The sequence below is a fragment of the Mus musculus genome, chromosome 8 (assembly GCF_000001635.26).
Source record: "Mus musculus strain C57BL/6J chromosome 8, GRCm38.p6 C57BL/6J".
NCBI classification, from domain to species: Eukaryota; Metazoa; Chordata; class Mammalia; order Rodentia; family Muridae; genus Mus; species Mus musculus.
Window position 1 is genome coordinate 46536261 of NC_000074.6, and position 143228 is coordinate 46679488.

At 43.4% G+C, this 143228-nt stretch overlaps 3 protein-coding genes and 2 long non-coding RNA genes across 22 annotated transcripts; 3 read left to right on the top strand and 2 right to left on the bottom strand.

The window, feature by feature from the left end:
- The first annotated feature begins 15758 nt into the window (after positions 1 to 15758).
- Cenpu (centromere protein U) lies at positions 15759 to 44308 on the top strand. 6 transcript variants are annotated; one of them, NR_160797.1, is made up of 14 exons: positions 15809 to 15867; positions 17755 to 17803; positions 19195 to 19300; positions 19822 to 19933; positions 23609 to 23711; positions 25518 to 25578; positions 26158 to 26385; positions 32350 to 32419; positions 33711 to 33819; positions 36492 to 36570; positions 37173 to 37220; positions 37589 to 37650; positions 39966 to 40122; positions 41995 to 44308. NR_160797.1 is itself a non-coding variant. In NM_027973.4 (13 exons), the coding sequence occupies exons 1-13, from the start codon at positions 15827 to 15829 to the stop codon at positions 42106 to 42108; spliced, it is 1233 nt and encodes a 410-aa protein (NP_082249.1). In that variant the 5' UTR covers positions 15809 to 15826; the 3' UTR covers positions 42109 to 44308. The 6 variants fall into 6 exon arrangements, 4 of the variants coding, with proteins under 4 accessions (XP_017168458.1, XP_006509563.1, NP_082249.1 ...); NR_160798.1 differs by lacking the exon at positions 33711 to 33819; NM_027973.4 differs by lacking the exon at positions 19195 to 19300.
- Primpol (primase and polymerase (DNA-directed)) lies at positions 39319 to 80967 on the bottom strand. 9 transcript variants are annotated; one of them, XM_017312887.2, is made up of 15 exons: positions 80874 to 80961; positions 76110 to 76186; positions 74180 to 74365; positions 71544 to 71641; positions 68825 to 68954; positions 63459 to 63606; positions 57210 to 57443; positions 56333 to 56495; positions 53955 to 54043; positions 50347 to 50436; positions 50083 to 50191; positions 45308 to 45390; positions 45178 to 45224; positions 41759 to 42906; positions 39319 to 40252 (listed from the first exon to the last, which is right to left on the bottom strand). In XM_017312887.2, exons 3-14 carry the CDS (start codon positions 74357 to 74359, stop codon positions 42664 to 42666), a joined length of 1614 nt encoding a protein of 537 aa, XP_017168376.1. In that variant the 5' UTR covers positions 74360 to 74365; positions 76110 to 76186; positions 80874 to 80961; the 3' UTR covers positions 39319 to 40252; positions 41759 to 42663. The 9 variants fall into 9 exon arrangements, 8 of the variants coding, with proteins under 8 accessions (XP_017168376.1, XP_006509521.1, XP_006509523.1 ...); XM_006509458.4 differs by lacking the exon at positions 80874 to 80961 and adding an exon at positions 80752 to 80835 and having other exon boundaries at positions 39319 to 40461; XM_006509460.4 differs by lacking the exon at positions 80874 to 80961 and adding an exon at positions 80462 to 80758 and having other exon boundaries at positions 39319 to 40461.
- On the top strand, positions 60208 to 68830 carry Gm45607. Of its 2 annotated transcripts, none has more exons than XR_003947542.1 (3): positions 60208 to 60626; positions 63666 to 63747; positions 68721 to 68830. It is a non-coding gene; the product is annotated as a predicted gene 45607 (long non-coding RNA). The 2 variants fall into 2 exon arrangements; XR_003947543.1 differs by lacking the exon at positions 60208 to 60626 and adding an exon at positions 62423 to 63031.
- A 63-nt stretch (positions 80968 to 81030) lies between the features above and the next one.
- Positions 81031 to 103438, top strand: Casp3 (caspase 3). 4 transcript variants are annotated; one of them, NM_001284409.1, is made up of 7 exons: positions 81031 to 81241; positions 93474 to 93541; positions 96057 to 96181; positions 97938 to 98066; positions 99117 to 99292; positions 99942 to 100062; positions 101659 to 103438. In NM_001284409.1, the coding sequence occupies exons 2-7, from the start codon at positions 93489 to 93491 to the stop codon at positions 101886 to 101888; spliced, it is 834 nt and encodes a 277-aa protein (NP_001271338.1). In that variant the 5' UTR covers positions 81031 to 81241; positions 93474 to 93488; the 3' UTR covers positions 101889 to 103438. The 4 variants fall into 4 exon arrangements, with proteins under 4 accessions (NP_001271338.1, NP_033940.1, XP_017168032.1 ...); NM_009810.3 differs by having other exon boundaries at positions 81031 to 81236; XM_017312543.2 differs by lacking the exon at positions 81031 to 81241 and adding an exon at positions 81364 to 81518 and having other exon boundaries at positions 101659 to 103429.
- Positions 103439 to 132681: 29243 nt separating this feature from the next.
- On the bottom strand, positions 132682 to 142738 carry Gm31111. The gene is made up of 3 exons (XR_378937.3): positions 142447 to 142738; positions 138664 to 138768; positions 132682 to 134454 (listed from the first exon to the last, which is right to left on the bottom strand). It is a non-coding gene; the product is annotated as a predicted gene, 31111 (long non-coding RNA).
- Between the last annotated feature and the right edge of the window lie 490 nt (positions 142739 to 143228).

The following is a 143228-nucleotide window of genomic DNA, read 5'->3' on the forward strand; positions in this document are numbered from 1 at the left end:
AGAGACTGTGTCTTAGAGATGATAAAGGCTCTCTTCTCTCTCCCTTATCACAGAGCTGATTTGCTTGAAATCGCTGTTTGTAGTAATTCTCTTTCTTGTTTACAGCAGCCTTGGTCTTTCCCTCATCTGCCCTGCTCCTTGTTACCAGGTGTTTATTAGCTCTCAATTTCTTTCAAGCCTGTTGTGTTTAAATCCAACACTGTGAGTGTTGAATGCGGGTTGGGGAAGGAGAGAGAGGGAGGGAGGGAAAGGGAGGAGGTGGAGTGTCTTTATGGTTCACACCTTACTCTGTAGCCACAGGATTGCTTGAACTCTTTCTGCTTCAGTCTCCTGAATAGCTGGAAGTGTAGGCCTGTGACATGCCTGTTCTTTTAGATTTGAGGTTAGTTTGTTTGTGTTCGTCCTCTCCAGCCCAGGTTCATAGATCTGACACAGCTTGTTCCACTTTCTGTTGCTGAAACATGGTATCAGAGACAGGGTGGTTTGTAAAGAATTAGGGTTATTTAGCTCACAGTTCCAGAGCCTGGGAAGTCTGAGGACATAGCAGCCACCATCTTAACTTATTCAAGTGTGCATACATTCACGTTCATGTACCAGCATCCGATCAGACGACATCTGGCTGATGGGCACACTCTGCAGAGTCCCAAGGTGGGTACAGGTTATCACATGGCAAAGAGGCCTATGAGGGAGGGAGGGACAAGCTTGCTTTTTTTTCTAAACTTCTTGTTCATTTTTTGTAAAGTTCACATCATGCGCCCAGTCCCACTCATCTGCCCATCCCTCCATTCCATCCTTGCAACTCCTGACAAAAGAAAACAGGGAATAAATAAAAGCATAGAAAACATTTCGCCAGGGAAGCTGTGGATGTAAATGCTCATTACAATAGTGAGTCATTCGTCTGGTTCTGAGCCTCTTGGCTACTGCTACACCATCATTACTGGACCTTCACCAGGACTCCTCTCAGATTGCCTGTTGTAGCTCTGTGTCATGGGGATCCTGCAGCTTTGGATCTGCAGGTCTGGCTCTTCATGTGCTCCAGCAGTTCACAGATGGGGTAGATGGTGGAGTGAACCAAGTCAAAGCGCAAGACCTAGGTAGAAGCTGAGTTGATCAGCCTACCGGCTCGCCTACACCTGTGCCACCAGAGTTAGCTCGAAGGCTTTGTCCAGGTGAGGGGCAGGGCCAGTTCTGCTGCTGGCACACTGGCAAGTCTGGGGAACGGCTCTCCCTGCACTCATGCCATCTGAGGTGCAGCCTGGGTGAGCTGCAGGCTAGGATAGGTAGATAGATGTTTGTGCCTCCATGTGTCACCAAATGCATGCAGTGCCTAAGGAGGCTGGAAGGGGGTGCCAGATCCCCTTAAACTGAAATTACAGACACTTGTTAGCCACCATGTAGGTGCTAGGAATTGAACTCTAGTCCTCTAAACCACTGAGCCATCTCCCCAGCTCCCAAGCTTGCTTTTTTAACAGACTTATCTGTAAAAACAAATTATTCCTTTGACCATCCATAACTGCAAATAGATTAACCCATTTGTGACAACAGAGCTGATCACCTCTCTAAATACATAGGATTTGGGGAGTTACATTTCTAATGCACTCGTAGTTTCCAGTGCAGACTACCTTTGTTTTTAAAATCCCATTTTGGGGCTGGTGAGATGGCTCAGTGGGCAAAAGCACTGACTGCTCTTCCAAAGGTCCTTAGTTCAAATCTCAGCAACCACATGAAGGCTCACAACCATCTGTACAGCTATGGTACTCGTATACATAGAATAAATAAATCTTTAAAATCCGATTTTGCCTTCTTCTACTCTTCCCCCGAGTGAAGTGTAAAGTCTTGAGAACACAGATTAGTCTTAGCCCCAGACAGACATCAGTCAATAAATCTTGACGTTTAGGAGAAGTTGTAGCAATGACAGTAACAAGCAGGCGGGTTGGTGTGTCCTGGTGGCATGCTCATAGGACATCTTAGCCTGGTCTAAGCATCTGACTCCAAGGTCCCAGAGGCTCTATTGTTCACATCCGTGTGGTGCCACTGGTCTCCTACAAGCTGAACTTCATCTTGCAGAGCACAAACTTTGTGTGTGTCAGTAACTCCCAGGCCTCCTCTCACCTCAGGCCCTGACTGGCACCAGTCTGCTTCCTCTCTGAATTTGAGTGTATCTCCTGTAAGCGGCATCAGGTAATATTGTTCCTTTCTGGATATATATATATATATACATATATATATATATATACACACTTTTTTTTTTTTTTTGGTTTTTCGAAATAGTTCCTCTGTATAGCCTGGCTGTCTTGGAACTCACTCTGTAGACCAGGCTGGCCTCGAACCTGCCTGTCTCTGCCTCCCAAGTGCTGGAATTAAAGGCGTGTGCCACCACTGCCTGGTTACATTGTTCCTTTCTTGGCTGGCGTATTCTTCTTAGCGTGTTACAAGACTTAACTGTATTTTCGCATGTGTCACAAGCCCCGACACATACTCCTTTTTTTTTTTTCTTCCATCCTTCCTTTTCTTTCTTTTTTTAGATTTGGGGACTTTTTTGCTTTGTAGACTCTGCCTCCCAAGTGCTGGGATTAATGGTCTGTGCCCCGCCTCCCTTGCAGCCTTCCCCTTCCCCACACAGCTTCTTCCCTTTTAGGCCGAACAGTGTTCCATTGTTTGTAGAATATCTGGCCCGTTTGACCACCGATTGTCACTTGAGAGGCTCTTACCTGCTATGTGCTGTGTGAATAGCTCTGTGTGAGCCCTGGTGTCCAACTTGTTTCGAGTCCCTGCTGCTAAGACTTCTGTGTATACCCAGAAGTGGATTTTTGGACCATACGATAATTGTGTGCGTATACATTTTTTTGAAGTGCAGTAATGTTTCCCCCGCAGTGACTGTACCACTGTATTTTTCGAACAGCATTGTCCTTTGTTTTTATAACAGTGACTGGATGGCTGAGGTTTCCATTTGTATTCCCAAGACGACCACTGATACCCTGGCATCTCTGCTCCGAGGCTGTTAATACTTCTGCAGAGAGGTTGTCTGAAAATCCTTTGCCCCTCTTAAACACTCAGTTCCTGAAGCTGGAGAGAGTGTGTGCTGCAGTTAGAAACACTTGCTGCTCTTGCAAAGGACCCAAGCTCAGTCCCCAGCACTCCCGTGGAAAGCTCACAGCTGCCTGCAACTCCACGTGGAGGAATCTAATTCTGATTCCCATCCTTTGTGGGTGCCAGGCAAATGTGGTACTCATACATTTAATGCAGGCAAACCCTCATAGGCATAGAATAAAAATAAACCTCTAACATCTGGGTTCCTTGGGTTTTGTGTTATTGTACTGGGGGGGGGGGGGGCGTTCTTTAGTCAGGCTGTCAGCCCCTGAGTACCACTTCTGATTCTTTTAAGATCTGCTGAAGTAGCACTGGCCCAGGACGGTCTTTTTTTCCCCACAAACTATGGCTACATCTCAGAAGCCCACTGGACTCTGTCTCTTGCCTCTCCTGAAAGACAAGTGACTTCAGGCTGTTTCTGCCTAACCATAAGGCACTGCCTTCTTCCCTCCAGGCTCAGTGCATATTAAGCATCTTAGCAACTGCCAGAACAGCTGGTTTTCTAATAGACACTGAGCCAGGGGCCGGGAGCCAGGAACTGAAGAGCATTTCACTGCAGGGAAGGCGAGTCCGGCAGTGTGCCACCCTGATGCCCTGGAAACTCAAGTCAGCCACTCCCTCCCGGCCAGCCAGGACACACCCTCATTAATATCTATCCCCCAGAAGGCAGTCTGTCTGTAAGGATAGCTAGCATTTAGTAAATATTTTGGCTTGCCCTACCTTTCGATCTGCACAGACTAATGACTAGAACCTATGGAGTTCAGCCACAAACCGGATTAACTCATCATTTTAGTCGGTTTCTGCTTTTACAGATGCCGACTAAAGCAAACGTGGTTAGAACAGTGTCCCATGCTGGACAGAGCTGGCAGTCTGGCCCCATAGGCTGGAGCTAACAGAATAGATTGCTGGTGTGCTTCAGCAATGAGCTTCCGGGGGGGGGATGCTGACTGGCAGTGGTTTGGCTTTGGTACCGGTGGCCTTGGGTTCTAAAGAGTGGGTTTTTTCCGCATCATGTCCAAGCTAATGCCACTTGAGTCTTATTGTATTTTTATGGCATCGAAAGTTATGCATGACTTGGGCAACCCCAAATCCACTGGGAGCCCACAGCTTGATGAAAGCAGCCACTCTATGTGAAGTAAAAAAAAAATATGGATAAAGCTGGGTCACAGATACGCTGTGATTCATAACGTCTCAGTGAGACTCGCCAACCGTGAGGATGGCAAGAACCACATCTATTGGGAACCTGCTGTGGCCTGAGTCTGTGCAATGATGCCATCTCCTTAAAGTGCTGTTTGCTGCATGATAACCTGTAGCTGCATATTTGCCTTCGCTCCACATCAGACTTGCTTGATTCTGTAGGGATAGAGCAGTCCTCCCTGCCCACAAGCTCCTTGCCACGAGGTGCTTCAGAAAGGCAGGCAATAGGCAAGAAAGCAAAGGAGTAATTCACATTGCAATAGGCTTTAGGCAAAAACCAACCAAACAAACAAACAAACAAACAAACAACCCAGTTGTATTGCTCTGATCTTTTAAAGATAATTATCACAGCGGTTCTCAGCCTTCCTAATGCTGTGACCCTTTAATACAGTTCCTCGTGTGATAACCCCCAACCATAAAATTATTTTTGTTGCTATTTCATGACTGTAATTTTGCAACTGTTATGAACTGAAATGTTAATATCTGAACACTCCCCCATGGAGGGTCTTTGGCCTGGAGGGGGGTCTCGAACCACAGGTTGAGAACCACTGATGCTGTGGGCGGTGACTTTGAGCTTTGATTTGAAGTTGTCTGACTTGAAGAGTCTTTAATTAAAAAATTGAGGATAGAGATGAGCTGTAGCCAGATGTGGAACTGGTTGTCACAGCTGGCGCAGGGAGTTGGAGCTGTGAGTAATCCCAGAGAACCTGGGGGTGATGGGCAGATGGAAAACAGAGAGCGGTCTCTGGCTGATCTGGGGAGCCCCTGATATTTCAAAGGGAACTAAGGGAGGAAACAGGCAGGTAGAGAATTGCCTATGGAGAAGGAAGGTAGAAGACCGATGTGTGCCCTGGAAGCCAAGAAAGAAAACCAAGGACATGAAGGCTCAGGTCTTCCTACATTGTTGAAAGGCAGAAGAAGGAGGTGGGGCTACAGGAAAGATAGCAAGGAATAGGGAGGGGGCAGGGTGGCATTAAGGTGAAATTTCAGGGCAGGAAGAGTAGATGTCTGTTTTTTTGTCTTTTTGTTTTATTTTGTTTTGACATCAGATAAACAGATGGTGGCTGAATAGACCTATGCAGGTAAGTGAGAGAGAGAGAGAGAGAGAGAGAGAGAGAGAGAAGGGTCCAATTTCATATACAAGTGATAGCTGCCATCAAGTGGGAGCTACTAGGTCAATGATTCTCAACCTGTGAGTCTTCACCTCTTTGGGGGTTGAATGGCCCTTTCACAGAGGTTACAAACCAGATATCCTGTGTACCGACGATTTATAATTCACAACCAGCAAAATTACAGTTACGAAGTAGCAACAAAATAACTTTATGGTTGGGGTCACCACAACAACTGCATTAAAGGGTCGCACACAGCAAGAGGAAGGGTGAGAACTACTGTACTAGAAGATAACGGCATGTGTGGGAGTGATTCAAGAAAGAGAAGAAGAAAAGGATGCTTTTAGGAAGAAGGAACGTCGGCTGCTTGGGACCAGAACCCTGCCTAGTTAAGCAGAGGAAATGGCTAAGAGTATTTATTACTCACCGGCCGTGGGTTAGGCCACCTGCACTACATACAGCAGCTTTGTGGTGGTTGGGTAGGAAGATTTATTTCCTAAGGATAACGGTTCCAATTCTGCATGAGAACGTAAGGCTGACACAGATGGCTCATGAGTCCAGGGTGGAGATGCCCAGCGAGAGGGCCTCTCTGGACCGGTCTCACCTGCCTGCTGTCCCTCTCTAGGGTGTGAGTCCCGGAGCCTTGAACATCTGGTGTCCTGGTCACAGCTCCGTGCTCTTCTGAATTCCTGGATCTTTGGGAACAGTGTTTTCAGTTTTATCGGAGACAACTGTCACCTGAAAACGTAAACGCCATGGATTCCGGTTCCTTTCACAGTGGGATGAGTTAGAGAGCACACCGGCCTGTCCCGTGGCCAAGCAGAGGGTGGAGGAAAGACAATCCCTTAGCCTCCTGGCTGGTGACTGCTACAGGTCTAAATGGCCCAGACCTGGAGCATCCCTGCTGTTCTTCAGTCAGCAGCCCCCTCCTCATCTGCTATGGAAAGAGGAGTCTGATGGCAGGGGAGTGGTCTGTAGGTCTCCGTTCAGAGTTGGTTCTTCCCATGTGGGCTCCAGCTTGTCATGGGCTAGAAACCTGGGCTGTGCACAATGTGAGACTCTAGAGTCATCTTCCCACACCAGCTTGGCTGTCAGTTCACCTCTGCTTCCCAGACTAACATACTGGAACGCTGAAATACATACCAGTTCCCATTATATGCCTCTTTAGTAGGGGCACTTGGGAAATTGGCCTGCTGTACTAATTATGCATGTATTTGGTCTAAAAAGCAATCTAGATTTTTTTCCTTTGGATTCTTAACCCATTTACACCTTGACTTATTCAAAAGAAGTGTGTGTGTGTGTGTGTGTTTATGTGTGTGTATGTGTGTATATGTGTATATGTTCATATTTATTTGTGTATGTGTGTATATGTTCATATTTATGTGTGTATGTATATGTGTGTATATGTGTATGTATGTGTGTATGTATATATGTGTGTGTATGTGTATGTCTATGTGTGTATGTGTGTGTACATGTGTGTCACTTGTATGCCCATGCATGTGGAATCCAGCGCTCAAACTCAGGGTCTCTCACTGGAACTTGGGGTTCACTGGGTAGATTAGAATGGCTGGCTAGCAAGTCGGGGAGATCTACCAGTCTCTACCAGCCCAGATCTGTAGGACTACAAACTGAGATTGTAAGCACCACATTACACACGCCACATGCTTTTGATGTGGGTGCTGGCAATTGAACTCATGCTTGCTTGGAGATCATCGTACCAGCTGAGCCGGCTCTCTCTCGGGCTCTCTCCCGGTCCATCTGAGAAGCCCTGGCAGATGGAGTTTGTTTCTGTATCATGTTCTTAAGTTGTGAAATGTTCTGGTCTGGGCTTAAAGTAGAGCCCCTCCCCCAAGTACATTTTGCATAGGAGTTCTTAGCAGCTCGTTTGTGTTGATAGTTTTAACAGGAGAGGGGAAATACTTCTGAATGCCAATTTTTACACATTGGACTCATCCTTGCTCACGGCCACCAGGCTGCTGGGGTTCCAGATGACTCTGGCAGGCTTCCTGCTATGCAAAGGGGGGGCTGGGGGGCGGGGCGGGCTGTGTGTGATGGGAGTAGCCCTGGCAGCGGTGCCCTGCCACAGGGGTGGGTGGGCACCATGCATACAGGACAGGTGTGAAGCATAGAGAGAAACCAGTTTGCTCACATTCTGCCTCAGGCAACGTGTGCCAACCAGGAGCGCTTTTGCTTCTGGTTCTCCAGGGTTCCCAGAACCACTGATACTCCTCCCTGACAGCTCTTTGGCCCTAGGAAGTCTCCCTAATAAAGAAGCCACACCTTTTTGGCAAACAGTCAGGTCCGGCCCAGGGCAGTCCCACCTACCAGGTGGTATTGATACATTCTCCATTGTCTGTCAAATCTGGCTGCTGCTTTTCTCTGTTATGCCCACTGCCTGATAAAAGCAGAAGCCATCTTTGGCCAAGACAATGACACCAGCCCTAGCTACTACCCACCTTGTCCCCTTTGTGGGTCTTTGTTGCCCACTCTGTAGCAAGGGGGGTTAGTTTTCACTCTGAACTGACTAACGTCCTCAGATGGGGGCATCTCAGATTGTAGAGTAGACCTCACCACTTGATGACCTTGAAATGAAGACCCTGGTGCATGAAGTCTGGAGTGATAACTTATTCTTATGGAAGCCGGGCGTGGTGGCGCACGCCTTTAATCCCAGCACTCGGGAGGCAGAGGCAGACAGATTTCTGAGTTTGAGGCCAGCCTGGTCTACAGAGTGAGTTCCAGGACAGCCAAGGCTATACAGGGAGACCCTGTCTCGAAAAACCCAAAACAAACAAAACAAACTTATTCTTACGGGTGAGATAAGTCAACTCAAGCCGAGTTAGAGTACATAAAGGCAGGTTTATTGGGAAGTTGCCCTCGCGCAGGTTCACTGCTCCCAAGGAACAAGGCCAGGGAAGTCACCATGAGGAGGGAGAGAGGAGTGAGGAGAAAAGATGCTCACTTGCAAAGAGACAAGAGAGGAGAGAGACCCAAAATGTCTGCATTTTATAGGAAAGAGTTTTTCAGGGAGGGGAAGCCCAGCCCCTTGGCTGGAAAGTTCAGGGTAGAGGGCTGGGTATTCCCTGTAACTCTTAGGGACTGAGGGATGCTGGGAGAACTTGGAGGTCAGGTCCACACCGGTAGTTAAAATACACGCCTCAGCCATTTGTCCCCGGTCAGAATCCCAGCATGGAGCTGAGCTGACAGTTCTGTGGAGCTTGGGTGATAATGTCTGTCGCTAGTCTCTGCATGTACTGTGGGAGTAAAGAAATGGAGGACACTTGTCTACACTTGCCTCCAGCCTCATCTTTTGCCACTTAGTCAGCTCTGCTTGGGCCATGCTGACCATCCGGTTCCCCAAATGCATTACACTACTGTTTCCAGCACAGACCTTGTGCGTTATCCTTGCCTGGCAGACACCTACTTCATTAGTTACATTGTGTTCAGTTTCAAACCCCCAAAGGGCTGAAGTGCCTTTTTTACAATTCAAAGCAGACGGGGCCTCCAAATTCTCCCAGCATCCCTCAGGTCCCTACTTGTTATAGGGTATGGGTGGCATACCTCACTCTTACCCTGAGTTCTCCAGCCCTTTTCCTTCCCGAGGCGCTTCCCTATATAATCCCGACATTTTAGCTACCTACCCTTTTTGTACCTTTGCCTCTTGCCTGCTGCACCAGGTTTCCCCTCCCTCTCCTTTTCCCTTCCCCTTCCCCTCTCCGCACATGGCCCAGTCAGTCTGGTCACATTCACTCTGGACTTCCAGACCTGTCTTCTTGGAATGCTCTCCCTTTTATCTACAATAAATTTTCTCCCCCTCCATACCTAGGGGCAGTCATGTTCTAGGCATTTATTGCATTTATTTATTTATTTATTTATTTATTTATTTATTCAGAGCGTGGGAATCAATTCTTCCAAGAAAGCTACAGTTTTGCAAGCCCAGAGGATGGACTGCTTGTATGGGGCAGTGGAGAGTAGGGAGGGCATTGTGATCTTTTATACTCAGTAAACAAGGTTAAAGGGTTGTGAGGTGCTGGCCATGAGGGGCGTAACACAGCAGGGGAAGAAGCCACCACTGAAAAAAAGAGGGTGTCATGTGTCAACCAGGAAGCCATTTGCTGGACGCTTTGCTGGTGGCACCTCTGGCCATTGAGGCTGTTCACATCCTCGCCTGAACAGAGTTGGGTTGTACGTTTTGTTTGTTTGCTTGCTTGCTTATGTTTGAGACAGGGTCTTACAGTGCAGAGTCTCTAGATGACTTAGAACCCACTGTTAGCACAGGCTAGTCTAGAACTCACTGAGCCCTAGCTGCCTCTGCCTTTCCAGTGTTGGCTTTACAGATGAGCACCCGTGGGTCTGGCTGCAGAAAGAGTGACTGACTGAGGGAAACTGCCCGGGACCATTTGAACAGGGCCAGCTTTGCGACTGTGCAAAATCTCGGGGTTAATCAAAAGTCATGTCACAATGAGCAAGGTTATTGAAAATGTTAAATGTTTAGTTTCCTACTAAGTTGAAGTTCTAGGGATTGAGCCCAGGGCCTCGAGCATGCTAGGCAGTGCTTTCTTGGTAAACTACATCTCCTGACCCAGAAGACCCAGGAGGTCCTGACCATAGCTAGCAGTAGCACTGTGGAGACCCCTCTACTGTAGAGATTTTCTTCTCATCCTTCTTTTCTTTGCTTTTCTCTCCTTATTTCCCTAAGAAAGTCCTGTCCTTTCATTTCCCTCTCCCTCTCCTGTTTTTTGTACTTCCTTGATTCTTTTATATCAGTTTGGATTATAATACAGTGGTCGGAAACCGGAGAGTAGGCTACTCTGAGGCTAGAGAAACCCTGGATTTGGGTGGAGTTTCTCCCACCAAGGTTCCATCCGCAGTCCCCTCTCAACCCTCCAGGGTGCTGGGAATGGAATCTGAAACACGTGAGATTGCAAACTGCTGGCCTGATTAATTTAGCCATGGGGGCTGGCATGGTTCCAGTTGGGGCTGGAAAAAGTAGGCCAGTATTAGTTACATAGCAAGTAAGATTAATGTTTTATTTTGTTTTGTTTTGTTTTGGGGGGGAGGGGGCAGCGGCGCTATTGGTAAGCATGTGACATGTGAATGTGTCTAGGGTCCGGACTGTTGGGCATCTTGGAAACACCTTTCTGCCCTCCAGTTTTAAGACACAGAATGTCACCTCTTCCTTGCCTCTTAAAGGGAACAACTGTGGGCAAGTGCCCCTCCCTCCCTGGCTCTCCTAAGGACTGCAACTTGTTTTGCAATGTCACAGCTACAGATGGTCGGTCAGCGGTTGGTCTGTTTGAAACAGATAACAACCTTTATTTGTGAGGTTGGAAGTTTGGTGCCTACTCAATGTTGAGGAAGCACCGTAGGAAGGGAAATAACAAGGAAATTTGGCGGTCTTCTCTTCCTTTCCATGGTATAAAACCAGACTCTGCACCTGACATGGTAGAGGCCAGAGACTCAGGACCTCAAAGTCATCTCCAGCTATGGCAGTGAGGTCAAGGCCAGCATGGGCTATATTAGACCCTATAAATAAAGTTTCATGTGTGTGTGTGTGTGTGTGTGTGTGTGTGTGTAAGAGAGATGAAAGTATGTGTGTGTGTGCGAGAGAGAGAGAGTGAGTGTGTGCTCATGCGAGCACTCCCGAGAGTGTGTGATGAAAGAAAGATCAGACTTTTAAAGGGATAGTAACAGGAAGGCCTTTCCTAAGCTATAGAAGAATAGAATTCATGTAAAGGGAGAAAGAGTTAAGCAACATCAGTCCTTGATCTTAACTGGTCTCCAGTTACAGTTGGAAGTCTCCAGTCCCTTTTCTTTTTCTGCCCTCTAGTGGACACTGCTGAGCAAAAATCTGACAACCATTTTCTGCCCTTCAGTGTCCTGCCTAGTGTCCCCATGTTCTTATTGTCCTCATAGTCCCAAAGGGGAAATAACAATCCCATTTAAACGTCTGCTACAAATTCAGGATACAGACCAATGTATACATCAAACTACTCTACAGGGAAGACGAATCTTCATGGGGACCCCCCCCCCCCGACACACACACACAATCAGTTTATTCCAAGCATTCAAGGGGCTTTGTGGTATTTGTTGTTTTGCTTTTAGTTGTTTTTAGGCCTGCCTGCCTGCCTTCCTTCCTCCCTTTCTTTTCTTTTCTTTTCTTTTCTTTTCTTTTCTTTTCTTTTCTTTTCTTTTCTTTTTCTTTCTTTTTTTTGGGGGGGGGGTGGGTTTTAGTTTTTCAAGACAGGGTTTCTCTGTGTAGCCCTGGCTGTCCTGGAACTCACTGTGTAGATCAGGCTGGCCTCGAACTCAGAAATCCGCCTGCCTCTGCCTCCCAAATGCTGGGATTAAAGGTGTGTCTCACCTTGCCTGACTGGCTTTGTTTTGTGAGATACCCTTGCTCTGTAGCTCAGGCTGGCATAAGGCTTGAGATTCTAAGCACACATTAGGAGACTCGACTTACTTCCCTTTGCATTATAACAGCAATGGCCTTTTCTTCAATTTTCTAAACAGGAATATATGTGATTTAAACTTCCACAGCCCATTCTACAATAATCTCTTCTCAGATGTCATTAAAGCCTGCTCCCATTGTTCCAGGTCACTCTGGACTGAGGCAACACCGCTGTCTCCACCTCTGGGTCCTCAGCCCCCTTTCCACTCTTATCTCCTTCCCCCTGGCAACAAACATGGGCTTTCATTCATTACCCATGAGCTGTACATCAAGACTGGTGAGGTCAGTCAACATTTACCAAAGGTAGGCAGTGGTGGGCAAGGCACATCTCAATACAGCTGCCATGTGAACTAGAAAACACTGGACACAGCCTCCCTACAACACAGCCCACCATTCCCTTCATGGGATGTTCCTCATGGTTGAATCCTTTCTCAAGGTTGGACCCTCCTTGGCTCCTCCCCTCTCCTGACCCTTCCACTAATCGGTCACCTTGTAGCACCACATTTCTGCTCCTCTGTAAGGATAAGTGTCCTTCTCTTCCTACCCTAAGCTGGGCTGTACTCTGGCTTTACCTCTTGGGAAGCTCAGGTACTCTGGTTTCCATTATCAACACAACCAGCCAATAGAAGCTTTTAAGTCATGTTTCCAGGTTGAATTGCTATGCCGGCTCGCCCATACAATCAGCTAGAGCTAACCAGGAGTCTGTGTTACACACTGGCCTGCTTTAACCATGCCATGACCAGCCTAGACATCACCTAAGAGCTCCTGCCCTCTGTTCTTCTCTCCCTCAACCAGAGATGCACTGCACTTTGTGGGTGTTGAAGAAAAATAGCCTCATAGAGTGGAGCAAAGCTGAGGCCAGGTGTTTAAATATGGAGATGAGGATTTTAGTTTTCCTGTGACCAGCTTGAATTGTCTGTCTCAGCTTTGGAAGCAGTGGGCTTGAATTGTCTGTCTCACCCAGTTCCTGGGGGAACCTATGCGATTCCAGGAGGTTAGGGAGTAGACTGTCTATCTCCAGCCACAAGAATTGGCTTTGAGTAGCATGATTGTTAATGCTGACATGTCTATGTGCCCACAAAAGCTGTTTGTTTATAAATAGCATTTCAATTAGTACTCTGACTGGGTCTGGTGGTCCAAGCCTGTAAACCCAGCTAGTCAGGAGGCAGAGGCAGGAGGATCACAAGTTCAAAGGCAGCCTGAGCAACTTAAGTGGGAATACCTTTCAAATTAAAAGCAAAAAGGGGGCCTGGGAGGTAACACCATTGTAGAGTGCTTACCTAGCATGCATAGGGCCTATGAAAAAGCTTGAGCAACATAGACAGGCACATGTATGCTGGGCCTCTTCCTGAGGATTCTGGGCTTTCACACTGAATGAATGAATGAATGGATGGATGGATGGATGGATGGATGAATGAATGAATGGTGGAATTCAAACCTGAAACACAGCATAGCTGCCAGGTACAGACCTGATCCAGAGCCTTGGCTCAAGAAAAGGCAGGCAGATCTGTTAGCTACTGATGGGGCTGTTCCTTAGTGTTGATAGACATAAAATGGGGTTATGGTACCCACCACAGAGGGCTACTTAGAGCATTCAATGAGCTGATAGAAATTAAACACTTAGAACAGTGCCCGGGTCAGAGCAAATCCAGGTGCTGGTTCTGGTGGAGGTGGTGGAAGTGGTGGTGGTATAGAACCCAGCCTGAGGTTAAGGTTGATGAAAGGTCAAGACAATGTCCTCAGAGCTCCAGTGACCTCTAGAAACTTGGGATCAAACAGAGAAAGCAGCGTGACAGGCATCCTATCCTTGGACGTCTCCGTGACACAAACTCAGAACTTTAATGATTTAAACCTATCTGGATGAGTTTTGCTCGTTTCCACTGAGGGAGGAGTCCCCTTCCTGTTTGAGCACCCGAGTGGTTTCTTTTTTCCCCAACTCCAAAGCATAAAAGGTTTATCCACATCTCCCTTCCCAGAAAATGGAGTTACCTCTGCTCTCTATAGTATGCCAGTTTTCCATGCTTCCAGGAAGCCCGTTTCTACCCATCCATGAGGAACTTCCTGCAATACCCACAAGGTGATCTGCCCTCCTCTGGCAGTCATCCAGATGGTTTCTGGGTAATTGAGGACGCACACCTTTCGATGACGAGGAAACAGAAATAACCTTGAGGGAAACGCACGTCATAAACACAAGCGTTTCATCTCAGTAGACAGGAGATGTGAAACTCTTTAGAACTTACTGAGTAGGCAGAGTGGAGGGAGGGGTAAAGAAAACAGTCTACAGTTCACAAAACAATGTACAAAACCTGGTGTCATGCAAAGCTGACCACGACTACATCTTACATGGTATCTCTACTGACCCTAGATACTCACAGACAAGTGCCCTGGAAGATGTGCGTAAGAATTCCTGGTGATGTGCTGTCGGGAATAGTAAATAGAAAACATTGATGTACCCATAGCACAGAGGAATAAAAGCGATGCAAATAGTTACTTAATGAATTCCAAAGGCAGCATGAATGAACTACAGCTGCATGCAGATGTGGACACTTTAAAAATTATGGCTTTGGTTAGGATACTTGCAGAAAACCTACCAAACGTTATTTATAGAGATAGAAATATACAATGATTATACACAGAGGCATATCGAGGCTGAAAAGCATAAAAATGCTAAAGACAAATAAAAAAAACCGTATGGTTTGTGAAAAGGGCCATTCATGGAAGAGTCTGAGAGAACTGTTACATTTTATGTTCTGATTCAGTAATATAGGTGTCTATGTTTTATTTTTACAGTGTTAAATACCCTTTGTTGGAGACAGGGTTTCTTTGTGTAGGCCTGGCTGTCCTGGAACTCACTCTGTAGGCCATGCTACCTGCTTCTGCCTCTAGGACTAAAGGCAAGCACCACCACTGCCTAGCTTGTATTCATATTTTTATTGTGATAAAATTTATAACATAAAATTGGACATTTCAGCTTTTTATTCCAGTCATTTTAAGTGTTTAAATACATCCACCTTTTTTACACAACCATCTATCTCTCCCATCACCCCCATTTCTGGCCTTTCTCATTACCACTGTGTTTTAGGTTAATCAAGAAATCATTGTTGGAGCTGGAGAGATGACTCAGCCATTTGGAGCCTCTTGCCAAAGACCTCAGAGTTTCCCAGCCTCATAACTATCTGTAACTCCAGTTTCAGGGTATCTGATGCCCTCCTCTGACCTCCACTGGGACCACGGATGTGTATATATATATGCGTGTGTGTGTGTGTATATATACATACATATGCGTATATATAATAAATATATAACATTTTGCATCGATACACATAAATCTTAAAAAAAAATTCATTGCCAAGTCCAACGTCTTGATTCAGTTTTCTTCTGAGTTTGGCCGTTTTTTTTACTTCTTATATCTTTGATCCCTTTAAATCAATTTTTCATTCTTTTGTACCACAAGAAAAATGTAAAAACAAAAGAATCGTGAGTATGGATCCAGAAGGGACCTTCCCGCTTTACGAAGGACCTGGAAGGGAGGACAAATAACGTGTCGCGTTCAACAGTGAGCTGCTACAGGGAGCTAAAAGCGGCATCTGCATTTAGCAATGCGAAGGATTTGACAGTAGTCCATCAACTAACAGCCCGCCCGGAAGCACTGGAGTTTTGGATCCGCTGGCGGCTGGCTCGGGTCCACCCACACCCACACCAGCTCCGGGTCATTTACCCGCCCACGAGGCCGGGGAGTTCTAAATTTACGGAACGGAGCGAGAGCGGGAGAGACAGCCTGCAGCAGCTAAGCCGGTTGCTTTGGACTCCGCTCCGCTGTTGGGTGTTTTCCAGGCCTGGATTTCATCGTGCTCTCGCCCAGGACGCTCTCTGGCCCCGCCCCGGAAAAGGCGGAGCATAGCGAGGACTAGGCTCTGATTGGCTGTTCAGAGCAAGACCGGCTAGGCGCGAGTTTGGAGTCCCTGCCTTTGGGAACGGTAGGATGGCTGCAAGGAGAAGTTTGAGATACTCGGGGAACCCGGGGTAAGTGCTGCCGCCCCGAAATCCGCCCAGGATGGGCTCAACCCGTCCCAGAGACTCGCTGACCCGGCCTCAATTCCCACAGCCCCGAATCCTAGAGCCAGGAGTCAAGCTGTGTGGTAGGGGAACTCAGACACCAGCGTCGCTTTCATGTGACAAGCAAATATTTAACAGTAATCATTTCTGGTCTGTCGACATTGCTTTTTATTTCTAAGACGCAGCTGTTTTCGTAATAGAAAACACGGAAGCCAAACGAAATCTCTAGCGAGGGACCAGGCAGCTGCTTGTTTAGAGCTTGGGCTGGCCTTGCCTAAATACCTAAAGGACATTCAGAGTGCTTCATGGATCTTTTCATTATATAAGAGGTGTGCATCTGAAAAGAAGTTAGTAAGCGGCCCGAAAGGTTAGCGCCACCAACTCCTGGCGAAGGATATTCTGGGCGTGTCTGGCGCGCATCCAAAGCCTGGTAGAGATTTGGATAGAAAGGTCTCCTCTGCGTAGGAAGTCTTCCGTGGGAGGATTACCTATGGAAGATGATGCTTGTAGCTACCACAGGACACAGATGGTGGGGGAATCCACATTCGGTGAGCAGTGGGAAGGAAGATTTAAAAAGGGCAAAGGAGCTTATCAGGGCATGCTGGTTTGTGCTTTTACCTTTTTTGGTTTTTCGAGACAGAATTTTTCTGTGTGGCCCTGGCTGTCCTGGAACTCAACTCTTGTAGACCAGGCTGGCCATAAACTTAGAGATCACCTGCCTCAGCCTCCCAAGTGCTGAGATGAAAGGCGTGAGCCACCACCACCTTTGAGCAAGGGAAAGGAGCTTAGAACTTGATCTGCCAAACCAGTGGTTTTTGTTGTTTCAACATCTTGAGGCTTGGAATTTATGAAATCTGTTCATTATCACTCCTAAAACACACGGATGCATACAGCAAAGATTATATAAAATGGTTACTGTAGAGATTTCCTTTAGGAAAGAAAGAGGTTTCTGTAGAGTTTGGAAACTGCTCCAGGACTCCAGCCCACAGCTAGAAGGGAATTTCTCTGGTTTTGGAGCACACACAAGAAACAGGTAGAGGGGCTGGTGAGATGGCTCAGCAGGTAAAAGCACTGACTGCTCTTCTGAAGGTCCTGAGTTCAAATCCCAGCAACCACATGGTGGCTCACAATCACCCGTAATGAGATCTGACACCCTATTCTGGTGGGTCTGAAGACAGCTACAATGTACTTGTGTATAATAATACCTAAATCTTTGGGCTAGAGCCAGCAGGGACTGAGCAAGTGGAGTTGACCGGAGCGAGCAGAGCAGAGGTCCTAAAAGCTCAATTCCCAACAACCACATGAAGGCTCAGGCTCACAACCATCTGTACAGCTACAGTGTACTCCTATACATAAAATAAACAAATCATAAAAAAAAAGAGTCAGATGGAAAAGAGTTCAGGCTAGGCAATTTATGCCTCCAGGTTGTCCCACCTACTTCTGTTTCGAGGTGCCATTCAGAAGTCACTTAAGCTTTCTGAGCTCAGAATCACAGTCTGCGGTTATCCCAAAGCAAAGGCAGTACAGGTCTGAGAGTTGGCTACAAGTGGGGAGTCCCAGCCCCCTCCCCTCGGATTATTACTGCGGTATTCTGTGCTGGGAGTGTGGGTGGCAATAAGTCTTTTCTATTGTAGCCTAATACACACAACTGAGATGGTTAACAAAGTGATAGGTGTCCCCCCCAACCCTGCTCCCCAGTGGTTTATTGCCTGGCTTCAGCTCTGCTGGGTGAGCAGTAATGAGGATAATTTGGAAAGGTGCGCCTTGGAAGGATTATAGCTTACAGTGCTTTCCCAGTTGCTCAAAATATCTGCTGAATTCACTTTTAAAATTTTGTCATCTGTGTTTTAATAGTGCAAAACATTCAAAGAACACTTTGAGAAGCACATATTCCAGGAAACAGGTAAGCAAGATTGTTAATGTGATTTTTCCCCCCCTTAAGCCATTGAAGGCAAAGCTATCATTTTGTGGGAATCATACTTTGGAGAGTTCTCTTAACAAAATCTTTTCTTTGTTTCTTTTCTTTCTTTCTTATTTTTATTTTACTTTTTTTTTTTTTTAATTTGAGACAAGGTTTCTCTATTAGACCTGGCTGTCCTGGAACTCACTCTGTAGACCAGTCTAGGCCTTGAGCTCACAGAAATCTACTTGCATCTGCCTCCGAGTGCTGGGTCACCATCACCACCTTAGCCTCCACCTCCACACTTGACAAACTTTTTTTTTGGTTTTTGGTTTTTTTGAGACAGAGTTTCTCTGTATAGCCCTGGCTATCCTGGAACTCACTTTGTAGACCAGGCTGGCCTCGAACCCAGAAATCTGCCTGCCTCTGCCTCCCAAGTGCTGGGAATAAAGCCGTGTGCCACCACGCCTGGCTTTGACAAACTTTTTTATAGCAGCTTTAAAAAGTGTTTTATCCAGAATGTTGGAGAAAAGGAACTTTGTTAGCGTTTTAGAACCATCTTTTCTTCTGAGTCTAGTTTCTATTTTTATTCAGATATTTGACATCACGTAAAAGCTTTATAATGTTTTGAAATGTCATTTTTTTTCCACTTAGTTTTTTTAACAGCTGCATATGAGTTTATAGAATTCCTCTTGGTTCATATACGGTTTTATTTTTCTTCAGGAAATGCCTGTTAAAGGCAAGCGTATTTGTGTAACACTCTTGATTGCTAATTTCAAAATCTTATCCAATGCCATTTCAAGTTAGTGTGAGGAGGGAGTTTGCTTTTCAGGTTCGGGGTTAGGCCTTCAGAGCGCTTTTGGCCTTCTTGTCTGTCCCTGGCTTTCTCCCTTCTCAGGCAGGCTCCCTGCCCTGCTGAGCAGACGCTAGCCTTGAATAAAGCTCCTGCATTGTGGAGCATCCCTGGCATACCCGCTGGGGATCTGGCGCCTTTCTCCTGCCTACCACTGCTCAGTAGCTAGAATTCACTGTGGCCTGGAGGGGTTTCTCCAGCCAGTGTCTGGAAGCGTTCAGGCCCTCCCTCTGGGAGGTAACTGCAGGGCAGGTGACGGAATCTTCTTTGGCTTGACAGCCAAGCCTTCTGCAGTTTCTTAGCATCTCTCCATATAGCACTCCATGAGTGAGGCTTCCCCTGAGTTTTGTCTGCCAGACATATTTGCATATCTTTCATATCTTCCAGACTTTTCTTATCTGTTAGTAATAATATTCTCTTGTATCTTGTAGTTTATAAGCTACCATAGAAGGTTTTCTCCTTTTGGTCTTTCCTTGGGATTTAGGGTTTAATCTGTGTATTGAAATAGATTGAACTGTAAACCCTAGTCTCTGTCCCGTAGGAAGGAGTCTTCACCCCGGTGTGCATTCAAAACTGCGTATGAGCTTTGGGGCACATGTCCTTTTTCTGGGGAGGCGATCATAGCTTCCTCTATATCGAGGATTTAGGTAAATGATACCCTGTGGGCCAAATGTAGCCTGCTATTTGTCTTTGTACAGACTGTGAACTAAGAATGTTGGGGGTTTTGTTTGTTTGGTTGGTTTGGTTTGGTTTGGTTGCATTCTAAAATGATTTAAGTACGGTGGACATGATGGCTCCCACCTATTTATAATCCTAGCACTTGGGAGGACAAAGAAAAGCTGACATAGAGTGACCTGTGAAAGTGATAGGAAACTCTCAGACAGGTTCTGTTGAAACACAGCCATGTCCATTCCTTCCTGTCTCGTCAATATCTATGCCTCCGTATGTAATACCACAGAAGGCTAGTGGCCCACAGAGCCACGATGTCTGCTCTCTGGTCTCCATTCAGATGGTTTACCCAACCCAGCTCTCGATCATCAGAGTAGTCCGTGGATCGAGAAGCACCAGGCGTTTCCACGGGCTGCAGGACTAGCTAGACGGTCCCTAGGAGCGGGGTTTAAACTGTGAAGCAGTTGCCGGTTCAGTGATTGCTTTTATTCACTTTTAGAAAGCTGGTCCAAAGCCCCGGCCCAAGGATGTGTTTGACTTTTCTAATAATTCTGATGCCTCAAGCATACCGGGAGCACTCGAGGAAGAAGAGGAGACTTACGAAACCTTCGGTCAGTGTTTTACGTCTCCCTATCCATGACTGGAAACGACAAGGCTTAGTTCATGAGAGTCCTGTGGCCATCTCCACTATCTAATTCCAGAACATCTTTGTCCTAGAAGAAACCCCCTGACACCAGTCGACCCTCACTCCCTTCTGATCCCTGGACACCACCCGTTTGCTTCTAGTTTCTCTGGATTCTTCTCCTCCGACATTTCATGTGTGTAGAATCACGTAACAGCTATCCCATCCTGGAGGAATGCTATGACTTGTGTGTAGAATCGTATAACAGCGGTCCTGTTTTGGTGAGATTCTATGACTCAGCATCATGTTTTCCAGGTTGTAGCATGCACTTACTTCATCCTCACCTTTTTGGCTCAATAATGCTCAGTTGGCTTTGGCTTCTTGGGGTTTTTTTCCTTGATCATTGTGCTGCTGTGAACACTCATGTTCAAGTTGTTTTGAATGTGGGTGTGGATGGGGTGTGTGTACATGTGTTCAGTTCTCTGAGACATGCCACTAGGAGAATTGTTGAGTCTGTAGCAACTCTGCTATTAACAGTCTGCCTATTTTATTCTACCCAGCGTCATGAGTATAAAATAATGTCTCATTGTAGTGTTGTGTGCATATATAGAGTAGATCTAAGACATAAAATCTATCTATCTATCTAGATTTGTTTATTTAGTTGGGTTTTTGTTTGTTTGTTTTGTTTTGTTTTGGTTTGGTTTTTTGAGACAGGGTTTCTCTGTGTATCCCTGGCTGTCCTGGAACTCACTCTGTAGACCAGGCCAGTTTTAAATGAGCAGTTCTGTGGCGGCTAGGTCCATTCACGTTGCTGAATGTGATGGCAAGCGAGCTCGCACCACTCATCTCCAGAACCCTTTCAGTTTTCTTAACTCGGCCTCGGTAGCCTTTAAACAGCTCCCTGTTGTCACACCGTGTCCCCTGGCAACTGCTCTATCAATTAGACAGTTCTGGGAAGAACTTCCTTTAGAGGAAGATGCTTAATGTCTTAGGGTTACTATGACTGATGACGCACCATGGCCAATGTTCCGTGGGGAGGAAAGGGTTAAACTTCGGCTTATACTTCCTCATCAGTGCCTCCTCAAAGGAAGACAGGAGGGAAACCTGGAGGCTTGCTCCTCACAGCCTGCTCAGCCTGCTTTCTTATAGAAACCAGGACCACCAGCCCAGGGGTTCCCCCACCCACAGTGGGCCAAGCCCTCCCTCCCGCATCGATTACGAATTGAGAAGGTGCCCTACAGGCTTGCCTGCAGCCTGATCTTAAGGAGGCATCATGAAGTTCCCTCCTCTCCTGGCTTTCGCTTGTGTCCAGTGGTCCTAAAACTACCCAGCACACGCATCCTCTCGCGACTGCCTGATTTCATTGGGCTTATTGCCTTTTGGTTTCTGTCCCTCATCGTGTTTCCAAACTGCCTCTCGTCTTGCTTTGTGTCTGTGGTGGATGAGCCCAGGGTCTGGCATATGGTTCGGGACTGTCTTTGGAAACCTGATTTCAGCTTACTGTAATCGTAGCACTTGGGAGGTGGAGGTAGTACACTCAGAGGCCAAAATCATTCTTGAGTATATAGCCGGGGCTACATGATCCCTGGTCTTTGTTTGTTTGTTTGTTGTTGTTGTTTTATTTGTTTGTTTGTTTGTTTGTTGTTGTTGTTGTTGTTTGTTTTTTCGAGACAGGGTTTCTCTGTATAGCCCTAGCTGTCCTGGAACTCACTCTGTAGATCAGGCTGGCCTCGATCTCAGAAATCCTGATCCCTAGTCTTAAAACACCACAAAGCGGGGCTGGTGAGATGGCTCAGCGGTTAAGACCATCTTCTGCTCTTCCAAAGGTCCTGAGTTCAAAATCCCAGCAACCACATGGTGGCTCACAACCATCCGTCACGAAATCTGATGCCCTCTTCTGGGGTGTCTAAAGACAGCTACAGTGTACTCACATATAATAAATAAATAAGTCTTAAAAAACAAACAAACAAACAAAAAAAGCCAGAAAGCTGAATCTATTGTCCACTGTGCCGGTGGAGATCTGGTGTGCAGGTGTCCCAGAATCCCTGCTCCGGCCTGAGTGCAGGTGCCCACAGATAGGATGCTGGGCTTTATGTGGCTTATACCGTGCTAGGCTTACGTTTCTGAGGAATCTTTGGTGCTGTTTACCACAGTGGCTGCCACACGTTATATATGACCGTTGGCAAGTGTGGGTCAGTTGCCCTGAGCTTATCTAGACGTGATCGTTTTGACTTTCTTTCCTTTCTTACTGTTTCCTCATTTTTCTCTCTCCTCTCCTCTCTTTTGCTGGTTATGGCTACCTAAGGGATGTGAAATGTATCTCACAGTCATGTGTGCCCTGCTGTAATGATGTCAAGAGTCTTCTTAATGGGCTCTTACTCAGTTGTAAGTCTGTATTGAAAAGGCGTCTTTTTGGATGCCACCTATGTTTAGACTGTTTTGTCTTTCTTTGTTGTTATAAGTTGCTAAAGCTGTGGAAATTCAAGATTGGTTTGTTTGTCTTTGTGCATCTGCTGATGACCACCCCTGCTCCCAGCTGTAGAATAAATAAATAAATACCCCTGAGAGCATCATGGACTGTTTCATCAGCCTTAAAACCATACAGTTGACAGGCTTGGTATTCAAGCTGCTGTTTATTTGGGGAAGTAAGTTTGTATGTCATGCTAACATTTGAGAACAGTGCTTGCTTGAGTCTTCCCATCTCTCCTTGCAGCAATTCAAGTGGGTCAGGACTTGACACCTCTTTTGCCTCTTCAGATTTTCCATCCCTGCCTTTCCTCCCTCCCCACAGTGCGGTCCTCTTACTGTCTTTCTCCAGCAGGTAGAGGCAGCCTGAGCAGCTCCTTTCCCTGTCGTCCTACCTTCTGCTCTTGGGTAAAGGCTCTTGCAGTCCAGGTGAGCCCGGCAGGACAGGTAGTGAGAGTATGGCACCTTCTCTGTAGGGCAGCATTCGTGTTCACAGACATTGCCCGCTAAATGAAGCCAGGGAGTGCACACTGTAAGCCTGAGTGGTTAGTAACTAGTGCACAGCCGCCCAGGAACGCTAGCATGGCGGCAAGGAAAGGCCACGCTGATAATACATGGAAATACAGATCAGTGATTTGAAAACAGTTCTTTTAAAAGTTTTGTTTAGGACTGGAAAGATGGCTCAGCAGTTAAGAACACTGGCTGCTTTTCCAGAGGTCCTGAGTTCAATTCCCAGCAACCACATGGTGGCTCACAACCATCTGTAATGGGATCCGATGCCCTCTTCTGGTGTGAGAGTGACAGTGTATTCACATACATAAAATAAATAAATCTTTAAAAAAAAAGTTTTGTTTAGATTTATTTTGTGGGTATGAGTCTTTTGCTTGTATGTATGTCTGTGCCATGTGCATGCATGGCGCCCATGACGGCCAGGAGAGGGCGCTAGGTGTCCTGGATTGAAGTTGGAGTTACAGAACATTGTAAGCTGCCATGTGGGTTCTGGAAATGAAGCCAAGGTCCTTGGCAAGAGGAAGTGCTCTCAACCACAGAGCCACCTCTCCAGCCCCCCAAAGCATGCTCTTAGTGGCAATAAGGTTTTCTATTACCGAGGTATAAGATAAAAAAAATATTTGGAAGTAGCCTATGAAACCGACTCTTTCGGCCATTTAAACATAATATGCTGTTCTCGTCTTTACAGACCCCCCTCTGCACAGTACGGCTATCTACGCAGAAGACGAGCTGTCCAAACACTGTGTGTCCTCCAGTTCCCTGGCCACCCACAGAGGGAAGGCGAGCAGAAAGTACGGCTCTATCTCAAGCTGCTGGTGTTTCCTGTTCGTTCATTCGTTCGTTCGTTTGTTTGCTTGTTTGAGAGGGTTATGTGTTGTGTGTGCAAGAGCACAGGTGCCTGAGGACCATGGCGGCTCCCCTGCAGCCTGAATTCCAGCTGGCTCTAAGTCTCCTGACACGAGAGCTTGGGACTGAACTCAGGTCCTTGGGAAGAGCAAGTGCTCGCAACCACTGCGCCATCTCTAGCCCTTAAGCAGGTTTTTGTTTTTGTTTGTTTGTTTGTTCTTTTTTTTATAGAAACTAAGAAAACTAAAGTCATTTCAGGATCTTTTGAGTCAGATTGTTACGATTGTCCTCAAAAGATGTAACTGGTACACAGCAACAACATTTTCTGTCATTGTTATTACGTATCATAATTTTGATTGGCACCTAGTTGGGTTACAGTGTTTAAGTGAATCTAGAGGGCCTAGTGTCTGTGGTGACGAGCCAGTATCTGTTCATGGGTGCGAGGGCTCTGCATCCTTTAGTGATGGCCTAAGTCATGAAATTATTGTCTAGATTTTAAATCTTTCTTGGGCTTATTCCCAGGTTATTTATCGATATTTTTGCTTGTTTGGTAATTACTATAAACGGGGCCTTTCGTTTTAGGTGTTGTAGTAAATTATATATGTGAAAGTATAAGCTTCTTACATTAAGCTCTTCCTCTGTGTGTGTGTGTGTGTGTGTGAGAGAGAGAGAGAGAGAGAGAGAGAGAGAGAGAGAGAGAGAGAAGAAGAAGAAGAAGAAGAAGGAGGAGGAGGAGGAGCCAGAGAATGACCCTGGGTGTTCTCCTCTATTGCTTTCTACCTTATTTTTGTGAGACATCCTCTGTAACTGAGCCTGGACCTCATGAGTTCAGCCCGAGTGGCCGTCCAGGAGCCCCTGGGAGCCTCCTCTCTCCACCTCAGTCAGTACTGGGATTACAGCCAGCTTTTTATGTAGGTAGGAGGGGCATTTGAGAGACCAGTGGCGACATGTTTTCACGGTTGGGGGTGAGGAGGGTGGGCAGTTATCTCGAGGACGAATGGAAGTGAATGGGCATGAGGCATAGTCGAGATGCACACCAGTAGGTCTGGGTGATGCCGGAGCAGAGCTGCCAGCCAGGCTGATCTGGGATTACTGCGTGGTCAGTGAAAGTAAGGCAGGGTTTGCATATAAGTACAAGAGAAAGTCAGGGCCGGGGGAGGCATGGGGAGAGCTTAGCATGTCCCAGGACCCCAAGAGGCCTCAGTGACAGTTGGCACCTTTGCCCCAGGGTGTTCAACTGCTTGTTCTTGCATCTCTGCCTCTTTTCTTTCTTCTCTTTATCTCTCTCTCTTTCCCTTTTTTCCTCTGTCCCTCCCCAGCCTCCTGGTTAGCTGGTCTGTCATGAATAAGCTGTACATCTGAGGCCCTCTCTGTTGAATCCGAAGCATCTAGCTTTGGTTGTTGCTCTTAAGTCTTCCACTCCCCAGTCTGCCTGTGTCTGCCTACCCAAGGCTCTAAATTAGAACAGGGTCTTCTGTGTTCTACAAGCAGCAGGCATTGTCCCAGCCGTAGGCCCAGCGATGCCCCACAGCGTTGGGAGCAGTTCTCAGACTTGACCACTCTGGACCACGATTGCTCGCTCGCCTAGGGAAAACTGATGTGAGCACACATGGGAAACGGGCAGTCAATCAAGGGTGACAGGCCCGCCCACGAGAGAGAAAACTCGGCACCTTCAGCTTGGTTTCACGCAGAAGCAGCGGGTAGAAAGCGTTATGTGAGACGAGATGCTGACGGCTTGTTGTTTGACACAGCTTGGACCCTTCTGAAGATGAAGCAAGTGGAAATGAGTCTATCAAGGTCAGCACAAAAAAGGTATGGGGAGTGTTCTGCCCTCTGTCGTCATTATAAGACACTTGGTGTTTTACTGGAGTACATGCAAACAGAGAAGAATGTCCTATAGCAGGCTTTTCTAATACAGAAATGCTTTAGAGTAAAGGAAGTTTTAAAAAATCAGTTACATTCATCTATCTTGTGTCTGTGTGTGTGTGTGTGTGTGTGTGTGTGTGTGTGTACATACAGACATATGTGGGCACGTCAATGGAACTGAGTGTGCGGGTCTTTCTTCACTTGCAGCCTACAGGTCTCAGGATTGACTCAGACCATCAGTCTTTGTGGCAAGTGCCTTTCTCTGCTGCCCGTCAGACCGGCCCAGGAAAGATAGTTTTCCATCTGAAGCGTTAAGAAAGAATTCTCATAGCTCTCTTTACCCAGTCAGTTTCTGTAGTGTCTGTTAGTGCTTTGTGGTTCACAAAGGCAGAGAGAGTTAGGCGGCCCTAGTCATGTTGTCGTCTTCTACATGCCATGTTTAGCGATGTTTACAAATGAGAAACGAGACTTCAGACGACTCACAGGATTTGAGCTTTCTAAACTAGCATGCTGTTTCCTTCCTAGCCAAGGAGAAAGCTGGAGCCCATCAGCGGCGAGTCGGACAGCTCTGCAGATGATGTAAGGAGGAGGGTGGCATCTGCAGAAGGACCAAGGTCACAGCAACGCCAGGCTGCTCCTGCAGCACCGTCACCCCCTGAGAGGCCAGCCGAGCCGGTCACTCCCAGGAGGACAAGACTCCACAGCGCTCAGCTCTCTCCTGTAGACGAGACACCAGCAACCCAAAGTCAGCTGGTGAGCAGTGCTCGCCTCCGCCCTCGCTCGGGAGAGAAGAGTTCAGTAAAAAGATTAGGGAGGAATAAAGAGGTCTTCTTATGTTAAAAATAGGTTTAGAGCTTTGATCACAGAAAGCTGTGTTTCGTCTAGAAGAACCCGGAGGATCTAGAAAGGAGACGAATTGATCTACAGCGTCTGTCCTGGGGCGCACTCCACAGTTCTTCCCTGCGCCCCCTCTCCATCCCTAGTCACTCGGGCTCCCACGGCATCCTTTGAATGAACTAGTGCTTGCAATCTGGCCGTCCGTGGATGTCCTCTGTATCTATTGGTGAAAATTACAATGTCGGAGCATCGATGAGGTTCTTTTTAGAATGACTCCTTTTATTTTTGAGATTATAATATAATCACACCGTTTCTCCCTTTCCTCCCTCCAAACCTTCCCGTATACCCCTGTTGCTCTCTTACAAGTACTTGGCCTCCTTTTTCACTAATTGTTAGGTTGTGTGTATGTGTGTGTGTGTGTGTGTGTGTGTGTGTTCCTAAACCTGCTCAGTGATGGATTTCTCAGGAGCACAATCTTTGTGTATACCTTGATTCCTCTCCTAGGAAAAGATGCTCTGAGTCGTCTTTGTTCTCGAGGTAATTGAGGTGTAGTATATTGGGTCGTGTTCTTCCATATTGGTTTGTTAGTTCACTTGGCTGACTATGTTAGGTCACTAATTCGTTCTCGTCTCTGAAATCATTTTCAGTACAGTAATGTGCTTGCTCCTCTTTCCTGGCCACGAGACAGGTGGAAGACTTTCTGCATTCTTTCTTACACCCTCTCCCAGGGGTCCCTTCTGTATGCATAGACAAAATAATGTTTTCTTACTTTTACTAACGCTTGCTGCGTGTTAGGTTATAGACAGACCCTCTGGCTGCCTTCCTTCCTTTTTCCTGAGAGGTCAGGCCATCTCCCTGTGAGAGCCCTCTGGGACAGAGTTGGTGAGAAAGCATGGCTGTGTCCTTGTAGCCCCTCCCTTTGCAGCTAAGGTGAGACTGGCCCTAGGGCCACCCTGCTCCTTGAATACAGGCCAGACCAGGACATAAAAGGAAGCCTGCTTATCCCACTGAAAACCTGTAAGAGCCAGAAACCCCTTTTCTTTTCCGAACCTGAAGGGTCTAATGCTTTCTTCATGGCCCCTGTCATGTGCTATGTAGTGGCTATCTCTCTTCAGGCAGCTTCTGGGGATGAAGGGGTTGGAGGCTCTGATCCCTTCATGGTCCTTTCCTGTTGCCCGAGCTGTGGTGCTCTGTCCCCCTCAGGGCTGACCATGGCTGGCTGTAACTGAGACCTGCTCTTCTAAAAGCTCTCCTGAAGGGTAATTTCCTGTCAGCTCTTCTGTAAACCTGCTGTTCTCTTCTTACCACAGACTGTCTGTTAGTCTCCCTCAGGGTCTTTCCCAGTAAGTGCTCCCTGGGTGCTTGAAGCTGCTGTTGGCTGTAGTGTTTCTGCTTGTGGGGACGTGTGACTGACAGGACAGTTCAGTTATGTCTTCCTACTGTGTTTCAGTGAAGGAGATGGTGATCTATTTGACCTATCAGTTATGCAAAGGAGATTGGTTGACTTTCTTTTTCTTTCCTTTTTTTCTTTCTTTCTTTCTTTCTTTTTTTTTTTTTTTGCATGACAGTTTTACAGATTTTATTTAGTGCTTTGAATTTTTTTGGTTCTGATTTGGTGTATTTGAGATCAGGTTTATTACGGCACTCAGGCTGTTCCTGAACTTGTGGCCTCTAGCCACCTTGTGCTGCCTGACCTCCCGAGCAGCCAGGACTGTAGACTCTGGCGCTCCATCCACACTGCCACCTGGAGGATTTAGACTGTCTGTTTTCTAGAGACTTTACTACTGTTACCATTTTAAATCCACAAATCACCATTGGGCGTCTCCGTGGGGCGCAATGGGGTAGTTTCTGTAGAATGACAACATCAAGCTAACAGATCCATTCCTTTAGCTTCCTTTGGTTTAAATGAGGTACCCACCACGTTCTCTGGCATCTGAGTACTCGGTCCTCCTTTAGTAACACTGTTTGGATCTCAAAAATGTGTCCTTCCTAAATAAAACTTGGTGCCTTTAACATGAATCAGCACCTTTGCTCGTCCCCCGGGCCCTGTCTCCTAAGCACCATTTCCTAGTCCAGGAAGACTTGTCCTCTGGCAGTCTTGGCCTTGTGGGTGGATTCTTTGGTTAAATTACTTTTTATATAAGTGTTGATATAATGAGATGTAAGTCTACAGTCTTGCTATTTATTTTCTGCTATCCTTTCTGGATTTACTTTTTGTGTTGTCTAAGAAGCACGTCTAAAGGTGCCTCTATTGTGTGTATACTTTTAAGTATATTTAGGCCCAAGTAGACTATCTTACCACCCTGGTGGAGAGAGAGAGAGAGAGATTGATTTTGAGAGATTGATCCTCTGTTGGTGACTCTGAAGTAACTGGATATTTTGAGTATTCAGTTCTTTTTTGTGACTTAGGTTTGCTGCTGTTTATTTTGTGTGCTGGCCCTGGATTACAATGATTCATCTTTAAATGAGCAAAGTCTATTTAGACTTGTGTTAGGGACATACATGTCTGTCTATATGTCTGTCTGTCTATCCCCACCTACTTTCTAGCTGAAAGCCACGTCTCCTCAGGGGACATGTCACTAAGTAACAGTGTTTAGCTCCCTCTCTCCATCCCTGTCTTCTGTGACTTTGGTTCTGTCACTGTTCCTGTATTATGGCTCTGACCTTACTGGGTTGCCATTTTCCTTGAAGCTGGAAAACGATCCTGTAGTGTTTTATTTTCCCACATTCCCTTTCCACTTCTCTTGTCCACCCCCTGCCTGATTCCTTCCTCTCGGCCTACAGGGCACCCCACTTTCTTTCCTGCAGTTGCTAGTGAGTCTCCCAGACTTCGCAGTCAAGCATCTAATTCACCTCTGCCTTCCAAGGATGCTTGTGTAGGTGCAGAATTCTGAGCTGACAGCCCTTGCTCGGCTCTTGAAGGATGCCACTGCGGCCCCCGGCCTTCCTAGGTCTTGCTGGAGGTTTGTCACTGCCCAGGAACTTCCAGTGCCTCTTGTCCCCACTGGCATCGGGCTTTCCCTTCCTCTTAGCTTCACATGTGTGTGACATATGCTTTGGTGTATCATGCTGGATTTAGCTTGACTACGGCCTGGTGAGCTTCTCACACCTCCACGTCATGAAAACTGTAGTCATTGTACAAATACACATTTCCTTTCTAGTTCTCACTCTTCCTTGTCAACTTCTTAATTTGTCTGGGTGTTTTGCCTGCATGTGTTTCTATACACCACATGCATGCTTGGTACCCACAGGCCCGGAGAGGGTGTCAGATCCCCTGGAACTGGGGTTACAGACGGTACCATGAGTGGTGAGCTACCATGCCAGTGCTGGGAATTGAACCTGGGTCCTCTGGAAGGTCAACCTGTGCTCTTCATTGCCGAGCCATCTCTCCAGGCCTTCTTTTTGCACTTTTATCATACATATTTTAGATCATAAAACACTGCACTTTGGATCCCGAGACTGATGCTGTCTAACAGTTCCAATAGTTCTGACTTATGTACTGGGTATGGTTTTATTGCTTTCATTATTATACCTAAGTACACTGTAGCTGTCTTCAGACGAACCAGAAGAGGGCATCAGATCTCATGCCGATGGTTGTGAGCCACCATGTGGTTGCTAGGATTTGAACTCAAGACCTTCAGAAGAGCAGTCAGTGCTCTTAACCACTGAGCCACCTTCCCCAGCCTGCTATTTTAAAACTCACTAGACATTTTTTTAAATGTGTTGTTTTGTTGTTTGTGTTTTGGGGGTCGTGTGCTTATTTGAAACTGGTCGCAGATAGCCCAGGGCTTCCCTGAACTCACTTCGTAGCCAAGGGTTACCCTGAAGGGCTGATCTTTGTGCCTTCACTTCCTGAGTGTGAGAGCTGGGATTACAGGCTTTGCCATCACAGTGTGTGTGTGTGTGTGTGTGTGTGTGTGTGTGTGTGTGTGTGTGTGTGTGAGAGAGAGAGAGATAGGGAGTGGACCCAGGCTCTGCACACGCTGGCACATACTACCAGCTAAGTTGTGTCTGCAGCCTATTTGCTTTGTTTTGTTTTTGAGACGGGGTCTCTTGTAGCCAAGGCTGTCCTTAGACTTGGTGTGTTACTAGAGAGGACTTCAAACTTAAGGTCTTCTCCTGTGTGCTGATATGGTGCTTTCTATGAGAATGCCCCCCCTGCGGTTAGGAAGTGTGGCCTTGGAGGACGAGGTTTGTCACTGGAGATGGGCTTACACCAGACCCAGTGTTTCTGTCTTTTTGCCATGTACTTGTGAATCAAATGTCAGTTCTCAGCTACCGCACCAGCACGTTTGCTGCCATGTGACATGACCATCTGGCAGGGTGCATCACTATGCTAAGTTTATGTGGCACAGGGGGTGGAACTCAGAACTTCACTCTGTACAAATTGAGCCACATTCCCAGCCGTCAACATTGGTTTGCTTAAGCCCACGTGGAGTGGTTTAATTACACCCCAGAGATCTGTCCACATTCTGCTCATATGGGTAGCTAAAGATACTCTCACATGTAAATTGTATGGGTAGCCACAAATGTCACCATAGGTATTCTTGTGAGCGAGAAAGAGTGGGTGATGTGAAGATGGATGGAACAGCTATGACACCAGTCACAGCCCGCAGCCACTGGAATCAACAGAGAACAGCTTTGCTCCAGACTTTGCTGGGGGAGGGCTGTGCTGCCTGTGTCTTCTGTTCCACAGGGAGGGTCTCTATTAAGACTGTCCCTTCCCTTCCTAGACATGATGACAGCTGCTTCACCCTTTGTTTGGATCCAGCCATTGTCTGGTTCATCTTTGGGCCAATTTGTCTTTGGTCTGTTTTTGTCTTGACTCTGGGTCACATTTTCTTGTGCCCTACATTTTCTTGTGTGTTAGTTTTAGTCTAGAACTTGAAACTGTAGTCCGTGGTGTTAAGAGATTTTTGAACTCTGTGTCCCATCCTTGTGTGAGTAGCGTTAAGTACTGTCCCAGCAGACAGTCTGACTTTTGGCTGGGTATTTTGATGTCACAGGCTTGCTTTTGCCCTCTGCTAGGGTGAGTGTAGAAAGCCTAAGACATTTTCCCAGTATCTGACTTAGTAGGGCTTTCTCTCTGTTTATAATTGCTTTATGACTACCACAAAGTTAGTTACTTAAATGTACACACTTAGCATTTCACTATTCCTGGCCCAGAGTCCAGCTTCAATTTAGCTGGCTTCTCTGCTCAGAGCTGAAATCAAGGGCTATCCAGGGCTATCACATGAGACTTGGATTCATCCTTAAAGAGTTTTCAAGTTGTTGATAGAATTCAGTTCATTGAGGCTTTAAAACTAAGGCGCCTGTTTTCTCTCTTTTTGGAGGTTGGGTTGCTCTTAGCCCCGGCAGGTGCTGATCACGTGGCTCCTGAAGTGTGGTGCCTGCAAAGCCAGCCAGACGCTCCAGGCTACAGAAGTGTTCTTACTCACACTTAAGAGCCCGCTGTTCACAGGCACCACTTATTCCAGAGGGAGGGAATTCTGCCTGCCAGTCATCTTGGAATTCTTCTTAGCACAACCCTGTGATCTTCCTGATGGATCCTGTTAGGAGTTGGTTTCAGGCTTCCTTAGGAATTGGGTCGCTCGCAGCCTCCGGCCAGCCAGGGAGTGTTTCTCAGCGAGTTTGCGCTGCTGTCCTCTCTTAGGTGATCCCATAGGCATAGTTAAACTTCACCACCCCAGTGTGCTGGGTGCTGCTGCTTCCTGTACTGGGACCTGCTTGGCCTGAGATTATGTATTAATCTTCTCTAAGTCCTAAATAAGTCAAAAGCAGTTGGTGGTTTGATAATGTTGTCGTCCTAATCCTTAAATTTCAAGGAAAATAATTTTTCCTAAATTAAAGAGTTATATTGTTTGTTTTCTTATTTGGTAGAAAACTCAGAAGAAAGTGCGGCCGTCTCCTGGCAGGAGGAAGAGACCAAGGCGCGGACACACAGACACAGGTACTGATGGCACTCTGTGGCTCGTCACTTGTACAGGGTGTCTCAGGAAGAAGGCTAGTTTAAGTTGTCTTAGTTGTCGAAATAGCAGACAGGTTTGTTTTGTGGGGGAGGTGTTGAGATAGGGTCTCGCTGCATAGCTCTAGCTGTTCTGGAACTCACCGTGTAGACCATCTGGCCTTGAACTCACAGAGGTCCATTTGCCTCTGCCTCCAGAGTGCTGGGACTAAAGGCATACACCATTACTCTGACTTAAAATGCCACTTGATTAAGAAATTATGGCTTTGGAATAACATTTTTAAATCATTTTGTCATGAAATTTTTAAAAATGAATATTTATACATGCATACAATGTGCTTTAATAAAATCTAACCCCCATTCCCTCCCCTCTCCTCCTCACTTGTCCAAACTTCAGTTCCCAGAACCCACATCAGGCAGTTTACCACAATTCCAGGATCAGTGCCCTCTCCTGGCCTTCACGGGTACCTGCGTACATTCACATAGACTCATAGACATCATAAAAGTAAAGAACTTCTGATAAAAAGATGGGCTTCCATGCTGCAGTCTGTGCTCTCTACACTCTGCTGTGGGGGCTGAGTGTTGAGGTTTAGGCTTTATAAACAAAGCCTGTATGGCCCACCCTACCCTCTTGTTTCTCCTCCCTCCCTCCCTCCCTCCCTCCCTCCCTCCCTCCCGCCCTCCCTCCCTCCCTCCTTCCCTCCCGCTTGCTTGCTTGCTTGCTTGCTTGCTTGCTTACATTTTTCTATCCCTTGCAGTGCTAGGGGCTGGGCTCCCAGCATTGCCCATCCTGGGAAGGTGTCTTGACCACATCTCCAGCCTCTTTATGAGCTGCTCCCACCCCCTGAACAGTTTTATGTACAATTTTATCAAGGTGTTTTTATTTTTCATAGAGGAGTAGAGAGTCAAGTCATTGAGTCATAAAATATAAATCTCCCAATTTCCCAAGTATTGTAAACCCCTACTGTATGCTATTTTGTTTAAAAAATGGTACTGAAAACAGAAATAGCAATGTCATGGGGACCTGTGTAATAAAGTTTAATGTGGCTGTAAAGAGGCCCCATTGCAGCACATGACAGGTGCACCCCTGTCCCAGGAAGCAAGGGGGTGACACAGGCAGGGCCGGCAGACTGCCCTGGCGCAGGAAGAGGCGGTTGTGGCTCTAGCTGTGTTTACACTCTGGTGGGGCTGCTTTTGTTCAGGGTTTCAGAGCCTGGGCCTCGAGCCAGGTTACAGATATCGAGTGTATAAACTGACAATGTGCTTGATATTCTAGATGGTTCTGAAAGTATGCATATCTGGTGTCTGGAAGGAAAGAGACAGAGTGACATAACGGAGTTGGATGTTATTCTGTCTGTATTTGAGAAAACCTTCCTGGAGTATAAGTAAGTCCCTTGATGTTGGCACTGGTGGGCCTGGTCAGCTGTGCTCGGAGTGGCACTGGGTGGGTCCATCCCTGTTCCCGATGTTGTCACGCGTCAGATGATTCTGTGCGTTCATTAGAGTCCCTTTGCGTACATTAATTATGCTAGTGCGAGTTGTTGGCTCATCTATTCTCGACTTCCTCGTAGACTTTGATCTAGAAGTGTGTTTCTCCAGTGCTGTTGGTTTTTCTCAGTCAGGTGGTGTATGGCAAGTATGGCCCACTCCAGTCCCTGTTAGCTCCCATGAGAGCAGCGATGGGGAAGAGCCCACGGCTGCATAGCCTGCGTCACTCATGGCAGAGAGCAGCCGCCACATCAGGGCTTCACTCTTGTGCTAGGTACACACACCCCTTCAGTTGTCTGGTCCAGCCTCGGGTGGGGAAAGTTGAAAAAACAGCCCAGTCAGTCAGGTTTGGCCTATCTTCCACCAGCACAAATCTGGCTTTGTTCTCTCCTTTTTTTTTTTTTTTTTTTTTTTCGAGACAGGCTTTCTCTGTATAGCCCTGGCTGTCCTAGAACTCACTTTGTAGACCAGGCTGGCCTTGAACTCAGAAATTCGCCTACCTTTGCCTCCTGAGTGCTGGGATTAAAGGCGTGCGCCACCACACCCGGCTTGGCTTTGTTCTCTCCTGAAGAGAGTGATTCATAAAATTTAAGACATTAAACAAAAATATTTGTAAAATGCAGCCCAGCAGAGTGGGTCTTAGAGTCTGGACTAGTCAGTCACACACAGCTGTGAGCATCTGGCTTTCCTGAGATCCGGCTCCGCTGGGACGCTAGTCAGGGAGTCAGCCTAGGATTCTCCATGAAGAAGTGGGATCAGCAGAATGTAGGCAGGGTGGCTTAGGCAGAGGCCACAGTGCCGGAGCGGGGGGGGGGGGGGGGGGGGGGGGCGCGCAGCGCAGGACTTCGGAAACACTGTGGTAAAATATCCCGAGGAGCAGCTCAGGAGGAAAGGGGATTATTTTAGATCACAGTTCCAGCTTGGGGTCCATCAGTGAAGGAATCAAGGCTGCAGGCACTCAGAGCAGGTGGTCACATCCATGGACCATGGCAGACAAACTTGCTGATTCTGCTGGCTTTCCCACTCTGTCCAGTCCAGGGCCCTACCTGTGGAGCAGTGCAGCCTACAGTCAGGCTGGGTCTTCCCACCACAAGTAGCTCTGCTAAACATCCCTCACTAGCATGCCTCACTAGCATGCCCCAGGAGATCATGATCTAGACTCCCCTGAGAGACTCTCTTCCCTGGAGATTCTAGATCGAGTCTTGACAAAACCAAGCATCCCGACACGTCTGCTAACCTTCCCCATCCTGGCTGGCTTTGTCCTCTGCGCTGTCCCCTTGTTCTCCACTGCACCTGCTCTAACGATGTTGACCATGTGCTGTCTGTCTACCCAGGACCTGTCTTTCCGTGAGCAGACGAATGCTTAGTCACCCCTGGAATAGTACTCTATTAGCCATTCTGATAGTTGTGAAGTACACAAGGTTTTTTTTATTGTGTAACAGAACAAACCATGGGCCATTTTTAATCTGCAGAATGGCTAGCTATCTGCTCATACCTCTAGAGCTTGCTCATTTTGCAGAACTGAATGTCTGCAGTCACCAAAACAGTTGACCACTTTCTCCTCTCACATCAGATACTTTTATGAATATTGGTGTCTTTTGGTCCCTCCTTTCCATGTTTTCTGTGTATATAGCCAGTAGTTGAATAGCTGAACCACATAACATTTGTTTTAATTTTTTTTTTAACCATCTGTCAGGGTTTCTATTCCTGTGCAAACATCTTGACCACGTAGCAAGTTGGGGAGGAAAGGGTTTATTCAGCTTACACTTCCACATTGCTGTTCATCATCAAGGAAGTCGGGGCTGGAACTCAAGCAGGTCAGAAAGCAGGAACTGATGCAGAGGCCATGGAGGGATGTTCTTTACTGGCTTGCTTCCCCTGGCTTGCTCAGCCTGCTCTCTTATAGAACCCAAGACTACCAGCCCAGAGATGGTCCCACCCACAAGGGGCCTTTCCCCCTTGATCACTAATTGAGAAAATGCCTTACAGTTAGAACTCATGGAGGCATTTCCTCAACTGAAGCTCCTTTCTCTGTGATAACTCCAGCTGTGTCACGTTGACACAAAACTAGCCAGTACACCATTTCTAATGTTTTTCTGAGAACTTGACCCGGTTTTAGAGTTCTCTCCTCAGTAACTGGGGAAAGGGCTCCCTAGGTAAGAGGGTTCACTATGCAAGCATAAGGGCCCACGTGTGGCTCTTGAGTCCATATAAGAAGCTAGGCATGGCTGTGCACGGCTGTAACTCAGTGCTGTGCAGGGCAGAGACATAAGGGCTGCAAAGACTGAAGACGGTTTCATGGGAAACCCAGTCTCAGGGGTTGAGGAGTGTGACAGGGCAGGACTCTGGTTGTCTCCCTTGGCCTCTGAAAGCACAGGTGTGTGTGCAACACTGCCTCCCACCACATTGCATGTGTGCAACACTGTCCCCCCACCACATTGCAGCCCACCTTGTGTGCACGAGTGCGTGGATGTGGATATAGGCTTGCTCTGTAGTTTTCCTGTTCCCCTCATGATCAGTGTGGCTGATCTCTGTACATTTCTCTCTTTTTTAAAAAATCAATTTACAGGCAAAGAGTAGAATCTGAAAGTTGTAATCAAGCCATCAACAAGTTTTATTTTAAAATGAAAGGAGAACTCATCAGAATGGTAAGTTTCTTGTATTTGTTTGAGACAGGGTCTTTGTATGTATCCCTAGCTGTCCTGGAACTCACTATGTAGACCTGGCTGGTCTCAAACTCACAGAGATCTGCCTGCCTCTACCCTCCAAGTGCTGAAATGAAAGGCAGATACCAATACACCTGGCTACTCTAAAATGTTTTAAACTAAAGTTTGGACATGATCCTGTGGTTGTAGAACAGCTTGCACTTGCTGGCTCTGTGACGAGAAACACGTGAGAACTCCTCTTACTTCCTTCTGTGCATGTGTGGATGTGGAAGCCAGAGGCCCACTCTGAGTAACTTCACCAATCACCCTAAAACTTACTGTTTGAGACAGGTCTCACTGAACTTGAAGATCATTGGCTTCTCCAGGCTGGCCAGCCAGTGAGCTCAGCTGGACCACAAGGACCCACTCATCCCCACCAGCCCCTCATAAAATCCAAATGTGCCAGTGCCAGGATCCAAGCTTGGGTCCTCTTGCTTTTGTGACAGGCGGTTTACCAACTGGTGTCTCCCAAAGGCCTTCTCATGTGGATCTTTATACAGTTCATCTTGGAAAATGAGATATACTTTATTTTGTTGTCGTTGTAGCTTAAAGAAGCCCAGATGTTAAAAGCCCTGAAAATGAAGAACACCAAGGTAATCGCCAAATCTCTTAGTGAGTCATGGGCTATGAACCAGGGGAGTAAGGAAACACTTGCTGGTAGTTTTGTGACCTGCAGTTTTATAAGGGCTTTTGTGGGCTTGGTCAGGTTTTTAATTGCTTTTGTAATGTTAATGGACACTGAGGAATGGGGATCTCTGTTAGCCTTTTGTCAGTCCAAGTTACCCCCCCCCCCAGCCCCAGACAGCTCATAGACAGAAAAGATTACCCCTGGGTCTGTAGTGAATGAAACTGCTAAACAAGTCAAACTGGGAGGCAAGAGGAGGGTCCATGGACCCAAAGTCTTAGCTGAAGTGCTGAAACTTCTCCCATGTTAACCTAAGTACGTTATTATATTGCTCAGATAATTGCCAACATGGAAAAGAAAAGGCAGCGTTTAATTGAAGTCCAGGATGAACTGATTCGGTAAGGTAATATCTGCTCTATCTGAGAAGTCATCTAAAGGGGCAGTAGCGTTCGTCACTTAGGGGAGTGCTGTAAGGACCGTCAACTCTGCTCTGACTCTCAGCATCTGGTCTGGTCTCAGGCAGTCTGATTACAGCTTTAGCTACATAGACTATAGGATTAGACTGTCTGGAGCTTGAATCAGGCTCTACCATTGACTGCAGACTTGAGTGAGGCACTGACTGTTCAGGGCCTCAGCCCCTTCCTGTGTATATGGGCGTAACTGTACCTGTTCCTTAGAGGGTGTCCTGTGAGTCACTGAGTAAACCTAGGCACAGTTGTCTGCTGGTCTCAGGCAGAGAGGTCTGTTTATGTTGCTTGCTTGCTTATTTTACTTTTTGATAGATGGTTTTACTATGTAAGTCAGTCTGGTCACTGGCTCTTCAGTGACTGTTGAAATACACACTCTGCAGAGACACATCAGTCCTTATTCTGAGGTCTAGGGTTGGGGGCAGTCCCCATGCCCTGGGGTTAGTGCACACTGTGGTAGTCTGTCTGTACATTTTGGGCTTCTGAGGTATGGAGTGCGAGCCAGAGGCGTTCGTGTAGTAGAGTTTGCCACGCTCTCTACTCTAAAGATGCTTTAAAAGTGCTTGGACAGGCTGGGGATGTGGCTCAGTGGTAGAGCACCTGCCTGGCATGAACAGCAGTGCGTTAATTCCTAGGACCACATGGGTGTGGTCGCACAAGGCTTGAGCAGATCCTCCGATCTGTCAGTAAACACTTGAAATTACTAGGTTGTGTTTTGTTTTTTTGAGACAGGATTTCTCTGTATAGCTCTAGCTGATCTGGAACTTAATTTGTAGACCAGGCTGGTCTCGAATTCTTGTAGATTCACCAACCTGTGCTTCCCGAGTCCTGGGACTAAAGGTGGGCACTACCTTGCTGGGCTAAGTACTAGGTTTTAAGTGACTGCCACAGGATTTTGAGAGAGACAAATTAGTTGCCTATTCTGTTATTTACAGATTTGGCCAAAACAGGAAAAGTGGGGTAATATAGTAATATTGACAGTAACAGTTCACAGCTTCCTTTATGGGAGGGTACTTTTCCTAAATACGTCATTCAGTTGGCCCGTGCTTAGTCAATATGATTCCATGAGGTAGGTCACTGTATGGCTCTATAATTAAACTATAATAAGGCTGTTCTATTCAGCTCGTCATCAGTGTGAGACCACTGAGACGTGTTGAGACTGGACTTTTTAGTTCCTTTTCTAGGTGAAATTGTAGTCAGACAAATATTTTGAAAATGCATAGTAAGATAAAGTGTGTGATGGTTTAAACTTTGCATAGGAGGTGCCTGAGGCACTGGGGCGTCTCTTAGTTACAGCCCGTCCCATCCCTAGGGAAGGCAGGGAATGCAATCCTGGCCGTGGCCGTCAGTTTGCTGAGAAATCTTCAGTTGTTTGGTGTGAAGAGCTCTTTCTAAAAATTGAAAATAAAATGTTTTCATAGTTTATTCTGATCATGGTTTCCCCACTTTTGTCTCCTCCCAGATCCCCCGCACTTCACCTCTCCAACTCCATGCTTTCTTTCTCCTTAGGAGAACAGACAAATAAAAAACCAACCAACTAACCAACCAACCAAAATAAAACAAAGCAAACAGAGGGAAAAACACGAGAAACACACACTATTTTTCAATTCAAGCTTAGGTTTTTTTTATATTTTTATTTGCAAATTCCCTTTTCTTTTATAGGTGAAGAAACTAAGCCTCAGACACAGGCAGTTCGCCCAGGTCACACATCTTTCTCTCCAGGCTCTGGGACAGTTTTTCTGCTGATTTTATTTGGCCACAGAAACTAAGGATTTTTAAAAGGGGAACTTTCTGCATGACCTCCTGGTTAAGCTGTCAGGCTGGCTACTCCTGCCTATGCTCAGAAAATGTCAGCCAAATTTATATTGACTGCAGTAGTTCCCAGGACTTGAGTAATTTGGTGGATTTTGTCATCTGTGAGGCATGTCCCCATGGCTGTCACTGCTCACTGTGTGTCACAGTTGCGTTGAGCAGAAACCTAGGATCATTTACACGTTCATAGTGTGCGAGGCGAGCCAGGCCACCAAGTCCACTTCTGTTCTGTTCTTCCCTCACCCAGGATGTTCATGCTTGTACACTCTATGTTGTTTATATGGGAGAAATGTTTTGTTATTTTTGGTTTGCGTTTTTGTTTTTTATAATGTGGGCACCTTAATATTTTCAGTCCACAAACACCACATATATTTCTATTAATTTGTATTTTGTAAAATTTGTTTTTGAGATTAAAAAAAAATTTTGTTATCTAGATTAGAACCACAACTGAAACAACTACAAACAAAATATGATGACCTTAAGGAGAGAAAGTCATCACTTAAGAAGTCCAAGCATTTCTTATCTAATTTAAAACAGCTGTGTCAAGATTATTCAAACGTTCAAGAGAAAGGACCAAAGGGAACGGGAAAGGTGAGTCCTGGTTACTGCACATCAGAAGGGATCCAGGCATTTGCTTGTAGAGTGGCAGCAGTTTGCAGAAAGGTAACGGACAGCATTATTGTAAGTCAGTGAGACAACAGCATCACCTTCTAGCTTCCTGCTGAAGGGAAGGAAGACTCGGTTACTCCTCAGATCTTCTAGGCGGTGTGTACTGTGCACAAGTCTGAGTTGAACAACTGCGCTCTGCTTTATCAGTTTCCATCAGTCCTCAGCCCACTCAGACGTGCTGTAAAGGCCAACCACCTTTGTCCAGCCCATGTTCATACTTTAGAAGCTGTTTCATTGAAATGGCAGGAGGGTCCTGAGGGGCTGAGAAACAGTAAGACAGTTGGGAAAATGTAGTTAGCTATTATTTTAATACTTTGAAGTTTAATACTCTGAGACCTTGCTGTTGCCATAATATAACATAGAAATGTTAGCTAAAAAATTATAAATTTGTATACCTAATAGAATTAGAAAAGTACTAATAGAATTGTACATCGAGTTTTATGAATAGAATTGTGTGTAGAATGTGATACACAGTTATACACCATGTCTTCGTGTATCTATGAGAAGGTTTGTCTACTTCACCGCTAAATTCAATTTTATGGTCTGCCATTGATTTAAGTTTTCCTAAACTGAAGATCTGTTCATATATTAGAGCTACTAAAATATACATGTTCAAAATGTGCCTCAAGTTTATTTTAGGGATCCGATTATTAGATCTGTGAAAGTTAAGGGTAGCATTGAGCCAGTCTGAACATAATCCTTGGTTAAGCCAAGATCTTGTTTCTCCTCGCACATGCTAGGCAGATCCTGATCTACCCCAGGCCCAGAAACCAAGCTGTCGAATCTACTTTAGAATACACTGGCCTCACAGGCGAGGCAGCTTACCTTCAGTGCCTATAGCACTGCTACTGTTGTAGCACGGACCCTACTTCTCCTGTGGGTAGCATCTTGATATATCACACCTCTTCCTAACGAAACCTGCAGCTCCAAGTGAACTCTTCCCACTTCTCTTAGATCTAGAGCAAGTGCTTGGGTGTCTTGCAAGTAGGCTATCCTACAGGTGTTGGGTTGACTTCTCTGAAAACATGGTATGTGTGTGGCAGCAAACAGTCCCACCGCCAAACAGCTTTTCTGCTCAGTTCTCATCACAGGAAAATACCGTGGAAGCACATTTATCAGCAAGCTGTCAACCGTGTGGTAACTTACTTAGGAGGAATTTAATTTTCTTCAGATAGTTTGCAACAGGAAGTTTGGTTTGGTTGTTAAGTCATGAGTTGGGTTCTGTGTTGTAATTTAGGTTGGCTTTGTATTTTAATTTTATGTGTAGACCTTTAGATTGGCAAGCTTTAAGGCATAACTGGCCCCATAGGTAACTTCACTTCCTACGTGATACCTTTGAGATCTTTGAGATGATTTTGTTATAGACTTTAACAGGCCAGTTGTTCTCATTCCATTCGTTCTTGAAGTAAAAGGAAACTTGCTTTAGAAATTTGTTTTAAAATAGATGAGATTGAGTTAACACAGCACTCCACCAACACACTTGTCTAGTCCAAGTTTGAGGCGTGACTTGCTATGTTTAGTCAGGTAGGTGCCAGTTCTTTGAGCCAATTGGTCTTACCTGGGGTACAGAGATCTGTGAGAGCTTTGTCGAGCAGTTCCTCATGGTGTGGTATTAGCAGTTATGTTCTGAGAGGAGAGGAGATGGGCCAAAACCTGTTTCCTAATGATCCCAGAGCAACAAAAGAGAGCTGGTGGACAACTATCAAGATCGGCCTTGGTGGTTAGGGTTAGGAACTAAAAAGATAGCAAAGCATCGCTATTTGTGAGTCTAAATTGTTTTCCTTTTATCAACAGTATGATTCATCTAGCCTTCCAGCTCTGTTATTTAAAGCAAGAAGCATTCTGGGCGCCGAAAACCACCTGAGAACCATCAACTATCAGCTGGGGAAGCTTCTCGAGCTGGACTGAGAACTGAGCCTCCTGCTGCCTTTTCTGCTCCTGAAGCCATGCTCCTGACAGCAGCGGCCTGTGGTGACAGTAGTGAGACCTGCTTATCAGGGTGTACTACCGTTTTGTCATTCAAACTAAATTACACCAATTCAGTTGTCTAATAACTCAGAAGGCATAGCCATATTTTTGAGTATTGTGTTAATAAATTTCAGTCTCTTGACAGGTTAGTCATCACCAGGCATAAGCTTTTTAACTACAATAAACTTTAATGATGTCAGTGCAAATGCAAGCATAGAATGATCCTGGTTAATTAGGAGCGTCTGCTGAAATATGTCAAAGGTAGTCTTCAATAAATCTGGCTTAGGTAAACCAAGTGATAGAACGGTTGCTATAAACAGGTTTTACAATAAGTTAATAAGTTGATCTTTTGTATGATGTTAAATGCAGGGCCTTGCACATCTTAGGTAAGTATTCTAATGTTGGGCTACAGTCCCGGCACTAATTTAACATTTATGTTATCAAATCTCAGGCTTCAGGCAAATTGTAGCCTGGTTATGTATGTTCTGTCCACAGTCAGCTATTCTGTAAAGCTTCTATAATTAGTTCATCAGGAATATCATCCATTGAACCAAGGCTCTTATCTGCAGCGTCAGCAAATTCAGCATCTTCTGTCGCTTCTAAGAAAAGGGCGTCATCTTCGTCATCCCAGGCAGCGGCAGAAAGCCCGCCGGCTGACAAGTTGCAGGATGGCGGGGTTTGAGAATCCTTGGTCAGTGAGGTGCTGGTGTCATCTGTTTCTCCAGAAGTGAAGTCTTCCTTTATTTTGGAGGGAAGAGGAATAAAGATTAGTCAGAATATGTGACTTCAAATACGTTGAGTTAAGGTATGAAATAATAACCAGGTTTTCAGCAGTCAGTGACCATGCTGGCTGCCTGCTGTCAGGAACAGTCAGCATGGGGAAGGCTAAGTTAGCTCAGAAGTGCTTTTGTAGCGCAGACATGCTTCTCTGAGGCTGAAACTGACTGTAGCTCATGGCAGATACATTTCAACTCCTCAGAAGGGGTACAGCAAAGGGAAGTTTCTAGATTAACAAAAAATCAATGCCTAGAATCTATGTTAAAAAGCCAGCATGCAATCCCAGTGCTAGGGAGGTGGAGACATGGCTCCCTGGAGCTTGGTAGCCATCCAGCCAAGCCTCCCAACTGAACACCAGCCCAGTGAGAGGCTGCATCTCAAAAAAGAAAAAAAAAATGTCCTGAGGAATGACACCCAAAGTTGTCCCTCTGGCCTGTGTGCGTGTGTACATGAGCACACATGTGAGCATGGACACACAAATGTATAAATAAAAGGAAGATGAAGGAGAAATGGCAGTGTTAACAGTTCACTTGGAAGGTACTATTTCTATACTCGTGTTTCTAGAAGAAAAACATGTTCAGATAATAGTAATATTGTATATCAAGAATACTTTCACTTGGCATTTTTGAGGTATTATTAGAAAAGAAAAAATTTCTACCAAAGATGTCGCCACAGTAAATTAATGGCTGGGAATGTAGCTCAAGAGAGAGCCCTTGCTTCCCATGTATGTGGCTGATAAGTTCAATTCTATCCAAAACCAAACACTGCTCTTATAAGAGATAATTAAACATTTTTAATCTGTTCCTAGATACTATTTTAAATGTAGTAGTATGTCAGAGTCTGCTTATCAGTTGTTATGTCCCGCTCTAACATACCAAGCATGGGATTTTAACTTTAAGCTTGGATGTTGGGTCTGGAGAGATGGCTAAGAGCATTGCTGCTCTTCCAGAGGACCCCTCCAGGGCTGCAGTTCCCAGGACCACATGGTGGCTCACAACCACCACCAACTACAGTTCCAGGGAACTTCTGCTTCCTTGGGTACCAAACATACATGTGGTATGCACAGATGTACATGCAATCAAATCACTCATACATATATAAAATTAAAAAACCAACTTGAATATGATGTTTTCAGAAGAGATTTTTAAGTACAGATCTCAAAGGATGCCAGGCGGTTTCTAGACTGTAGTGGAAGGAGCACTTGTTCGGCCTGTAACAGGTCAGGTACCCCATCATGGCAGTTTGAAAGACTGTGCTGATGGTTTTACAGTGAAAATGAAAATAAAAAATTAACTCTAAATAACACATGACAAAAAGTATTAAAAATTATCAGAAAAATTGATCCAGAAATTCATAAAATAACCTAAAAAGAACATAACCTCATTAATAAATGCAAATTGACGGTGGATTGCCACTTGTCTGCAGGCTGGCGCCTGCGCTGGCAAACCTAGTGGCAGGCGCTCATCAACATCTGTACCATCTCAATTCTAGGATTTGGTGAAACAATCTGATAATAGCTAGTAATGAAAATGTTACTGATACGTCATGGAAAAAACTACTTCCATACATTATGACTTTGAAAGCAAAATGAGCACATTCAAGTATAATAATGGAAGACTTACGCTAAAACCTTCGCATCAGTTTGCCCAAATATGTGTGACAATTTTTACCTTTAGAAAAAAAAAATCTCTTATTATATGTGTATGTACTACAGGCACACAGGAGCTGGTGAAAGTCAGAAGAGAGCATTAGATCCCCTGGGACTGGAATGGGAGCCACCATGCGGGTGCCGGGGACTGGACTCGATTGTTGTACAAGTGCCCTAAGTGCCCTGAAGTTTCCATCCAGACAACCCAGTTCTGCTTTTTATGTATTTTCTACTTTTTATTTTTATCACTAAATGTGAATCATTTGGATTAAATGTTGGCTTAGCAATCTAGTAATATCCAAAACTAAAATTGTGTATTCCCTCTGACTCTGTTGTACAGACAGGACAGCACCTTGGTTTACTGTTTATAGCAAACTGTAAGAAAGGTCTTTTTACCTAGGACTAAATTTACTCCCTAGTGGCTCATGTTATCTGAGGCACTGAGGTGGGAAGATCACTAATTAACATATTCCCAAGTGACCACGGAGTGCCTCACAGTGTGCTAAAGGCTATCTAGAGGCAGGAGACAGTTCGTGATTCATTTATGCTGTGTCCCAAAACCCAAGACCAAGAGCTATACTCACATCTTTCAGAAGAAATAGCAGACTTACTTCAGTGGGTAATGGGGAACCTGAATCAAAAACATAAATAAAAATATTTTTAGGTGGATATCCGATTTTCACTTTGTGGTAAATATAAAAATTAATAACTCACAGGTAGATTTGAAGTTTTGTGCTTTACAGACAGGGTCATGGCATTTCTGATACCAAACTTCATTCTTCAGATCAACCAGAATCCTTAATGTATGAGGAAAGGGAAGCATTAATGCTCACACTGGGTAGACAGTAAAGGTTAACTATAGCCATGTGCCGGAGATGTGCCTAAGATGGAGAAAAATTCAAAAGCTAAAGGAAGAAAATAAACATGCAAAACCAAAAGAAAAGTGGTTGCTAAAAATAACACTCATGGCTGAGGGACCCATGGGCAAAGCACTCGTGTGTGCAAAAGCCTCCAGTCCAACCCTCAGCGCCCTCATAAAGACAAACTGAGAGAGAGGTGGCCAGGCGGCCAGCTGAGCTTGATGCCCAGGCTTGAGGGCGGGAGTTCAGATCCCGGGAAGCCACATAAACACTGGGTGCGGCTGTAACCTCAGTGTGGGAAGGGAGACACAGGGATGTCCTAGGAACTTAACAGCCAGCCAGCCTAAAGGGCTATAGAGGAAGACACTCAATGTTAGCCTGCACATACATGCATGGAAGAGGGCTCCTGCACACACAAACACAGTAAATACAATATACAGGCACACATTTTTGGAAAGGCCCAAGTGGTGGCACACATGGAATCCCAGTGCTGGATGTATGGACAGGTAGACCTTTGGGACTCAGCAACCAGCCAGCTCTCTAGTTTAGTGGCCTCTAGGCCCCTGACAAACCCTCTGAAAAATCTTTGTTCTCTGACCGCCACACGTGTGCACCTGCCTACACGCGATACATCAATACATACACTATACAGATGGACCTCTGAGCAGGAAAACAACAAAACAAGACAGGGACAGACAGTTCTCTAGGAAGATCCAGAAGTGAAAAGTAATATCCACTAAAGTGATGTAGGTTCAAAGTATGTAAGGCAGAGTGGACTGCACTGTAGGGAGGACGGATCTACCCACAGAGGTGAGCAGAGAGTAAGGGGAGTGCGCAGCTACAACCAGGATGTCTGTACCCGTTTCCTACCCAAGGGGACTGGCGTGGAAGGAGGCGGGGACGGTGGTAAGATTTTAAGAGTCTGAGGTCAGGAAAGACTGCTCAAAGTATGGTCTTCTGGGGGCCATCAGACTCGTGAACTCAGCAGTTGTGGTTGCTGGCACAAATTTGTACAAGGCCAAGCTAGTCAGTGTTCAATGATGGAGTGGGAAGAGGTGCACGAGCCCCCTTCCCTAGATGAGAGGTATGGACAGGCTGCAGCTTCTGGAGGAGAGAAGAGCCAGTTAGTTGTCTTTAAGGATATAGCTCTTGGTAGGTCAACTGCAGTCCAGCAGATGAACCAAAACTCAATGGAAACGTAGGAAGGTGGAGATTGACCTGGTAGGATTGGGGCAGGAATTGGCATGGCTTGTGGTTGATTAGAACATGCCATGTGAGGATTAACATGGGTAGGAACTCACAGAGCCTGAGGTAGAATGTACGTAGCCTGCAAGGACGGCACTAGATGCAATCCTGGAGCTGAAAGGAGCTGTGGACACAGCCCCATCCCTAGTCCAGAGCAGTCTCCAACCGACAACCACTTGCTAATGAAAACTTAGTTTTCTTAGCCTATTCCAATGTGTTAGTTTCTATTTTATCATTATATTAGTTATATTATAATCTCTTAGAAGCCTATTTATTTTCTCTTTTCTCTCTCTCTCTCTCTCTCTCTCTCTCTCTCTCTCTCTCTCTCTCTCTCTCTCTCTCTCTTTCTTTCTTTTTTTTCTTTTTTGAGACAGATTTCTCTGTGTAGCCCTGGCTGTCCTGGAACTCACTTTGTAGACCAGGCTGGCCTCAAACTCAGTCATCTGCCAGCCTCTGCCTTCCAAGTGCTGGGATTCAAGGCAGGAGCCTTTTTATTTTCTGAGAGATGGGTCAATCTGGAATGGAGAGGAGGTGAGGAAAACTGGGAGGAGTAGAGTAAGGCGAACTGTAATCAGGATATATTTTGGGAGGAAAAAAAATCTATTTCGAAAGGGGAAAATACACATTTATAAAAAGAAAAAATATTTTACAAACTTCTTAAAGAATAAAAATTTTGTAAAGAAATTCTTTTATAAGACTTTAATAAAACAATGTATTCTCTTAGCAATTTACAGATCATGCCAGGAGGTGGTAGTGATCAAGTAACCACGAAAAAAATATCAGTAAAGGTGCAGAAAATATGAATAAGACAACATAGATGCAGTTAACAAACGTGACCTAATAGGCACACATGAAGCAGCTCTCTGTAATCACGGGCAAGGCATTAATAAAGACCGACTCCATGCTAGCTATGCTCTGAGCAGCCTCGAGGCTGGAGAGATGAGTTAGTATTAAAGGACTTACTGTTCATGTAGAGGACCCAGTTCATTTTGAAGCACCCACATCAATTGGCTCACAATTTCCTCTAACTCCAGTTCCAGAGGATCCTGTCTCTGAGGATCATGTGCACATGATCTCACACAGTGCACATGAACTCACAAATTCACAATACACACAAATAAAAATAAATCTTTTTTTAAAAGTAAATGCATGAGTTTGGGCTGGAGAGGCAGCTCAGCAGTTAAGAGCACTTGCAGCTCTTATAAAAGACCCAGGTTTGTTGCCAACACCACACGGCAGCTCACAACTGTAACTCTAGCTCCTGTATGTGGTACACATACACTTATGCAGGCAAACACTCATAGACATAAAATAAAAATGAGCCAGGCAGTGGTGGCACACGCCTTTAATCCCAGCACTTGGGAAACAGGCAGGCGGATTTCTGAGTTCAAGGCCAGCCTGGTCTACAGAGTGAGTTCCAGGACAGCCAGGGCTACACAGAGAAACCCTGTCCTGAACCCTCCTCCCCGCCCCCTTCCCCCGTAGCCTCCCCCAGCCTTGAAGCAGGCTGATTCAGACCTTGCTGCCACTGAGAATGAGACCACCTGGGGTGGAGCCTTCCAACCTAGATGGCTGTATTGTTCTGTCACCTGCTGCTGCTCTTCTCCTACCGCTGAGAGGCTGAACCTGTCTTCCTGAGATATTCCTGAGATAGCTGACAACTTGTGGACTTGGAGACCTAATGCTAACAGCTCTGACAGACTAGTGCTAACAACTTAGCAACAAAGCATCAAGAAGCCTGGCATGGCAGGGGATGGCCTTTCCCTCTATATAAGCACAGACTCTTAGGAAACATTGGGCCTTGATCAGAAATCTGTCTTGGTCCCGTTACTTCTCTTGCCTGCTGTTCTCTCCTATACAGCTCCAGCCTCCCACTCAGGAACCCAGTTAGTGTGGCTGCCCCAAATAAATAAAAATGAATAAATCTTAAAAGACTTAGTTTATGGAGAACACACTTTCTAACCATAAGGCAAATTTTATAAATAAAAAGGTAGCTAATAGAAACCCATAATTTAGAAATAAAATATTTCTAAATAACCTACAGCTTAAGTTGATATAATAGAATTTAAGATGTGTGGGCCTGAGTACAATTGAAATACTACATTATTATGTGAAAAGCAACAAGAGATCTTTACAGGGAAACTTAATAGTTTTTACAAAATAAGAATGGCTAATGACACCTTAGAAATAATAAGATACAAGATTTGTGAAAAAGCAAAAACCTATAAATAAAAAATGCACAAGGCTGAAATTCAAAGATTAATTAAATTATTGCAAAACTGATAAAAACTAAAGCAGATACAAATATTATTAAGCAGTAAATGAGATACATACTAAAACCAAGATGAAGAATGTTTGCTAGGAGCTCTGACAATTTTGGAAAAAGAGACAAAGCACGAAGTAAACTAAGCAAACTGCCGAGGAGGAACCTCAGTAGTCATAACTAGTACAAAATAGAACCTCAGGCCCACAGGGCACTGAGCCCCTAACCACTGAAACATACAGTTTTAACTGCTTGTGTAAACCGAGTTAATCTAGGATATCAAGTGTAACAGGGAATCAGGGTACTCAGCATGGTTTTCACCAAAATCTTCTGACCCTCCCCTCATGTCTAGCACATACAAATTACCTAAGAGTTGTGACACTATCTATAAACCAGCAAAAGTTCTCATGGCTGACCACTTCATTTTATCCCTGTTCTAGCAACATTCTCATATAATTGAAATTGCTATTTCTGGTTTTTCTTCATAATTTACTTCTCTGTCAGGGAATAGTGCCTGACACAGGGCCAGCATTCAGTGAATTCGGGCTCCCCTGGCACCATGCCTAGAATAAGGGAACATGATCTTAACCCGGATTTCCTTCACACCAAGTAGTGCCCTTTCAAATCTACCCAATTTTACTTCTACCAGGAGTCAAGGACCAATGCAGAGAGGAACAGAGAGGCCAACCTGTCCATCAGCACCTCCTGTCCTGTCTCCTGACATGTTCTCTCCTGCCCCATCCAATACGCTGTCTTCAGACACACCAGAAAAGGATGTCAGAGCTCATTACAGGTGGTTGTGAGCCACCATGTGGTTGCTGGGATTTGAACTCAGGACCTTTAGAAGAGCAGTCAGTGCTCTTACCCGCTGAGCCATCTCACCAGCCCTCCATCATCTTTTTAAGCTGATACTGTAAGGGTTATTATCAAACAGAAAGCTGGTATGTGCTAGAAGTGATTTAACAACAAATAATTTAATATAAAACATCAACCAAATACAGGGTATAAGTTAATATATATTATAAAATGATTTTGTACTGTCAACATTATTTCTAAAATTATAAATACTTTAAATACATCAGCTAAAGGCATACAATTCGCAAATAACAGATACGACTTACATTATATTATTACTCTTGTGGGCTCTTCCAATGTTTTCACACCAGCGGTATTTGCATATATCATAAACCAGTAATTCTTCCGGGAAAAAGTAGTTCCAACGCCGAATCCCTAAGATGCAAGGATGCTGCTTAAGGAACCATTGCTCTGCCATGTAAGAGTTAATAAAGAATAACCCTACAGAGTGAGTCCAGGACAGCTGAGGCTGCACGAGAAACTGTCTTGAAAAACCAAACAGAAAAACAGGAGAGAAAGCCAAGCCTTACCTCCTTTAATGTCATGTTTGTTCACCAAAGAAAGAACAAATTGGTCAACCTCAGGGTATGGGGAGCCCTGGAAGCCTTCAATGGACTCCACTGCAACAGAGAAATATTTATTTTTTAATTTTTTTATTTTCTTTTTTTTAATTAGATATTTTCTTTACTTACATTTCAAATGTTATCCTCTTTTCTAGTTTCCCCTCTAAAAACCCCCTATCCTCTCCCCCTGCTCCCCAACCCACCCACTACCGTTTCCTGGCCCTGGCATTCTCCTACACTGGGGCATAGAACCTTCACAGGACCTAGGGCCTCTCCTCCCATTGATGACTGACTAGGCCATCCTCTGCTACATATGCAGCTAGAGCCAGGAGTCCCTCCTTGTGTTTTCTTTGATTGGTGGTTTAGTCCCAGGGAGCTCTAGGGTTACTGGTTAGTTCATATTATTGTTCCTCCTAGGGAGCTGCAAACCCCTTCAGCTCCTTGGGTACTTCATTGGGGACCCTGTGCTCTGTCTAATGGATGACTGTGAGCATCTACTTCTGTATTATTCAGGCAAAGCCTCTCATGAGATAGCTATATCAGGCTCCTGTCAGCAAGCTCTTGTTGGCATCTGCCATAGTATCTGGGTTTGGTGGTTGTTTATGGGATGGATCCCCAAGTGGGGCAGTTTCTAGATGGTCATTCCTTCAGTCTCTGCTCTGAACTTTGTAACTTTTTCCATGGGTATTTTGTTCCTCCTTCTAAGAAGGATCAAAGTATCTACACTTTGGTCTTCCTTCTTCAGAGAAGTATTTATAAATGAGAACAGTTAAATGTTGAAAAGTTAAACGTTGATAAAATTACTCTTTTGAGCCAGGCATGGTGGCGCACGCCTTTAATCCCAGCACTTGGGAGGCAGAGGCAGGCGAATTTCTGAGTTCGAGGCCAGCCTGGTCTACAGAGTGAGTTCCAGGACAGCCAGGGCTACACAGAAAAACCCTGTCTCGAAAAACCAAAAAAAAAAAAAAAAAAAGAAAAGAAAAGAAAAAAAATTACTCTTTTGTAAAATTGAAGATTCTTCACCCTCTTTGCAACTCGCCTTACTGTTGCTTCTTGGGCTCTTGCACTGCTTCAAGGAGGTAGTTAAGATTCAAACTTCGATTGGGGCAAGTGTTGGCTAGTTTTTATAAAGGGCCTGTTTTGCCTGTTTTCTTCACTCTGACAAGGAGAAAAGTAGACCCTCAGCTCAATGGCTGCACTGGGCTCCTGGTTAGGCCTGGGTGCTACCTCAAGCTGGCCATTCCTGTTTCAGTCCTGATTTCTGCTGTGAAACATAAATGAGGCCACAGCCTTCAGTAGGTAGATACTGAGGCCACTCTGAAGTCAAAGGATTCTAGACTAAACCAGACCTCTCTGCAGTCTTGTCTGAGCAAGGAGATAATATAAACAACCAAACTACAGAAATGGCCAAAAACTCTGGGCTAACACAGCAACCGTTACTGCTTTACAATGATAGTGTCAGCCTCTGTCCAGATGCCTCCTCCAAGATAAGACTGAGTAAGATAGTCAACGGAAACTATTCGCCCACCAGTGAAAATGGACCCATGCTTCCTCCTAGACACTCAAGTCACAGGAGTCAGCCAAAGTCTTACGTTCTTTCTTACTGAGGGACCGAAGGGCTCCATCACCCAGGGAATCATAAACTCAATCTGTGTTTCCTGGAGTCTCTCACTGGAGGGCAGTGGACTTTTATATCTAAGAATCTACTGCCGTAACTTAGAGTAACCAGTTCACAAACTCATTTAGTTTTAATGACAGGAAAATCTAGTTTTCTTAAAGTCAGTATTTCTATTAAAATAGTTAAATATAACTGGAGACATTTTGGAAAATATTTCATTATAGAAACGAGAAACATTCCCAGATAATGTCTAGAAATATATCTTAAATAATCAGAGGAAATAAACACAGGAAAATATTGCCCATATTTTTAATAGGCTAGCTATCATATAATTTGTGTCTGTGTTTTTTGTTTTTTGTTTGTTTGTTTGTTTTGGTTTTTCGAGACAGGGTTTCTCTGTGTAGCCCTGGCTGTGCTGGAACTCACTTTGTAGACCAGGCTGGCCTCGAACTCAGAAATCCACCTGCCTCTGCCTTCTGAGTGCTGGGATTAAAGGCACCACCATGCCCAGCTGTGTCTGTGTTTTTATAGCAGCAGGGAATCTATTAAGTCCTGGGCAAGTGCATTATCACTAAACTGCATCCCCAGCCCCACACTTGTGGTTCTAGAATCTACTTTTTCTCTTATCATCATCAATGGGTGTCTTATCCATTGTCTGAGCCTTACAAATCTAAACTTACAGTTTGGAGTATGTCATCCTGTTTATCTTGTATATTTAGATTGTCTGGAGTTTTTGCTAACAGTTTTCACTACTATATTGATATAACAACATATGTAAATAAAAGTATTTATCGGAGAATTTATATAAGAAACTTTAGGGAAAAAAACCCTTTATGTTCTTCAGTACAGGAATGGGCAATGTATGATAGAGACATATGTGGAGAACTCCTGTAGTACAAGGGTAATGGGACTCTTCTGTAGCAGTTACCTGTAATGTTTTGTTTTATTTTGTTTTGTTTTTTTCGAGACAGGGTTCCTCTATATAGCCCTGGCTGTCCTGGAACTCACAACTCACTTTGTAGACCAGGCTGGCCTCGAATTAAGAAATCTACCTGCCTCTACTGGGATTAAAGGCGTGCACCACCACACCCGGCTTACCTGTAAGTTTTAAAAGTACATTTTGTGTGTGTGTGTGTGTGTGTGTGTGTGTGTGTGTGTGTGTCTGTCTGTCTGTCTGTCTGTGTTTCTGTGTGTGTGTGTGTGTGTGTGCATGCTGCAGATTGAGTGTGGAGGTCAGAGCCATGTTGTGGGAGTTGGTTCTTGACTTTCATGTGGGCCCTGGGGACTGAGTTTGGGTTGTCAGGCACTTGGTGGCACATGCTTTTGCCTGCTTAGCCATCTCATCAAGCCACCTGTGTTTCATTATGAACGAGGGGCTGGAGAGAGAGTTTAGTGACTACTTCTGGCCTCTATAGGCCTCAGACATGCACTTGGTGCACAGACAAACATGCAGTCAAAACATCCATCACAAAAAATACTTGTTTAAAAAAATAGGGTGAGCCAGGCATGGTGGGGCATGCCTTTAATCCCAGCACTCGGGAGGCAGGCGGATTTCTGAGTTCGAGGCCAGCCTGGTCTACAGAGTGAGTTCCAGGACAGCCAGGGCTATACAGAAACCCTGTCTCGAAAACCCAAAAAAAAAAAAAAAAAAAAAAAAGGGTGAAAGGTTAGTCATATTTTGATGTGCTTGTTTTATATAAAATACATTATTTGTATATTCTTTAAATAATATAAAGCATTTATATGTTCCTTAAGGAATATATTCTTAGCACAAAATGAAAATCAGGTGTTTTAATTAATAAGCACCTATAATTTTTTATAGTATTCCAACCTGGTTAGAAACCTAGAGGAATTAGTTTTCGTATGACCAGCAGATATGAGTACTTAAGATTTAAGACCTTTAAGGCAAAGTAGATCTTAGACCCGTCAATTTTAACGTGAAATTGTTTAAAGTTACCTGAAGTGCCAGTACTGTTAAAACACTCAGCCCGCTTTCGTTTAGTCTGAGATGGGTGGCATGTGAGAACTCGCAGAGTATCTGAGAATCTAAAGAAAATGTATAAAGAAATAAAGTACACTGTTAGAGTTGAAGTAGCATGACTAAAGATGCTGCTCCACTATTATAGCCTGAGCACCAGTCCTACCACAAAACACATAACAATAAGATCATAACTTGTACTGTTTAAGACACTTCACAGAGTGATCCAAGGACTCTAGGATACTGAAATGGTTGAAGGTATAGTTCTACTTCCAAACACACAGACCTTTGGACTTTCTGCTAGGATTTAAAACTATGAATAACAAAAGAGAAGAAAAGATAATGGAAGCATGGGAGGTGTGACTGAAATAGCTGGGTCTAGAAGAGCAATTCTATGCAAAGTGTAGGGGAGCGAGCCTTATTTAAGATGAGAACCGCCCACTTCTGTGAGGCTATACTGAAACTATGTAGGACTCCAGTGGTTCGCAACCTGGGAGTCACAACCCTTTCATAGGAGTCACACATTACATATCCTGCATATCAGATATTTACATTATGATTCATGACAGTATCACATTCTAGTTATGAAGTAGCAACAAAATACTTTGATGGCTGTGGTCACCACAACATGAGGAACTTTGTTAAAAGGTTGCTGTGGTCGGAAGGTTGAGACCCTCTGAGCGCTACAACACTTTCGCAGGCGCACACCCTGTACCTCCAGTGCGTGCTGGCCACTGCTACGGATGTGGTACGTGAATGTTCTAAACTTAATTCAACAACCCTGGAAGGTCAGTATTTACACTTTAAAAGACTTTCAACTCACTTCTGAGGAACAGAGATATATGGGGGACGTTATCTATCTTCCCACTACTCACAGCTTTCCCTACAGAAACATACCCTAAACATTAATTAATCAATGTATGTTGAGCCAGGGTTTCTCTGATAGCCCTGGCTGTGATAGCCTCAAATTCAGAGATCTGCCTGCCTTTGTCTCCAGGGTGCTGGGATTAAAAGCATGTACCACCACTGCCCCACTTAATATTTATTAAAGTTATTTATTTATTTAAAATATTTATTAATTATTCTTAAAGTTAATTTCCATGGAAACGTCTTCTTAAAAACTTCTGGGAAGATGCAGAAGCAGGTGGATTTCTATAAATTTTAGGCCAGCATGGCTTACATAGTGAATTCCAGGCCCACCAGGACTACACAGTGAGTCTCTGCCAAAAACAAACAAACAAACCCAAAAAACAAAAAAATCCCAAACCAAACCAAAACTCCAAAACAAAAACTTTTGAGGGAGGTAAACAGAAAAAACAACATAGCAAGTTAATGTGGTTTAGTCCAGTTCTTAATTACTTTTGTTTGTTTCAGGGTTTTGCTTGTGTTTGTTGGTTTGGTGGGGGGGGGCGGCAGGGTGATGAAGGCTTACCACGTGGCCTCGTGGAGCCCTCCTGGCCTTGAACTTACATAATAAATGTTGATTTTTTTTTTTTTTTTTTCAAGACAGGGTTTCTCTGTATAGCCCTGGCTGTCCTGGAACTCACTTTATAGACCAGGCTGACCTCGAACTCAGAAATCCGCCTGCCTCTGCCTCCCAAGTGCTGGGATTAAAGACGTGCACCATCACGCCCAGCGTGAATGTTGATCTTGAACTCCTTATCTTTGCATGTCCACCTCTCAAGTGCTAGACTTACAGATACGGATGGGCCTACTAACCACAGTTTGATGTAATTGCCAGTCTAGTAAAGGTGGAATTAGTTACCAAAACAGAAACCTAACCTGCGACAACAGATCTGATAATAAAGCATGCTATTATAGTATAAAACTTATAATACTAAATGTTTTATTCACAACTACTGACAAACTATTAGCTTGGCAAGAATTTGTGATATGATATTAAACAGAACAAGTCAGGTGACAAAACCATATAAGTATGATCCCAATTAAAACCTTTTTTCTGGGGCTTAGTCCAGAGGATCAAATACAGGGCTCTGAGTATTCCAGGCAAGAGCTCTACAGCTGAGTCATACTCAAGGCAGACATAGTGACCAGAACAGCGGGCTATGAATGGTCTAAATATATATGTGTATATGTGGAAAGAAAATGAGACAGTAGTAATTATACTTTTAAATACAATGTAAATAGTATTTTTTCTCCTTTATAAAGTAGTGATTTTAGAATAACTGGAAAGTGCATTACACATAATCATAAAAAGATATAAGGAAGAAACTAAATGGTTAGAAACATTTCTTGCTATTATTTTTCAGATATAGACATTTACATTTAGCAGTATCCAGTGCTACCTATATTATATATGATGGTATATATGGCGGGTTGATTCTAGTTCTACAGACCTGACATTGCTCACCAGGGAAGATAGGAAATACTGGTTTTCCTCAGAAATATCTTTTGACTGTTTTGGAATAAATCTGTTATCTTCAGCAACCTCCAAAGACACACACTTTCCTATTTTGGATGACTGATACAGTCGAAAGTTTCTGTTTTTTGTATACACTCCTACAACAAAAATAAATTTTAAAAATTAATGCATGTTTCCACAATTTGTTTTATGTCAGCAGACAATACTTTCCTGCAAAATTGCTAGGAAAGATGAGTATTTCCCATGCTGAAAATTAAAGCAATGTATAAATTAAGATAATCTGACATTAGGATGAAAGAAGGCCACATGCAGATAGCTCACAATGATTCTGGAGCAGCTATGCAAGGAAAAGCAAACAGAAGAGCGGGACAAAGTGCCAGAAATAAAAGTTTTGACTGAGAGCTGACAAAGAACTGTGACACAAGACCCCAGAGAAAGGGAGGCACCAAGAGAAAACAGAGTGTCTATAACAAGCTCAATGAATTATATGTAAGAATGCTGTCCAGAAAACAAATGAGAGAACACTGCATAAGTGGGGGAGCCTACCCTGCACCAGTGCCAGCCCAGGAAATGATAGCCAGAGTGAGTAACAGAATGGCCCAGAGTCTGAAATACGCACAGACTCTGGTGATGGCAAAGTGTACTGCTGAGCTGTGGGGAATGACAGTCACTGCCAACAAACGTGCTGGGGCGACTGGATAATCAAAGTAAACGGAGGATGAATCTGACGTCGTCACTCAACAAGCAACAATCTATTCCCAGTGGATGACAGCACCTAAGCATAGCCCACGCAGGTCCAGACTTGCCTTTCACAAGGACGCAGGGCAGTGGACAGTGCCAATGTTACTCACCTAGATCCACAAAAAGGCATTTTTCTCCCATGTGATTTTTCACAACTAAAAATGAAAGATCGGGGTCACACTGCTTAGGCAACCCCACCTTCTCCCGGGCCTCTGAAATCTCTTGTTTTAATGGTGTAACAGAAAAACCGGAGGCGTCCTGGCCCACCGCCTCTGGGACCTTAGCTTCATCATCCTCGGCAATCAAGTGAAGAGCAGGTTGCAAAATTTTTCTCACAAAATTACCTAAGGATCAAAAGTATTACGATTTCAGTGTAACTCTTATTTTCTATAGACTATAACAGTGTCTATTTATGCAATAGTGCCTTTCCTCAGCTACTACTACAAACTGTAGCATGTCTCTTCTACCACATCCTCTCATGTGTAATCTTTATCTTCTCAGCTCCAATTGGCATGAGTGGGTGTCAGTTGTAAACACACCATGTTGCTAGGATGGACTTGAGCCCAACATGCTGTCAGCAGAAATGTCCACTTTCACTGCTACAAATGGAGCAGAAGGGCTTCTAGGCAGTGACTGAAGGACAAGGTGGTCACCAAATGCAGACAGGGAAGCACACCAAGCGTCTGCCACCCCTCCCCCAAAGCGTCAGCAGGTTGGCAGAGTCTGATGGGCTTATTCTCTCTCCTTCAGCAGCTACAGCATGCCCCAAGAACCCTCATTTTAATAGTCCCAAGGCTGTTGCCAACCATCTACCACCCTCAAAGGTGAATTATGGCTTTAGTCCTGAGTTCAGTTCCCAGCAACCACATGGTGGCTCACAACCATCTGTAATTAGATCTGATGCCCTCTTCTGGTGTGCCTGAAGACAGCTACAGTGTGCTTACATATAATAAATAAATCTTTTTAAAAAATAAAAAATAATATCTAGAATTAAAGCAATTCGTATAATTTGTATATGAGAGTCTGTTCTACATGCACTGTGAAAAACTGGTGAGATAACTGAACTTTCTTATATTTACATGGACTATTTATATAACAAAATCAAGCATAATTCAACCATTAAGTTGCTTTATATATAATATTGCATATACAAAACAATGTATGAAAACCTTCTCTATGGGCTGGAGAGATGGATCGGTGGTTAAGAGAATTGACTGCTCTTTCAGAGGTCCTGAGTTCAGTTCCCAGCAACCACATGGTGGCTCACAACCATCTGTAATTAGATCCGATGCCCTCTTCTGGTGTGCCTGAAGACAGCTACAGTGTGCTTACATATAATAAATAAATCTTTTTTAAAAATAAAAAATAAAGGCTTTATCATTATAAAAAAGAAAAGAAAACCTTTGCTCTAAGTGTAAATTTGGGCTTATTTATCATTTTTATAACAGAAAGGCTTTATATATGTATACCCTATATATATAAAGACTTTATATATCTTTAAGTCATAATACGCACATGCTTTATAATCAAAATCTTCTTTCTCTAAATAAGATTTTCCTATGCAAAGAAACAAATACAATTCATTTTGCTTTTCTGAGGCAGGGTTGTGCTATACAGCCCAGGATGTCCCTGAACTTGCGATCATCCTGCGTAAGCCTCCCTAATTCTAGAACTCCAGGCCTCAATCACCATGATGACACATAGTTAGCAATTTTAAAAGAAACTGCAATGGAATACGGCAGCACATGCATGTTGTCCCATCTCTCAGGAAACAGAAGCAGGTGACAGTGTCAGGTCAGCTCTGCTACATCGCAAGACTGTCTCAAAACAAATAAAATACCGGCTGGAGAGGTGGCTCAGTGCTTGAGAGTGCTTCCTGATCTTCCAGAGGACCAGGATTCGGTTCTCAGTACCCATGGTAGGCAGCTCATAACTGCTGTAACTCCAGCTTCTAGGGACTTGACACTTGCTTATGACCTCAGGGGCACCTGCCCTCATGTGGCATAGATTCACACACACACACACACACACACACACACACACACACACACACACACAGAGGAACCTTGCAATAACATTTAAATTTGATTGTTTCTGGAATGAAGGAGAGCAAGTAACCCTGGTTAACAAGATATGGCATAGCAAAGATTATGAAATAATATAAACATAAATCAATAAAGCTGACTTCCCTGGAAATGTCTAATTCCATCTACCTGGCCCAAGTAAGGAAGAGTGAGAACTGGACTGCAGAAATGGGTATGTTGGCAGCACTAAGCTAGGCCTTTGACCCTTGGCAGGGAGCTAACATGGCAGCATGATGGCACTCGTCCAGCCTGTGCCAGTCTCTCCTCTGATCTGTGGCAGGAGAGTACAGTGCAGAGAATGTTCTGTGATCTTTTCCATTTGACTCAGTTCCTCTTTCTGCAAGGCTACTAACAGGAAGTTGAAGTGTTATCAGGAGGAACACCAAGAAAGAGGAAATGAGGTGGAGATGCAGGCTGGTCTATATGCCCTGAATCTGCATTCTGACTGTAGAGACAGTCTAGGATGATCGCCTATTTGCCCAGTGTGACTGAGTTCTTACTGTGGCTATGCTTGATGACAGTAAAGGCTTTCTTACTCTCTGTATGCTGAAATTCTACCCAATTTCAGACCAAATGTGACCTGCTTTCTGAAGATACCTGTAGCCGAGACTGCTAGTTACTAGCAACTATCTGTTCTCCTCCTCTAGCTAGACTCTCAACATTCAGCCTTACAGGGAGCAACCGGAGAGCAAATTGTGAGAAGGAAACAGGAATCACAGAAAGGCCTTCCTCAGGACTCTGTTTTCATACTCTACTCGTCATTGGTGCATTCACTCAGCAAATAGTGATTAAATGTTCACTTCTCTTTATTATTGTTAATATTCTAAAGATTATTAAGAACAGTAGTAATATATGCTAAGCCCTGAAGACAGGAAATAAACAACAGTCCCTGGAATTAAACATTAAGTAGCCAGGGGATGGTGACACACCCCTTTAATCCCAGCACTCGGAGGTAGAAATGCAGATCTCTGAGTTCAAGGCCATCCTGGTCTACAGAGTGAGTTCCAGGACAGACAAGGCTATTATACAGTGAAAAACCAAAAACCAAAGCAAGCAAGCAGGCAGGCAGGCAGGCAGGCAGGCTGGCTGGCTTAAGGAGAACTAGGTAGATGGCTCCATATATAAGAGAGCATCTGCAGCATCAGCCTGAGTCCCTGAGTTCAGATTCCAAGAAACCACATAAAAAAGGCCAAGCATGGCTATGCCAACTGTAACTTTGGTACTGGAGAGAAGAATCAGGCTGCTGAGTCACAGTGTGACACAGTTCCCACCCCTAGCACAGGGCTAGCGAGGTGTGGGTCTCTAAGAGTATTAGTGGTTGCTGGGTGTGAAGCTTATTTGTATAGTAATGTAGATAATGTACTTTATGTTCCTTCTGCAGGGGATGCTCTCTCTTCCAAGGTTAATGACGCCATGAGAATTAGAAGTAGCACAAGCCAGGAGGTGAGGATGTGTCTAAAGTCCTCAAAATGGTAAAGGCTGTGGCCTTCAGGTGGGAAAGAACTCTGAAAACATAAGTTCAAGAATGTATAATTTCGGGCTGGAGAGATGGCTTGGTGGTTAAGAGCACTGACTGCTCTTTCAGAGGTCCTGAGTTCAATTCCCAGCAACCACATGGTAGCTCACAACCATCTGCAATGGGATCTGATGCCCTCTTCTGGTGTGTCTGAAGAGATCAATGGTGTACTAAAATACATAAAATAAAATAATTAAATCTTTAAAAATGCATAATTTCTCAACTATGCAAAATAGAAGGATACAATACGAATTTTATGAGGGGCCTAAAAGAATAGAGGCAGCTGCACTAGGAGCTAGCTTGTCAGAAAGATATTAAGGAAGGAGATAAACAGATCTGGGGAGTGGTTATTGGAGGGTAAGATCCCACCCAGCTAAGTTTATTCTTTATGTTTACAAAAGGAGGCAGATTTCTGAGTTCAAGGTCAGCCAGGGACAGAGCAAGTTTAGGCCCAGGCTTGGTGGAAATGGTGATCTCAGAGAGAGATCCCACCCAGCTAGTTTACTGTCTATGCTTACAAAGGCAGACGGATCTCTGAGTTTATTTGCTATGTTAAAAAAGTGTACTTGCTGTCTTTTCTAAAAATCAAGAAGTGAAGGTCAGAAAATGCTGATTCGTGGGAAAATCTGAAGGGAGCCTGGGGTGGATGATTGAACTGATTATAAATAAAAGACTGGGCTTTGATCTGCAGGAGCTGCTATCTATGCAGCTGTCTGGAGAGCCAGACTTAGCAGAGCACAGAGCTGTCAGTTTGCACCTAAGACTGACTTTGAGTCATTTCTTTCTCCACTCACAAACACCCCTTCCTTAGGACCCCAACTAAGCCAAGGCTGGTGCTTGGCATCTGGCAGATACCAGGGCCTTGCTAGCCAGCCAGCCTAGCTGAAATGGCAATGTTCAGGTTAAAAAGAGAGTCTGTCTTAAAACAATAAGGTGGGGAAGTAATTGAGGAAGGTATCCTCATGCCACCTCTGGCCTGCACACATATGTGGACATATGTTTATACCCCACCCTGCATGCGTACATACACATAGATACACATACAAACACATACACACATTGCATATGCAAGCATGCATACACAAGCACACTATATAGAATAGCAATAAAAAACAAACAAACCAGGAAACTACCCTAGGAAGTGCTAAGTGCTTTCATATCATAGCACTTGACACTGTAACCCAGAAGAATACCAGCCTTTTAAATGTCAGGGTTAGAGTGACAGAACAGCCTCTCAGCTGACCTTCAAGGTCAGTCTTGATAGACCATCTGAACTGGAGCCCAGATAGCAACAGAAAGTAAAGAGGTCTGAGCATTAGAGAAACACGCCGAGGTGGGAACTAAGTTAAGGATGGAGTGGAGGGGTGAGGTTAGAACCCAGTGAGCCTAACTGTGCAAGTTAAAGTGGGTGCACTTGTCCCTAAGGCAAAGAATGAGCCCTGAAGTTTGAGGCACACTGCTCTTGCTTAGCTGACTAAACAAGTGGAAAGATCTACAGTGGTTGAAGACCACACCAACATGTAAACTGGAGAGTGATAACTGATACTACATACATGCATATACATGCTCACATGCATGTGCGTGCACATACTTGCCTGCACATATATACACACACACAGAGGCACACACCAGGAAGCTTGGACTGTCTCATGTACTTGTGCCTATCATGGACACATCCACCCTCCTGAATTTTTTTTTTTTTTTTTTTTTTTTTTTTGCCGGGGACTGACACTAACAGACAGGAGAAGGAACAAGTTCTTAGGGAAAGATAAGGAACTTGGGAAGGACAGGTTGAGGTGAAATGTCTGAGTGGAAGTACTGGTGGGAAGTTGCAGGAATCTGGTGTCTGGAACAATCTAGGCTAATATAGCATCAGTGGTAATGATATTCGAAGCCGTGGATGACGATGGTAAAGTGAATACAGGCTCAAGCATCAAGCTGCAGCTGCTAACATATAAGCTTGAGAGGACAGAAGCCAACTAACAGTGGGGAGATAAGAGCAACACTAGCTCACTGTGACCCGGCACTTCTCTACTCCAGCACTTGGCTTCAGAGCTCAGGCTAGTCCCTCAATGACTACGCTCACACCTTTATTCTAGGTGACTATGAAGCTACAGGGCAGTTGAAGATCTGAAACTTGATTGCCTGTTGCAAGGATATGAGCCAATACTCCTCAAGCCTAAGGCCCTGATGAGCACCAGGGATTCTCGCCTTTCTTTAGACCTGAGATTTAGGCGTTCCCAGTTGGCCTATTTTCATCTTCTCTGGACTGACTTCCTTTTATACCCCGGCCTTCATCTGTCTATGGCAATTACTCTGCTTATATTTTCAGGTTTGTGCACCCAGCTGTTACTGCAGTTCTAAAGTTCTTCCTGGGATAAAAGCCCTTCATGATATGACCAGGGCCCAAGCCCACAAACTAAGGCTTATTTAAGGCTGAAGCAAAGGTCAGAAGTACAGATATTCGGCATCACAGATAAGGCCTCTTATGACGTCTCCAGAAAGCTGAAATGAATCCTGTTGGAACAGAAACCAGTATCAGGACATTCATAGTTGTCCCAATGTGTATGATAAGAGGCACTAGTACCACTGATATCCTTAGTAGGTGAAACTACCGGATATAGACAGGGCAAGAGCTTAGGGCACTCAAGAAAACTCACTTCATCTTTTTAGAATAGGCAAGCAACCTCTAGAAAATTTCAAGAGAAGTAGGAAAATACAAGTTTTGAATATAACTAGAATCTTTTAAAGGTACTCACCAGCATGCCTGTTATCTTTAAATGCCACATTGTGGAGCTGAAATATTAGGTGTCGGCTAAATTTCTCTTCAGTGCTGGAATCCAGGTTGAAAACATCTTCGGCTGAGCACTGAACATTGTAAAACTCCTCAAGTGCTTTACAAACATGCTAAAAACAAGCGTACGTACATAATGTATGGTTTATGTTTTGGATTTCTCTCTCACCAGGATAAATATACAATTACCTTGTTACAAAAGAGATGAGTCATCACCAGGACACTGACAATACAGCAGCATTACCAATGTACTCGTAAGTTTAAACACATCATTTAAAATTACTACATAAATTCATATAAAAAATTGTCGACGGGTGTGGTGGCACACGCCTTTAATCCCAGCACTTGGGGGGCAGAGGCAGGCAGATTTCTGAGTTTGAGGCCAGCCTGGTCTACAAAGTGAGTTCCAGGACAGCCAGGGCTACACAGAGAAACCCTGTCTCGAAAAACAAACAAACAAACAAAATTGTCAGTAGAGCCAGAAAGATGGTTTGGGGGTTAAGAGCACTGCCTGCTCCCCCAGAAGTCCCACATAGCAGCTCACAACAATGTGTAACTCCATTCAAAGAATTCCAGTAGCCTCGTCTGTCTTCTGAGCACCAGACATGCCTTTGATACACAAACATGCACGCAGACAAAACATCCATACACATACAATTCTGAAAATAATAATTTTTTTAGATTCACTTATTATTATATCTTAAGTACACTATAGCTTTCTCCGGATGCACCAGAAGAGGATGTCAGATCTCATTACAGATGGTTGTGAGCCACCATGTGGTTGCTGGGATTTGAACTCAGGATCTTCGGAAGAGCAGTCCAGTCGGTGCTCTTAACCACTGAGCCATCTCTCCAGCCCTGAAAAATAATAATTAAAAATAGCATTTCTCTTAGGGCTGGAAAGATAGCCCAGTAGTTAAAAGCACTGGCTACTCTTTCAGAGAACCAAGGTTTGATTCTCAGCAGCTATAAGGTAGTTCACCAACCACATGTAACTCCAGTTCCAGGGAATGCAATTCTGTCTTCTGGCCTTTGTAGGCACCAGGCTAACATATGGTGCACAGACATACATGAAGGCAAAACTTCCAAATGCATTTAAAAAAAAAAAACAGTCTCTCAGGACTGAAAAAGACTCCTAAAAGTCAAAAGTCAAGCACTTTATATACTAACCTTCTCTAAAAGCATAATAAAAAGCAGCTTTTTAAGTTCCTCCTCAAACACTAGCTTCTCTTAGGGTTTCTACGGTGGTAAAACATCATGACCAAAAACAACTCAGGGAGGAAAGGGTGTATCCAGATATGGCTTGTAGTGCATCATGCAAGGAAGTCAGGGCAGGAACTGATGCAGGAGGAACATAGAAATGCTGCCATTGGCTTACTCCTCACGGCTTGCTCTCACACCATCCGGGACCACCCCCCACAGTGAGCCAGGCCCATGCACATCAATCACTAAAGCAAGGAAATGGCCCACAGGCTCTCCCAAATCTCAAATTAAATTCTTTCCCCAAATCACTCTGGCTTGTGTCCAGCTGACAAAACACTAGTGAGCATAGTAGCTAAAAGTTACAGTTTCTAGTTCTAGTTCTTTTACAACTTTCATTCTTAGAAAAACTCTCATTCCTTTTGAATCTAAATCTATGACTAATACAGCCTGAAAGCACACGGCTCGGGAGCTCAAGATTCGGTTTGAGAGAACACTAAGTTTGAGTTTTGGCTCTGCCACTTACGGGCCCCATGGCTCTGCTCAGATCTACTTCTGGCATTCCTCAGCTGTGAGGAAGGGATAGGCAGTATCACCCAGCTTTTAATGAGAAAATAAGACTAAGGAGTTAGCACGGTGCTTCACATGGGTAACTGCTTAAAGTATTTCCTATGGAGCATCAAGACAAATCGCTTCTCCCTGTTGCTGTCAATCTTCTCATCTGCAAAATGAAGCACTCGCTACCATGTGAGGATACATGGAAAAAGCAGAAATGTTTCTAAAGGTTTGCCAATCATGTAAATATCTAATAGTTTTACAATGAATTCCACCTGCTACCAATGTTTTCATATTACTAGATTTCCACCATCTGACCTCACCTCTCTTTAGTAAATTCTAAAGGTGTCAAATTACTCCCTTGATGTCAAATTACTCCTAGATAGCTCTTTGAAGTATTTACATAGCTGCAGTTTAACACTGATTTATATCATTACTTTGATATCTGTTTCCTTTGTATTACAGACAGGGAGAATGTCCTGGCCCACTTCATTTTCTACCAATGTAGATAAAGCAGTGCAAGCAAACTTGGACAATATAAATAAGCTAATAACTTGGGAAAAATAAAGTACTCTTTTTGTTTTGTTTTTTGGAGACAGGGTTTCTCTGTATAGCCCTGGCTATCCTGGAACTCACTTTGTAGACCAGGCTGGCCTCGAACTCAGAAATCCACCTGCCTCTGCCTCCCGAGCGCTGGGATTAAAGGTGTACACCACCACGCCCAGCAAGTATTCTGTTTTTAATACAATAGAATCACATTGAATATTACATGAGCAACAGGCAAGTTTCCATCTTGTTTAAGATGGTTTTTGTTTGTTTATTTTTATGCGCTTGTTTTGCATCTGTTTTTTAAGACAGGGTCTCTCTGGGTAGCTATGGCTGTCCTAGGACTTGCTCTGTAGACCAGGCTAACCTTGAACTCGGAGATTCACTTGCCTCTGCCTCAAGTGTTGGGATTAAAGTTATGCCATGGCCTGGTCTTGTTTAAGCTACTTAAATGTTGGATTTTTTTTTCCCTTATGGCAGCTAACTCAAACCTAATTTATTATTCTTTCATTCCTATAGCTCATGTAAAGAACTTGACACTCACTAGATGCTGAAGAGCTTTTGGTATTTGAATGGAATTCTGTGCTTTGACATTACAGAGAATACACTCAGTGGCTCTTTAGTTTTAGTAATTAACCATTCCTAAATTATATTTCCCAAGTTAAACTGTAAACAGAATTATAGTTATTTATGCAACTACACTACAGAACTTGGAGGTTAAAACATATACTTACTTAAGCAATCTGCATTAATGACAAAATGCATTAGCACCAGAATTCATCCTAATTGGTAGGAGTGGCTTTACTGATATGTATCAGTACCCAAAGGTATCAACAGTATAGCCAGTTATCATTAAAGTGTTATTTATTAACTGTCTGTTAATTTAAAGACAAGAATAATCAAGTGTGTTGGGTGTGGTGGTACACACCTGTAATCTAAGCACTTAATTGGGAGACAGAGGCAGAAGGATCAGAGGTTCAGGGTTTCCACGGCTACATAGTGAGTTGGACGCCATTTGGGGCTACATGTAACCTTGCTTTGGCCAGCAACATGGCTCAGTGAATAAAGGCACCTGGTGGCACCTGTTTGACACCCCAGACCTACATGGTGGAATGAAGTCCAGCAAGTTCTCTTCTCACATCCACAGGTGAACTGTGGCACATGCATGCCAAAACCCAAAAACAAATAACACTAAAATATAAAAAGGAAACAACAAATAGCAAACCTAAGTAAAGCCTTATCAGACTCAAAGAGTATTTACTAGACTATAACATAGTTACATGCAAAGAAACTTAGATTTCAATATACTTATTAAGTTATATTAAAACAACACTAATATGAACTGCACTATCAAGTAGTACACATGTTAAATAAAATTGTTATGCAATTTTGAAGTTAGATTTCTACAATGGTTTCCATATTTTCCTGATATAAATTGGTTCTTCAGTGTTTATATCAATAAGATATAATGAATTAAAAGAGAAAAATTTAAACTTAGACAACCTTTCCATGTGTTTATTAAATCTGTTACAGAAGTGTGGTAGCCTGGTGTTGGTTACATTAGGGATATTTCTACGCTGTAATACATTGTAGAACTTTAATAGGAACAATATGTTTAAGCAGCAATGAAAAACCTCTGAATCTTAGATCTTTGTAACCCATCTGTGTAAGAAATCCTATCTTAGACTGCTGAACTATATCACATACCAGGCAAAGTCAATACTGATGACTTATGACAAGCATCAAGTCACAAACTAAGCCAGAGGCTTACGCCTGTAATTACAACATGCAGAGTCTGAGTGTGCAGGACAGCCTCACGTGTCAGGACATAAAAGCCCCAAAAGCCCACAGCAGCGCTAACAACAAAATCCATACAATTACCAACTACAGTGAAACAAGGCATCGGACTTACTTGACTGTTCAGTGGCTATTTTAAGAAGAGTACAACTTTTTAAGTTGGGAGAATTAAGGAGGATTTCATATATATTCATTTCGCTTCAAAGCCAGAAGAATTTACAAATATCTTTAAATTAAACTTAAAGTCAAATATGCAAAGATCTAACAAAATCAGCAGACATCCTTTACAAGAACATTTGAATTTACATATATTTTCTTTTTTTTTTTTTTTTTTTAAAGATTTATTTATTATTATATGTAAGTACACTGTAGCTGTCTTCAGACACACCAGAAGAGGGAGTCAGATCTTGTTACGGATGGTTGTGAGCCACCATGTGGTTGCTGGGATTTGAACTCTGGACCTTCGGAAGAGCAGTCGGGTGCTCTTACCCACTGAGCCATCTCACCAGCCCTTGAATTTACATATATTTTCAAGTTACAAAATTATTTTTCATAACATTATCTTATGGTTAACATTCAAATGAAAAATGTTAAAACCAACTCTGAGGCCAGATGAGCACTATAACTTTCATACAATTCCTGCAAAACAATCTTAAGTTTTTAAAATACAGAGGAGAATATATAAGTGCATATAATTCTTTTTTTATTGACACAGCTAAATAAAAAGGTAAACATTAGCACTACACTCTTTTCTCTTGGATGAAACAGATCTAACTATTTGGATTCTAGGTTTGTTCAGTGTCTTATCTGTAAGATTCACATAGATACAGGTTTCTTCTAGACTTAAATTTTTCATCCATGAAAACACAGATATGATTTCCAAAATTCACACCAGTTCAAACATTATGATACTTAGTTTTGTCAAAATTTCCCTGAATTTCATCTCATTGTCTACTTTGAAGAGTGAAATTTGTTTTACCTCACTTTTGCCACAGGTAAATATTTATACTGAAAGTCAGAGAATTAAAACAGTTCCAAAGTAGAAAACTCTCATTCATCTAGTTTAAACTAGATACAGTAATATTTTAATTGAATTGAATTTTCACTATGTTTCATTATTTACTCACAGAAACAATGCTGTCAAAATGAAGGTAGCAAGGAAAAGTAGAAGTCTGGAAGCCGTGTGACACAGGAGAGCCAGTGATTAACGGAAGGATGTGGAGAAGAACTTACCTGTATGAGCAATGCAACCATCATCTTCCCATCAGCTCCTGGGTTGGCCAATTTGTTAAATTCTAAATCAAAATAAAGCTTGCACACAGCATTCTCAGGAATAACTTCATAGCAGTGCAAGAGGGTTTTCCTAAATGAATAATACAAGTGTTAGATTTGTACCTTCCACGGCCCATTGTTCTTAACTTATTATTGGCAGGCGGTAGAGGAGAGGGCACTGGGGTGTGACAGTCAGGGGACAGCTTGCCTCTTCCTTCACCATGGGTTCTAAGCACTGAACCTAGGTTGTCCGACTAGCACAGCGAGCACCTGTTCTAAATGAGCCACTTCACTAGATCATATAGCTCAAAACTCAGAAATCCGCCTCTCTCTGCCTTCCGAGTGCTGGGATTAAAAGCGTGTGCCACCACTGCCCGGCTCTGTGGAAATTTTTAAATTCTGTATTTTCACTATGAAGATACATTTAAGTGTTTTAAAAAAAGAAATTCTGTCTTGAGAAACCTTCACCCAGCCCTTTTAGATGTGTGAATTGTCCTCTTCCTAACTTAAGTTTCTCTAATAATTGTCCATCTTCTGCAGGCATGAGAGAAATGACTTTGACAAGGTAAGTAAGATCTTGAGCTGACGCGTATGCAAATGCATAAAGCTCAGGTGACATTCTAGATAAATAAAAGGTCTGTAGTAAGTTTCAAAAGGAAGAGTGGGAGTTGGAAAGATGGTTCACTGATTAAAAGTGTGCACTGCGCTTCCAGAAGTCCTGCGTTCAGTTCTCGGCAGCTGTGTCAGGTGCCTGTCACTCCAGCTCCAGGAGATCTGACATTCTCTTCTGGCCTCCTCAACACCTGCACACATGCACACATGCGGTACTCACACATACTCATAAATGAAAATAAAAGAAAACAAATGGGGTGTGTTAAAGAGAAAAAGTGACGGACTACATCCTCTTGTGCAGGCAGTGCCTGTAGGTATCACCATGTGCATTCTGACAGACTGCATTTACAGTCCACGATGAGATTCAGTTTCAATAAGACACCCCCTGTCACATTATATTAAGAACCTTCATGGGCCAGTTGTGATGGTGCACACCTTTAATTCCAGCACTCGGAGGCAAAGGCAGGTGGGTATCTGGATTTCAGGGCTAGCCTAATCTACAGAACGAATCTCAGTATAGCCAGGGCTATAGAGAGAAACTCTGTATCTGGGGGTGGGGGTGAGGCCCTCTGACTAGGGTCCAGGTATAGTAGCATAACTAAATCTAGTTTTGTAACTTAAGTTACTTAAACAACATTATAATGAAAGTACTTAAGGACATACATATTGATTCATTCCCCTTTCTATGGATAACTCATGTCTTAGAAATAGGTAAATATAAGTTATATTAAATATATGTATTACCTTGAAACATATATCGACTTTCTAATATCACTATTTTAGACCTGAAGAAAATATAGCCCAATTGAGAAAATATGACACTTCAATTTCTGGTTACAGCATTAAAATTCTTGGTTTCTGTCCCACATGCATCCTTGTATTGACTTAAAGGGAGGCATTCCTTTATTATATAGTTAATACGGTAAGTGTTCATTAATAACAGTAAAGTTTAATATTTTCTTGCAAGACACAAAGTTCACAAAATGTTCTATAATACAGAAATGTGTGTGATCCTGCTCCCGGCATAACTTATTGAGGGTTGCCGGTGGCAAGATAGCTCAGTGGGTAAAGGCACTTAACCATCAAACCTGATGACCCGAGTCTGATCCCTAGGACCCACATGGTGGAAGATGAGAAATAAACTCCCCCAAACTGTCTTCTAACCTCTACCTGTGTGCTAATGGTACATATATGTCCATATGCACACATGAACACACACATACACTTACATACAAGCAAAATAAAGAAATAACTGCAAAAAAGCCTTTAAAAGAGTGTGTCTATGTGCAGAGCATGGTGTTGTACACCTTTAACGTCAGCATCAGTAGAGGGTAATGAGCACTGGGATGAACTCCCTCTGTGAGTTCAAACCTGGTCAACACACTGAGTTCCAGGCCAGCCAGAGCTGCATAGTAAGATCTTATGAGAATGATGTCAAATATGGAACCTCTGTTAATGATTACCAGAAAGATAAAGTTGTCTATCATTAGCTTCTGTGACTACTGCAACCACCTCTTTCACAAAGGAACTTTAGAATTCAATTCTAATAGTGAAAGAATAATGTGGTGACTAGTTTTATGTCTAGTTGATACAGCTTTAGCCATCTGAAAGGAGGGAACATCAACTGAGAAAATGCCTCCAGAAGACTGGGCTGTAAGCAGACAAGCCTGCAGGGCATTTTCTTAATTAGTGATCAGCTGGGGAAGGCCACCCTGCGATGGTGGGCCTGAGTGCTGTAAGACAGCAGGCTGAGTGAGCTATAAGGACTAAGCCAAGCCAGTAAGCAGCACCCTTCCATGGCATCTGCATCAGCTCCTGCCTTCAGGTTCCTGCCCTATTTGACTTCCCATCCTGACTCCCTCCAATGATGAACAGTAATGTGGAGGTGTAAGCTGAATAAATCTTTTCTTTCTCAACTTGCTTTCTGTCGTGGTGTTTCATTACAATAGTAGCCCTAAGGCAAATAACTAATCCTGTGGCCACGAACTGAGGATATTAGTTCAGCATAAATTAATTTCAACAAAAAAGGAAACACAACTTTACTTTAATGAGCTACTCTGCTACTTACCGGGTCTTATAGTAAAACCAAAGTTGGGCATAGGACGTTACAAGGTAAATACGTTGTCCATTTCCCCTTTTGCACTCCAAAGCAAATACGTGAACGCTCTATAAAATTTAGAATAATTTTTGAAAAATTTACAACATGAAAATCTAAATTGAGCTGTAACTAAAAAGTATTCATGAACTTTGTCACTCGATATAGCAAAATTTAGAATACAAACAATTATATTATTAAAAACAAGACAGTCATCAGACCCATGCTATCTCAAATCTATATATACATTGAAATTTTTCTTTTAGATTTATTCCTTTTATTTCATGTATATAAATATTTTGTCTGTCTTTCTGTCTTCTGTCTGTCTGTCTGTCTGTCTGTCTACCACATGTGTGCCTGGTACCCAGAGAGGTCAGAAGAGGAAACTGGATTCCCTGGGACTGGAGTTACATATGGATGGTTTCCAGCTATCATTTGGGAATCAAACTTAGGTCCTATGCAAGAGAAACATGTGCTATTAACCCTGAGCCATCTCTTCAGCCCCTAAAATCTATATTTTTAAAATAATTACTAATTTTTTTGCTGGATATAATGGCTAAGAGCACTGGCTGCTCTTTCCAGAGGATTCAGGTTCAATTCCTGGCACCCACAGGCAGCTATTCAGCTTATAACTGTCAGTACCTCCAGTTGTGGGAGCTCTAACAGTCCCTTCTGTTTTCCACCAGTGTGCATGTGGTACACAGACATACTTTTATGCAAAACTCATACACTAAAAGGTTTCAACTATTTATTTTATTTTATATGTATGTGTGAGTGCCTGCATGTATGTCTATGTACTGCATACATGCAAAGAGCCCTTGGGGGGTCCAAAGAGGGGACTGGATCTCATGAAACTGTAGTTGCTGATGGTTGTGAGATGCCCAGGTGGGTACCAGGTGCTGAACGTGGATTCTCTGCAAGAGCAGCCAGTGCTCTTAATCACTGAACCATCTCTCCAGTGCCCACGTTAAATCAGCAACATAATATATATGTAGGATAGAAACTTTCCAGATTAAAAATAACGTTTACAAGAGAAGAAAGCCCATTCCCTTACTCTCATTTAACCTAAGACAGTCCTTCTTCCTTTATGAAGTTAGACTCATTTTACAAAAGTAACTCCAGATTGCTGTTAACTATTTGAACTAAAATATATTAACAAACTCTCTTTTCCTATAAAAAATGTACACAGGAGTAAAACGTTTAAGAGAAGTTGCCATAGTCCTAAATGAAACAGGGCTGTTCAGGCTGCTGTATAATGCTTCTGTTAGTGCAAGCACAGACACAAACATTTTTCTGTCCATCTAGCTCGAAGTAGCTGATGAGCCATTTCCATTTTCATAAATGAGAAAGCATACAAAGACTCTTGCTCGACTCTACTGAAAGTTCTGTTGGGGGCTGAGGATGTTTGCCTTGCATATGTCAGGGCCTGGGTTCAACTCCCAGAATAGAAAGAAAAAACCTTTCTGAAATAAACTTTACACTGATGACTGGTTTTGAAAACACCAAGTTCAAATGACTCTATCAGTATTTTAATTTTTGATTCCTGACTTAGGTTGACACAAAACGAGTAAGAAGGTTTTTCTAGTGTTCCCTCTTTCGCTGAAATCTGAATACACGTCTTTTCTCTAGGAAAACAAGATCTTTCTCTCCCATATGAAGTACTTTGTACGTTTATGTGGACTCAATGACCAGATTCACACTTTATATTTAAATTATTTAAATATTTTTGTTAGATTTATGTATGTATGTATAGACGCGAGGGGTAGGGAGATGCTCTTGCCAGGGCATGCACGTGGAGGCCAGAGGACAACTTTAGGTAGCCGGTTCTCTCCTTTTACCCAGTGGGTCTCAGGGGTTGAACTCGGGTCACCAGGTTTGGCAGCAAGCACCTTACCCACTGAGCCATCTGACCCCAGGTACATTTTACATAGGTATCTTTTGATTTATTTGTCTTTATGTTCCATAAGATCCCAACAAGCAAACAATAGGCAATATATTACCTATTGCCTGATTTATTTTAATTGTGTTTGAGCTCCATGTTCTCGGTAAGGCCGAGGCCCATTTAGCATCGCCTCTCATTGGCTTAGTGTGTCAGGGATAGGCTCCTCCTACCTCCCAGCAGGTGTCCCGTCAATGTTGTTACACATTCCACTTTTTAAAAAGTAAGTGGGACCAGAAATGCCATTCTTTGGCTGCAGAGATGGCTCTGTGGTTAAGAGAGCTGCTTTTGCTGAGGCCCCAGGTTCAGGTCCTAGCACCCACATGGTGGCTCACAACCATGTGTGAGGTTCACATCCAGTGCCAGGGGATCAGACACACTCTTCTAAACTCCATGGGCACTCCACACATATGGTGCATATACATACACATAGATAAGACACTTATACACATAAGATACAATAAAACTAAAAAAGAAACGTCATTATTTTTCACTACTAAAATAAAAGTAATGGTTAATGAATTTAAAGGGATATTTTTCTAAGTCATATGCTATCAAGATTACTACTGCATTTTCTTTGTCAAGTATCTCATCTGAAATGTGAGCAAATGCATTTCTTTAAACCTCGAGTGTTACTTAAAATTAAAAAAAATAAAGGCAAAGCAATTACCTCTTTACAGCTTTTAACAAAATTAAAAGCTTGATTCTGACGGTGAAATAGCTTCCAAATGGAGGATGGTTCTTCTGGCTTGGCCAGTCTTGGTCTGTACACGGAAGACAATGGCTTCCTCTCATAGTGGGATGCCCGCTCTTCAATCTGCTTCACCCTTGCCTCCCATTTCCTCAACATTGCTTCCTAAGTATGGAGAGGAGAAATGTAACCTCAGAAACCGTTCTATCAATCACTACTAAACCTATGAAAATGCTAAGATACCTGCTCAGAGTACATGCTGCCTGGTATAATTTCAAAATGCCTGGTTTCCTGACATTTTTTTTTTTTTTTTTTTTGCGTTACAATTTCTTGATACAAAGTTTCACCAGAGAACAGGAGTATGGCTGGTCATCAGAAATCCTTAGATCCTAGCTCTTCCCTCTAATAGCCTTATGACCACGGAGAGATTAATGAAACTCTGTGAAATCCTGGTTCAATCAATGTCAAAATGAGAATCAACAGAGTCTTCGATGTTCTAAGTAGAGGGCAAAAAGGCTTTGTGCGCACAGGGAAGCACAGGAGGGTCCAGGAAAGTTAAACACACAGCTCACCTCTTCAGTGGAATGAGGTGTGCAGCTGCTCCTCCTGAAATGCCAGGAATGAGGGAGTTTTACAACCTGGTGAAGCTTTGCTGTCTGAAGAGACAGGCTCTGTCCATATCTTCCAGACTGTATTTATTTATCCCAGACCCATTCTTTCCCCTTAAAACTTTGAGTATTGACTTTAGGCCATAAGACCCATCCTTATAAGTGATGTCACTGGTGCTTCACAACAGCCTAAGAGACTTCTATGTTAAGGCCAGGACAATCCTGACACCACAGGCATTAATGCTTACTAAACCCTCTATCTTCACAACTATTTATAACAGAGACCATTTTGTGAAAGAAGCCAGGCATTTTGCAAAGAATCTCAATGTAAACTTGTCTTCAATTGTTGTATACTTGGGACTGAGTTAATTCTTATCTACTTTTTCCAAAAACTGTGCTGTGCTTAAATGTGGCCAAAGAAAACTGATCTGGGCCAGACTGTAAGTCCTGCTCCATGATTGGTTTTCCCCTGCTCCCTGTAAAGCTTGCAGGGTAATCACCACAGTTTACTCAGGGCCTGAGATTAGATACATGAAAATGTCTTATGAATTATAAAGGCCCATGTAGATGCTTTCAGTATCGTTATGATTTTCAACCCAGCCAACCTATCGCTCAGCTGACGCTCACTATCTTGGACCCTGCTCCTGGGTTATCATTTCTTAGTGTACACTTCAGGTCTAGGCATCACGGAAGCTTGGTTGGCTCCCTTTCTGTTTCTGTTCTCCTGCTCTAAGCATAGCTTCCTTCACGTCACTATAAACTTTATAGTTTGCTCCCTTTCCTAGCAGGAGATGCCATTTAAGCTTAACTACACACCGATTCTGGGCCTGACCACGAGCCTTGCCTGGGGCAAGGTCACACTGACAAACCTAAGATCGGGTGCTTCTGCATCAGACTTAGCTGTGTTGGAGTCCTGTCCTGAGACTGCTGTGCCATAAATCTAGGAAGGGGAAAGAGAACCATCGTACTTACATATCTAAGGCTGAAAGGTCACATGAAGAAGGCATCCCAGCCAAAGCCAGTCAGATACGTGAGTTAGGACATTTCAGATCACACATCATTAAAACTGGATGAATTCAGGACAGACTACAGAACTGTCTAGCTTAACTAAAGGACCACTTAAAAATAATTTTTTTTAAATTAGTAATTTTTTGTACTTGTTTGTACACAAAATTGGATCAATTGTGGTTCTTTGTCAATATCATCTATGCTATGATCTACTCATTCAAAAACAGACACATTTGATTTTAAGTGAAATAACAAAAAAATACTAAAGCATTTAGGAGCAAATTATTATTTACCTATATTAATGCCTTTGTCTTCAATTTTAGCAGAATTCTTTGAACCGACGTAATCTCATTAGCAAATAACATATTCCCTGAAAAGGAAAACAAAATTGCCTTAAAAAATTGATCTAGAGGCATGGTGGCACATGCCTTTGATCCCAACACTTGGGAGGCAGAGGCAGGTGGATTTCTGAGTTCGAGGCCAGCATGGTCTACAAAGTGAGTTCCAGGACGGCCAGGGCTACACAGAGAAACCCTGTCTCGAAAAACAAAACAAAACAAACAAACAACAAAAGCAAAACAAAACAAACAAAAAAGTTGATCGAGAGCCCTCCAATATTAGGTTTCCTTTAATTTGCTTCACATTAAGATAAAAATCTGCTATATTTCAAGAAAACTAATTGAATTTATTCTATGCAATTTATTATGTTGCCCTAAAACAACAAACAGAAAGCAATTATATCTGAATCATAGACTCAAAACAATAACTAAGAATGGTTTGTACATGCTCACAGTTAGTGAAACTAAAATCTCTCTCTCTCTCTCTCTCTCTCTCACACACACACACACACACACACACATACACACACACAGTTATAAAACAACCTGGTATGACTGCAGGAACATGCAACCCATGCAAGCCTTGGCGACATAATGCAAAGCTGGCTGAGGCTGCACTGCTGAGGAAACCAGAGGGGAAAGCAATGCTTAGCATCCCTGGATTATTTTCAGTTAGAAATGGATGACAGCTGGCGCGTCAGACAACAACTGGGGCTTGGACTATGTGAGCAGGAGAGCTGAATAAGAAAAGCAAAGAAAATGGAGGAGAAAGCATCTGGCCTCCTGGCTTGGGACTATCATATTCCCCATCCCGAGTCTCTGGGAGAATATGACACCATATTAGAAATATTTTTAATTCCTGGTGTGGAAAGAGTACAGTTGTTCTCTTAAATAATTTTATGCCAAAGCTGCTTTTCTACCCTGTCTATTTTTGGTAATGATTTACAAGTTCCAAAGGAAAACACTTGTACTAGTTTAAAGCAAAGGCTGAAGGAACTCTACCACCCATTTCTGCACCAAAGCAGTATTTAACCACGCTGGCTCGCTACAATCCTACAGCTGGAAGTGCTGGAGTTACAACAGAGGATTAGTCATCTGACAGTAATTAGTGGGAGACGGGAAATCGGAATGGAAGTGGAAAGCTGACCAAGTTCCCTGAGCTTAGGTCTAGACTTGTCTATTAAGGGCTGTGGATGGCCTGGTTCCCAGAGCAACTTGACTGGGGGAGGGGGTGGGTGGAGGATGCCCTTACACAGCTGCTCTGTAGTCACCAGTCACTCACACTGTGATAGCAACACTGTCCACTTGCCTGGATGCCACACTTGTAAAGCACACCCTTGGGAAGAGGAGGTGTTGGTCAGTGGTAACTTCAAAGGCAATTAGATGACGTGGACTCTGAGCTCCTCTTCATGGATCCCTTGATGGATTCATCCTATGGTGGTACTACCAAGAGACGGTGGAAGGTAGGAAGTGGGGCTCAGTCTGAGGCAGTACTGTTTTCTGGCTGCCACGATGTAAACTGCTGCTCCATCCTGTCCTCCCAAGCGAGATGGACTGACAACTTTAAAGCCCAAATAAATACTTCATGCATTAAGCTATTCTGCCAGGCACTCACTCTGTCACAATGAGAAGTCTGACTAATACAGGTGTAAAGGAATCCTGAGGCTTCCTTTAGCAGGGTTCCTGGTTTCTCACTTCCATTTGTTTATTTATTTACTTATTTATTTATTCATTCATTCATTCATTCATTCATTCATTTATGAGATAAGAGGTTTTTATGGTTGCCCAGGCTAGGTTTCTCACTTCCATTTATTTATTTATTCATTCATTCATTCATTCATTTATGAGATAAGAGGTTTTTATGGTTGCCCAGGCTAGCCTCAAGCTGCTTCAGCCTCTCAAGTGCTGGGATTTTAGGCATGTGCCACTACACATACCATAGTTTCTTATATAATTAGCAATTAACCGCTACTCCAACCTCTCCCTCAACCCTGAGATTAAATTCATCAGTATTGTGTTTACTGGAAATATCATAGTTCCATTTTTTGTGATGTTCTTTTATTTTAAAATCCTCAACAATATTTTGTGTGTATATACACATGTTTATGTGCCTGCGTTCACATGCATATGTTACACGTGCACTTTTGTGCATGAGTGTGCATGTGGGCCAAAAAAATGGTGGGTATCTTCCTCAATCCCTCTGTTTTTGTTTGTTGTTGTTGTTGTTTGTTTGAGACAGGGTTTCTCTGTGTAGCCCTGGCTGTCCTGGAACTCACTCTGTAGACCAGGCTGGCCTCGAATTCAGAAATCTGCCTGCCTCTGCCTCCCGAGTGCTGGGACTAAAGCCATGTGTCACCACACCCGGCTCCACCTTATTTCTTAACACGGGATCTTTCACTAACCCTGGAGCTCATCCATCGGGCTAGGCCAGCTGCCAGCAAGCTCCAGGGATCCCATGGTCTCTACCTTCCCATAACACCAGGTGTTTTACATGGGTGCTGGGGATGCAAGCTCAGGTTTTCATGGTTATCCAGACAGTACTTTACCAACTGAGCCATCTCCCAAGCTCTTAATATTATTATTATTATATTATCCCAACATCTTCTTAATATGCTATCATTTATGAACGCTTGTTATACTTTATTTATCTGCGTGTATTTGTGTAAATGTGGATTGTGTTCTTGAAAGTCAGAAGAGGGTGCTGGGTCCTCTAGAGCTAGAGTTACAAGTGGCATGAGCCACCTGAGTTGGAAGAGCAAGAGCTCTTTCTTAACTACCCAACCAATCCTTCACCACCTTTTAAATGCACTCTATAATCCCTCTATACAATATCTACGACTTAAGTATTCATCTTTAAGTAGTCATCTTAAAGTACGCTATTAAGGTTTACTTACAAACATATTACTATATAAGCTTACTTTCTAGAATGTGTAACAACTTAAGAAATTAAATATAAAAGACTGAATTTCTTCTGTCCCACTTATTTACTGCCTAGAATCAGAAGGTGTATTTTTTTTTAAGATTTATTTATTTATTTTATGTATGCAAGCATACTGTCCCTCTCTTCAGAGACACCAGAAGAGGACACTGGGTCCCTTTACAGATGGTTGTGAGCCACCATGTGGTTGCTGGGAATTGAACTCAGGACCTCTGGAAGAACAGTCAGTGTTCTTAACTGCTGAGCCATCTCTCCAGCCCCAGAAGTCATTTTTTAAATATCCCTAAAACTAGTAGGAGGGATAAGAAACCCTATAACAGTATACTGTTTCAGGTGTTGGTTCTTTTCCTCCTCCCTGGTCTCCCACCCCAAAGAGCAAAACTCTACCAGATAAATGACCTTCACACCATTTTTACAAATGATTAACTTATCATGTAATTGCTATAGTAATTTAGCTTATGAAGGCTAAGTCTTCTTGCAGATGTAGGCCCTAAAACGTTTACCTATTATACTTCTAGTTCAGTTTTCTCGCCAAATGGAAGAGAGTGACCACGCCCCGCTTTTAGATCACTTCAGAAAGCCATCTTACTCCAGCTCCTGGAAAGCAGTCACATTGCTTTTCATGAATTCTTTCTCTCTTGAGGCCCAGAACGGCTTCAGGTCCCTCTGGGTCCCCATTTACAGGGCGGCTTCAGGTCCCTCTGAGTCCCCACAGTGAGGAGAAATTACAGGGCTTAGATGAAAACTATCACCTCCAGATGTTTTGCTCTAACGAACTTCTCTAGATGAAGTCAACATTAACGGCAGGAAACTGCTGAGGATACCTTATCTAAGGTATCACTTTGTTAAGAACGTTTAGCACAGGGAGGGGTCCGGGCACAAGGGGTTTCTCAATTAGACCCTTCCTTGTGAACTACAGCCTCCACGATGCACTGCGAGGGTTGAATGCATCCTACTGCTAAAGTCCAACAGAAAATGGCTGATTCTAACTTACTTTGGGAGGGATAATGATAGATCAATTTGTTTCTGGAATCTACATTTAACCACTATGGCTCTTCATGAGAGCAAACCACTTATCTTTTTCTTTCTTTTTTTTTCCCCCCCAAGACAGGGTTTCTCTGTGTAGCCCTGGCTGTCCTGGAACTCACTCTGTAGACCAGGCTGGCCTCGAACTCAGAAATCTACCTGCCTCTGCCTCCCAAGTGCTGGGATTAAAGGCGTGCACCACCACTGCCCGTCCACTTATCCTTTTAAAGCCTTTGATGGAACTGGAAAAAATAAAAAATGTATTATGGAAATGCAAGAGCTTGAATTCCACACGCAACGAACGGTAGACATCTGTGTGGCTACGTGTACGTCAGTCCCTTACATCCAACGAAGCAAAGGCGGTGAAGGCAAGAGGCTGCTCTCTGGAGTACATTTGTCCTTAAGAATATTCTGGGCCCCTGAAATTCGATGCTGATCGCTGTGCTCGTGTTTTCGTATATTATGCAAAAACAAAACAAAACAAAACCCACTTCCCAGAGTCAGAGTCTGAATGAAATAGGACGTAAACCAGTCAGAGATTTCAGTAAGGTAGTCAGGACCTCTCACTGAGGGAGCAAGAGGTGGACGGAAGTGAAGAAAGGCCTCGGTGCAATTGAGAGGAAGTAGAATTACCGAGTGCGGGGCACAGCTCTATTTTCTCCTGCCAGAGTTCTGACTGGCAGAGGCGCCTCCCTAGACGCCCATCTTGGCGCCCCCGGAATCAGGCGTGGCCGAAAGACCTCTCTAAAATTTACCTCAAGTGGCGCAAGTCGGCCGGAGGCGGCAGCTGGCGGAGCCAGAGATGGCGGGAACCAGAGCTTGAAACCCGCGCGAGGGGGCGGAGCCGGAGGGGGCGGGGCCCTAGGCTTGCCCTGGGTGGGCGGGGCCTGCGCTACGAGACGGGGCTCAGTCGGGGCTGAAACCACCAATCGCGACTGGCGTGTGCGAGATGAGGTGTTGGGGGGTGTGTGAGGGGGGATGGGGCGGGGAGGTAGAGAAGGGGCGTGGCGTGGGGCGTGACCGGCGGTAGTCTGCTGTTGCTGCTGCTGCTGCTGCAGTTGCAGTGTTGGTGCTGGTGGGATCAAAGCGCAGTGTCCTGCGGCGGGGAGCTTGGAACGGTACGGTGAGTGTCTGCTGCTCTCGCGCCTTCGAAGGCCTGTGTTGTCCCCCGGAGCTGGCGCTCTTTTGGCGGGTCTGCAGCTCCTTGGAGGAGGCGGGGGAAACGGGCAATCTGGGCGGAGGATCCTTTGTGTTGCCTCCAGGCTTGCTCAGGCAAACACTGAAGGCAGAGAAGCTGGAAACAGCGCCGGGAGCGCGATCCCGAGCTGAGAACCCAGACCCGGGAGGCCAAACCGGTGTCCCTAAACCTGGGTGAGCCGGTGCGGTGTCCCTAAACCTGGGTGAGCCGGAGCGGGTTCAGACCCCTCGAGCATGGCACACGGGCCGCGCTGAGGCTTAAAGGCGGAGTCAGGGGGGTATCTGGAGATCGCCCGGGGTACAGAGCTTCAGGGGCGGGAGGGGGTGAGGCCATAGTGTGGGGGTGAACCTGGAAGCCGAGTGGCGGGAGGTGGCGGGATCCTGGATCTGCAGGCCGAGGTGTGGACTCGGTAGCAGAGGATGGATAGGGGAAGTTCTGCCCTGGGGCCTGGAAGCTAGGCTGATGCTGACCTTGTGGCGGCTCTAAGTGACCCAGCCTCCCTCTGTTACAAGAGCATTTGATCTCCACCTTTAGTTTTCTCCAGTGCACTGTGATTTTTGGTTCTTGCGGAGAGCTGATTTTAAGCATTACTCCTTGAATACTCCAGCTCATTCCTTTGTTGGTCAAAGTCACTGTAGGAGCTTGCATTGACATCTCTTGAGCCATGCTCGGTTACTGTCCCTTCTTCGCGCTTATTAATTAGTCTGTGAAGTTCGACTTGAACAGCAGGGTCTTTACCTCATTCTCCGTTGAGTCACCCAGGAAACGTCCTTCTCAGGCACCTCTTGTGGACCCAACTTCTTCCGCCGTTAGTCCCCGAGCCTTGTAGACCTACGAGTCTGACAGATTTGTACCTGGCCCCTCTTCGGAGTCTTGTGGACTTTCTACGTGTCTGCCAGACTTGTGCCCACCTCAGGGAACTGAAGCAGCCTCCTTGCAGGTCTCTGTCTCCCGCCCAAGACCCCTCTCCAGTGCTCTCTTTAAGACACGAACAAAAACAGTTTTCTAGATGTTCATGTTTACCCTGAAGGCTTAAGTGTAAAACCGTATCCTCTAAACCGGGTTAGCGAAGCCAAACCCTGGGTCTTGGCTGTCTCCCCCCGCCCCCCCCCCTTTTTAGCAGAATGAAGAAGCTCTCCAGGCAATATTGGATACTGTGTCCTTTTCGGGTTTTCTTTCCAGCCCTCTGAGTCCACTGGCTCACCTTTTCTCCCCCTGAGACATTAGCTTATGAACAGGAGCTGCTACGGAGGTTTCCCTTAGTTAGCAATTCCTAGCTGAATCTTCCCATTCCTCCCTTTGCGGCAGGCATTTCCTGAAAGCAGCCGTGTCATATCCTCTACTTTTGCTTGTTTATTGTTTGCCTACCGAACTGTGAGCAAACAACAGTAGGCTCGAACTTTAGCTTGGCTCCCTTCCTTACTGGCTTTTTTTTTTCCACAAGTGACTACTCAACCCATTGGGGTGGGTGGGAAATGTGGGGCCATCGTTACAGTAAGAGTATACACAATAGCAGAGGAGATGCTAAGCTGGGGGTTTGGCCAGCCTTTGGGAAGTTACTTTGGATATGTTAATGGTGGCCACAGGCAGGAGCCCTAAGTATGGAGTGTAGAACCCTGTGACAACCTGGTGTTGAAGCTTTAAAGAATGGCTTTGTTTTGCTGTCCAGTAGACTAAGGCTTTTGGAAAGTGAGAAGGTGTTTTTTTAGTGAGTGGAAGTTTATTGAAATGTAGCCATCGAACTGCTACAAAGTAACAAGTGAAATCCTGCACCTAATTAAATCAGGTTGCTTTTGTGGTCCTGCAGAAAGGTTCTGCCTCCTGCTGTTTTAAGTAGGAATTCTGTATCTTTATCTGATAGAAGCGGGTCCAGGGCCACTCTATGGTTTCAAACCTAGCAACACATTCACTTCATGCGCTTTCTAAAGTTACAACACAGTCTTTTCTTCAAACACATTGCATTAGTTCTGATCTTCGTGTTAGATAATATTAAAGTTCTACCCCAGTGATAGAGGTAGAATACGATGTGGAAATTCTTACATTCTTGAGTACTGTTTTATATATAGTCATTTAACAGATTAAAAAAAGTTTGGAGAGGAAAGGGTATTCCATCATCATCATCTGACTGTCTGAGGCCAGGAGCCCGGGGCCTACCAGCTTCTTCATAAATAAAGCATAATCTATATTGCTCAGAGGGTTGTGTAAAGATCAGATGAAATAGTATGTGTGACATTCTACATAATAGTCCTTGTTCTGGTCTCTTTGTTTTGGCCTTCAATATTACCTGGGGAGGGTCTTCATTCTGCTAAAGTACAATGAAATTATCTAGTAAGAACAGAACATGGACTGCTTAATGTCTACCTTGCTGCTGTTTTTAAATGCCAGTGAACATACATAACAGCTCTGGATAGGGGTAGAGTCTGCCTCTTCCACTACTTCATACGCTCAGGGTTTAATGAAACATCTTCATACAGTTGATAATCAGTAGATTACATAGTTATCTGTAATTTTTATAAAAGACATCAAGGATCTTCCACTCTATACTTTTATTTCAACAACAACAAATTGTTTTCAAACAGGTCAGTAATTCTTACACATCCCTAAGAGCGTATAGTTTTATCCTCTTCAGGGTTTCGCTTGGGAGAGGACAAGACAGACCCTTTGCAGATAGTAAGCATCACATTTTTTTCTAGCTTGTGGCACAATGTCAGGGCTTCATCAGGTGTCTGCCTCCCTGGTTGTGTGTCCCATTCCAGAAACAAGAAAACGAGATGACTTATTTGTTCCTATGAGACAATATGTTCTCCATATTTTCTTTTCCTTTCCACCTTTCTTTTCACTCTCACTATATTTTCAACATTAGAAGGTTGGCTTTATCAGGCTGAATGACAATAGCCAGGTCAATGAACCCCCAAAGGAACTGAGACCAGATGGGACAGATTTTAGAACAAAGAAAGCCAACCACTGATTATACTAAGAAATCTTTTCTTAACCAGATGATTGTGAAACAAGTGCTCTTTCTGTTTCATTTACTTAATATGAAAGTGCTCGCAGCCAGGCGGTGGTGGCACACGCCTTTAATCCCAGCACTTGGGAGGCAGAGGCAGGCGGATTTCTGAGTTTGAGGCCAGCCTGGTCTACAAAGTGAGTTCCAGGACAGCCAGGGCTACACAGAGAAACCCTGTCTCGGAACACCCCCCCCCCCAAAAAAAAAAAAGAAAGTGCTCCTGATTCTTTGTCCTCGCTGAGAGGTAGTAAATAGAATCCTGGTGTTTCTCAAATCATTCTGCCAGGCTACAGTGGCTTCATGTTCCTATCAATAAGAAGGTAGGTAGACACGTAGGAAATATTTTAACAAATGCTTAACCAGGTATTATACATTTATAAATAAACTACCTGGTGGGATGAGAAACATCATAATCATTATTACTGTTTTCTTCATTGCAATAACTGCAGTAAGTATTAACCTGTATTTGTGGTCTTTACCAACTGTAAATAGAATTGTGAGAGACTAGAAATTGAATCTGTATTGAAATGTATAGACTTTTCATCATCCCCCGAACAACACTACGTAAAAACAGGTATCATTAGTAATAAGTAGTAGGGATGCTTAGCTTATATGTAAATAATACACCATTTTATACAAAGGATTTGAACTTGAATTTGCTATCTGAGGAAGGTTCTAGAGACAGTCACCCACAAAATACTGAAGAACATCTGTGTATTTTATTTCAGTTTTGAATAATCAGCTTCTACCATACTGTATGTTTTAAATCTCATCTTAATCAGAGAACCTGGGCTTACAGATTTTTGTTCCATTGAAATTAACTTTAGTGTTGTCGCAACTATATGATATATGATGCTGAGCAGTCTATAGACTGTAGAATGGAGCGTGAGTCATGGCTCTGTTACTTAAAAAGTGATAAACTCTCTTCTGAGCTCCATTTAATTAAGATTTAAAGAGGAACCATTATATCCCGGTGTTATTGCGAAGCCCAACTGAAAGTACCTGTGTGCCGCTCAGTCTAGCACATGTGGGCTGGAAAGAAAAGCAATAGTTACTTTGGCTACTACTTTGTTAAGTCTTAACTCCTAATTTTTGAGTATTTATATCTAGGGAGATGATTCTGAAATGGAGAATTTTTTTTTTTTTTAATTTTTTTTTTTTTTTTTTTTTGGTTTGGTTTTTTCGAGACAGGGTTTCTCTGTATAGCCCTGGCTGTCCTGAAACTCACTTTGTAGACCAGGCTGGCCTCGAACTCAGAAATCCGCCTGCCTCTGCCTCCCAAGTGCTGGGATTAAAGGCGTGCGCCACCACCGCCCGGCTGAAATGGAGAATTTGAAGTCTCGTGTATCATGAGATCTAGAAAACTCATAGACCAGGCCGATGCCTGGCCTCATGAGGTCTCTGTAGGTCAGCCACGAGGTCAGCCTGATGATAGGGGACAAATTCTCCAATTATGAATCTCCAAAACTTAGTCTGGGGAGATGGCTCAGAAGGTAAGCATGGAGACCCAAGTTCAGATCCGTAGCACCCACATAAAAACTGGATGTGAATTGTGGCTGTAACCCACCAGAGATACGAAGATCAGGACTCGCTGTCTTAGTGTAGCAAAAAGAGAGAGCTCTAGGCAGGTTCAGTGAGAGACTTTTGTCTCAAAAAATAAGGCAGTAGGCACTAGAGGAAGATGCCAGAAGGCTACCTCTGGCCTCTCCATGCTCGGGCAAGCGCACACACCTCTAAAACTGGTTTGTACTAATGTATCATCTTGTTTTTAAATCCCTACGATAGGCAAATTTTCATCTATTTTATAATGGGTAGTTGTCTTGTTTCAAGCTATTGTTGATGTGTTATGCCTCATTGACTAATTCTGTATTTTAGAAATAACTTCCCCGTTCCTCTACTTTTATTCTGTTCTGCCTTACTCTACAGTTTTGAGGAAAACCTGGCAAACAACTGTATAAATAGAGTCCAAGTCCATCCTCTCGCTTCTTTAAGGGAAACACAGCTTGGAGCATTTAAATCTCTACTTCCGAAGGACAGTAAACTTATGCTGGCAGCGTTTCTAAACTTCTGAACATCTGCTTGCTGTAGCTCCAGCCCAGTGATCAGAGAACTGGAGAACTGACTCTAAAGCCTAAATTCCGAACTGTCATGGAAGGCAAAATGCATCACTTACAGCTTCCTAGTGGCCATTAAATGTAATTCATAACGTTTTCGCTCATCTGAATCCTAAACTGATGCAGGCATCTTCAGAAACAATTAATGTTGAGTCGTCCCCTTGCTGAGTTGGTTGCTAAGCCACAATATATTGTTGTAAAATCCTCTTGTTTATTTTCTCTATTTTAATACTCTCAGCTCCTGCTGTCATCTGGGATGGTCTATACATCCCTGAAGAGATGGTTTTTTTTTTTTTTTTTAATCCTTCAAAGATGAGGTCACCATCCCTAGAATAATTTGTATCCAGCTGGGTATTAGCTAATGGAGATGAGGTAATGCTAAGAGTCTTTCCCAAGAGTATGGATATGGTACCTCATGTGGGAAAAGCAGATGATGACAAGTAGAGTCAGTGCGCATATGTCTCATGCTAGAAAGATTTTGATTTAGTGTAAAAAAAAAAAAACAGTGTTATTAAAAGGAGCTGATGCTAGAGACAATTTGCAATGTTTGACTAGTAAGGATGAAAAACTATATAATATGGTATTTGTTCCTGAGACATCCTTATTAAACAGGGAAATACCATTTTAGATCTTTTTTTTAATTATCTATTTATTTTTATTTATATATAAGTACACTGGAGCTGTCTTCAGACACACCAGAAGAAGGTGATCCCATTACAGATGGTTGTGAGCCACCATGTAGTTGCAGGGAATTGAACTCAGGACCTCTGGAAGAGTAGTCAGTGCTCTTAACCACTGAGTCATCTCCAGCCCCCATTTTAACTCTTGTTCTAAAAAGAATTATGTATATATATATTTTTTCTTTCATCCACCAGTTACTTTAGTTAAAGAAATTCAGCTGTCTTATGGCTAATGTCAAAGTGATTGTAGTTATTTACATTAAGACTAATTTGTCTGAGTTCCTTTTTTAACTTTCCATAATTGACTATAGAAAACTGGTTGGATATATGAAAAGGAAATGACCACTTAAAAGTCACCTAATAGTTAGTTAAACTCTATCACTGGGGGCCAGCAAGATGGCTCATCAAGTAAAGGTGCTTTCTACCAAGCCTGAGAGTCTCAGTTTGTCCCCAGGATTCACATGGTGGACAGAGAGAACCAGAAACAGCTCCCAAGGTTTGTCCACTGACCTCCACACCCACATGCCTGCCCCCCCCACACACACACACACTAAATGATTTTTTTAAATGCAGGTCTTTCATTGGCCTGAGCCAGAAAACAAGTGTCAAGTTCTGAAAGCTGGTTGCTATGACGTTTGTATCTGGGTGTGCCAGTCAGAAGGAGGGAATAGCTTTATCCCACAGCTTTATTGCTGGCATGACACAAAAGGTTATTAAAACTCAATTTTCCAGGGCCGGGCATGGTGGCACAGACCTCTGCACACAGGAGGCAGAGGCAAGCAGATCTTTATGAGTTTGAGGCTATCCTAGTCTACAAAGTGAGTTCTAAGACAGCCAGGACTGTTACGTGAGAAACCCTGTCTCAAAAGACCAAAACAAGAAAGTCAATTTTCCAGTTCGAGTGGCTATACTGTTTGTAGTTTTCAGAAAGAGACTTTTAGGACTTTGATGGCTAGTGAGAACTAGTGAATTCTTAGGGTTCCCAAGAGTACACTTTGAATGCTGGATGGGATAAACTCACAGAGAAAGAGGGACGATTTGAGGCAGACCATGGGGTCACTGGCAGAAACTCTAGATTCAAATTAAAAAGTTATCTAATCTTGTTTTCTAATAACAAAAAGGCATTATTTTTTAGAGTAATTTAGAGGTGCCCTATATCTGTCTGGTCCCGCACAGACTCCCTCATTATTAGCATTCCCCGACCAGACTGGTATATTGGTTAGAACTATTGAGCCTATGTTGACATCATTATCACTGTGATGGCTATTCTCTGTTGTCAACCTGACTATATCTAGAATGAACTACAATCCAGAAACACAGCCACAGACATCTTGAGACAGGAGTACATGCTGTTGCTCTGGATCTTGAGGTGGGGTCGTTTGATCTGGATCAACCAGAGCCTTTAATCCAGAAGTTGAGGCTTAGTGGCCATGCTTATAAAGACTTATAATGAAAACGAATTCAAGAAAAGCTTAGGTCCATGCGTGGTGGTACATGCCTTTAGGTGGTACATGCCTTTAGTCCCTCCTTGCTGCCTTCTTGATTAAGATGTAGAACTCTCAGCTCCTTCTCCAGCACCATGTCTGCCTTCCTGTTGCCATGCTTCCCGCCGTGATGATAACAAACTAAACTTCTGAAACTGTAAACCAGCCCCAATTAAATTGTGTCCCTTTATAGGAGTTTTCTTGGTCATGGTGTTTCTTCTCCCAAAGTCTTTTTGGTTGGTGGGGTTTGGATTGGTTTGGTTTGGTTTTTCCAAAACAGAGTTTCCTATGTAGCTCTGCCTGTCAAGAGCTGGAACCAAGCTGACCCCAAACTCAGAGTGCTGGGATTAAAGACATGCACACCACTGCCTGGCCATCCAAAGTCATACATTTTACAATCAAGTTGGTCCTGTCCTGTCTGTTTTAAATTGGAGCAAATGTATGACTCTTATCCACTCCTGTAGCAACACAGGAAGTGGTCTCACTGTTGGTCAAACAACCTCTGTGCTAGCCCATCCCCCCCCCCCCCAACCCTTGGCAGCCGCTGATGTGTTTAGGCTGCTGTGTTTTCATCTTTCCTGGAAAGTTATAAAAGAACTGTGCTGCTGGCCCTTTCAAAGCTGCTTCTTTGACTTATTGAAAATGTCTTACAGTCTGCCTTGACTTTATGATAGATTACATGAGTGTCTTTTCTAATGCTTCTTATCTCTATTGTGTTCTTTCTCTCTTTCTTTCCTTCTTTTTCTTCTTTTTTAAGTACACATTTGACCAATGGAAATATTATGCTTTCACAAACCCAAATGTTTACTAAGTCCTTTGTGTTATATCTACTTTTCATCTGGACTTCTTAGTGATGAGGTACTATTACTCCAGATAACTAAACCTTGTTCCTCAGCCACAGACTGCTAAGCATTTTAGCTTGTGGTCTGGACACTTGGAAGAGGCATAGCTTAGGACAAGCTGACTTTTCTTTGTGATATTTCTAGTTCATAGAAATTTGTGACTTCTTCGTACCTAACATTTATTAGCCATAAGAAAGAAAAAGGTAGAGAAAGCCAAACCTGGCTAAGGCAAAGAGGAGTGGCTGCTGTCTCAATAGAAGAGTTACCTTTATTTTTTCACTCTTTGGTTTTATGAGATTGCGGAGCTGGCCTGGAACTTGCTAGGTAAATCAGACTAATCTCAAACTGACAGCAGTCCTCCAGTCTTGTCCCCAGAGTGCCCCATGCCATTCTCTCTCTCTCTCTCTCTCTCTCTCTCTCTCTTTTTCTCTCTCTCTCTTGAAATACGCCTGGGGATTTGTCTAGCACAATCCTGGTGGCATGGCCTGCTATGGCTGCCAGTATTTTATAAAATAACATTTGATACTATTGTCTAACATTGAAACATTGTAGAAAAACTAGGAGATAGAGAAGAATGTTACAAAGTAAATAACTTTGTTACAAAGTAAATAACTTGTCAGCAATCCTACCACTCAGACAGCCACGGTTAATAAATATAGTAATATGTTAAAAGAGGACATGCTAGATTTCGATTATCTATTTTTACTTAACCATGTATTGGCATTTATGTCACTGATAAGGAATTCAAAAAATCTTAAATGAAAATAGCTGCAATAGCTTGTATGGATTTACTAAAATAGTAATTTCTCTGCTCTCACACTCTTGGTTTGTATGAATAATGCATATTCTTCCATCTCCTTACTTCCTCCACCCCAGGGTGTTTATAGACACTCTAACTAGTCAGTTTACCTCATCAAACTTCACGGTTTTTATGAGCAGATGAGGGGATTCTCCCAAAATAGTCTCAGGAGGTCTTAACAGTGTATGTCCATCTTAGTAGTAGTACGAAAGTGCCTCTCAGCTAGGCTTGCCAGCTTTGTATCTGATTCTGTTTTGATGTTACCTGGTAGAATTTAGAGTTTCTTCTCTCACAGTGTAGCTTCTAAACATAAAGGAAGTGGGTGCCATCCTGCGAGAAGCACCAAGTCCCCATCATATCGCCTTCCCCGGCCTCTCTGCTACCTCCGCCTACTTTGTACTGGAGCTGTGACTTAGGTGGTAGGACATTTACTTATGCCTGAGGCCCTGGATTAAATCCCCAGGACCACCTAACAAATCCATAAAATATTTTGCTTTTCTTTCCTTTACTGAGGCTGTTGGCCCTCTTCTTACCTGAGGTAAATTCCCTATGTATGCTGGACATCTCTTTGCATCACTTCAGAGACCCCAGGCTTCTTCGGCTCCTGCATTATTAATTTCCCATTTCCCCTTGTGCCTTTCTTACCAACCTATGTAACATGGCTTAACAAGAAGGACCCAAAGGCATCCTCAGCCCCTCACTCCCAATCAACTCCTGTTCCATCTCGCTCCTCCCACTCACAGCCAAGCAGGAAAGAGTTTTCCTATTGATGGAAGAGTTTAGAGTGTGATTTTCCTCGGCCCAGGACAATCGTTGGTTCCTTTAAAAGTACAATTTTCAAAAAAAAAAAAAAAACTTGACTGCTCAAATAGAAAATAAAGCGGTGTCAAGACTTACTCAACTGCGAGTTGATGAATGGCACTGTAAGATCTTAAGTCCAATTCAGAGGAGAACTGGAAGACCAAGCAAGTGCCAAGAGCTGCGCCTCATATGTGCAGAGCAGTTCCCTGGTAGTTGTGAGATACCAGTGAACTTTGTTCTTGGGTCTTCTGCTGGCTTCACTTCCTCTTGTAAACTTGTAAACAGCAGGGTGCCCAGACTGTCAACTGCCCAGCTACCGTACAGTTCAGGCCTCCATCATCTTCCTGGAAGACTATCATGTACTACAGAGGACCAATCTTCCTGTCAAGTGAAAACCAGTCGTAAGACTTGTATCATTGTAAGACAGGAATCATTTATGTAGCTACATGTTATGGCTTGATTTCCAACAAAGTTGTAAGCTAACCGAGCCAATGGCGAGTTATGCAAAAGGAGAACCCAAAAATCCCTGAGAGCCCTCTGGGTAATACCCAACATGCCACTAAAAAAAATAGTATCTAGTCATTCGGGCCTGGATAGTTTTTCCTAATAGTCCCTTCTATAGCCAACATTCCCCACTGTGGCTGTGACTTTTTTTTTTATAAAGCCAGTGGCCTTCCTCACTTAAATTGGCCTCCTGACAAGGTTAGGAAAGATGACCGTTCCTGAAAGGCCCCTGCGTGTCTTGGCACACCACGTCCACCTGGTCTGCTTTGCTCTCTGGTTTTCTGCTGGCTTACTTCCTCTAATCGACTTGCAAACAGCAGGGTGCCCAGACCTTCAACTGTTCAGCTACAGTTCAGGCCTCCATCATCTCCTCCCTAGGCTATTCCCGAAGGCTTCTCACTGGACGGGTGATCTTGCCTTTCCTGAGACTCTCCCTGGCCCAGCACTAGCCAAACTGGTCTTTCTGTACTTTGAATAGAACAAATTGTTTCCAGGCCTTTGCTCTAGCTGATACCACCACCAACTGTGGAGGAGTGTGTGTGTGTGTGGGGGGGGGGGGGGAGAGGGTCTAAGTCATTCAGTTCTCTATAAATGTCACTTCAGAAATGACTCCCTGACCACCTAGCTAAAGTAGTCCACGCTTACAGTTTCTTTCTCCCTTTTTGTCTTCCTCATGGCTCCAACAGTGTCTAAAACCCTATTTTTCCTAACAGTCACCACTGTAACTGTGGCATCTTTTATAAAGCCATCGACCTTCTTCCCTCATTTAAATTGGCCTTCTGACAAGGTTGGGAACCATGAGCACTCCTTAAGGCTTCCTCGAGTCTTGGCACACCACATCCGTCCAGTTCTTTTTTCTTTCTAGACTTCAAGTTTCCTGAAGGTAGGAATTGGGTGCAAAGTCTGTGGCCTCTAAATATCTGCTTGCTGACTGAAAAACATGGGGCATCCCAATAGTGCCCACTTCCTGTGGTTTTCTAGAAAGCAGAGAGCCTTCATAGGGGTGCAAACCACTGACTGGTCTTGAAGGCCCATGAAGCCACTGTCCTCTTCTGTGGCCAGGCTCAAGTGTCATCACTTCCTCTTTCCTGGATTCTTTCTCTGTTCCCAACAGCACAGCAAACCAGGGGAAAGATGGTAGGAACTTAGCTTTGGGGCCTCAGCTGGTGGGGCTGTAGTATTTTTGACCTCAGCATAGGGCTGAGGTTAAAAGTTGTATTGTGATGGAAATATTTGACATAGCCAGGGATTCTAGAGTCTGGAGATTCACTGGAGATTTTTAGTCCTTGTCTTATGTCTTATTTCTGCTTGTCTTCTTTATTTGGGGAGATACACTATCACCCCCAAGTGTCTTTCCTTTTGGAGAACTCTAGAAGACAAGCAAGGAGCTGGCTTCCTCAATGTAGCAGATGAGGAGAGGTGCCTGTGTCTTAGGACAGGATCACGTAGCATCAGAAGTCTCGAGTGTCTGAGTAGGAGAACCTGGAGATCTGGAAGTCCCTTGGGCTGTCACCATTGTGGTATTGACTGTTGAGGCTAGTTTGTTGACCGTTTTGTTTTAGTTGTCTTGAGCTGGGAGCCAAGATCCAGTACTTAACTTGAGTTGTTGGGTGACCATGGAAAAAAGGTATTAACTGTTGTGATTGCCAGGGACACACAAATCAATCAAACAAACAAACAAACAAACAACTGATTGAGCTGCACACTCTGTTTTCTTGATGTAATGTATAGTTAAAGGAAGAACAAGAATGGGGACAGAGTGGTGCCTTTGCAAAGGACCATTCTCCATACATCTGACTTAGGGGAGCAATAGCATTCGCTATAAAACAAGAACTTCAGGAGAAATCAGCATGGCATTGCTAATACACAGCAGTGTCTCTATAAAAGATTTGCTATGAGTAACTTCTCTTTTTCTCTCTCTTCTAGCTAAGAAAAGTGACCATGGAGAACAACAAAACCTCAGTGGATTCAAAATCCATTAATAATTTTGAAGTGTGAGTATTTATTTATTTGTATTTGTTGTTGTTGTTTAAGGCATGTTCTCACCTACCCCCGGCTAACCCGGAGCTCTGCAGTCCAGGCTGGCTTCAAACTTGTGATGGTCTTCTGATTTCTGTTTTCTAGATGCTAGGAAAATAGGAACAAGTTACTACTGTGCCTGGTGAAATTGATATAAATGTAATTTTGTATAGTCAAAGATGGGTTTGCGCAAGACAGCTCACCCTGAAGAGAAGGGGAGCAGAGGGAATAAAGGTTTTTGAACCAGAGAGACCAGGCTACCTCTTGCCCCACAGCTGTGCAGCTTAATGTCAGCTCACATCTCTGAGTCTCATCTTGAGGCCAAGGAGGTTGGTTAGGTTGCTAACTGCCCTTATATTCCTGGCTTGGGATTCTATGTTCTTTGTTAAGGGATATCTTGTCTTGGTCTAGTGCTGGCTCATAAAGACGGCAGCAGAAAATGGTGAAAAATCAATCGGCTTTAGGCAATGGGAATTACAGTTCAGTTACAAGATTTTATCCCTTTCCCAAAATGACTAGAACTTAGGATGTTTTAGACTTTGGACTCTCAGGTTGGAACATATTCACATATATACAACAAAAATGCATTAGAGCTGGGGCTCAAGTGTATGTGCGCGCTCGTGAGAGTGTTTGTGTGTGTGTGTACAGGTGTGAATGTATTGCAGTGCACATGTGGAGGTTAGAGGCCAACTTTTCCTTGTTTCTGCTGCAGAGTGCCCTAGGCTCTTTTTCAAGCTCTGGCCTATTCTCCTGTCTCCACCTCCCATCTTGTAGCAGGAGTGCTGTGAATACAGAGATGTGAGTCACCACATAGGGCAGTGGTTCTCAGCATTCCTGATGCTGCAACCCTTTAACACAGTCCCTCAGGTTATGGCAAACACACCCCAACTGTAAAATTATTTTTATTGTTACTACATAGCTGTTACTTTGCTGGTGTTATGAGTTGTAGTGTAAATATCTGATGTACAGGTTATCTGCTGTTATGTGACCCTTATGAAAGGGTCATTTGACTTCCCAGGGGGATCACAACCTACAAGTTGAGAACCTCTCTGACTTTTTATATAGTTTCCAGGGATTGAACCCAGGGCTGTTTGGACTGCTTAGAAAATGCTATTACCTTCTGAGTTGTCTCCCCGGCCTATACATTGTAAATACTATGAATTCATTGCTGTTTCATATAAATTTTACCAAAGCTCATTTTATATAATATTTTTAGTGGGCCTGCATTTTGAAAGTGACCCGTTAACATGGGGCTTGGTGTGGAATTTTCCACTTGTGGCCTTATGCTGACTTGCCAATCTTGGAGCATTTCCAGTTGTAGATTTCTGGATTAGGAATGTACAGCCTGTGTGACCTAACAGCTCTTTTTTTTTTTTGGTCTGCCTTGACCTCTTCATCTACTGCTTTTTTTTGTTTTGTTTTTTTGTTTTTCGAGACAGGGTTTCTCTGTATAGTCCTGGCTGTCCTGGAACTCACTTTGTAGATCAGGCTGGCCTCGAACTCAGAAATCCGCCTGCCTCTGCCTCCCGAGTGCTGGGATTAAAGGCGTGCGCCATCACACCCAGCTATCTACTGCTTTTACTCTCTTCCATTATCTTTAGAGTTGTGTAAAAGGGAAGACAGTCTTAAGGCTGAGTGTGTGTCCTTCACAGTGTTGATGTCCGGCTGTTCCTAGAGTCCTAGATCATGGGCTAGGTTTGTGCTCAGCCTCTGTCACAGTTGTTGGACCGCTGCCACACCTTTATAAGTCTGTTGCCTTGGGCTAGTTTCACCCAGCCAGATTGAGGCTATACTAGAGGGTAGCCTGTGGGCCGGCCTATCTGGGCTTTTAAGAAAATGGTTACTGACCTCTGATCTACCTGACTAACCTTTTTATATAAGAGACTTTGACCTAAGTATTTCCAACCCTTTATGGTAATTCAACTGTGCATTAATAAGTTATTCATTGGTTCAGCTTATAAAGTTTAAGGACTGATTTAATGTCGGGGTCTTAGATAAGTGGACTGCCCAGAGCCAGCCTAGGCTACCTATAGCAAAACTCCACCTCAAAAAACAAAATCTTTAAACAAAACAAAACAAAACAAAACAAGATTATTATATTTTTGTCTCAAAGGAGAGATTATTTCACACAAGGTTAATATTTTTAAAAAGATGTAATTGGTAAAATTTAATTGGACTTTACAGGAAACCCTTCCACCTTGATTCCATCTTAGGATCCGAACACCCTTCAGCACTTTACTTAGCCTTGGTGGGTTATCTCCACATCAGTTAAATGGGTTGTCGGGAGCGTATCTATGGGTTTTTTTTTTTCCTCCTTGGTGATTGGGATCAAACCCACATGCTGTGGAATTTGAATGAAGGAAGGATGTAACATGAGGTTGGTACATTGATAGCCTTAAACAAATGTCAACTCTTCTGATGAGTCATAAAAGTTGTATTAATAAAAATCTTCATTTCTACCTTTGTAACTGTCATTTGGTTTCCATGCAGAAAGACCATACATGGGAGCAAGTCAGTGGACTCTGGGATCTATCTGGACAGTAGTTACAAAATGGATTATCCTGAAATGGGCATATGCATAATAATTAATAATAAGAACTTCCATAAGAGCACTGGTATGTATGTAAGGTAATGTTTTAGATATTTCAAATATTGATCCCATTTACATTGCCTATAATATGAAAAGCAATATCAGTGGTGAGTGATTACGAGTCAGTAAACTGATACAGAAAAATGGCAAAGTAGAGAAGCCCTGGAACCTCACAGGTCCCATATTCAATATGAACTCTTCTTCCATGTTGGACATCTCTGCCTCTCCTGTGACTGTGGAAGGTTGGATTCTGCTGTTGCCCAACAGAGCCAGTGCCTTGAGGTCAAGTGATGGGAGAAGAAAACGTTTCATAAGCAACAAGGTGAAATGGGATGAAGATGGATGACTGGCACCTGAGGTCATCTGCCCTGGGGCAGCTTAGAAAGTCTCTCTAGTGACCTCAGGCCTTTAATTCACTGCCTCAGGCACGTGGGCCCCAAGGTCGTTTCTGAGCCTAGAATACCAATTAGGGCCTCTTATCTCAGGTTACTGAGCTGCCCCCACCACTGCAAGCCGTGTTTCCCATTTGTGGAGCTATGTGTCTGGTTCAGGCAAAGTGTGCCTCTGTGTTTGCAACTACTGTTTAATTGAAGGCCTTCACCCTGACCTGAGAATGAGTGCTCGGTGAAAGCAATGGTGTTTAAGCTAAATCTACAAGTGCTCAGGGCTTGTACTGTAGATCTACCACACTCCAATCGAAGGCTGCACATCCAGGAGTTATAGGCAGCAGAAAGTGGACTGGATAGGTTTTGTTGTCGTCTTGATGTTTTGTTTTGGTATTGTGTTTTTCCCGAGACAGGTTTTTTTCTCTTATAGAGTCCTGGATGCCCTGGAACTCACTCTGTAGACCAGGCTGGCCTTGAACTCAGAGATCTGTTTGCCTCAGCCCGCTGAGTGCTGGGATTAAAGGTCTCTGCCACCACCGCCTGGCTTTCCTTCCTTTTAAAACCAAATGTCTCTCGTGCTCAGCACACAGTGTACCAAGAGCAGGATTCTAAGCTCATTGTGCTCAGCATCCCTCTTGTGTACAAATGAAACCAGGAAGCATCTTGTGATGGTTGGAAAGACTGAATATTCCCCACATAGCCGAATACCTGATAGACAATGCTGATCTGATAATAGTTGTGGAAGGTTTTCCTTGTACAATGTACAAGCAGTACTATGTCTTACCACTGATCCAACACTGAACAAATAGAGTGTCTCAGAGGAAGCTACAAAAACCTAACAGCTCACATCCTTTTTTCTATCTTCTGAGATTATTTATTAGATATTATCATGTTACGTGAAATAAATGAGCAAGTTTTTAAAAACCAATGACTATCTCCCCAACATGAACTGGGCATGGTGGCCCCGGGCCTGTAATCTCAGCCCATGGAAGGATTATTGTGAGTTCAAGACCAGGTTGAGCTACAGTGTGAAACTATGCCTATGAGTGAGTGAATGAATGAATGAATGAATGAAGGCAGCATAGTACTCCATCATTTAAATGAATCACAGTTTATCAAGCAAACCTCTGTTGCCAGGCCTCTGAATTCCCCTCTTATTTTCACTGTCCAAACCGCTGTGGGGGATATCGCTGTCATGGCAGCTTGCAGCAGCTAATACAGTGAGATGTCTTGTGTGCTAACAGAGGATAGACTGTCACCATGATCAAAATAAGAAGGCCGGCGTTTAAAAGGAAGGAGTTTACTGGTTGTGTGCATGGCTGCCTAGTTCATTTATTCTCAAAGAATAACTATTCTTGTAAAATGCAACTAAGAGCTCTCTCTCTCTGTCCCAAGGAATGTCATCTCGCTCTGGTACGGATGTGGACGCAGCCAACCTCAGAGAGACATTCATGGGCCTGAAATACCAAGTCAGGAATAAAAATGATCTTACTCGTGAAGACATTTTGGAATTAATGGATAGTGGTAAGATAGAACCAATTCAAAGCAGGTCCTTCGGAAGCTTCGGTGGGCGGTGGACAGCAGCCCGCAGCTGGTCAAAGAACAGAGATTAAGTGTCTGCGGAGCTTAGTCAGAATGGGGCACCTGGATCCCAACCCACACCCAAACCCAAGGCTCAGGCACCATCGCAGAAGACAGGCAGAAAGGGTGTAGGAGCAAGGCAGCATCGCTGCTAGCAGGATCCAGCAGTCCGCATCCTTACACAGAAGGGAGCCCAGGAAGCTATTGACAACTGATGGCTGCTGGAGGAAGGAGGGCCCACTGTATTTATGGGTGTGGTCCCCGATTGGTTGGCTGTGTTGCAGTGGATGGGCCCACTCTTGACTGTATATGGCCAGCACAAATTGGACCTTGTGTTATTTTTATTTATAAAGGGGAGAGGGGCATAAAGTTGGGTGGAATAGGGGATATATATTTGTGAATATGCTCAAAATTGCATATATGTAGTTCTCTAGAATGATCTTCATTGGGTAATTTTACTTCATGGTCTAACTATAGTGATAGAGAGAGTCGAGTATGAAAATTATAGAACTACACTGTACATTATTCTGATTGGTTTTTTTGTTTGTTTTTTGTTTTGCTTTGATTTTAAGATACAGTCTCACTATTTAGACAGGCTAGCCTCCAGCTTACAAAGATCTGCCTGCCTCTGCTCCCTGTGTGGTGGGACTAAAGGCATGCGCTACCACCCCCAGCTGCTTATATTTTTTAGTAAAAAGTAAAAAGAAAGAAAAGAAAATTACGCCATTCCCTAAAAATGGTTCCAAATGTGCTCTGCCTGTGTTAGACTTGGATGCTCTTGAAATTCAATTTTCAGCATCTTCATCTTGTCATGGTATAACAGTAACCCCAGAACTCAGGAAGCTAAGACCATGAAGTCAAAGCTGTCTTCGTCCAGTGAGAAAGCTAGATACAGATCAGATAAGCCTGGGCTCTTTACTGTATACAGTGCCAGGCTGCCATGTGCCTTCCCATCTCTGCTCTGTTTTATATTATTTCTGACTGTCTTTCCAGTTTCTAAGGAAGATCATAGCAAAAGGAGCAGCTTTGTGTGTGTGATTCTAAGCCATGGTGATGAAGGGGTCATTTATGGGACAAATGGGCCTGTTGAACTGAAAAAGTTGACTAGCTTCTTCAGAGGCGACTACTGCCGGAGTCTGACTGGAAAGCCGAAACTCTTCATCATTCAGGTAGGGCATTGCCCAGCAGCTCGGTGCTCAGTTTGGTTAACTTAGTTAAATGGGCTACAGAACTGCTATATTTTTATTTGTTTAAACATCCATTTAGGGAATCTAGAGTACATCACAGTGTTTGTCTTAGTCAGGGCTTCTATTCCTCCACAAACATCATGACCAAGAAGCAAGTCGGGGAAGAAAGGGTTTATTTGGCTTACACTTCCACATTGCTGTTCATCACCAAATGAGTCAGAACAGGAACTCACACAGGGCAGGAAGCAGGAGCTGATGCAGAGGCCATGGAGGGATGCTGCTTACTGGCTTGCTTCTCCTGGCTTGCTCAGCTTGCTTTCTTATAGAACCAGAACCCAGCACTACCAACCCAGGGATGCCACCACCCACAATGGGTCCTCCCGACTTGATCTCTAATTGAGAAAATGCCTTACAGCTGGATCTCATGGAGGCATTTCCTCAAGGGAGATTCCTTTCTCTGTGATAACTCCAGCTTGTATCAAGTTGACACACAAAACCGGCCAGTACAGTGTTGCTCTTTTTTTTTTTTTTTTTTTAACTTCCTAGTTCTCAGACCACACTTAGAGTTTTCAGATGTAAACTGTGTGTGTGTATTTTTATAAGAAGCGTATGTATGTCTTCCGACACCCAGGCCTGCCGGGGTACGGAGCTGGACTGTGGCATTGAGACAGACAGTGGGACTGATGAGGAGATGGCTTGCCAGAAGATACCGGTGGAGGCTGACTTCCTGTATGCTTACTCTACAGCACCTGGTGAGAAAATGTCAAAAGGATGTTTTGTGTGGATATTAGATGAGTTATATTGTGACACATTATGAAGCTGAGCAGTGAAGCCTATTCTAAAGGCTAGTAAGATGTTTATATACCCTTTACAAAAGTACCCTTACATCCCTAAAATAACTAACCCGCCATCTTAGTTACTTTCCTATTGCCGTGACAGAACGCCATGACCAAGGCAACTTACAAAAGAAAATGTTTAATATGGAGCCTGTGAGTACAGAGGATGAGAGTCTGTGGACCATTGTGGCAGGAAACGGGGGTGGAGGTGAGGGCGGCCATGCAGTAGACAGGTGTAGGCTTACATCTCCATCTACAAGCACAGCACAAGGTAGAGAGAACTAACTGGAAATGATGCTGGCTTTTGAGTCCTCAAAGTCCACCTGACACACCACTTTCACCAAGGCCATGATTCCCAATCCTTCCCAAAAAGTTCCACTTACTCGGGACCAAGTATTCAAACATGTGAGCCTATGGGGGTCATTGTCATATAAACAACCACACACACACACACACACACACACACACACACACGGTGTTCAGTTGTTTGTGGGTGTAAACCTGTATGTGGTTATGTGCATATCGTAGTCTGAGAAAACCTGGCTCTCACAGTTGTCTTTTGAGTTCCATGTGTACTGTCTGGCACATGCACAGCTACATGCACACAATAAGTAGATAGAGAGATAGATAGATAGATAGATAGATAGATAGATAGATAGATAGATAGATAGATCTATTAAACAAATAAAATATACTCATCTTGTTTATTTTATCCACTAGGTATCTTCTAAGCAGTGTACTTCTAAGCTAAACACAATGAATCCTGTAGTTAATCTGAAAATAAATACAAAAACCCTATGGGGGGGGGCCTTTTTGAATACTATTTGTTTTATTCATCCAGTTGCCCCAGAGGCAAACTAATGTCATTTTTTTAAAGTGTACATCTCTAATAAACAGCTTAGTGGTTAAGGGCACTTGTTACTCATGCAGAGGACCTGGCTTCGGGTGCTCACAGCCGCACGGTAGCTCACAACCACGGGTAACCCTGATTCCAGGGTTCTGACTCCCTCTTCTGATCTGCGTGGGCACAGGGCACTTGCATACATGCAGGCTGAGACATCATAAACATAAAATGAATAAGCAAAGAAACCTTTTTAAAGTGTGTGTATATGTAAGCAGTTTATTTCCTGCCTGAGCCAGTATTCATAACAGATGAGTTCAGATTGAAACACCATGTTACCTACAGGGTCCCATTTGCATAGCTTTGCACAACCTGGTATTGTCCGGTCTGTGTCTTCCTCTTCTTCGCCCTGACCTATGGGAAAGAGACCCTAAAGTAGAACTCGGGAAACCAACAGTAGTCAGTCCTGATTGATCTGCGTTTTCTTTTCCAGCAGAGAGCAGTGAGGTCTGGAGTCCAGGGTTGCTAATTATTTTCCTTTGTGTGGCTTCTAAGACTGAGGAAGCTTATGTCTGTCTGGATCGTTCTGGTTATATGAAAATGTGTAGACTCCTCCAGAGTGATGCTGTGGTGTAATAGAAGATACAGTCCTTCGTATTTTTGCCTCCTAGGTTACTATTCCTGGAGAAATTCAAAGGACGGGTCGTGGTTCATCCAGTCCCTTTGCAGCATGCTGAAGCTGTACGCGCACAAGCTAGAATTTATGCACATTCTCACTCGCGTTAACAGGAAGGTGGCAACGGAATTCGAGTCCTTCTCCCTGGACTCCACTTTCCACGCAAAGAAACAGATCCCGTGTATTGTGTCCATGCTCACGAAAGAACTGTACTTTTATCACTAGAGGAATGATTGGGGGTGGGGGGGGGCGTGTTTCTGTTTTGTTATGCCAAATGAGAAAGCTGTCAGGGAGACTCTCATTTAAATCTAATCTGACGGTCCTCCTGGTCTTTGTACGCTACCACTGCCTAGCAATGCAGCCAGCCACAGTGCAGCTACCTCAACTTCGACATCAGGTAGTTGAAATGAAATTTAATTTAATAAGGAGCAAGTAACTGTCAATGATGGTACTATCATCCTAGATGAAATTACAAAGTTGCCCTTTTATAATTAGCAAGATTTGGCGATACTATGAATTTTGAAGTCATTTTGAAGCAGTACAGCTTTTCCACTGATGATTTTATACTCCCCACTCATGTTAAGAATGTTGTTCTAGTTTTCGTTAAACGTAGAAACAATAATGTCAAATGATAATGTCTTAGAACTTGAATCCATGAGCAGAGTCAAAGGCTGGAACCCTTGTTTTGGACCTGATTTATGGAAGTGAAGAGTTGGACCACCATAGCATGCATTATAGCTACTGGTTTTGTGACAGTTGTCCACAACACGTATTTGTTATTTTAAAAAAAAAAATCATGTTTTATTACTGGAACAAAAATAACTTGAGTATTTATGTGAGAGGAAAACCGTGTGCGAACTTGGTTGACTCATTGAAGGCAAGGTGCTAAAATCCATCAGCATTTGTTTCTTACTTATCCTTATACAAATCAGCTCGGTCTTACAGACCAGCAAAATATCTCAAGAGCTGTTATGTAACAGCCTCAAATGGTTGATTATTAGAATGAAGTACAGGAATTCTATAGGAATATACTATAATACCAGTTGTCAAACAGAGCTTAAGAAAAGGAGAGATGAAATCTACTGTAGTTGGAGAGAATGTGGTTTGAGCCAGAGCAGAGACTTGGCAGAGCCATGGGCACATCTTCAGAAAAGGCCTGCCAGCTGGACTCCCCACCCCTCACCCCACCCCCCTTGTGAGTTCTGGTTTGTGTGGATGATGTCCAAGTTACCACGTGGGAAAGTGAACCAGATCACAAACTTCTGCAAAAAGGCTTTCCCAGAGGGCTGAGAGTCTGAAGAAAGTTCACTGGACTCCATGTCCAGAGTCTGTAGCATGCTGACTTTTCTGTTGACGTTTACAAAGAAAGGAAAAATAATGGTGATATTTATACTGTGCTAGAAACGAAAGGGCCAGGGCACACAGGACTTGGAAAGCATCCAGCAATAGCCCTGCAGCCCATGTGGAGAAGCTGCGGGCTGCAGTCCATCCTCAGGGAGACTGTGCTCTGCTCCTGGCCTCCTTATGGGGGTGCTGAGTCACTGCTGGCTCTCGCAGCATTTCTCCTAAGCTTCCTTGTTGCACAAAGAAAGGAAGGAACTCACATTGTAACGGATAGATTCTTGTTTAGACTGGCTTTGTTGTTAACGCTTTCTAAGTGAATGCAGCATGTGATGGTATTTTAAAGTGTGTTCCCATGTGACAATTTTATAAAAGTTTGTTACCTTGCAATTTTATTTCAAAACATAAATTCAGATTTAAAATTATCAGTGTATTTGAGGGTTTGTTGTTGTTGTTGTTGTTGTTGTCGTCGTCAATACTTTTGCTGTTGTAATAACTAAGTGAAAGTTAAAATAATTTTAACCCACAGTCTAATTTGAGAGAGTCAGAGGATGCAACAAGGCCTTAATCTAATATGTTAAGGTGTTGGCAAGTGGAAGAACCTCTGATATGATAGGATTTAAACCCAAAGAAATAGGTAGAATATACTCAAAGAATACAGGAAGGGGTGGGGACTCAGCTCCTCCAAAGTTTACATAATAACCACAGCTTCTCTAAAGTGAAGGTCAAAAGTGGATCAAGGAACTCCTGTACACAAGGAGGAGCGTGTCACGAATGTTTTTGTCTAGCTGCTTTCTAACAGGGGATAGGGTGGTGGAGAAATGACTCAGCAGTTAAGAGCGTCGGCTGTTCTTCAGAAGAACTGGATTTGAACCCAAGCACCCACATGGCAGCTCACAATTTTTTGTAACTAGCTCCAGGGGACCCAACTGCCTCTTTTTGCCTCCTTGGGAATTTTATGCACATGGTGCAGAGGCATACACGTGGGCTAAATACCTATATACATGAAATTAAACCTTTAAAGACTAGCTCTTTAATGTGTGGAGAAAAGGCTAGCCCATTGTAATTTCCATACTATCTATATAAAGAGGTCTGAGATAGTACAAAGAAAACAACTGGAGCTATGGGTCTGGGAGTAGTTAGCTGGGTAAAGCAGTTTCCTTGCCAGCACAAGAACCTGAACTAGAACTTGATCCCCAGAATCCATGTTAAAAGGAAAAAAAACCCGAATTGTGATGCTCGCTTATAATTCCAGCAGTGATGGAGATAAGTGAGTTCCTGAGGCTCACTGGTCAACCAGCCTAGTCTCCATGGCAAACGCATGGCTGATGTGCTCAGCTATGGAGAAATGATACCAGTCCCATTATCACCTGGCCTACACATACACAAGATAAAAACCATCAACTGGGCCATGTATGTGAATAGAGCAAGTGTAAACAAAGAGAGCATATACCCCTTATGTTCAGATAACCCAATCTCCCATCATAATAAGAGGAATATAAATTATGATATCACCTACCAGACTGGACAGTATCGCCCAAGTGCTGGAGGTATAGGCATGCATCACCATGCCAAGCATGTGCTGTGGTTAATCCCAGCACTCGGGAGGCAGAGGCAGGTGGATTTCTGAGTTTGAGGCCAGCCTGGTCTACAGAGTGAGTTCCAGGACAGCCAGGGCTGTACAGAGAAACCCTGTCTCAGAAAACAAAACAAAACAAAAAACAAACAAAAACATGTTGCATGAATATTCATGAGATGGATGGCATATTCAGAGGGGTAAGGTGACCATTTGTTCCCTTCCAAACCATAGTGAACCAGATCTCTTCTTGGCTAGTCCTTCCCATGATCCTCTTTAAAAAGAGAAGCAAACTCACTAAGAAAATGATATTATAAACAAATTGAGATTTCCCAAGGTGGTCTACCCTTTGTTATAATATATTTGTGGCAATTTGGTTCGGTTCCCTTGTACTTAGTTTCTGCTTTGCGGGGACGAACCCAAATGCAGCTTAAAAGATGGAGTAAACCTCTAAAGATCATTTCAAACACCAGGAGAATCAGCTACCAAGAAACAGGTGTAGTGTTCCGTGGTTACCTCTTAACTAACTCCTCGACTTCTGATCCTCGGTGGGAGCTGTGGAACAATAGACCCAACTGTGAGAGTCTGTGGTCGGAAATGGCTTGTCTGAGTCAGAAGTGAAGCAGAGTTTACAGTGAAGAAATAAGTGTTGACTTTGGAAAAGAAGGCACATGACTAAGGTAGGTAGATAGGGTATTTTCCTTCCATTCAATCTGTGATACCCACTTCCTTCCTGGTGTCAATTATCTGTTAGACTCCCTCCCAGAACTCAGGAGAATTCTTTAGTTATAGGACTCAGTTTGTTAACTAATACGATTGAAGAATGTGGAAATGCAGGGCTAGGTGTGGTGGGGAGGGACACAGATTCTCCTTGTTTTCTTGGAGTGTCCCCCCTCAACCCCCACCCCCACCCCTACTCTGAACTGTTCAACCACTTGGAAACTGAAGCTCATCAGGACTTCTAGAACTCAGGCCCCAGCAACTCTACTTCCCCAGAAGTCAGAGCTAGGATGGGCCAGTCCCAGCAGCCTTCACTGAGATGATCTATGGCTCTGCCTACCGTTAGCATAAACTTAGGTGTGAGCTAAAGGGACTTGCTATTAACATCAGAAGTCACTCCTATCTCTCTGGAGAATCTAAGCAGTTTAAGACTTCTGTATGCAGGAAGTAGGGGGCTGGGAGATCATGTTTCTCATACTGGACTTGAGGGAACTTGTGATTATAGATTTACTTGGGAAGAAGAGTTGAAAATGGTACAAGGCGTTTCAGGATACACAGGCCGCCTGGTGACGGGAAAGAGCAGCTGTTTTCTTGGGTTCTTGGTGGGATCTAGAGTGTTAATCATGAGGTGGTTCTTGGTGGGATCTAGAGTGTTAATCATGAGGTTGGCATTCTCCTCTTCTGGCTTCAGGGAGTTTTTCCATTTAAGATAATAGAGCAATGATGGCCAGTTTGCCCCTGGAGACATTTTAGCATTACCTTGTACCTGGTGGGTCTTGTGATAAGATAAAGGGAGACCAGGACATGCCATACATTGTATAAATAGGTTCCATACATTGTACAGGTAGGTTCCATACATTGTACAGATAGGTCCCATGCATTGTCTATACACTGCATGTTTTATTCAATCTGGGCCCCCAGGTTATGGGATGATGCCACTCACATTGAAGGGTCTCTCCTCACTAAATCCTTTCTGGAAGCGCCTCCCACATACAGAGATACTTTTAGGTGATTCTAGATCCAGCCAAGTTGACAATGAAGATTAACCATGCTCTGTCGCAGATCCAAAGGACAGGACCGAGGACAGGATTTGCAGAGTAGGTTGTGTTCAGAGTTTATCATCTGTGAGGATGAGCCGCCTGGTTACTGGTGTGATGCTGAACACTGTGTGTACACTGGAATGGTGCTGTATTTCTGCGCCATCTTACCCTGCCTCCCTCCCCTCTTATTTCCCCCTCATGCCTATGGCTCTCATCTCCTGCTTGAGACCATGGAATGGAAAATTACTGAAAATTTCCTGAGGTGAGCATATCACAGTGGTCCAGCACCATCTGCTTTAAAAATGAAATAATTTAAATATTTAAGTCTTTTCATATACAGAATTACTCCATTTTCCAATTTTATTTTCTGCCATTTTATCAAAATTGATCCACTTCAGTATATAGCCAAAAAATGTTTTCTAATATTGTTTCTTTATACATAAGACATTTAATATGAAGCCAGGACTAGTGAGGCACACTTCTAATAAAGACGCTAAGGCAGGAGGCTTGTAAGACCAAGGTCATCTTGGGCTACATAGAGAGACCTTTAAAAGACAAACAAAGAAGAAAGAAAAGAGGAAAAGCGGAAATAATGTATAATGCAAAATTGTGACCTGCTTAATCCATGTCCTCTTTCCATCCCAGCTGGTCCCTTCTTACATCATCAAACAAAGAACAGAATAGAAAAACTGAAATAGTTGACCCCAAAGAGGATTTTGTTTTATCTAATGAGCACACATACATACATACACACAGACACACATAGGCGCACACACGCACACATACACATACACGCACAAAATATGGACTAAACCTGTCACCATGCCCAGGTCCACCCACCTATAAAAACCTAATACCTGGGAGATGAGAGTTGGTGGGACGCAATCAGTTTTCTTCAAAGGCTAGGACCCTGGACGATGGGACAGAGTATCATCCCCAAAGCTGTATTTTGAAAAATGCAAGGGTGCAAAAGCCTTTGCAGTATCAGTAAGGAGCAGAGAGCATGTGTGAGAAGGTAAGTGCTAAGTTTTGTGCTTTTTTTCTTCTCCAACTAGAACACAATAAGGAACCTCAGCCTGCTGGAACTACTTTCCATGCTTTGTGTACAGAACTAAACACCGAGGACATTTGCATTTCCTCATGGTGTCTGAAGGTCAACAGGTAGTCTGGGCTCTGGGAAGCTAGGGAAAGAATATTTAGAATTGCATTTTACCACCTTATTCATTTAGACATGGGTTGGTTTTTGTTGTTTGTTTCTTTTGTTTTGCTTTTTTTTTTTTTTTTTTTTTTGAATGTAGAAATCTGGGCAAAAGGGAAAGACCTAACTTTGCAAAAGACAGCTTTCAAAGAAGGTGGCCACTGTTACAAACTTGGGGCTGTGTGAATTCATTCATATCCTTAAAGTTATCTTGCTAAAATCTAAAGATTACTCATCATGGGTTTTCTTCATAACCTTCTAAAAAACTCAGCAAGGCCCTGGTAGAGGATTCGTGTCAACATTTATCTAGGGGCCATCAGCTCCCCTCTCCTTTGTGCTTGAGCCAGGGTATAAATAAATCTCCCTTCAAGTCACTTACTCCAGATCTGCTGTGGAGCTTCCTCGGAGAGAGGCAGAACTTGAGTAAATAAATTCTAAGGAATTTTATGATGCCATTTATCTATCTACCTACCTACCTATCTATCTATCTATCTATCTATCTATCTATCTATCTATCATCTATTCTTTACCTATCTTTCACTTTCAACGATCTATCTATCTATCTATCTATCTATCTATCTATTATCTATTCTTTACCTATCTTTCAACCATCTATCTTTCTATCTATCTTTCTATCGATCTATCTATCTATCTATCTATCTATCTATCTATCTATTATATACTATTATCTATCTATCCACCCATCATTTATCTACTATCTATTGTCTTTCAATCTATCTATCTTAGTTTTTTTAATCACTATGATAAGACTACTCTGAATAAAAAGTCTTTTAAGGGGATGAGGTTTATCTTAGTTCACAGTTGAAGGCTACACTTCACCATGGCAGAGAAGTCACTGTGAGGAGAACTTAGGGAGATAGCTGATCACATTTTGTCTACAGTCAGAAACAGAGAACCATGAATGTATACTCAGTTCCCTCTCTCCTTTTCATTCAACCTAGGACCCAGCTCATGAAACAGTGCTACTCACATTTAGGTTAGATTTCCCCACCTTAACAATTCCAATCAAGAAAATCCTCTATATTCCTGCCCACATGCCAGACCAATCCAGACACTGAGACTTCCCAGGTAATTCCAGATCTTGCCAAGTTGATAATTACAACTAACCATCACATTGTTTGTCTGTTCATCCATCCATCCATCCATCCATCCATCCATCCATCCATCCACCCATCCATCCATGCATGTATCTCTCAGTCTCTACTGTTTGTCCGGCAAGATATTTTCAGCATGTGAAACTAACAGAAAAACCATTACTAAGAACCCCCCATTTTTTACAGAACACAGTCAGAGTTCTTTTTGACTCACACACAAAATGTCTTCAGCTCTCCTCCCTTTTCCTTGCATTTCATGTGGTTTGGGTAATACCAGGTCTGGAATCCCCCAGCAGGGCCACCACTTTTCTGACCTAAACCCTAATTCCATCCAATGAAATAGGACCAATGATATTGTCTGAAGACAAAATTTCATTTAGAGAAAGTTTAAAGATCAGTGTGTTTTGAAGGGTGATTTATGGATTGTGAAGTGTTTCATCTGTGACTGTCACCCTGGGAAGGTTGTTGACATGGAAGGTTGGCTTTAAAAGTGGAAAAGGGACAATGAAAACAGAAATTGAGACCAAAGTGGGAAACTGATGATTTCAAACTTTGCTCTCCCTATGGGGTTACCACAGAGACAGAGAGGCATTCCTTACCATGTTGGCTCAGGTGAGCCTGGCCCCTTATGGTGGGCTGCTCTGACATTTGTAATGTTTTGAAAACTGGTCAGTGTCAAAGTTCACTTTGATGATGTGTCACTTAGCTTGAGGGACTCCATTCTGATTTTTTTTTCCTGTTGTTCCTAAGGCATGACCTCTGTTCAAAACAATAGCCTCCCATAAATGTAATTAAGTGATGTATTTTTTTCAACTATCAGTGAGACGAGGTTTGTAAAATAAAATAATGGAAAAACAGAATGAAAAAGTATTATATCAAAAGTATTATATAACCACAGTAAATTATTCTAAGTGTGCACAGAAATTTGCTGCCACTGACAATGTTAGGACTAAGGGAAACTCATATCAACATATATTTTGCTCTCAATTATGTGCCAACTTCTATGGTAAGGGGTTTCAAATAATGTTACTATTTGTCTTATGAGACAGTGCCAGTTTACAGAAGGGGGACTAAAGAAATCTACTGACACAGGCACAATGCAATATTAAATGGTCTGGCCAGTGTATGACCTGTCTTCTTACGTGACTCAGTACTTTATAGGAAGCAAGACAAGGGGAAAAAGGTTTATTTTAGCTCACAGATCAGAGAAATGAAGTTCATCTTGGAGAGCATAGGACCAGAGCATCTTCATCCCGGGTACCAACTGAGAAGCAGAGAGGGGAAAGTGCCAGCGCTCAGCTCGCTTTCTCCCCCCTCTCCCTCCCCCAGGCACACCAGTCATGAAAGCAGGCTCAGCTCAAACAGTGCTCACAGTCCCTGGGATATTTAAGCTTCCCATCTATCTTAGTCAGGGTTTCTATTCCTGCACAACCATCATGACCAAGAAGCAAGTTGGGGAGGAAAGGGTTTATTCAGCTTACACTTCCATGTTGCTGTTCATCACCAAAGGAAGTCAGGACTGGAACTCAAGCAGGTCAGAAAGCAGGAGCTGATGCAGAGGCCATGGAGGGATGTTCTTTACTGGCTTGCTTCCCCTGGCTTGCTCAGCCTGCTCTCTTATAGAACCCAAGACTACCAGCCCAGAGATGGTCCCACCCACAGGGGCCTTTTCCCCTTGATCACTAATTGAGAAAATGCCTTACAGTTGGATCTCATGGAGGCATTTCCTCAACTGAAGCTCCCTTTTCTGTGATAACTCCAGCTGTGTCAAGTTGACACAAAACTAGCCAGTACACCATCCTATGTTTATTGAAGCCTTGTGATCTTCCTTTTTGCCTATACCCTTTGCTAAAACACCAAAACCAAGATTTAGTTCCTCAAAACAAAACAAGACAAAACAAAACAAAACAAGTGTGTCATCTTCATATTATTGTGTTTTTAGAAGGGTTCGGGACCTCACCAGGCTGAAATCAAGGTAGTGGCTGGGCTGTGTTCTTATTTGGGGCTCTAGAGTTTATTGGTAGAACACATTTCTTCCTAGTTGTAGTATAATCAAACACAGAATCATGATGAATGCAAAGCCCATATAGGAATGAACAGAAATAAAACACTAAGGAAAGATTTATCATCTGTAGCAGGTACAGATAACATGAGCAGTATTTCCAAAGCAACACCTTCCTTGAACAAAGGGATCATGGGAATTTTATTCTCAGAGCCCTTGAATATGCCGGTAGAAACTCATTTCAGGTTCGGGCATGTTTCTGAACACAGTCAGTTAAAGGCCTTTGTTAAAGATCCAACCCAATTTTGACATGCTTAGTTCAAGGAACACGAAAGGTTAAAATGGTAGATAGGAACACTTAAGAGAACAAACGCTCAGCTTGAGCGAGCGACACAAGACGCAAAAGCTTCACATCTTTCATCATAAGAGTGCATCCTATAGAAGGGAAAGAAGTAGGGCTTGGGAGATGGCACAGTGGTTTAGAGGACTTACTGTTCTTGCAAAGGACCTCAGTTCAGATCCAAGCACCCATGCAGCATCCTACAAATACCTGTAACTCCAGTTCTCAGGGATCTGGTGCCCTTTTCTGGCTTCCAAAGACTCCATCATGCATGTGGTGTTCATAGACTCATGCAAGTGTGCACACACATACTCATAAAGTAATAGTTAATAAATATTTTTAATAGAAAGGACACCTTGAGATTTCTACTATAGGTATTAGCTTCTAATTGTACCTCCATTTAAGCAACTGTCCACCTAGCAGTAGGACTGACACTCAGTGTCTTTGGCTCTGCAGACACTCATAACATGGCTAGTTGCTTCCGGAAGGCCAGCAGAAGGGCTCACAATCCACAAATATCTCTTCCTCTCAGGGATCTCCTGGGTTCCTAGAGAGATTATCTAACCTTCTGGTGCTCACTTAGAATGCTTTTCCTCTTTGATCAATTCAATGGGAGTCCTAAATTACAACTGTAAAATCGCTTCGCGGTAGCTACAGTGAGGCTACACAAAATCACAAGCATGAAATGTCATCACTGTCACATGCTCTGATCACATGCTCGGATGCAACCATAGGTCTACCATAGATCGAATGTGTAGAGGGAGCAGCTTAAGGCAGTCAGTCCTTTTTGTCTGCTTAGTGTTTTATATCAAGCTACAGAGGATGCTGAGGACAGTCTGAGCAAGCAATGAGTAATGAGTGATACCCTGCGACTCAGCTCTTGATCTGCGTGGGACATTGGCCGGGTGGATTGGGGCCATTGCACACTTTCGTATTCTACGGCATTTCAGCAAAGATTCTAGATGACCCAATGTTGTGCCTGGGAGGAATCTTCTTTTATCATTGCAGACTCCTTTCAATCTTTCTAAAAACTGCATTTTTGCTTGCATGTCTATACATTGCATGCATGTCTAGTATGTGGTGTAAGGGACAGGAGAGGGTATTGGATCCCCTAGAACTATACTGAGAGATGGTTGGGAGTTTCCACAAGAGCAGTAATCACTCTCAACTGCTTGCACATCTCTCTGAGTTCCTTTTTCAGTTGTTTTTTTTTTTTTTAAATGTCTTTCAGTGTATCTTAGTGTAGTTATGGGAACATTAGTCAAGTGGCCTGAGGTCCAAGTCTGGAAATAGTTTCAATTTAAGCATCAGGAAATGGAAGCTCAGACAGGAGCCAAACCGGTCCATCTTACTGTTCACGGCTTCCTGTAGAGCTGTCTTGACAGATTTCCAAGGGGTTGGGTCTAATTGTCACACAAGAAACTTATCAACTGATCAGAATTCTTGGTAAGCAGTCTAATGTAGGAGCAGTAGGTCAAAGATGGAAAAATACCAGCCAGTGTGATTGGGTTCCACCGTTTTCCATGTAGGATTTTTAACTCCCGAGTAAATATTACTGTATACAGTAAAAAACACATTTTTAGTTCATTGAGGTTGAACTGATTAACTGAGTCAAAGAGTAACTGTTAAATATAAAGCATCCCCCCCCCATTTGTAATAAGAAAAACACCCAAACCAAACCACATAGCTTTTGTATCCCATCTTCATAGCCTCCTTAAGATGTACTGCACTTTAATCCCAGCACTTGGGAGGCAGAGGCAGGCGGATTTCGAAGTTCGAGGCCAGCCTGGTCTACAGAGTGAGTTCCAGGACCGCCAAGACTATACAGAGAAATCCTGTCTAAAAAAAAAAAAACAAAAAACAAAAAAAAACAAAACAAAAAACAAAAAACAAAAAACAAAAACAAAAACAAACCAAAACCAACCAAACAAAAAAGATGTACTGCACTTTTGAAAGTCAGTCACTGACAGTCTCTCAAGTCTGTTAGGGTTAAAATATCTGCCTGTTATCTTGGCTGTTTTCCTGTCCCCTGGGCTGGTGACACCTGGCCGTTTCACTGGTCCCCATACTCATCTCTTTCAGGCTAAGCTTCCTAAGAACACCTGGCAACTGCAGCTATAGAGTTGGCTTGCTCATTTAAAGGCTCACTGTGCTTGCGGGAGACTGTTCACTGCCCAGCATCCAACTTCAGTGGTTTCTCAACTCCTGTTAACTCCAGCCCCAGGAAACCCAATGCCATTTGCTGGCTTCTGGCTTCTATGGGTACTGTCCTCACAGGCGCATACCTACACACAGACCACCCCTCACGCACACATACACACACACACAAAGAATGTTTTAAAAGTTTTTAAATAGATTTAATTATTTTATTGTTTTATGTGTATATGCATTTTGCCTGCATGTATGGCATCTATACCATGCACATGCCTGGTACCTGTGGATGTCAGGGGAAGGTGTCAGAACCCTGATAGGACTGGAGTTACAGTCTGTTGTGAGTGGATGCTGGGGGATTGAACTTGGATCCTATGCAAGAGCAACAGTACTCATAACTGCGGAGACATCTCTCCAGCCCCAAGAATTTTTAAAAATAATTTTTTTCACTTCCCAATCCCAGTCCCACCCCCACCTCCATTCTCCCATTCCCCTCTCCCCTTCTCCCCCTACTCCACCTCCCTCTACCAACACCCTCTGGCACATCAAGTCTCCTCGGGACTAAGTGCATCCTCTCCCACTGAAGCCAGACAAGGTAGCCCAGCTAGAGGAATGGGATCCAATGGCAGTCAACAGAGTCTGAGTCAGAGATATCCCCACTCCAATTGTTAAGGGACCCACATAGAAGACCAAACTGCACATCTGCTACGTATGTGTGAGGGGCCTAGATCCAGCCCATGTACGCTCTTTGGTTGGTGATTCAGTCTCTGTGAGCCTCCATGGGCCCTGCTAGGTGGCTTTGTAGGTCTTCTCGTGGAGTCCTTGACCCCTCCAACTTCCCCAGGTTCTTCTACAAGATTCCCCTTGTAGAATATCATCCCCCTGATGTTCATCTGTGAGTCTCTGAATCTATTTCTATCAGCTGCTGGATGAAGCCTCAGGTGACAGTTGTGCTAGGCTCCTGTCTGGGCGTTTCTGGGATCCCGCAGGCCTGGATGTCCCTGGGGGTTGGCAGACCTCTTCAGGAGGGAAGGCAGTGGAGCAGAGAACAATGTGGAGCTCACCTCTGCTAGCTGTGTCCCAGATGGACCCGGCAGGCAGGGGATAGGCAGGCCTGAGTCTATCCTGGGTATTACTGAAGCCCCTCAGGCCTGGGTGATCCTGGGGGTTGGCAATAGAGGAAAGAAGGCAATGGAGTTGATGGGGGTTCATGGGGGTGGGGACAGTGTATAACTCACCTCTCTTAAAAGGATTTTTTCAAAAGAAGACCGGGCATTGCTAGTTCTCCCGTAAGGAAGAACCTCTCACAGTGACAAACTGTGAAGCTAACCCCTCCTTGAGGAATACTTCTCATGGAACTCAAAGGCACTATGCAAAATGTCAAAGGAAAAATCAATTAAAATTATTCGGCTATAAAGTATATGAACCATGACAATGATCAGGAGGGCAACATATCCTGAAGGGTGCAATGGTGGCACTTACGACATCTTGGAAGGAACTAACAGGATGGGAGGGAATCCATGTCTGGTCCTGAAAATCTAGCAAGATCCATGGCTGGTGAGGTCCCAGAGCCTAGAGGAGAGCCTGCTACTGCTACTTTCCTATCTCTGCATACTTTGTATCTGTTCTAAAGACAATCCATAGGGAAACTGTAGCTCTCACCACTCACCAATAAAGCTCTTTTGTGGCAGGGAGAGACTGTTACAGAAATCCTCAAATGATCCAAATGCAAAGAACAACTGCCCCTGGGTGCATAGCCTCAATGGTTTTTATCCAGGCCCATCCCTGGATGATAGGCTACAGCAATTAACAACTGCAAATAGCAGAATTAATCTTCTTTAGGCTCCAGTCTCCTGATAGGTTCTTCAGTCCCACATGGTAATCCCTCAATATAGATACATAGGAGCAGCATTAAATGGATTCAGCTGGATATAGATATAGATATGTGTATATATATATATACATACATACAGATATGAATCAGTAATTAAAGAAGAATAGGTCATGAATTTCAGAGGGAGTCTGGGAGACACAGGACTTGCAGGGATGAGAAGGAGGTGTATGTGACATCCCTACAATATGTACACATTTAATTCTCAAAAGATATATTAAATGAATGAATAAATAAATAAATAAATAAATAAAAGGTGATTTATCAACAAAAAGGCAAGGCTAAGCTTAAGAGCTATATGCGGGATTCAAACTCTAGAATCTCAGTGTCAGATGGTGTCTGGCCTGGCCTGGTCTTCCAGTGCCAGGAGGTTTGAAGAATTGAAAGGCTGTGAGCATCAGGCTGGTTAGAAAAGCCTCTGTGAAGCCTGATACCGGCTCAGGGCGAGCAGCTCCAACCTGTACGCCTAAGAACCTAAAATTTGGCAGCCTCTTGGGGAGTTGTCTGTGTAGTCAACTTTTTCACTGCTGTGACAAAATCCCTGACGAAGCAACTTAAGGGAAAAGAGGTTTATTCAGCTCATGGCTCAGTGGCTGCTGGCCGTCGCTGTGTGGGAAACAGAGCATGGGAAACAATTTGTTACATCGAAGCAGCCTAGGAAGCAGAGAGACCTGGGGCTGTAACCAGAAGCAGGTATTGCCTTCACCCCCATCCCCCATCCCCTAGTGACTCACATCCTTCAATATCGCCCTACTTCCTGAAGGTCCCACAGCCTCCCAAGCAGTTGTGCCAGCTCTGGGTCACGTGTTTGAGAGCCCGTGGGAGACACCTCACATTCAAACCGGGCGGGCAGTCTGTGTCTTATCAGATTAAATATGTGCGTGCCATTCAAATTAGACCTTTTACTTCTGATGTTTAGCCAAGAATATTGAAAGTCATATTAAAATAATTCTTATATTTTTTGGTTGTGAGTCTAGTCTATAATTGGCTAAGCCATCTCTCCAGCCCTAAAGTAATTCTAAGACTGGAAATATGCCAAGGAAGACAAACCTGATAGGACGTGAGCAGCACAGGAAATGACCTGGCAGTGGATCTTCTGGCTTTTCTTTCTTCCCTTCCTCCAACTTTCCTCCTTCTCTCCCTTTCTTCCTTCCTTCCTTCCTTCCTTCCTTCCTTCCTTCCTTCCTTCCTTCCTTCCTTCCTTCCTTCCTCCCTTATTTTGTGTGCATGCTAGCACGTGCACACACACACACACACACACACACACACACACACACACATGCACACCCACACATACGTGCTTATGGAGACCTGACCTTGACTGTTGTTCTCGGGTGCCACTCACCTTGTTTTTGAGGCAGAGGCAGGGTCTCTCACTGGCTTGGGGCTCACTTAGTTAGGCTTTGTGGGAGTGAACCCCAGGAACCTGCCTATCTTTGCTCCCTTGGATCTGGGATTATAAACTCTGGCCGCCATGCCTGGCTTCTCCATGAATTCTAAGGATTGAACTTGGGTCCTTATGCTTGCAAAACAAGCACATTACTAACTGACCTATTGTCTCACTGCCCCAACCCCAACTGTAGTTTTCTTTTTGCCTCTCCTGTTGGAGGAATGTTGGGGAAGCCAGCAACCTACTCCAATGGACAAAGACTACAGTGTGTCTTCGCTAACCCTCCATGAAAAGCCTTTGTCTAGTCAAGGACCCAGAAGGGGATGGTCTAGCAAGACAGGAACTTGTAGAAGATAGCTACTCAGGCAAACAGAATCAGGCAGCTACCCTACCCTGCTGTGTCAGCCAAAGCATTCCCTGGCTGAATGTTTGTTCATTCTCAACTGGACACCGTTTCTTCAAAACAAATTGAAAAGCCGCTATGTGTTCAGGAATGCTGGCTCTCCTTCCGGGACAATTGATGACTAATGACAGTTACAAAATATTCAGGTGTTTCTTCCTAGAAGAGATGACATATCAAAATAGTCTGTCTTCTGCAACTATGATATTCTTGGCTCCGTAATGCTAGCCTTTGTTCATTCTCACTCTTAGACTGTACCCTTGATTTTAATCTTAATTTAATTTAATATTTATTTATTCTTCTTCTTCTTTTGTTTGTTTGTTGACACAAGGTTTCTTTGTGTAGCTTTGGCTCTCCTGGAACTTGATCTGTAGACCAGGCTGGTTTGAACTCACCACCTCCCTCGGCCTCCAAATGCTGGGATGAAAGGGGTACACAACCACTGCCTGGCTTAATTTTATTTTTGAGAAAGGGTCTCATGTAGCCCAGGATGTCCTCAAACTCTCTCCTTATGTAGCTGAGCATGTCCTTGAACTTCTGACCTTCCTTCCTTTACCCCTTTAGTGCTGGGATTACAGACATATATATGCCACTGTATCCAGTTTATATGGTCATGAGCATCCGACCCTGGGCTTTGGCCAAGCCAGACTAGCAGGTCTAGCAACTGAGTTTCTTCACTAGCCCTAGACCCTTGTTTTTAAAAAGTAAAAGCATTCTTTTCTGACAGACCCAAATGCAGTAGGAAAAATACTTAGCAAAATATCAGAAGGGCTCGCACCCAGTTTATCTTCAGCACCGCTTAGATGGCCGCTCGGCTTTGCCAATGACTTGTTTCTATTTCCAATCATTTGATTCATGTCCCATCACAGAGGATCAGAGATGCATCCATCCCAAGAACAATGAATGGGATGTGAGTCACATGCTCCAGGATGTGCAAGGTGGGACACCAGTGCTTCACGAAGTGCCCTGGTTTTCCAGCTTAAGAAAACAAACAAACAAACAAAAAACCCCAGAAGACATAGATAGTTCATTCCTCTTGAAAGGTATTTATAGCTATTTGGACTTGATGTGTCTCAGTTATGCTGCCCTGGATATAAACCTATGCCATAGCAGTTGTATCTTTCCAGGTCAGAGAGAAGGAACTCGTATATGAATACTTGCCAGCTGATGTTGGAAAAGGCTTCATTTAAGCAGAGTCTGAAAGGCCTTGTCCTGGAGCTGAGATGGCTCAGAGGTCAAGAGCACTTGCTGTGCCTCTCATGAACCAAGTGTACTTCCCAGCACCTACAGTGAGCAGTTTGCAACTGCCTGTAACGCTGGCTCCAGGCGATCCAATGCCCTCCTTTGGCTTCCATGGACACACACACACACACATACACCACCCACATAAATCACATAACACACACTAAATAAGTAAATAAATGAAACTTTAGAAAAAAATGCCTTGTCCAGTAAGTATGAGTGGGATCTTCAGGACAGTGGGGACAGATGTGGCAGAGCCATTCACATCAACAATGTTTCTGATACTCATATTTTTCAAACTTGACAGGAATGACAAAATATAAAAATGTTGTTCAGAAAAAGAAGCTTGCAGTGTCGTTAAAAAGCAGCAAGGGTGGCTGTGGTGCCACACCTTCCCACTTCAGGAGGGAGTGGGAGGAACATACGTTCTAGGCCAGCTTGTGATGCCTTAGCAAGACTCTGTCTCAGGTAAACCCAGGAAACCAAAATGAAAGCAAACCAGCCAACTGATCAAACAAAACAGCAGCCCTGCTTCTAGCACCAAACCCACAGCTTATAACACTGGCAATCTCTCCATATAAATTATTACTCTGTAGAACGTTCAGTCTTCTGGATACTTTTGGAAGAATACACACAGCTAAAGGATATCAGGTTGGGTTGTGATGCAGAATGTGATGTTTTTATTCACAAGTATGATAGGCTCTTCTAGTTGATCTGCATAAACCTTAAATAAGGTGGGTGAATGTTGGAGCCTATTCATGGGAAGATCTGCTTAATTCACTGTAGAGGGAATTTATTCAAGGCCTGCTAACTGCTAAGATAGCTATTAAATACTAAGGCACTAGATCTTAACTCTTGTCTTCCCAAACCAGGATGTCAACCCTATTCATATTATTACATTTTGCTATTGTTTCTTGTAGTCCTAGACCAGGGACTAGCAATTGGCTCTCCACCACATTCTAAAACAGTGATGACTCGCATCTTTGTTACTGTTTCTATTGCTGTGATGAAAACATAAGACCAAATGTAGCTTGGGGAGAAAAGGGTTTGTTTCACCCTATAACCTTATAAGGCTGAGGAAAGCCAGGACAGGAAGATGGAGGCAGGAACAGGAGCAGAGACCATGGAGAATTGCTGCTTATTATCTTGCTTTCTCCTGACTTGCTCCCTTGCTTTCTAATAACATCAAATATCACCAAAGGATGGTGTTATCCACAATGGTATATCAACCTCCAAGGAAGAAAACGCACCACAGACGTTCCCCCTAGATCAATTCTATGGAGGCATTTTTCTCAATTGACTCCCACTTGTACCGAGTTGACCTAAAAGTGGCCACCACAACCCATCAATGTGTCCCAAGAGGGACTACCAGGCTGGAGAGGTAGAGCACTTACCTAGAATGCCAAACTGAGACTCAGTCCCCAGTACCACAAGGCAACTACCAGGTTCCCAGCCTCTCGGGTATGAGACAGTTATTGTTCTTTCAAACATATCGCTCAAGCTGATCTAATACACACACACACACACACACACACACACACACACACACACACCATTGCTAAATCAAGGGTCATAACAGATTTGCTTTCTCACTGAGATGCCACTCCTACTCCTGTCCAGCTTACTCATCTTCCTCAGCACCCCAAGAGAATAAATCCCTATTATACTAGGAAAGTACCAGGAAATCTCCCAGGAGGCACTTGCCTACCCACCTGTTCTGATGCAGAAGACAGATGTGTAAACCATCACAGCTGCCAACAGTGCATGCATGACCTTAGCAACAACGAGACGTGGGCTCTCAGGTTTAGTCAATGAGTCATAACACTGCAAGGAAGGGGATTTCCTCTCCAGGTCCCAACCAGACTTTTCTGTACTCATCTCTGGACCTAGGCACTATCCCTGGGACTTGTCTTCAGGAAGAAAACTTCATTAGCTCCCTTTAATTACCATATTGATTTACAAAGTACTTAAGGGCTTCTGAGTGGGACCCTGCTCTATGTGTGTGATAGTCCCCGAAGGAAACCCACCCTCACACATCTGCCTCTTTCCTGGGGTGGTATGTGTGATAGTTAAACAGTCCAAAGTTAAAAACACAACAGAACAAAACAAAACAAACCTCAAACCCCTCCAAGTATTAGGGATCTAACAACCAACTCACAAAGGTTATACTTTCCCTTTCTAAAATTAGGGATGAACATTAATGCACTTCTTAGTGTGCTAATGGACTGACACTCCTGTGTGGCTGGTAAGCAACACAGCCTTATGCTAGGTTGTATGAGAGATGGGAACAAGGATTTTCAGTGTGTAGACACACATTGGTTCTAGATGACAACTGCAACGGTAGTAATTTTGCCTTAATTTTGACCTAACTTCTATGACATTTCAACACAGATATATTTATTATTATTACTTTTTAAAAATTTATTAGGTATTTTCTTCATTTGCATTTCCAATGCTATTCCAAAAGTCTCCTAGACCCCCACCCCCACTCCCCTACCCACCCACTCTCACTTCTTGACCCTGGCATTCCTCTGTACTGAGGCATATAAAGTTTGCAAGACCAATGGGTGTCTCTTTCCAATGATGGCCAACTAGGCCATCTTCTGATACATATGCAGCTAGAGACACGAGCTCAGGGGGGGGTGTTACTGGTTAGTTCATATTGTTGTTCCACTTATAGGGTTGCAGACCCCTTTAGCTCCTTGGGTACTTTCTCTAGCTCCTCCATTGGGGGCCCTGTGATCCATCCAATAGCTGACTGTGAGCATCCACGGCTGTGTTTGCTAAGCCCCAGCATAGCCTCACAAGAGACAGCTATATCTGGGTCCTTTCAGCAAAATCTTGATAGTGTATGCAATGGTGTCAGTGTTTGGAGGCTGATTATGGGATGGATCCCCGGGTATGGCAGTCTCTAGATGGTCCATCCTTTCGCCTCGCTCCAAACTTTGTCTCTGTAACTCCTACCATGGGTGTTTTGTTCCCAATTCTAAGAAGGGGCAAAGTGTCCACACTTTGGTCTTTGTTCTTCTTGAGTTTCATGTGTTTTGCAAATTGTATCTTGTATCTTGGGTATTCCAAGTTTCTGGGCTAATATCCACTTATCAGTGAGTACATATCATGTGAGTTCTTTTGTGATTGGGTTACCTCACTCAGGATGATGCCCTCTAGGTCCATCCATTTGCCTAGGAATTTCATGAATTCATTCTTTTTAATAGCTGAGTAGTACTCCATTGTGTAAATGTACCACATTTTCTGTATCCATTCCTCTGTTGAGGGACATCTGGGTTCTTTCCAGCTTCTGGCTATTATAAATAAGGCTACTATGAACATAGTGGAGCATGTGTCCTTCTTACCAGTTGGAACATCTTCTGGATATATGCCCAGGAGAGATATTGCAGGATCCTCCGGTAGTACTATGTCCAATTTTCTGAGGAACCGCCAGACTGATTTCCAGAGTGGTTGTACAAGCTTGCAATCCCACCAACAATGGAGGTGTGTTCCTCTTTCTCCACATCCTCGCCAGCATCTGCTGTCACCTGAGTTTATGATCTTAGCCATTCTGACTGGTGTAAGGTGGAATCTCAGGGTTGTTTTGATTTGCATTTCCCTGATGATTAAGGATGTTGAACATTTTTTCAGGTGCTTCTCAGCCATTCGGCATTCCTCAGGTAAGAATTCTTTGTTTAGCTCTGAGCCCCATTTTTAATGGAGTTATTTGATTTTCTGGAGTCCACCTTCTTGAGTTCTTTATATATATTGGATATTAGTCCCCTATCTGATTTAGGATAGGCAAAGACCCTTTCACAATCTGTTGGTGGCCTTTTTGTCTTATTGATGGTGTCTTTTGCCTTACAGAAGCTTTGCAATTTTATGAGGTCCCATTTGTCGATTCTCGATCTTACAGCACAAGCCATTGCTGTTCTATTCAGGAATTTTCCCCCTGTGCCCATATCTTCGAGGCTTTTCCCCACTTTCTCCTCTATAAGTTTCACTGTCTCAGGTTTTATGTGGAGTTCCTTGATCCACTTAGAGTTGACCTTAGTACAAGAAAATAGGAATGGATCAATTCGCATTCTTCTACATGATAATCACCATTTGTGCCAGCACCATTTGTTGAAAATGCTGTCTTTTTTTCCACTGGATGGTTTTAGCTCCCTTGTCAAAGATCAAGTGACCATAGGTGTGTAGGTTCATTTCTGGGTCTTCAATTCTATTCCATTGGTCTACCTGTCTGTCTATATACCAGTACCATTCAGTTTTTATCACAATTGCTCTGTAGTACAGCTTTACGTCAGGCATGGTGATTCCACCAGAGTTTCTTTAATCCTTGAGAAAAGTTTTTGCTATCCAAGGTTTTTTGTTATTCCAGATGAATTTGCAAATTCCCCTTTCTATTTTGTTGAAGAATTGAGTTGGAATTTTGATGGGGATTGCATTGAATCTGTAGATTGCTTTTGGCAAGATAGCCATTTTTACAATGTTGATCCTGCCAATCCATGAGCATGGGAGATCTTTCCATCTTCTGAGATCTCCTTTAATTTCTTTCTTCAGAGACTTGAAGTTTTTATCATACAGGTCTTTCACGTCCTTAGTTAGAGTCACACCAAGGTATTTTATATTATTTGTGACTATTGAGATGGGTGTTGTTTCCCTAATTTCTTTCTCAGCCTGTTTATCCTTTGTGTAGAGGAAGGCCATTGACTTGTTTGAGTTAATTTTATCCAGCTACTTCACTGAAGCTGTTTATCAGGTTTAGGAGTTCTCTGCTGGAATTTTGAGGGTCACATATATACTATTATATCATCTGCAAAAAGTGATATTTTGACTTCTTCCTTTCCAATTTGTATCCCCTTGATCTCCTTTTGCTGTCGAATTGCTCTGGCTAGGACTTCAAGTACTATGTTGAATAGGTATGGAGAAAGTGGGCAGCCTTGTCTAGTCCCTGATTTTAGAGGGATTGCTTCCAGCTTCTCACCATTTACTTTGATGTTGGCTACTGGTTTGCTGTAGATTGCTTTTATCATGTTTAGGTATAGGCCTCGAATTCCTGATCTTTCCAAGTCTTTTATCATGAATGGATGTTGGATTTTGTCAAATGCTTTCTCTGCATCTAATGGGATGATCATGTGGTTTTTGTCTTTGAGTTTGTTTATATAGTGGATTTCGTTGATGGATTTCCGTATATTAAACAATCTCTGCATCCCTGGAATGAAACCTACTTGGTCAGGATGGATGATTGTTTTGATGTGTTCTTGGATTCGGTTAGCGAGAATTTTATTGAGTATTTTTGCATCAATATTGATAAGGAAAATTGGTCTGAAGTTCTCTATCTTTGTTGGGTCTTTCTGTGGTTTAGGTATCAGAGTAATTGTGACTTCATAGAATGAGTTGTGTAGAGTACCTTCTACTTCTATTTTGTGGAATAGTTTGTGAAGAACTGGAATTGTAGATCTTCTTTGAAGGTCTGATAGAACTCTGCACTAAACCCATCTGGTCCTGGGCTTTCTTTGGTTGGGAAACTATTAATGACTGCTTCTATTTCTTTAGGGGATATAGGACTGTTTAGATCGTTAACCTGATCCTGATTTAACTTTGTTACCTGGTATCTGTCTAGATATTTGTCCATTTCTTCCAGGTTTTCCAGTTTTGTTGAGTATAGCCTTTTGTAGAAGGATCTTTTGGATTTCTTCAGGATCTGTTGTTATGTCTCCCTTTTCATTCTTGATTTTGTTAATTAGGATGCTGTCCTTGTGCCCTCTAGTGAGTCTGGCTAAGGGTTTATCTATCTTGTTGATTTTCTCAAAGAACCAGCTCATCGTTTGGTTGATTCTTTGAATAGTTCTTGTTTCCACTTGGTTGATTTTGCCCCCGAGTTTGATTATTTCCTGCTGTCTACTCCTCTTGGTTGAATTTGCTTCCTTCTGTTCTAGAGCTTTTAGCTGTGTTGTCAAGCTGCTAGTGTGTGCTCTCTCTAGTTTCTTTTTGGAGGCACTCAGAGCTATGAGTTTTCCTCTTAGAAATGCTTTCATTGTGTCCCATAAGTTTGGGTATGCTGTGGCTTCATTTTTATTAAACTCTACAAAGTCTCTAATTTCTTTCTTTATTCCTTCCTTGGCCAAGGTATCATTGAGAAGTGTTGTTCAGTTTCCACGTGAATGTTGGCTTTCTATTATTTATTTTGTTATTGAAGATCAGCCTTAGTCCATGCATGGGACAATTTCAATATTTTTGTATCTGTTGAGGCCTGTTTTGTGACCTATTCTATGGTCAATTTTGGAGAAGGTACCATGAGGTGCTGAGAAGAAGGTATATCCTTTTGTTTTAGGATAAAATGTTTTGTAGATATCTGTTAAATCCATTTGTTTCATAACTTCTGTTAGTTTCACTGTGTCCCTGTTTAGTTTCTGTTTCCATAATCTGTCCATTGATGAAAGTGGTGTGTTGACGTCTCCCACTATTATTGTGTGAAGTGCAATGTGTGCTTTGAGCTTTACTAAAGTTTCTTTAATGAATGTAGCTGCCCTTGCATTTGGAGCATAGATATTCAGAATTGAGAGTTCTTCTTGGAGGATTTTACCTTTGATGAGTATGAAGTGCCCCTCCTTGTCTTTTTTGATAACTTTGGGTTGGAAGTCGATTTTATTAGATATTAGAATCGCCACTCCAGCTTGTTTCTTCAGACCGTTTGCTTGGAAAATTGTTTTCCAGACTTTCATTCTGAGGTAGTGTCTGTCTTTTTCCCTGAGATGGGTTTCCTGTAAGCAGCAAAATGTTGGGTCCTGTTTGTGTAGCCAGTCTGTTAGTTTCTGTATTTATATTGGGGAATTGAGTCCTTTGATATTGAGAGATATTAAGGAAAAGTAATTGTTGCTTCCTATTATTTTTGTTGTTAGAGTTGTCATTCTGTTCTTGTGGCTGTCTTCTTTTAGGTTTGTTGAAGGATTAATTTCTTGCTTTTTCTAGGGTGTTGTTTCCGTCCTTGTATTGTTTTTTTTTCTGTTATTATCCTTTGAAGGGCTGGATTCATGGAAAGATAATGTGTGAATTTGGTTTTGTAGTGGAATACTTTGGTTTCTCCATCTATGGTAATTGAAAGTTTGGCTGGGTATAGTAGCCTGGGCTGGCATTTGTGTTCTCTTAGTGTCTGTATAACATCTGTCCAGGATCTTCTGGCTTTCATAGTCTCTGGTGAAAAGTCTGGTGTAATTCTGATAGACCTGCCTTTATATGTTACTTGACCTTTTTCCCTTACTGCTTTTAATATTCTATCTTTATTTAGTGTATTTGTTGTTCTGATTATTATGTGTCAGAAGGAATTTCATTTCTGGTCCAGTTTATTTGGGGTTCTGTAGGCTTCTTGTATGTTCATGGGCATCTCTTTCTTTAGGTTTGGGAAGTTTTCTTCTATTATTTTGTTGAAGATATTTGCTGGCCCTTTAAGTTGAAAACCTTCATTCTCATATACTCCTATTATCCATAGGTTTAGTCTTTTCATTGTGTCCTGGATTTCCTGGATATTTTGAGTTAGGATCTTTTTGCATTTTCCATTTTCTTTGTTGTGCCGATGTTCTCTATGGAATCTTCTGCACCTGAGATTTTCTCTTCCATCTCTTGTATTCTGTTGCTGATGCTCTCATCTATGGTTCCAGATTTCTTTCCTAGGGTTTCTATCTTCAGTCTTGCCTCACTTTGGGTTTTCTTTATTGTTTCTACCTCCCTTTTTAGGTCTAGTATGGTTTTGCTCATTTCCATCATCTGTTTGGATGTGTTTTCCTGTTTTTCTTTAAGGACTTCTACCTGTTTGGTTGTGTTTTTCTGTTTTTCTTTAAGGACTTATAACTCTTTAGCAGTGTTCTCCTGTATTTCTTTAAGTGATTTATTAAAGTCCTTCTTGATGTCCTCTACCATCAACATGAGATATGCTTTTATATCAGGGTCTAGGTTTTCGGGTGTGTTGGGGTGTCCAGGCCTGCCTGAGGTGGGAGTGCTGCATTGTGATGATGGTGAGTGGTCTTGGTTTCTGTTAGTAAGATTCTTACGTTTGCCTTTTGCCATCTGGTAATCTCTGGAGTTAGTTGTTATAGTTGTCTCTTGTTAGAGCTTGTTCCTCTCGTGATTCTGTTAGCCTCTATCAGCAGACTTGAGAGACTAGCTCTCTCCTGAGTTTCAGTGGTCAGAGTACTCTCAGCAGGTAAGCTCTCCTCTTGCAGGGAAGGTGCATAGATATCTGGCGTTCGGACCTGCCTCCTGGCAGAAGATGAAGGCCTGAAACAGGGCCATCCCAGAAGCTGTTAGCTTCTGTAGTCCACACTCTCACCTGTGCAGACTAGTCTCTGAGGGATCTAGGAACCAAGATGGCTCAGGTGCTCAGGCAAAGCCCTCCCGGACAGGGCAGACACCTCTCCTCTGGCAGGGAAGGTGCCCGGATGTCTGGAGCCCGAAATGGGGTCTGCCTCAGAAGTTATCCTCTAGCGACCTTGTGGGTGTCCTCCAACTCCGCACCCAGGTGACCCGGTTTTGGCACCCACCAGAAGACCCTGGTCAGGCCGGGTTTTCTGCTTCTCTAATTCTGTTTCAGGTCCCTCGTGATTGGATTGGAACAGAAGTTGTGTTCCACTCACAAGAGATCCTAAGATCGAATGGAGAATCCTCTAGGGACCTTGGGGGTGTCCTCTGACTCCACGCCCAGGTAACCTGGTGCTGGTGCCAACCGGAAGGGGCTTGTGGCCCCTCTTTATTATTATTACTATGAACCCTTAGTCTACAAAATGCATTAGAATCCTACAATACTGCCATTCAACTTGGTTCTTTTACTCAGTAATTATTTGACTGTTTTATAATGTTGAAATTGGTACCTCTAGTTCCCAAAAGGAGTATTTCTGAAGACTTCAAGAACATGACTTCTTCATAGACATAGAAGCCCTACCCCAGTCCATGGCCCTTTTCATTCAAAGTAGAGTGTGCACAGGAAACAGTTTCTATAGCTGATTGGAAGAAACAATGATTCTTGTAGCTAGAAATGAATGACCAGGGGTTCCCATATTCCCTGGTCCTCCAAGGAGCTCCTTGGATAACTGAGAGCTTGTCTTAGTCACAGTTTCTATTGCTGCAAAAACAGGTTGAAGATGAAAGGGTTTATTCAGCTTATGATTCCACATCACAATTTGTTTTAGTTATTTTTAGTTAGAGTTTCCATTGTTGTGAAGACACCATAGCAACTCTTATAAAAGAAAACATTTGATTGGGGTTGGTTTACATTTTCAGAGGCCCAGTCTATTTGGTGTTCTCTATACTTCTTGTATGTTTCTAACCATCTCTTTCTTTAGGTTAGGGAAGTTTTCTTCTATGATTTGTTGAAGATATTTTGTGGGTCTTTGAAGAGGGGAATCTTCTTCCTTATCTATTCTTATTACTCTTAGGTTTGGTCTTTCCATAGTGTCCCAATTTTCCTGGATGCATTGCTGTTAGATACTTTTTAGACTTTCCATTTTCTTTAAACAATGTATCAGTTTATTCTATTGTATCTCCTATGCCTGAGATTCTTTCTTCTATCTCTTGTTTTATGTTGGTGATTCTTGCATCTATAGTTCCTCTTCTCTTTCCTAGGTTTTCCATCTCCCAGGTTGTCTCCTTTTGTATTTTCTTTATTGCTTCTATTTACATTTTCATGCCTAAAACAGTTTTCTTTATTTTCTTTACTTGTTTGATTGTATTTTCCAGCATTTCTTTAAGGGATTTATTCATGTCCTCTTTAAAGGCCTCAATCACCTTCATAAGATGAGCTTTAAGGTCATAGTCATGCTCTTTAGGTGTGTTAGGATATACAGGCCCTTTTATATGCCTCAGTCCAGGGGAACGACAGGGCTAAGAAGTGGGAGTGTGTGGGTGGGGGAGTGGGTGGGGGAGTGGGTGGGGGAGTGGGTGGGGGACTTTTGGGATAGCATTGGAAATGTAAATGAAATAAATACCCAATTTTTTTAAAAAAAGGATATACAGGCCTTGCTATAGTAGGAGAGCTGGGTTCTGATGTTGTCAAACGTCACTAGCTTTTGTTGACTGTGTTCTTGTGATTGCCTTTAGGCATCTGGTTGTCTTTGGTGTTGACTGGCATGGTAGTCCCTGAGAGTAGGCTTCTGACAGCAGACCTCCAGGGAGGGAGGCAGAACTGTGGGCTGGAGAGTGGAGTGTAGATCTGAGATTGCAGATAGAGGTGTGGACCTAAAACTGGAGCTCAGAAAGGACTGGGCAGAACTCATGGCTGCTGGGCTTTCAGGATGTTCTGCAGGTGGGGGGTTGGGGGTGTGTCTCACCTGGTTCCTGGTTGTCCTGGGGTGTGTGTGGCCGGGGAGCAGAATTCCTGGGAGGGAGGGAGGCGAGCTGTGGGCTGGGGATAGGAATGCAGATCCAGAACTGCAGGTAGAGATGTGGACTGGAAGCTCAGAAAGGCAGTACAAGCTTTTGTAAATTAGATTTTTAAAACATTAGAGTTGTCTTCCTATAGCCTGGCAAGAACTCCAATGGAGTGATAGGGACACCAATCCACCCACAAAACTTTCTCTCCAAAATTCATCCTGTCTACAAGAAATGCAGGGATGCTGGATGGAGCAGACCCTGAGGGAATGGGCAATCAATAACCAGCCCAAATTGAGAACCATCCCATGGGCAAGCACCAATCCCCGACACTATTAATGACACTCTGTTATGCTTGTAGACAGGAATCTACATGGCTGTCCTCTGAAAGGCTCCACCCAGCAGCTCACTCAGACAGATGCAGACTCCCAGAGCCAAACAGTGGATGGAATTTGAGAACTCTTATGGAAGAATAGGAGGAACGGTTGTGGACCCTGGAGGGGATAGGAACTCCCCAGGAAGACCAACAGAGTTAACTAACCTGGACCCTTGGGGCTCTCAGAGACTGAACCACCAACCAAAGAACACACATGGGCTGGAGCTAGGCCTTGATGCACATATGTAGCAGATGTCCAGCTTGGTTTTCATGTGGGTCCTGAAAAACTGGAGGAGGTAGCTATCCCAAAAGCTGTTGCTCATACGTGGGATATGATCTAGCTTTGCTGCCTTGTCTGGCCTCGGTGCGAGAGGAAGTACATAGTCTTGCAGAGACTTGAAGTACCAGGGTTAAGGGATACACTGAGGGGGGAGGGTACCCACTTGGAGAAGAAGGGGATGGGAGAATGGGAGTAAGGATTGTGAGAGGGAGTGAACAGGAGGAGGGGCAGTAGTGAACAGTAGTGAGTGGGATTTAAAGTGAGTAAGTAAAATGAATAAATAATGTTTAAAAAAGTTAAAGCCCAATGTGGTGGCTCTCACCTTCAATCCCAGCACAAGGGAGGAAGAACAGATGGATCTCTACTCAAGTTCAAAGTCAAGCCAGCATACATGCTGATTTCCAGGCAGGCCAGCATAGATAGTAAGTTCCCAGGGATGGTACCACGCACACTGAGCTGGACCATCCCACATCAATAACTAGTTAAGAAAATGTCCTATAGTTTTCTGAGGAACTGCCAGACTGATTTCTAGAGTAGTTGTACCAGCTTGCAATCCCACCAGCAATGGAGGAGTGTTCCTTTTTCTCCACATCCTCACCAGCATCTGCTGTCACCTGAGTTTTTTATCTTAGCCGTTCTGACTGGTGTGAGGTGGAATCTCAGGGTTGTTTTGATTTGCATTTCCCTGATGATTAAGGGTGTTGAACATTTCTTTAGGTGCTTCTCAGCCATTCGGTATTCCTCAGGTAAGAATTCTTTGTTTAGCTCTGTTCCCCATTTTTAATAGGGTTATTTGGTTCTCTGGGGTCTAACTTCTTGAGTTCTTTGTATATATTGAATATTAGTCCTCTATTGGATGTCAGTTTCTCAGAAAATTTGACATAATACTACCTGAGGACCCAGCTATACCACTCTTGGGCATATACCCAAAAGATGCTCCAACATATAACAAGGACACATGCTCCACCATGTTCATAGCAGCCTTACTATAATAGCCAGAAGCTGAAAAAAAAAAACCCAAAACAAAACAGATGTCCCTCAACAGAGGAATGGATACAGAAAATGTGGTACATTTACACAATGGAGTACTATTCAGCTATTTAAAAATACTTCATGAAATTCACAAGCGAATGGATGGAACATGAAAATATCATCCTCAGTGAAGTGACCCAGTCAAAAAGGAACACACATGGTACATGCTCATTGATAAGTGAATATTAGCTCATAAGTTCCAAACACTCAAGATACAATTCACAGACCACATGAAGCTCAAGAAGAAGGAAGACCAAAGTGTGGATGCCTCAGTCTTTCTTAGAAGGAAAAACAAAATACTCACAGGAGCAAATATGGAGACAAAGTGTGGAGCAGAGACTGAAGGAAAGGCCATCCAGAGACTGCCCCACCTGGGGATCTATCCCATATACAGACACCAAACCCAGACACTAGTGCAGATGCCAAGAAGTGCTTGCGGACAGGAGCCTGATATAGCTGTCTCCTGAGAGGCTCTGCCAGAGCCTGACAAATATATAGGCAGTTGCTCACAGCCAACCATTGGACTAAGCACGGGGTCCCCAATGGAGAAGTTAGAGAAAGGACTGAAGGAGGTGAAGGTGTTTGCAATCCCATAGGAAGAACAACAATATCAACCAACCAGACGCCCCAGAGCTCCCAGGGACTAAACCATCAACCAAAGAGTACACATGGAGGGACCCATGGCTCCAGATGCATATATAGCACAGGATGGCCTTGTCAGGCATTCACAGGAGAAAAGGCCCTTGGTCCTGTGAAGACTTGATGCCCCAGTATAGGGGAATGCCAGGGTAGGGAGGTGGGAGTGCATGGGTGTGTGAGGGAGCATCCTCATAGAAGCAGGGGTTGGGAGATGGATAGGGGATTTCCCGAGGAGAAACTTGGAAAGGGGGTAATATTTGAAATGTAAGTAAATAAAATATCCAAGAAAAAAAAAAGAGAGAGAAAAAAAGAAAAAAGAAAGAAAAAAGAAAATGCCCTACAGCTGGGTATTGTGGAGGCATTTTCTTAATTGAAAGTCTCTCCTCACAGAAGACTTTAGCTTGGGTCAAGTTGACATAAAACTAGCCAGCCCAGGGCTGCAGCACTTCCACACGCCAGCCAATTATGGGGCTCCTAAAAATGAATGAATATTCTTCTTTGTTCAAATGAGGAGTTGAATCAATTAAATATTTATATATATAGACTTGAGAGAGGGTTGGATTTGTGTCCCTTCATAAAGCAAATTGTCTAAACCACAGGGATCTATATAGTTTACATAATTAAACACATCTGTTTCTGTGAGAGTTTCGACTTAACAAAAAAAGCAGAAAGAACTAAAGTAAAGATGAAATAAGTGCTAACACGTCAAGGATTTTTTTCTTTTTACTTTGTGAAGGATAAATCTTCTCAGCATTCCTTTTCAATAATTCCCAGTACAGGAATTATTGAAATTATTTATGTTATTTAGTGGTAGGCCCTATACACTTATAGGTATTTTTTTAGAGACCCTCTCATGCTTCTGATATCAAATACATTAAAGGGATGAAACATCCCATACTGAGTAGAATAAGTGTGTGTGTGGTGTGTGTGTGCATGCACTATGTGTATTTGTTAGTGAGGATGTGTGCTCATGTACATTTGCGTGTACATGTATGTAGAGGTTGAAGATCAAGACAGGAATTCCTAAAGTTGTTCTTCACCTTTATTTTATTTCTGTCTTTTTTATTCTTCAGTCAGCTATACTTAAAAAAAAAAACCCTTGCATTAAAAAGACGTGTAAAATTATCATTTTATCACTTCAGTGGTTCCTCAGTGAGGTCTGTTTAAACCAAGGCACAATCACTTTGTAGTTATTCTAGGAAATGTTTTTTGTTTTCATTCTTTGGTGGCCTTTTTCTGTTTCCCCTCACTCCATTACAACATAAATCTACACTGCGTTAGAGTTTTATTGAACACAGTGATGATTAAAAACACTGTTTAAAGTATTTAATGGTGTGCCAAGAATACTCATATTTTTAGAGACCCACCCTCTACTCCTTACAACATTAAATATAAGTTATTAAACACAGCACATTAAATACAATTTCCCTACGTGATTTTTTTTTAAGAGTCAAAGGAGGCCTTGTGTGTGCGCCAGGCAAGGGCTCCCCCATGGAGGTACATCTCCAGGCCTTGGTTGTCACTATCTAAATGATTCCAAATTAGATATAATCTTGAGTTTTGTCTTCTTTCTTTTCAGTTAGTTTCTTCTTAAAAGGCTCCACATTATTTTCATCCTCCTAACCAAAGCTGCTGGAATCAAAACATTCTTCCTTTTCAGCATGCCTGGGAGATGCAAGTGTGTTGTGTCTGGCCAGCAGATCACATGTCTGGGTTCTAGCCTGGAAAGGCATTTTGGAAACCTGGAAGAAAAGAGGGGCCGGGCTGTTCGAGATGAAGACGGAGCTAAGACAGTCATCCTGATCAAAGCTCAATTTTATTATTCTGCATGCAGTTATGAAGCAGGGGAAGGGGGCCCGATTCCCGCCAAATAATCTTGGAGTCCAGTAGCAGGGTGACCACTCGTATGGCTCCAGAACAGCAAAGTGGCAGGTTCCAGCTGTGGGCGTGGCAGAACGATTGAGCGGCAAGCTCCACCCCTGAGCAAACAGGTTTCAGGCTGGGGGAAGGTAGACTACACAAGTGCTTCCATTAACTTATTATTATGTCTGTGGCTATGCCACACTGAAAATGGCCAATTTTACCTGATCTCAGCTGTCCTTGTAAACTTCAACTGTCAGCTTGACACAGCCTGGAGTCATTTGAGAAAGGAGCCTTGACTGAGGCCACTCAGGTCAGATTGCCCTAAGAGCATGTCTGTGAGGTATTTATCTTGATTGTTATTTAAGATGGGAGAGTTCAGCCCACTGTGGGCAGCATCAATCCCTATGCAGGTGGACTGTGTAAGGAAGCCCTTACTAAGTAAGCCCTTATCTAACCAAAGGTGAACCTGTGAGCCAGGAAGCAGTGATCTGTTGTGGTTTCTGTTGCACTGCCTTGGCTCTGAGTGGGTTCCCTGATCTGAGGGAATGCTGTGTAAAATAACAAGCAATCCTGGCTTCGGGTTCACAGGAAAATAAAACACTTTTTCCCTAAGTGGCTTTTGGTTATGGCATTTGCCATAGCAACAGAATCAAAATAGAGTAGAAGCTAAGGACGTCTGAGTCTGGCAGTACTTGGGTGGGAGGTTTACTGTTAATACTGTGTTGATACGTTCAGCTAAGCCCAGCTCCTCTTTGTTTTCTGTGTTGTATGGGACCTGCAAAGCTCACCTGCTCCATCCATTTTCTCCTCACAACTTTGTCTCCTAGATAGTCTTGTAGTCCTTCCCTCGTTATCATACTTCCAAACAGTTTCTCTGGCTTTGGGCATTGTGAACATTTGCTCTTCTCCCTCTCCACCACCCTTCTAAGATTTATTTATGTGAATAACTGCTGTATGCAGGTATGTAAACTACAAGAATTCCTGCTCATAGAAGCTAGAAGAGGGAGTCCAGTCCCCTGGATCTGGAGTTACAAGTGGTCACAAGCAACAAGTACTCTTAACTGCTGAGCCACCTCTCCAGCCCCTGAAAGTTTACACCTTTCGCTGTTTTATATGGGACCAACCCAAGCATCCCTGGGTTAGCATTTCCTTCCTAATGTCTCTTGGGTTTGATGATATTAATGATATTATTGTTACTACACGGATATCAGCAAATGGAGAAGTTGACGGTATTGCAGGATCTTAGGAATACATGAATAATAAAATGAAGTCATTTGCCTCTGTTATGTGGTTGTGCATTTCTGGTTCTTCACAGAGTAAATTTAACGACTTTTGGAGGGTATGGTACAATTTTCCAGTGAGTATTACATCTTATCATCTCAGACTGACCTCAGGCATGAGAGGGTATGTTTGATAGAGACACTATTCTTTTTAGGGTGCAGGGGATCTTCTGTATTTTCACATGCTGAGTTCCAAGATTCAGTTTGTATCACAGTCAACATATTTGAAAGTAGAAGTTGCATCTGCACTGAACATGCATAGGCTTTAAAAAAAAAAAACCTGGCACCATTCTCTAAGCATACAACAATGACTCACACAGCACTGACTCTGTACAGGTGTAAGGAACACAAACGCAATGGAGAGATGATTTGAAGTATCTGGAGGCTATCCCAAGGTCCTGGGCAATGCCATGACATTCTATGTAAGGAACCAAGCCAGCCCGAGATTTGGTACCCTGGAGGAGGAGGCTCTGGAGTAACTCCCCACAAACTGAGAGAGAACAGCCGTTGCATCCAAAAGGAGGAGGGCGGGGAAGAAGCTGTGACAGGCACGGTATTGATTTACCTGTAATAAGAAAGAATGGAGTGTCCTGAAACCACATACTCTTTCCTTAAAATAAAATAAAATAAAATAAAATAAAATAAAATAAAATGCTTTGAGATAGTATCTAACTGTGTAGCCCAAGCTGTCTTGAAAACTTACTATGAAGTCCAGGTTGGCCTTGAACTCTAAACCCACCTGCTCCTGCCTCTTAAGAGGTAGGGTTGTGAATATGAACTAACCAGTACCCCCAGAGCTCATATCTCTATCTGCATATGTAGCAGAAGATGGCCTAGTAGGCCATCACAGGGAAGAGAGGCTCATTGGTGCTGCAAACTTTATATGACTCAGTACAGGGGAATGCCAGGGCCAAGAAGCAGGAGTAGGTGGGTAGGGGAGCAGGGCAGAGGGAGGGTATAGGGAACTTCTGGGATAGCATTTGAAATGTATTTAAAGAAAATATCTAATAAAAATAAATTTAAAAAAACTAAAAAAAAAAGAGGTAGGGTTGTGGGCAGGAGTTACTGCTTCTAGTCTGAACTTTTGAAACTTTGCCAACTGGGGTGCAGGGGTAGAAAAGAGCAGAACTAAAAAGGCTACAACATACTTTATATCATATTATGTATCAATATACAGATGTATATGTAATACATATATATTGTATATTTAATACATATAATATAATATATATATATATGATTTTGGGTCATTCTTGGGAAATAATGTGACTGTCTTCCATCCAAGACCCTGCCTTGCTGATCTCTGCACACAAATGTCCTGGCCTGATGTTCATAGTTAACATGATTAATTTCAATAAATACTCATTGAATAATTTGGAATATGTTCAAAACACATTTTAACAACTCTGTACATAGAGATAACTCTGTACTGTAGAGACAACACTCTAATGTCTAGGTATATAAAGTTATTGATTATGATATATGACAACTAGCTGTCAGGCACAGGCTCTCATGCCCGCCTGGCTGTGCATCCTCTCTCCACCACGAGGGGGAGCCATAGATAATAAAATAAACTCTAACCTTTCATGTCCATAACAAAAAATAGCCCCTTATTTTACATTAAACACTAAGGTACTATTAAATGACAAATGCTTATGATATACCTGAAAGTTTTAGCATTGGGTTTCCCACATTTATTGTTCTATAGATTACCTTAGTCTATAACTCTATGGCAGGGTTGGTTGCTTCTCATCTGTTGATTGATGGGTTAGTCTAAGATTTCTCCCAACATTGAGACACATGATTTACTCCTGGTTGAGCCACTTTCTGACACCATTCTGTCTTGAGGTTTTACAGTGTGGAAATAAATATTAAATGACCAGATTCATCTCCGGGTCAGGAGTGATGGATCCACTCACATAGAACCGGAGTCTGGGGTAGAGTCCTCAGGACCCTCTTCTGTCTCCCCTTTCGTGGTCACTGTATTTTACGACGCTTAAATGCTGACAAAGGTCCAACTGATAATAACGTTATCAGTCATTCAAAAATATCAGGTCAAAATTTTGAAACATGGACTGTCTAGAGAAATCTGCTGTACCTGTCATCAGATGAGGTGAAGAGTAACAAGGGTCTAGATGAGCCTTTATTAGAATTTCTGATATCAAAATTAGTAACAGCTTCTCTTTCCACCTGGCTTCTGATCCATGTGTGTATTTCATGAGCAGGCAGGCAATGATCATTCAGAAAATTGTTTGTTTGTTTGTTTTTTGCTTTTTTTTTTTCAAGACAGGGTTTCTCTGTATAGCCCTGGCTGCCCTGGAACTCACTTTTGAAAGTGAGGATCTATAAAAAAGGAAATTAGATCAAAGATGGGGGAAATAACCAAAGGTCTTGTCCTAGTCTCTGTTCTAGTGCTGTGAGGAGACTCCATGACTGTGGTAACTTTTATAAAGAAAATCATTGATTTTGGTGTAACAGAAGTAGCTGTGAGCCCTACAAATGGACCCGAGGGCAGTAGGAAGAGTGAGACCCTGGGAAGTGCCTGGGATTTTGAAATCCCAAAGCCCACTCCAAGTGACACACTTCCTCTAAGAAGGCCATATCTCCCAAGCCTTTCAAGTAGTCGCAGGGAAGAACTCAAATTGATGAGGCCGTGGGGACCAACTCTTCCCGTTTATTCTTAGGGGTTCTAAAACAGAGCTTGAAGTGAACACTCGGAACTGGTTGTTTATTGGGGAATTAACATCAGGAGGACGAAAGCAGGAAGTGTGACATGACCAACAAGGAAAAGTACCCATGATCCTTTGCTATCCCATGCTGGTAGATTTCTTTCTGACATTCTAACTTCCCCACATTTCTGGGCTGTTATTGAGAGCAAGCATACTCCTACAACGTTGGGTTCAGCTCCTAGGCAGAAAGTTTGGCTTGAGTAGGGATGTTGATAGCGTGTGTGTGGGGGGGGTGTCTGAGCTCCAAGGAAACTGTCCATTCACTATGGCTGAAATGGAAAATTAAAGCTGAGCCAAAAATATATTCTGTGGTGCTAGAGACTCAGGGTAGGAGAACCCTATTCTGTATCCCCCATTTTTAAAAACTGAATGTCTGGCCCTCCAGTCTTCATGCTTCTTCCTTCTGTAGTTCAGTCTCTTCTGACCCATTCAGTACTCTATCTAAATTGCCTGGGCTTCTGGGTTCCTCTTCACAGGGTACACTGTGATTGTCCAAAATCTGCCAGGGTGCTGATATCTAAAGGGCATCAGGATGTGTGGGTAGAGCTTGGACGAGACCTAGGGTGTTTGCATAGAGCTATCATGGCATGAATGGCAGGGAGGGGACAGAAGAGATGGGGGGGGGCGGGGAGCTGGTTTTCTGCCTATTGCCATGTTCTAGAGCAGGTACCAAGGAGACTGAGAATTCCAAGTTCAGTTTCAGCCATATAGGTGGTGACTGGGACACACTTGTCCAAATAGAAGAATAGAACACATCTTATGGAAACTATTTCTTGGTGTGTTTTTTAAACTCATTATTTAGATAATATGAATGTTGGCAAAAGGTTAAGTTCTGTCATATGTTTGGATCTGTATGACCTTGAACTGAGAAAGGGGACGTGGGAAAGATGTGACACTTAATTGATTGCCAATTTGATAAGATTCAGAATCACCAGGAAAACAACCTTCTTAGCGCAACTGTGAGAGACTTTCTAGACTGGTCTATTGAGGCAGAAAGACCTACCCTAAATGTGTGCTGGTTAATATTATGTCAACTTTGACACAAGCTAGAGTCATCAGAGGGGGCATTATAGAAAACAAACAGCTTGCCTCAAGATAAGAGTGGAGGAAGGGCAGAGTGTCTCCAAGAAACAGGGCATTGTTCTGAAGAGACAGAGAAAGGGTAGTTACAGGTGGTGTTGAGGGTTTTAGGTGGAGTAGCAGGTGTACAGGTGGTGATGAGGGTTGTAAGTGGAGTAGCAGGTGTACAGGTGGTGATGAGGGTTGTAGGTGGAGTAGCAGGTGTACAGGTGGTGATGAGGGTTGTAGGTGGAGTAGCAGGTGTACAGGTGGTGATGAGGGTTGTAGGTGGAGTAGCAGGTGTACAGGTGGTGATGAGGGTTGTAGGTGGAGTAGCAGGTGTACAGGTGGTGATGAGGGTTGCAGGTAGGCAGCAGATGTTCTCTGGTCTCTGGTCATAAGGGATCTGGTGTCCTTTCCAAAGAAATATGCTTTATCCTGGAAAACTAGTGAAGGAGTTGAGGCTGACAGTGGGGTATGGCCAGGTACTTAAATTTGAAAAGTGCTCTAGCCGGGCATGGTGGCACTCACTTTTAATCCCAGCACTTGGGAGGCAGAGACAGGCAGATCTCTGAGTTCAAGGCCAGCCTGGTCTACAGAGTGAGTTCCAGAACAGCCAAGGCTACACAGAGAAACCCTGTCTCAGAAAGGAAAAAAAAAAAAGAAAGAAAGAAAGAAAGAAAAGTTTCCTACTAACTAGGAAACTTCAGTGCTTCAAGCATCACAGACCTCTGCCTATGTCGTCGTTTGTTTGGCAATATAATATGATGAGAAAAGTCCTAAAAAAGATTTTGACTACAGTATAAATAGCAAAATATGAAAGATCATCCAAGAGTCTGATGGGAAAACATGCTCACGACTATTTCTTGTATCATCACCTTGCTAATTATTTATCTTTTTATGGACAATTTTAAAGGCTTGTGCTTTTGAAATTAGGAAAGTTGAAAGGATGTGTTACTTAACACAGAAACATCTGTGTTACTTACTCTCAATAACAACGGGTGATATCTGGTTCTTGCATTTGAAACTGCTGAAAGGTCTTCTCAGCCATTCTCTGGAACCAGGAAAGAAAAAGTCCTATTGTAGATTTCCTGGGAATCAGATAAGATAGATTACTTATTTCCCAGGTAATCAGATGTCCAGTACCTGCTGCCAACAACCACACCCAAGGACTCTTTCAGGACAGCACTTGCCTTGAGGTAGGCAAAACCTGGTTTGCAGAGCTTTCCAGATTGTTTGTCTTATCTGACATACATTTCCTTCCTCTCTGCACTCCATGCTAACTTTGGCCAAGCATGAATAAACCACAGGCCAGTTAAGCTCCAGGCCAGTTCAGCTCCAAATTCTTTGGAAAGAAACAGATTTCAAAGCAGGGAGGTAGTAATTCCTTAGTTCGACTGGCCACACAACAGAGAATTGGAGGGCAGAACACCTCACTCAACCTTTATCTGCAGCCAATTATAATGAACAGGCTTCTTCAGCCATACTGTGTACACCAGAGGGTTGTATGGAATTGTTTAGGAAGGATTAGGAGGCGGAGTCTTGTTGGAATGGGCGTGTCCTTATTGGAGGAGGCATGTCAATAGAGATGGGCTTGGAAGTTTCAGAAGCTCACACCATTCTCAATGTGCTCCCTCTGCATTGTGCTGTGCTTTGTGGATGGAAATGCAAATTCTCAGGCACTGCTCCAGTACCATGCCTGCCTGCCTGTCTGCTGCCATTCTTCTCACCATGATGGACCTGGACTCACCCTCTAAAACTGTAAACAATAAACTCTTCTTTAAGTTGCTGTCTTTAGTTCGGATTTTACTGCTGTGACATGATCAATGCAAGTTTTATAAAGGACAGTATTTCATTGGGGCTGGCTACAGGTTCAGAAGTTCAGTCTATTATCATCAAAACAGAAGCATGGCAGTGTCTAGGTAGGTATGATGCAGGAGGAGCTGAGAGTTCTACATCTTCATCTGAAGGCTGTTAGCAGAATACTAGCTTCCAGGCAGATAGGATGAGAACCTTAAGCCCATGCCCACAGTGACACAACTACTCCAACAAGGCCACACCTCCTAAAAGTACAACTCCCTGGCCCAAGCTTATACAAACCATCACAGTTGTCTTGGTCATGGTATCTTAGCACAGCAATAGAGAAAGAACAAGACACCTCCTTTACTTGAGAGTGATCTCATTTTAATAAACTGCCTCCAATGACAAGTAAGGCTGCATGCTGAGACACAGGGCTTCAATAGATCTTGTGTTCTTGTGTTTGTGTTTTATATGCTCGTGTGTGTGTGTGTGTATGAGCAGAAGTCTCTCATAATAACAAATTTGAAATATGTTTGTATTTGGGGACTTGATTGGATGGTCTTGGCCATTTGTATTTATATTTTTGTGTTTAACTAGTCTGAGCGCTTTGCTTTGTTCTTGTATTTTTCAATTCATATTCTAGGATATACGAGGGATACATAAGAACAGTCCTCATTATAAAAAGGGAAACTAAGAAGAAGCCATGTTGCTAAGCATATCAATCCCAGGCTTCTCTCTGGAGGCAGATACTTTGTCATTGAATTTTCATGTACCAATATTCACATAAGCAACACCACATTTTATCACCATAACGGATGTTTCAGATAACCTATTCATAAAGAGAACATATTTATATTGATTCATAATTTTATAAGTTCCAGTCTATGACTAGTTGATCTCTCTCTCTCTCTCTCTCTCTCTCTCTCTCTCTCTCTCCTCTGTCTCTTCTCATGGATTTTCTTATGTGACAACATATTCCAATGGAACATATGGTGGAAGAAAACCAAACAAGAGGTGGCCAGGGTCAGGGTAAGGATGAAGGTCCTGAATGTCTTTCAAGGCTACACTATCTTAAAGACCTCCCACTAGCACCTCTCTGAGGACCAAGGCTTTCCCCGACATGGACAGTTGGAGCAGGGATTTGACATGTGAACTATCTTAACATCGTAGTAGGCATTCTATCTCCAGGTACTCTCTCCCCTACCCATGAACCTTCTTCCTTTTGTGGTGTGTCTAAGTCATCTCTGTTAACTGTGACATCCTATTTCATTCAGTTGACGCATCACAGCATGGCAATGTGCTCCCGTGGCTGAGTGTCAGGTCGTTTGCAGCCTTTCTGATTTTACCATGGCACAGTAGAAGTCCTCTTTGTGCCTCAGTCCACCACAGGAAATAGTTTCTGAGTTGGAGACCATCAATACCTTTAATATCATGCTAGATTTCCTTGAGAGCAGCGACAATAGGCAGAGTCAGTGACTCTCCGGCCCTCACTGGCAATCTAGTCTTGCTGAATCTCTGAGCCCACATTTTGAGTTGTCTAATTTAATTGCATTTTTTTTTAGCCAGTTTCTTCCCCCTTGCATGAATTTCAATTGTTTATTACAGAAACACCGAGGGTGTGTTATTTCACTTGTGGCATTGTTTGATACAGCGCTTCATTTATCCATGTGTTCATGATAAGCACAAATGGTGGTGGTGAATTTGAGGAAAATGGCAATGGCCTTTGGAAAAATAACACCTTCACGAGAGAAGAGAAAGGATGTTGATACAGTGAAGAAAAACCTGCACAGGCCAATGGCTCCCGTCAGTGTTCTTGAGATTACAGTTAGTATAGATCAGTTTGGAGGGTTGGCTAAATGGAGTCCCCGAAGCACAGTCTGTTCTGTTTTACACTAAAATAAGGTTGTCAGCATAAAATTAGTTTTGGAACAAACAGAGAAAAAGAACTAAACTGTAATTAGATTTATAAGTGCCTTGAGTAATGCAGGCAAAGGGCTTTGAAATCTTGGATTAATAACAATGTCATGAACTTGAGATAGTGAAAATTTTAGTTGAAGAAAAGAAAAACCAGACTTACAGTTAGAGAAACACAGTCTTATCCTTCTATTTGAATATAATTTCTTATGCTCCTGTGGTGGTTTGAATGAGAACAACCCTCATAGACTCATATGTTTGAATACTTGGACCCCTAAAAAGTTGATGGAACTTTCTAGGAAGGACTAGAAGAGGTGGTCTTGTCAGAGGGGCGTGTCACTGGAGGGAGGCTTTGAGGTTTGGAAAGACTCTTGTCGTCCCCTGTGTGAACTTTCTCTCCTGCTTAGATGTCAAATGTGAGCTCTCAGCTGTGGTTGCAGATGTGTGTCACTGTGCTTTCGATCTGCTGCCATAGACCCTGACCCTCTGGAACCTGGGCCCATTTACACTTCCTTTTACAAGCTACCTGGGTCATGGTATCTTATCATAGTAGTGGAAAAGAAACTGAGACAGCTCCGCTGACAGCAATGAGCTTATTTAATTTCCCTGAAACTTCGAGTTCTGCTAAATTGGAGTAGGCTTTTCCTGATTCACTTACAGAGGAAGGTCATTGTGCTATTGAGAGTATAAATCAGTAGGTGATGTGATTCCAGGGACAGAGATCATTCGCTATTTATTTTTGTGATCCACCACAGAGTTGAGTTATTTATTTAATTTACGTTTCAAATGTTATCCCTCCTTCTCAGTTTCCCCTCTGCAAATCCCCTATCACATTCCCAGAAGTTGACTTACTAAAATATATTTTTAAATAGTCATGTAAAGAGGGCAATTCTCATCTTCTAAGTATCTAAGTATCTAGTGGCTAAGAAAATTTATGCACACACCATGAGGGGTTGGGGGTCCTATACAGTCATATGTTTTTATAGCTTACTTTCCGTTGAGTGATGAAACACTGTACAACGTCATCTAATGGAGGATGGGTTTATTTAGCTTACCTGTCCTGGTCATAGTGCATCATCATTCAGGGAAGTCAGAGCAGGACCTCAAGCAGGAACATGGCGGCCGGAACCATGGAGAAATGCTGCCTATTGGCTTACTTTCCATGGCTTGCTCATCAGGCTCTCCTACGGCATCAGTTACTCTTCTAGTGCTGCAGTGAAACACCATGGCCAAGGCAACTTATAAAAGAAAGCATTTGCATTGAACTGGGCTTATGATTTCTGAGGGTTAGATTTTGGATGGTAGAACAAAGACACTGTAGTGGGAAGAGCTGTGAACTCCCATCTCAAATTTGCAAGTAGGAGACAGAGAGGTCACAGGGAAAGGCCTTATGAAACCTCAGCTTGCCTCCAGTGACACACCCACTTCAACAAGGCCACACCTCCTAATCCTTCCCAAACAGTTCCACCAACTGGGGACCAAATATTCAAACATGAGCGCCTGTGGCATGTGTGTGTGTGTGTGTGTGTGTGTGTGTGTGTGTGCATTCTCACTTAAACTATAACATATAGAATCTAGGATGACTTTCCCAGACATGGTACCTCTCACAGTGGGCTGGGCCCTCACACATCAACGTTAACAAATAACATGCTCCACAGACATGTCCATAGTCCAGTCTGTTGGAGGCAGATTCTCTTGCCAGGTGACTCCAGTCTGTGTCAAGTTGACAAAAACTAATCTGCACACATGTCGTCTCCTGGATGTGACACGCATTGGTAGGCAGCCACATCTCCTTAGTATTCATAGACCACAGCACACAGTCCATGTCTGCGGGGCT

Bases quoted from the DNA above. Each gene is read 5' to 3' on its own strand.
- Cenpu (NM_027973.4), top strand. From the start codon at position 15,827: ATGGCTGCAAGGAGAAGTTTGAGATACTCGGGGAACCCGGG. The intron at 26,386-32,349 runs GTGAGCAGTGCT...CTTATTTGGTAG, and splicing joins CAGCAACCCAAAGTCAGCTG to AAAACTCAGAAGAAAGTGCG. The intron at 40,123-41,994 runs GTGAGTCCTGGT...TTTTATCAACAG, and splicing joins GACCAAAGGGAACGGGAAAG to TATGATTCATCTAGCCTTCC.
- Primpol (XM_017312887.2), bottom strand. From the start codon at position 74,359: ATGTTGAGGAAATGGGAGGCAAGGGTGAAGCAGATTGAAGAGCGGGCA. The intron at 50,192-50,346 runs GTAAGGCTTGGC...CTTGCATCTTAG, and splicing joins CAAACATGACATTAAAGGAG to GGATTCGGCGTTGGAACTAC. The intron at 45,391-50,082 runs GTAAGTCGTATC...TCATACATTAAG, and splicing joins CACAAGAGTAATAATATAAT to GATTCTGGTTGATCTGAAGA.
- Casp3 (NM_001284409.1), top strand. From the start codon at position 93,489: ATGGAGAACAACAAAACCTCAGTGGATTCAAAATCCATTAATAATTTT. The intron at 98,067-99,116 runs GTAAGATAGAAC...CTGTCTTTCCAG, and splicing joins TTTGGAATTAATGGATAGTG to TTTCTAAGGAAGATCATAGC. The intron at 99,293-99,941 runs GTAGGGCATTGC...TCCGACACCCAG, and splicing joins CGAAACTCTTCATCATTCAG to GCCTGCCGGGGTACGGAGCT.